Below are 144,179 nucleotides of genomic sequence, written 5' to 3'. Positions count from 1 at the left end.
TCAAATTTGTCTCACAGGGCCAGCTAACTGGCCCAAAATAACATCAGTATTTTTCCATCCACTGATTGGTTGGTCAGAGCAAAACTGTTCTTGACTAGCAAAATGCATCAGATCAGTGGTGATCTGCACACATCAATACATTTACTAATCAACATCTCTGATTTATTTAAATGTTTTTGTCAAGTTATAAGACTTGTATGGTTCTGAACTGCTCCAGATGATGTACGTGGCACAACTGTGTACTTTTTGGGTCGCGTCAGGTGCGCAAATTACGTACCATATGTACAGCCTGCAAACCTTAAAACCTAATGTTGCAACTGATTAGTGTATATAAATCCATCACGTAGTGTTTATATTTTATTAGTAGTTCCCTCTTGCCCTGTAAACAAGTATTTACATTCATCGCCCAATCAAAGTCTATTACAGAGGCGGTCTTAGTGTCACTATGTGTTATCATAAAAGCCGTGTGATCAATTCCCTTTATGTGGCCCCTGCAGGGTTCAGCGGCCACGTTCACGACAGTCCAAGAGGAAGAGACGGGGCACGAGCACAGCGACAGTCTATCATTTCTCGGTGCGAGGGCCGAGTACGAGAAAGCCCATTTTCCTCTGATTAAGTCCTGACAAAATATTCCATTTGTCAGTGCCACGGAGTTGAGACAGGCCCAGCCGACTGTGTCTGTTGACTGCGTCGCCGCCATTTACATTGTTCACTGACAGCATCATCATTTGGTGCCTTAATGTCCACCTTCACTTCTGTCTCTGCCATCTTTCCATCCCTTCCTCCTCTGCTCTACATGCTCCCCCCACCCTTCACCACCTTCATTCCCTTTCTCTCATCCCCCGCACCTCCAACCCTCCCTCCCAATAGCCTATTTTTGTTTGATCTGCCCTCATTGCAAGGTTGAGTGCTACCAAAGAAGCCAGCGCAGAGAGGGCCCGAGTCATTTTCAATGTCATAAATTTCAATCTCCCAATGTTTCCCTCTTCCTCCTCTCCCTCGCTTCATCCCCTTCTCTCGCGGCAGAGCCATCACGGGAATTTGTCAGTTCCGTGTACCCGGTGTTGTTCTCTCCCTTCCGAAACACGTATTGACTATTATCCTGTCTCACGTCTTTGCACACCTCCGCCGCAAAGAAAGCAATTTTACCCCGGCCGCATCTGTGATGAGATCCAAATGAAAGATCATTAATGGCTGCTTCCAAAAGAAATGGAGTCCTGTCTCCGATTTTAAATATGATCATTCCTTTGCCCCGTACATGCGCTCGCCAGCTCTTTAGATGCTCGCTCACACGGGCACATAGTCACATTTTGTCTCTCGTTACACTGATGTGTATGAGTTGGGGGAAAGCCCAATGGCCATTCAGCCCTATATACACTCACCAGCCACAACATTAGGTACACCTGCACCATCTAACGATCTTATTGCTCGTTTTTGTTTGACTGTGGCAGATGGGTAATAAAAGCCCCAGAATGAACTACAATGACATAATAAGCATTACTTCCTATGTAACGGTGACAATCAAAATTGTGCATTTTTACCTTTAAAAAGGCAGAATGTTTGATACAGCTTTTGAATTGTAACTCATAAGATTGTGCGGGTATACTTATAGGTGCTCCTTAAGTTTTCTGTTACTGTATTGCTTTGACATACAAACCATGCTCGTAACCCAAAACACTCTTAAAGCATCTTGCCCCATTGAAATGAATGGAAATGCCGTTAATCCATTCCAGCCCCACAAAAAACAGCAACAAATATTTTTGTAACATGTTTTTTTTATACATTAAGAAAAACAGCACTCTACAGTTTTGTACTTTATAAAAGCGTACAGTAATAATGCAATAAAACAGAATTAAAGATTTCAACAGTTTTCTTGCTTCAATGCCGATTGACATTGTGCTCCTTCTGATGGGGGCGCCTTGGCCACCAAGGGGGAGTATAAAACAAACATTCATAAAGAAGGAAGAAGACTTTCTCAACTAAGTGACTAAGTAAGCTTCAGTAATATTAATATTTTTTCTGCAGACGATGAATAATATATGCCTGTGAGTATTGTAATATTGTCTGTCTACGTGTTTTGCTCCACTGGTTGTGTTCAAATATGTGTTGCTTAAAGGGTTATAACTGTTGCAACCTCGATGCTAGTTTTTGTTAGCCCATGAATGGCGTTTTGACTTGTTTGTTAGCAATAAGCTAGCAGACTTTCGGAAGTTATGGTCTGGTTGTAATTCTCTTTGTTTTACATTTACACTTCACCGAGGAAATACGATCAGCTTCCCTGCCACAATTTAGAGCTCATAACAAAATATTTTTAGCACAACTCAGGAGATAAAAATGGGCCGGGCGACAGCTCATATCTAAAAAAATTCACAAGTCGGGTTAGTACCACTGCACAGTCCTGCCCCACGAATAATGAAAGGTAATGAAAATTCATCCATCCATCCATCCATCCATTTTCTACCGCTTATCCGAGGTCAGGTCGCGGAGGCAGTAGCTTTAGCAGGGACGCCCAAACATCCCTCTCCCCAACCACTTCATCCAGCTCTTCCGGGGGGATCCCGAGGCGTTCCCAGGCCAGCCGAGAGACGTAGTCTCTCCACCATGTCCTGGGTCATCCCCGTTGTCTCCTCCCGGTGGGATGTGCCCGGAACACCTCACCAGGGAGGTGTCCGGGAGGCATCCTAACCAGATGCCCGAGCCACCTCATTTAGCTCCTCTCAATGCGGAGGAGCAGCGGCTCTACTCTGAGCTCCTCCCGGATGACCGAGCTTCTCACCCTATCTCTAAGGGAGAGCCCGGACACCGTGCGGAGGAAACTCATTTCAGCCACTTGTATCCGGGATCTCGTTCTTTCGGTCACGACCCACAGCTCATGACCATAGGTGAGGGTAGTAACGTAGATCGACCGGTAAATCTTTACCACAACGGACTGATACAAAGTCCACTTCACTGCAGACGCTGCACCAATCCGCCTGTCGATCTCCCGTTTCATTCTTCCCTCACTCGTGAACAAGACCCCAAGATACTTGAACTCCTCCACTTGGGGCAGGATCTCATCCCGACCTGGAGAGGGCATGCCACCCTTTTCCGATTGAGGACCACGGTCTCAGATTTGGAGGTGCTGATTCTCATCCCAGCCGCTTCACACTCGGCTGTGAACTGCTCCAGTGAGAGTTGGAGATCTCGGCTTACTGTAGCCAACAGAACCACATCATCTGCAAAAAGCAGAGATGCAATTGTGAGGCCACCAAACCGGAACACCTATACGCCTCGGCTGCGCCTTGAAATTCTGTCCATAAAAGTTATGAACAGAATCGGTGACAAAGGCCAGCCTTGGTGGAGTCCAACCGTCACCGGAAACGAGTCCGATTTCCTGCCGGCTATGCGGACCAAACTCTGACACCGGTTTTACAGGGACCGAACAGCCCGTATCAGGGGGTTCGGTACCCCATACTCCCGAAGCACCTCCACAGAACTCCCCGAGGGACACGGTCGAACGCCTTCTCCAAGTCCACAAAACACATGTAGACTGGTTGGGCGAACTCCCATGGAGGACCCTGCCAAGGGTGTAGAACTGGTCCACTGTTCTACGGCCAGGACGAAAATCACATTGCTGCTCCTGAATCTGAGATTCGACTTCCCGACGGACCCTCCTCTCTCGCACCACAAAATAGACCTTACCAGAGAAGCTGAGGAGTGTGATCCCCCTGTAGTTGGAACACACCCTCCGGTCCCCCTTTTTAAAAGTATGCCAATCCAGAGGTGCTGTCCCCGAAGTCCACGGAATGTTACAGAGCGTGTCAACCAGGACAGCCCCACAACATCCAGAGCCTTTAGGAACTCCGGGCGAATCTCATCCACCCCCGGGGCCTTCCCACCGAGGAGCTTTTCAACCACCTCAGTGACCTCAACCCCAGAGGTGGGTGAGACTGCCTCAGAGACCCTAGACGCATGTCGGTGGAATTGAGGAGGTCTTCAAAAATATTCTCCCCACCGACTCACAACGTCCCAAGTCGAGGTCAGCAGTGCCCCATCCCCACTATACACAGTGTTGATGGTGGATTGCTTCCCCGTCCTGAGACACCGGAAGGTGAACCAGATTTTCCTCGAAGCCGTCCGGAAGCCTTTCTCCATGGCCTCACCAAACTCCTCCCATGCAAAGGTTTTTGCTTCAGCGACCACCAAAGCTGCATTCCACTTGGCCAGCCGGTACCCATCAGCTGCCTCAGAAGTTCCACAGACCAAAAAGGCCTGATAGAACTCCTTCTTCAGCTTGACGTCATCCCTCACCGTTGGTATCCACCGACGGGTTCGGGGATCGCCGTCACGACTGGCACCGACCACCTTATGGCCACACCTGCGGTCGGCCGCCTCGGCAATGGAGGCGTGGAACATGGTCCACTCGGACTCAATGTCCCCCGCCTCCCCAGGAACATGAGCAAAGTTCTGTTGGAGGTGGGAATTGAAACTCCTTCTGACAGGGGATTCTGCCAGACGTTCCGAGCAGACCCCCAAGATATGTTTGGGCCTGCCACCTCAGAACGGCATTTGCCCCCAGCAGAACGATGGAGTCCCCAGCGGGAGTGCTCCCCAGCACCCCCTCCAAGGACTCCAAAGAGGGTGGGTGCTCTGAACTGCTGTTTGGTGCATAGGCACAAACAACAGTCAGGACCCGTCCCCCCACCCGAAGGCTGAGGGAGGCTACCCTCTCGTCCACCGGGGTGAACCCCAACGTGCAGACGTCGAGCCTGGGGGCAATAAGTATACCCACACCTGCTCGGCGCCTCTCACCGTGGGCAACTCCAGAGTGGAAGAGAGTCCAACCCCTCTCGAGGGGACTGGTACCAGAGCCCAAGCCGTGTGTGGAGGCGAGTCCAACTATATCGAGTCGGAACTTCTTGACATCAAACACCAGCTCGGGCTCCTTCCCTGCCAGAGAGGTGACATTCCACGTACCGAGAGCCAGCTTCTGTAGCCGGGGATCGGATCGCCAAGGTCCCTGCCTTCGGCCACCGCCCAGCTCACACTGCACCAGACTCCTATGACCCCTCCCACAGGTGGTGAGCCCATGGGAAGGGGGACCCACGTTACCCTTTTCGGGTTGTGCCGGCCCGGCCACCAGGCGCTCGCTTTCGAGCCCCACCTCCAGGCCTGGCTCCAGAGGGGGACGTTTTAAACCCACAACAGGACTCCTCAGTAAGAAAAGAAAGTGATTTAACAGACAAAGCATAGCCTTGTATGGCTAATGTGCACCGTGGGAAAAACAAAACAATAAAGTTGTGAAATGTAATTTGGGAATTAATCAGCCTTCATTAGCCCACAGGGGTCTTTCTTCCCTCTGCTGCTCTCATTTCCTTGTGGCTTAATGTTGCCGCTCTCATCCAGGCATCGTGGGTACTTGGATCACTGCTCACCAGAGCACGACCCATTTGCACACTGTCTCGGCAGCACGCTCTCTAAGCAAACTTTACCTCCTACCTGCTGACACGCTCCCCTCCCTCTGCTCGTTAGCATCCTATTAGCATTTCATCGGCGTGGCTTCGCTGTGATTCCACTCAAATTTGCACTACCGATTTCTTTTCTTGGAGGGGAAGAACTTTCAACACAAGCTTGAGAGAACTTTTGGAAAAAAAAGAATAAAAGTCAATGATTGGAATGACTGAAAAATACAAAATGAAAAAAATTACAAGAAGCTGCTGTAAGCTACAACTCATACCCAGATGCTCCCACACAGACCAACCAGTCAAGTTGGGCCAACCCAACTTCAGCTCCTGATGTCACCCACTAGGTCTATAAAAGACGTGCTTGTCCCGATTTATTTCTTTACATTCTCTTTGAGATTTTTTGGGATAACTTGCAGAGCAATTTTTCTTTATTGAAAACACAATGAAAAAAATGGTGGTAATTTTTTTGGGGGAGGGCAACAGTTTGACTGCAGCAACTTCATTCTATTATCATTTTTTTCTAAAGAAAATTGTATTCGGAATCAGAATGAATTGGGAGCCGACCTTCCTTTGTTTGTGCTATTATTATAATTTTCTATTGACTTTTGTCAGTTTCACATGCAAATTCTATTTCTAAAGGAACTAAATTTTTTAGCCTTAAAGTATTTGTTGGGGCTTTATCTTTTTCCCACACTGGACCAGTTTAGCGTGTTACATCTTAGAAACTCTTCGGGTGGAACAATCACTTGAAGGGCAAAGCTGACATGCTGTGTTATGACAATGACACACACAGACACACACACCCACAACACTACTAACACGAACAGAGTCAAATTCATTTCAATGCCTTGGCTAGAAAGACGCAGTAATTAGCCAGGTGAGCGGAGCGGGGTGGGGTCACGCTCAGGCAATTAAGAAAGTGACAACCCATCCAGTGTAGTGACAGGTACGCACACGCACACACGCACAGGTACGCACAAACACACACACACACACACACACACACGTTTGACATCCATACTCTGACTGCTAAGAAAGTATTTGCTAATAAGGTAATCACCATGAAAACTGGATATCTGTCATCTATACTCTCATATTTGTTTCACAATCTTGTGATTATAAGTTTAATTGAAGACTATAAAGTTCAATTTTGAAAAGTATGTAATTACATTTAAAATAATGTTTAGGCCTCATTGGAGACTTGCTTTGGCAATCAAATACTTGATTAAACTTGAAAATGATCCAACAATATTTACTTCAAGACACGATATTGTAATAAAGTCATAATTATTTTTTAATATCCACATTTATAGTTTTATACCACTTTCTTGTGTGAAATATACCAAATTCCGGTAAAAAGATTCAACCAGTGCATTTGGTGCCTAGGCCTTACTTGACTCAATCCACCTTTTAATACCACCACTATCACGTCGCAATTAGAGAAACGATCAATAACATGCAAAACTGCAATATAACGGCGCGCAAATATTCCAAGTACACCATCTGGAGCAAAACAGGACAAAAACATAAAATATGTCATACTTACGAGCTGATGATTAAATGTTGATGCTGATTAATAAATATATTCATGTGTGCGGATCGTGACAGTTTTTCTAGTCTGACAGTTTGGTTCTGATCTGACCAACCAATCAGAGGATGGAAAAATAAAAATTGAAACCTGATTGGTTAAAGAAACAATGCGACTGCAGCACTGCAGACTCTGAAGCTTTCTGGGTAGATTTGATTGACATGGCAACACAAAGAGGCTGACATCTATTTGAAAAAATAAAAAAATCTTAACATCCACATACTCGAACTGGAAGCAGTCCAAGCAAGAGAAACGCTACAAAGTGAAGAAACTAACTTGTTGTGAAACAAATATTAGAATTTAGGTCGTAAATGTGGGACAGTACTTGTGATAATGTTTAAGCTCGCGGATGAAGGACAAAATTAATGGAATGCTCTTAAAAACGCCAAGTCAGTCACCTAACAAAGTCTTCGCTCGGTTAAATAGACTGTAGTCCTAGTATATTCACCTAATAATTTTTATTCTAAAAAATTGTCACGATACAATTGTGTCAATTTTGACTGGACCCAGAAGCAGGCGGCGGCTGAAGAAGTTTGTGGAGAAGGGTTTATTGAGAAGGGATTCGGACATGGACCTCTGAGGCGTAACAAGGGACGTGCGGGAGGCGGTGGCGCGACCAGGTGGAAGGGCTTGACGGTGTGGTCGGAGGGATCAGTAAGGAAGGAGCACGCAGGACAAAGAAGAACACGGAGGTCAGAATAATTGCGAGAACTGGCGTAGCTTACGTGCGAGTTGAGAGCCGGTGTACCACGGGTGAACGTTAATACTCTGGCAGTGGAGTCCTGGATCTGGCAGGCTTAAATATAGGTGATGATAAAGGGTGATTGACAACAGGTGCGCGGCCGAGGTGGTGCTGATTACTAGGAAGAGAGAAAGAAAGAGAGAGAGAGGGAGGGAGATAGGGCGAGAGGGGCGCAAAGCGCCACCCAAGCCCCAACAAAGCAACTGCAGGGCATAGCTCATGACAAAAAGCATAATACCTATCATTTCAGTGTCATTTTATAGCTATGTGAATACCGTATTTCAGAGAAAATTATTGTCTTGGAGTTAGTGATGAAATGCCAGAAAAAGACCCCTTTGAAAGATATTTTCCAAATCAGCCTTTTAATTGCTTAATTTATATTAAAGAAAATGTCTGCTTTTGTGTTTGAACTCTTCCTTTTTTTTTTTTTGTAAAACCTCTTCCAATAAAAAGCTCAAACTCCAGACAATTCAATCAGATTTGGCTTGATTCATTCAAATCCCTTATGGTGTATAAAGGCAAAATAAATATTAAAATACAAAGCTATAACTATGATATCTACTGAAGTACTTCTGGATATAATGATTCCAACAATGATATACAGTTAAGACTTTTAACACTCACTGTAGCTCTCCTCCCTTGTCTACCATCTCAGTACAGCGACCACAGCATTCAGTGTGTGTGTGTGTGTGCGTGTGTGTGTGTGTGTGTGCGTGTGTGTGTGTGTGTGTGTGCGCATGTGTGTGTGTGTGGCAGAGGTGGTGGGATACAGTTATAAATGGCCATCATTTTCCCAACCACTCCGTCGTTCTCCATTGTGGAGCGGATGTCGCCGCGGGGCATGAGTGAGGTGATGTGTGGGTGTGTGAGGGTGGGAGCATGTAAGGGTGTGTGTGTGTTTGGCGGGGGGGGTAATAGAGTAAGTGGAGGGGTCGAACTTCCCACAGGAAAACTGTGACAGCAGAGAGTCGCACCACAACGCTGCGATGACATCAGTGTGTGTAGATGAGGAGACAACTGGCTAAATTTACTATTTGGGATTTCATTTCATCCTGCAGTGCAGGAATTTGGAGGCCAGGAGTCAGTTTGTCTTTCACAGTCAAACAAACACTTTTGTTGACCTAATATGCACAATGTTTTGGGATTTGGATTTTATAGTTGTTGCATTTTTCAAGATACAGTGGTGCCTTGAGATCCGTGTGACCTGACTTATTCAACATACAGTATGAGCCGTCATTCGGCTGATTTTCTTTTGAGATACGAGCACATTTGAGATACGAGCACTGTATGGCGGCTGTGTATTTACAACAACCACATAACTTTACCTTAAAGTTGGATAGCTTAATACTAACACATGATGGGAAATGCCATAGATGGGCTAACGAATAGCATCTATGTGACAATGTTATAACGCTTTAAGGAACAGGTATTCAAACACGGATTGTGCAGCAACACATGTGGACGGACAATATAACATTATTCTCATTAGTCGTTTTGCGCAAAGGATGAAAAATATATGAGGAGCATTTGTTTTGCAGCTTAATCGCACACCCGAAGCATGGATTTTATGAAACAATAAAAATATGACAATATAATGGAGGAGTTGAATGTTGGGCTGCAGCTAACGAATATTTTAGTATTCGAGTATCCTACTGAAAATTCTATCAACCATTCGGTTATTTTGATATAACTATATTTTCGGTTGGTAAAAGAGCAATTTTGAATACAAAAGAGAAAATGAGATCTTTCACTTTATAGCGTACGACTTTGTGGTTTCCTTTTTTATATAATCAACAGTTTTTTATTTTTTAAATTCACATTATGCATAAAAGATAAGGCATACTTTTTTAAAAGTATTAACAGCTTTTGTGCATCTTCACTGAAGCAGCTCGCATTTTAGCATTATGTGACATATTAATACATTAGGTTCTTCATGGCTGTGCATTTATAAGCTTAGATCAAGGAATAAGACATATTCTTTGTACTACTCCAAGTTTTGGAAGTGTTTCGATTTGTTCAAACTAAAATGAAGAAACCTTGAGAGAAAACAAATACTGTATTTCCTGCATCTAACTTCACCAAAACCCTCCTCAGTTTGCGTACATGATGATCCATTTTACTCTTATTCCTCTCTGGCCACATTTGCCACGTTCTTCACCAACTTGACTCAAAGCTTTGCCAAATACAGATCATCAAATTGTCCACGTCACACAGTGACTACACACCGTATGTACCGTTATACTGTCCTTGTCACGGTTAAAAAAATTTAAAAAAACACACATTCGATGGTACTCATCAAAAGAGACACTCCGCAGCCCGCAGTGCTAATGTAATTTCTCAAAAGTAGACTAACGTTAAGATCACTGAACACGGCGCCATACTCGGGTAGGAAAGGTGCGTGCTACAGCAAACGGGTGCTCGCCTTGCATTTCACCGTGAAATGCTACCACACTTTCGCCATTTGTCATTTTTCTCTCTCTCTTCTCAATTTGGCAACGCATTTTGCAACCGTTGTGTTACCGCTCTTCAAACGAATAGCTTCACTTCCACGTCCAGACATCAGTGACGTAAGCGCATTGTGTCAAATACACCCCTCCCTGCGTCCGTCTTCGCGACTGTCTCCGCGGTAAAACTGATCCGCAGTTTTGCTTTTCAATGTTTTTTGATGCACAATATGCGAATTTTGACCCAAAAACCGCGATGCGAGGCCACTTAATTTGAGCCTTGAATATTACAACAGTACAAATTGTTTAATTCTTGACATTAAATTAAATGTTTTTTATTGTTTGTTTTTATAACGTACAATATTATAGAATGCTATTTTCCTTTTTAAAAACGCATCACAAACATTTTTGTTGGGTCTTTCGGGGACACTGAAACGGATTAAAGGCCTTTCCATTCATTTCAATGGGGAAAGATGCTTTAAGAGTGTTTTGGGTTACGAGCATGGTCACAGAATAAATTAAACTCATGTCTCAAGGCACCACTGCACTATATACAGTGACACACATCACATTTGAAGTCAATAACTCTCCCCAGGTCATTAATTTTTCTGAAACATTACTCAACATACAGTTAAGCCCCAAATTATATCCTAAAGTATATGGCCAAATAAAGTGCCCCTTTTAGTGGGTACCGTTTATATGAAAACAAGAACATGACAAAAGACTGAGAAATGTTGTATGCAATGATAATGTTATGTTATTAATTTTGTTTTTTCTTTTACATTTTTAAAATTATTTGTATCTTTGGCAATTTTACATCCTTCTAAAGAACCTTGGTAAAATCTAGGATAATCTAGAGCATTTTAATCCACTATAGCTGGTATATGCCTGTATTGAGAAAAAGTAAAAACAATTCTAGATACGGAGCTACTGTATTTGTTTAAGTGTACTGTTAAAAAAAGAAAAAGAAAAGAATATAGATGTTTGAATCTGTTTCTATCTCTTAGCACACCTCCCTATATTTTACTGCACTGAAATTTACCAATTGAAAAACAACATAAATCAGTGTGGCCAAGTTATGAATCATTACTTGTCAAAAATGATTAGAGACACTTCCACAATGTAATATCAAAGATCTGTAGAAAATTATGCCTTGATAAAGATAATAATATTGTATCTTAATGGCCAATGCCAATTTTCTACTAAGCTGTATCAATATGTGAGCTATTTCTAGTAAATCAATTGTTTTTTTTACCTAATTTAAATACATAAAATAGGTGGGAAAAAACACAGTACAACATATGCAGTGTAATCCTATACTATTGTAGAATATATCAATTCAAATAGTGCTTTATGTATATTTTTCCTCCATTTTAGAGTAAGAAAATGCATTGAAAAATAACGCACGGCATTTACCTTTTTATGATTTAAAAAAAAATTGTATTCCAGATAGTATTTTTTAATGCATTTCTTTATTTGATCGAGTTTTTTATTCATACACTGGAAAAGGTGAAGTGAAAAGTGAGTGAGTAGTGAGTTGAGCCCCTGCCTCGCAATCTTTATTTACCACTTTTGTCTTTTGTTTTATTGCTAAAACCGCCTTGGCCATTCTCACTCTGAGCACCCGCGAGTCTTTAATTCAAGCTTGTGTCTGCCTTCTTTGGATTCACTTAAGAATTCTTTCTTAATTGTACTTTGTCTTCATTTGGCATCTGTAGACTTCTCAGAATTCACATTTTTGACAGTTTATGTCTTTTGGCTGTGTGCACCAATTATGAGCTTAGACGTTATCTCCTTTTCTCCCTGATGGTCTTAAAGCTGTTGGGTAGCTACGTCCAAGAGATTAAATTGATCTGTAAAAAGCAAGTGAAGATAAAGATAAACACTTTAACCAGGATGGTCCAGTGATTTGGAGCCCAGTCACTTCCAGATTTCATGAGTTAATGTGAGTAATGGGGAATCCCTTTAAGATTCATACACTTGCTTTTGTCTTATGAAGTAGGACTCTTATGTCGCCAGCTTTGAGACATTTGGGTTCCTTTAATTTGCAGTCAAACCGTGGCGTGAGTGCCATTTTGATGACTTTTTTTGCGTGACCTTTTTATCTCAGAAATACACTAAAGCACTCCATTTCCCCTGCTAAATTAATTATAGACACACAAAAAAATGCAATAGTGGTCACCATATAGCTATCATGTGGGCACCAAATGTTAATTTGTGGGCACGAAAAAGCGTACAGTGTATGCACAAAACACACATTTGTGGCCACAAAGTAAATATGGCTCTGTACTTAAACTGCTAGGTGTGCTCTATTTGCTTAACCAGATGTCCAAGTAGTTCGTGGCAATGATAAAAAAAAAAAAAACGCAAATTAGAAGTTCATGCGCATGTCATGCCTTTTTCGTGGCCCTAAATTGCTATTCCGTGCGCTCACTATACCTAATTCATCCATCCATCCATCCATCCATCCATTTTCTGAGCCGCTTCCCCTCACTAGGGTCGCGGGCGTGTTGGAGCCTATCCCAGCTATCATCGGGCAGGAGGCGGGGTACACCCTGAACTGGTTGCCGGCCAATCGCAGGGCACATATAAACAAACAACCATTCGCACTCACATTTACACCTACGGGCAATTTAGAGTTTTTCAATTACACTTGGGATGTGGGATTAAACCGGAGTGCCCGGAGAAAACCCACGCAGGCACGGGGAGAACATGCAAACTCCACACAGGCGGGGCCGGCGATTGAACCCCGGTCCTCAGAACTGTGAGGCAGACGCTCTAACCAGTCGTCCACCGTGCCGCCTACCTATTTCATGGTCACATATCAGTATTTCATGCACATGTTACACCTATTTCATGCACACGTCATATCTACAGAAAAATGTGGGCACAAATTGTTCATTTGTGGCCACAAAAAAAGTATAGCTTGTGCAGAAAATACTCATTTGTGGCCACGAAGTTGCTATGGCTCCGTACTCTAACTGGTACTTTAGCTAAATTGTGCTCCATTTGCTTAATCAGGCATCCAAGTTGTTCATGGGAATGATAATAAACAAATTTGAATTTCATGCGCACATCACACCTTTTTCATGGCCTCAAATTGGTATTCTGTGTGCTCATTATACCTATTTCGTGGTCATCAATTAGAAGAATTTAGAATTTTAGAATTAGAAAGTAATATAAATATTAATATAAATTAATATTTCGTGCACGTTACACCTATTTCATACAGGTCATATCTATTTTGTTATTTTGTGAACACATTATACCATTCCCGTTGCCACAAATTAGTATTTTGAGCACGTTATATCTATTTTGTAGAAACAAATGAGTCCTTCGTGCGCACATTAAACCGACTTGATGCACGTCATATCTATTTTGTGGCCACAAATTAATATTTTGACTGTACTATTTCAAGGTCACAAATGTATAACTTGTGCGCAGGTTATACCTATTTTGTGACCACAAATTAGAATTATGTGCAAACATTATCTCTATATTGGGACCACAGTTCAATATGTTTTCCCATGTCATGTCTGGGTCTACGTAGGAGGAGAGTGTGAAGTACGACAATATATTAGAAATGTCTTCCATTGAGGGCTCATTTGAAGTGGAGGGCTGCTGATAGAAGGGACAAGTGGGAGGAAAGCAGGGACAGGAGGCTGCTGTTTGACAGGAGGCCTTTCTAAATCCCACACTCATCCATCATAAGTGGCGTTGGCGCGCTCTGAAGGCCTCATAATAGCCTTTTGCATTTTGTGCCTTCTGGATTCCATCGGGGGGGAGAAGAGAATACAAAGGTGCAGAAGAAGGTGGGGGGGCTGATTCATTCTCTTTTTTTAACTCATCATCATCAAACTCTCTCCTTCATGGTCTTTTCCCTACATTTTGGGGAAAATCACTATCTGAATTGGAAAAGGGGCCCTGGGGCCACAAGGCGCAGCGCCCGTGTTTTTTTTTTTTTTCTTCTTCTTTTGGATAATTGACTCTCTTTGCCTGCTTGCATATAATTCATCAGTAGAAGCAACGCTGATGACCTTGCAACCTTGCAAACACACACTTCCTATCTTCTCACATGCATTACTCACTCGCATATATGCATGCACGTGGACGCAAACACACACAAATACACACACATAAAGCAAGGGTTCAGTTTGACCAGCCCCCCACCGACCCCAATCCCCGCCGCCACCACCCACTCCCCTTTCTCCACGTGCCCCAGAGGACCCGGCAAGCTGGAATGAGAAAAGGGAGCAAGCGGCAAGTTAGCGGATGAAAAAGCTGAGATGATAGATGGGGCGCATTGTGGCATTATGAATGAATTAGACCTCCCAAATACCTTGAGCAGTGCAAACTGTCAGCCGGTGTCTTTGCTAATCTGCGAGCAAATGCAGCCGTTTTCTACATTAAAAGGGTCCAAGCAGTAGAATTAATTGAGCAATCAGGCTATTAGAGAGAAACATCATCGTGAGCCCTTTTCCTCGTGTAGCGCCATTCGTCACTGCCCGAACACAAATCTGATCTCCCACCCCCACTCCGCTTCTCGTCTTCAAACAGATGAGCATTACTGTGACAAGACATAGGTAGCGTTTGTTTTCTTCCGCACTTCATCATGGCTGTCACTGCAGTCTTAAGGCCTTCATCCCACACACCCTGGCCTATTTTTCAAACCACCTTTTGTGGCAGATTTCTAGACTTAATAGTACACACGGCATCTGTGTGCTTGACATCCTCTCTCTTTACCTTTTGTTTCATGTTTAGTCAAACGTTTATTCAGAGGTGGCAAAGGTACTCAAACGTTGTAGAAGTACTGATTTAACGCCTGTACTTAAGTGAAAATATATCTTTTTTTAAAGAATTACAGCAATGTAATAAAGTAAATAGACTAAAACGTTCAAATAATTTGTTACTGCCAGTTATGTACAATATCTGTTTTGATAACTTGGCGCAATGAGAAAAAAAACTTCTCCATACAAACAGTTTCCCTCTTTTGGTAACTTACATCAGTGATTCTCAAAGTGTGGTAAGAGTACCCCTACTGGTGCACGGGCTCCCTCTACTGGTATGGAAAGAATCACTGAATTAAATGTTCAAACTGTGCATAATGTTACACTGGCTTTTTTTTTTCTTTTTTTTTTTTTTTTTTTAATTCCACTACACTACCTTTGCCGTCAATGGCAGTGAATAAGTTAAGTACAGTTCAGTTATCAGTCAGTTTAGTTCAGTTGAAGTACAATACATTTGTATTTAATCTTTTAGAACTGTTGTCTTCAAACATTTATTCATGTTGACCTTTTTTTTTTTTTTTACTTTAATGTGCGATACAGTTTAATAAAATTATTACTTCAGTCGTTTTTTAAATCTTTCTATATTGAAGCACAGTGTTAAAACTGTGCATAATGTTACAGTGGTTTAAACCTTTTTTGTACTCCAGTGCAGAACATTTGTTAATTACAGTTCCGTTGTATTGAGTTGATATTGAGTAGTATTAAGTATATTACATTTGTATTTAATCTTTTAGAACTGTTTTGAAAAAAAAATTTCAGATGGAATTTGCGTTTAACTTTTATGTACAATAGATTGTAATTGAATTATTATTAAAGTACAGTTTGTTTTATTTTCCTATATTCAAGCACAATGATAATCTGCGCCTAATGTTACATTGACTCTGGTGAGGATAAGCGGTAAATAAAATGGATGGATGGATGGAATAAAAACCTCAACCTCGATTATGATGGCCTATACGCTACTGTATTTGAATGTTAATCCTACTGGTGATGTTTGGAGAACTGCATATTTTTTGAGGTGGCACTTGGTATTCAAAGTTTGTGAACCACTGATCAGGTTTAGGAAACAGAAGGAAAGATATTAGGGTGCATAAATAAAAAGCGGGTCGGAAGGAAGGATAAAAAGCACCTCTGAGTGAAGGAAAGAGTTCAGGAACCAAGAAAGGAAGGAAAAGACGCTATGAATGTAATAAAATGAAAAAAAAATGTACTTCTTTTGCCCCACCTTATATACAGTAGGCCTTCGTATATATCAGTGTAGTGTTGTTCAGACATCAGCTAATAATCATAACATAACAAATCATAACAGTAATATCAAAGAAAAGAAAACTTGGCATTTATTTTATCCCTCAATTGTTCATCTCCAGAGAACTCGACCTGTCTTCTTCCCTTTTTCACCTGGAGTTAAACTTTCTTTTAAACTTGACGAGAATGGCATCTAAGGGTCACGCACAAGCGCACACACACGACACGCGCACAAGGAAAAAGACCTGATCACAAACACACGAGCATTTAGCTCCCTCTGGGGGAAAAATAAGGAACTGGTGAAGCTTCAATACCGCAGTACTACTACTACTAATAATAAAAATAATAAGAAGAAGAATGTTATTTAAGTCAAAAATATGTTTTTAAATATTGTTCACTAAAATGCTGCTCCCCTCAATTTGATTTATAATCATTCACAATAAGCACATACATGACTTTTAATTAAATGCTTCTATTGACTTTTATAAATGGTACATTTTAGAGGTTTGTTTTAAAAAAAAAAAAAAATCTCTTGCAGATGTTCACAGTAGTTGCTTATGTACGTAAGTTACTGTATGTATCATTTAAATTGAGATTTATTACGTTATCCTTATATTCAGTAGATACTCTTTTTTCATGTTACGTGCATCTTTGTTGTCCAAGCCTGTTGTTTTTTTACTCCTTTTCAAGGCACACTTCTGACTTGATAGAGCAATATTTTTCAGACTTGTTCGCTGACACGCAGTGATCTGCTTGTTGGCGTCGTCAACGTTCTTATTATCTGTAAAGTAAAAATGAGAGCAGCACGTTATTCCCAGTATTCCAGAAAAAAAAAAAAAATATATATATATATATATATATATAACTAAAACACACACAAACACTGTGATGTATATGACACCTGAGGGAGTGATCCTGGACTTTTAGCGACACTGTAGAGAATCCACAGAGGAATCATGATAACGGAAGAGAATGCAAGTAATAGTCCCAGAGCATGTGCCCACCAGGGGTACAAGTAGGTATTATTGTACTTCAAAGGGCTGAATTTCACAAGAAAGAAGAGTACTAATACGCCCTATGGAAGAAAGAAATAAGACAAGATGTACAGTAAACAAATATAATCATATAATTCCATAATGACTACAGTATGTGATATCCATTTCAAGAACAGCATCCAAAATTCTGCTTTTACAAAATAATAATGTTTACTTTTGATGGAAACTGTCAAGTGGGTAACAATTTAACAGTATGGAATGCTGTGGTGCTTTGAGATATGAGTTTAATTTGGTCCATGGCCATGCTCATAACTCAAAACACTCGTATCTCATATCATCTTTCCCTATTGAAAGTAATGGAAAAACATTAATCCGTTCTGGCCTCTCTAAAACAATCCAGCAAATATTTTTGTAATGTGTTTTAACAATAGAAATAGCACTCGATATTTTACTTTTTAAAAACATACAGTAATAATTAAAACTAAATAGAATTGAAATAATTACAGAGGTTTTGCCACTTTTATGCTTCAATTCAATGGATATTGTGCTGCTCCTTCTGGTGTTCCTTGTCCACTTGGGGGCAGTATAGTACAGATATATTGTACAAGGAGCCGTTCTCAGTAAGCTGCTGCAGTAATATTGGTCTTTCTTCACAGAAGATAAAGAATATAAGTCTGTGCATATTGTTATATTATATGTCTGCATGCGTTGCTTTACCATTTATGTTCAAATATCCATTGCTCTAAAGGTTGTAACACAGCGACGTTGATGCTACTCGTTGGACTGTCTATGGCGTTTCCCTTTATGTGTTAGTATTAAGCTAGCGGAATTGGTTGTTTTAAATACACACCGTGTAATTCTCTTTGTTTGATGTTTAATTTGGCAGTAAACTTCCACTGAGAGCATCATTAAGCACGAATATTAGTAGTGTAGAATTCTACTCCATCATACTGAGAGCTCATGATTTCTCTTGCCTTATTTGGTTACACGAGAGGGGTCCAAATATTACAAACATGTCTTTAATTATCATTGGAGGGTTAGAGGACTGAAATAATGGCATTTACTTACAGTCAACAATAATGGAGTGACAAACTTCCAACAATATTTCAGATAAAGTGAAGGCCGATAGCCAATCATATCTGTGATATAATTATAATAATTATCAGCACCTTGGAGACAGACAAAAGAAGAAGAAGAAGGCAGGAGGTTATGTTATGGTTGACATATTTTTATAGAATTTTGTGCACGTGAGTCTCTCTGTGTGTGTGTGTCTTCAAAGCTCACCATATATCCATCCTATGCAAAGGGACTCCACTATGCCAAAAGTGATCAGGGGGATGCCGGCGCAGGCATAATAGTCAAAAAGGTGAAACACATACAGTCCTCCCTGCAGGCCATAAAAATAAATATTATCAAAATCAATATAGATGTATCTAAAGTGTCCAATAAAAATCAAACACAGAAATGAGTTGTACATATTTGTACACACTCACCTCAGTAACCATACAGAAGCCGACACAAAAGGAAATACCGCACAGACCCAGGAGCAGTATTTTACGTCGGTGTCCAGTGAAAAAGATGGATGGGTACAGATCTGATATGGATGTAACCAATGCTTCAAGATAAACAAACTGTGGGAAAATATATATTTTTTAAATACGGTATGGTGTGGTATGGTATGTGTTATAATATTACATTTTGACCAGTGCGCCATCGGAGCTTTTTGATGACCCAGCACAATCTCATGAATGAATTTAATCTCTTATTAGTCGGGAGGGACCCTGTATTGGTCTCTGTACATCTATTCTCATACTCTGACTTGAAAAAAAAAAATGCTCCGATACAACGACACAGATACTTTTAGGTAAAAACAGAAGACAACACTTTGTTTCCAAGTTTCTCGAGCACCGTGGCCGATTCCGCTCTGGCCGAGTCAGCCGCTCTCCAATCATGAAGCCGCAGCAGCCGTTCTTCTTTGCCTCATTTCTTCTTTGTCTCTAACCTACTGTATATACTCCCTTTACAAAGTGGCCCTAGTGTTCAGACTGAAACACAACATAACTGAAATGCCTTGTGTTACAGGCTACATTTAAGTGAAAAGTGCGGCAAAACTGTTTGGAAAATATGCAGTTGGATGTTAAAAAGGCCAGTAATGCCAATTTGTTATTTTTTTCTCTAAAAAGGGTTATATTTGTGTAACGCCTATGCCATGTTAAAGTTTTGTGTTTTTGAACAATATCTGATTATACTAATGCAACACATTTCCATCACAATTGCAAGACATAATGGCATTATCGAGTACCAGTACTCAGTATTGGTGAGTACTCAAATGTAAGTACTTGTACTCGTACTTTGTCTGAAAAAAAGTGGCATTCGCGCATCCCTATGTATTATTAATATTATTTTGAAAAGGCAGAATTATTGATATAGTACAGCTGTTGTGTTGGGTACCATTGGATTGTGCAAGTGTACCTAATGTTGTGTCCAGTGAGTGTATCGTAGCATAGGAAAGTCTGTTATAGTTTCACCTGACTGTCTAGTCCCAGGAAGATAATCATTATGAAAAAGAAGGCAGCCCAGAGTTGTGGTAAAGGCATCATGGCTACTGCCTGAGGGTAAGCAATGAATGCCAGGCCTGGACCTGCAAGAGACCCATAGCAGAGGTCAATAGATGAGTTTGAGATGATGTTGTTCTGTCAGTGTGTAAAAAGAGCTGGTAAAACTGCTGGTATTTACAAAGTAGGTCTCATGATCACATAGTCATTTAGCACGTTTGTGCAGCTAAATAAGGTAACACAAATAATACTAACTGTATAATGTGGTGCATTTCAACACCACTGCAAAACCAATATTCATTTATAAACATATTGTAATATAAATTGTATCTTTGTATAAGCAGCATTTTGGCAACATTAGATTGTGTAGTGGTGTGAAACTATATTGGATTATAACAGATGTGTCTAAGAGCAACAATGCATAACTTGTTCTGAAATACAAAGTCAAACAACGGAGAAAAATAGTAGTTAGCAGATATTCAAGTAGGCAGGAAAGTGTGAGTGGCAGGAAATAACTCAGGATTACCTATCACGCACGACTCAAATGTTTTCACGACTGACATGCTCTCAAACATACTAAGGAAACGCTCACACACACACTACTGATATGCTCTCACCCACACATAGCCGAAACGATCTTATGCACACTCCTGAAATGCTCTCACACGCACTACAAAAACACACGCACGACTGAAATGCTCTCACACTCGACAGAAATGCTATTAAAACGCTCTGCCGTACAGAACTGAAATGCTCTCATACACACTACTGAAAAACGTATTTCAGTAAATTCACATTCAATAAAGACCATTTCAGTATAATGTGAGAGAATTTCAGTATATTGCATGAGAGCATTTCATGATAATGTATGAGAGCATTTCATTACATGAGCTCATTTCAGTACGATGTGTGAAAGCATTTAAGGATGTGAGAGGATTTGAGTTGTGTTGTGTCTGTGAGAGTGTTTTAGTAGTTTATGTGAAAGAGAGGTCATCCTGAATTATTTCCATGACGGCTCCTTCATAAATGAGACGGTTCTGTACATTGTTTCGAAACAACATTTCGATACAAATTGTGAATTTGCCACGGTGCACATCATTTGCTTGGTTTATGAGTTTGACACCTTGGTATAGACTGTACACAATGTCCTAAATGGTCGTACCTGATTCAGCTACTTCCGAGATGTCAATACCCAGCTCATATGACATAAAGCCAAGAACCGAGAATACTGCAAAGCCAGCGACAAGGCTGGTTAAAGTGTTCAGGATGCACAGTGCAAATGTGTCTCTGGAATGAAGAAAGTCACATGTGTAACATGGAAGACCAAAGTGTCTGTAGATTCTTTGTCATCTCAGGTCACGGTGAACCCCAAAGGTTGAATCGAGGTAAGTGGACTTGTTCTTGTTTGTATAAGAAGTTTCACCTTTAATCCAAAAGGCTGTTTCGGTTCTACATTTTTAGGTGTGGAGTCTCCCTAGTTATGCCTCGGTGGGTGTTTCGCCTGGGGGTGGTCACAAAGACATAATTCGGAGAAGCAAACTCAGCAATGTCGTTCATGCAGTGCAGCGCAGTGAGCAACGCAATGACCTCGACATTAGAGAGTTTAAGCCGCCGTTGCACATCGGCGAGCTGCTTCTTCGGGTCTAGAGTCAGTGCTTCATGTGCATCTTAAGAAGAAGAGACATTCCTTCAAGGACAACAACATCCAAATTCTGAATAGGGAGGACCACTGGTTTGAAAGATGAGTCAAATAAGCCATCTGCAGTATGTTAAACTCAAAAGACATTGCCTCTAAACAGAGGTGGTGGTTTGAGGCATCCCCTATCATTTGCCTATAACGAAGTCCTGCTTCCAAAGACCGTCTCATTCCATGCAAGAGTGCCCCCACTGAGCTGTTTTACCACAAGGCAAGTGAACAACCGGCTGCTACGCAGGACGGACATTCACCGGCCATGCCAGGCAACAATAACAACACTCTATTGTTGCCCACCCCCAGGGGACAGAACCCACTGAGACATAATAGGGAGGCAGACTCCACACCTAAAAAGATAGAACTGATGAAGCCTTTTGGTTTAGCCGTAAAACACCTTCAACAAACAAGAACGAGTCCAATTGCCTCAATTCAACCTTTGGAGATGGAAAAACAACAAAATAAGGGGTGGATAACAGAGTAGCAAGTGTCAGTGTTTCTTACTTGTAGCAGTTGTTATTGTAGTTGTTGTAACTTCCCAACGATGCCAAACAGCCCGTACAGACAGCATAGGAGTAAAATGTTTGGCTCACTGCATCCATCCACACCTGTGTTTTATATTTATTACAGAACAGTGAGCCAACTGGGAAATGATTGTCTATAAATAAATGTGTCATTGTATAATATGTGTCGTTTTGGAATGATTTCCCCCTGAGTGCCATTCAAACAGCCTATTTCCCGGCTGACTTTAGCCAAGAAGTGGGGTACACTCTGGACTGGTCGCCAGCCAGTCACAGGGCACATCCAGTATAAACAGTATTGGGAAGATTACTATGGAAATGTAGTTGGTTACAATTAGAAGTTATCCTGATGAAAATGTAATAGTTGTGTAACGACTTCAAGTACTTTATCAAAGTAATATAACAACATTTGATTACATTTGATTACTCGGGAGTTGGTTGACATGATGATTAGGAGAAAGGTTGATGTATTGTATGTCCAGGAGACCAGGTGGAAAGGCAGTAAGGCTAGACGTTTCGGGGCAGGGTTTAAATTATTTTACCTTGGTGTAGATGGGAAGAGAAATGGAGTCTGGGTTATTTTAAAAGAAGAGTTGGCTAAGAATGTCTTGGAGGTGAAAAGAGTATCAGATCGAGTGATGAGGCTGAAACTTGAAATTGAGGGTGTTATGTATAATGTGATTAGTGGAAATAAGACAGAATATATGTGCATGAGTGAGAGGGGTGGTGGGGGAAGAGTGAGGCTACAGGGAGAAGTAATAGCAAGGGTGGAGGGGGTCAACCGTCCAGAGCAATGGTGAGTGTGGTCAGGAAGTGAAGAAATGGGTCCAAGCCGGTTGGAACGGGTGGAGGGAGGTGTCAGGTGTGTTATGTGACAGAAGAGTCTCTGCTAGGATGAAGGGCAAAGTTTATAAAACAGTGGTGAGGCCAGCCATGATGTACGGATTAGAGACAGTGGCACTGTAGAGACAACAAGACGCAGAGCTGGAGGTGGCGGAAATGAAGATGTTGAGGTTCGCTCTCGGAGTGACCAGGTTGGATAAAATTAGAAATGAGCTCATCAGAGCTGTGATTCCCTTGATTTATGTTTCTAGTTGATATCTTGAGAGTTCACAATGTACAACCCCAATTCCAATTTAGTTGGGACATGTTAAACATAAAAACAAATAAAAAATAAAAACAAATAAAAACAGAATGCAGTGATTTGCAAATCATGGTCAACCTATATTTAATTGAATACACTACAAAGACAAGATATTTAATGTTGAAACTGATATACTTTATTGTTTTTAGCAAATAATCATTAACTAAGAATTGTATGGCTGCAACACGTTCCAAAAATACTGGGACAGGTGGCAAGAAAAGCCTGAGAAAGTTGAGGAATGCTCATCAAACACCTGTTTGGAACATCCCACAGGTGAACAGGCTAATTGGGAACAGGTGGGTGCCATGATTGGGTATAAAAGGAGCTTCCCTGAATTGCTCAGTCATTCACAAGCAAAGATGTGGCGAGGTTCACCTCTTTGTGAACAAGTGCGTGAGAAAATAGTCGACAGTTTAAGGACAATGTTCCTCAACGTACAATTGCGAGGAATTTAGGGACATCATCATCTACGGTCCATAATATCATCAAAAGGTTCAGAGAATCTGGAGAAATCACTGCATGTAAGCGGCAAGGCCGAAAACCAACATTGAATGGCCATGACCTTCGATCCCTCAGGCAGCTCTGCATCAAAAACCGACATCAATGTATAAAGGATTTCACCACATGGGCTCAGGAACACTTCAGAAAACCAATGTCAGTAAATTCAGTTCCGTAAGTGCAACTTGAAACTCTACTATGCAAAGCAAAAGCCATTCATCAACAACACCCAGAAATGCCTCCGGCTTCTCTGGCCCTCATCTAAGATGGACTGATGCAAAGTGGAAAAGTGTTCTGTTGTCCGACGAGTCCACATTTCAAATAGTTTTTGGGAAATTGTGGACGTCGTGTCCTCCGGGCAAAAGAAGTAAAGAACCATCCGGACTGTTATGGACGCAAAGTTCAAAAGCTAGCATCTGTGATGGTATGGGGCTGTGTTAGTGCCAATGGCATGGGTAACTTACATATCTGCGAAGGCATTATTAATGCTGAAAGGTACATAGAGGTTTTGGAGAAACATATGCTGCCATCCAAGCAACGTCTTTTTCATGGACGTCTCCACGTGTTACAACAGCGTGGCTTCGTAGTAAAAGAGTGCGGGTACTAGACTGGGCTGCCTGCAGTCCAGACCTGTCTCCCATTGAAAATATGTGGCGCATTATGAAGTATAAAATACGACAACAGAGACCCCAGACTGTTGAACAGCTGAAACTGTACATCAAGCAAGAATGAGAAAGAATTCCACCTACAAAGCTTCAACAATTCGTGTCCTCAGTTCCCAAACGTTTATTGAATGTTGTTAAAAGGAAAGTTGATGTAACACAGTGGTAAACATGACCCTGTCGCAGCTTTTTTGGAATGTGTTGCAGCCATAAAATTCTAAATTAGTGATTATTTCCTAAAAACAATAAAGTTGATCAGTTTGAACATTAAATATCTTGTCTTTGTAGTGTATTCAATTAAATATAGGTCGAACATGATTTGCAAATCATTGTATTCTGTTTTTATTTATGTTTAACACAACGTCCCAACTCCATTGGAATTGGGGTTGTATAATTAATCACTAGTTTTGCTGTGCTATTTAGAACATTGTCAGTGGACTACAAATCACGATTTATAAGAGGGTAATATATGTAACTTACTCAATAGATGTTTTATTTAAAAATACTGTACTTTAAATGGGTTCTTAAGAAAATCTTGACACTGATACAGACTCTGCAGTTTGGGAATAAAACCTGCATTAACTGGCTTCAAAAATATGTTTGCCTTACTTGTGGCTCAGACAGACGTGTGGGATCAGGAGAGAGGTAAAATCGAATTCCATCCATGGCCCCTGGTAAGGTCAGACCACGGACCACCAAAGCAATCATCATCACATAGGGAAATGGTGCTGTGAAGTAGACAACCTGAAAGGAGGTAACTATTAGCACAATAGTTTTACTTTTTTTCTTTTCCTTGTGCAATTTTTGAGGGTGTCAGTATTGTCATTATTGTCATGTTATCATCTAACCTTTCCTGAAGACTTAACACCTTTCCAGACACAGAAGTAACACATAATCCAGCTGAGCACAAGACATCCGGCCAGGTCCCAACGAATACTTCCCATTTCCTCGATGCCTCCAGATAGACTCAGGATCCTCTTCCTAAATAAAAATAAAAAATAAAAAAATCTCTCAAAGGCTGGAGGAAATGAGCCAGCCTCATTGAGTGGGTCATGTAGAGAGTGAATGGATACATACTGCCAGAATTCTTCAACGGAAGATGTCACATTTACAGAAATGCTGATATTTGCTGAATTACTTTTTCGGTTATCAACACAGTCACCTCATAGAGAAAATGAAAAGAGTAGAAAATGTGTCTTCTTGTTAAATTTGTCTTTTACAATCATTAATTCATTAATTTGTAACATGTCTCAACATTATAACACTTTATTTCGTATTCTTTTTCCGTCATGTATATAAATAATTTTTTTTTCATATATCCTTTGCTACTTTTCTTACTCAGGAATGACTACTCTGGGTAAGTGAGTAAGTCATCGCAAGTGCTCTACTGATTTTTGTATTGGTCTGTTGCACAACATTGTCTGAGGGATTTGAGGTCAAATTAATTGGAAAATATATTTCAGTGGGTTGGGGTTTCGGGTTCAGGTTATGGTTAGGGATAGCTGTATGGGTTTAGTTCTCAATTGATAACAGTTGTAGATGTGAGTGTGAATAGTTGTCTGTCTCTATTGTGCCCTGTGATTGGCAAGCAGTCAACGATGCCGTCCGCCTTTTTCCCAAAGTCAGCTGGCATAGGCTCTGGCTCACCCGTGACCTTGAAACAGGTAAATGGTATACTGTAGACAATGGATGGATGGATTTTGACAGATGCTTGGGGTCATATCAGTAAAAACATGATTCTGTCTGTCTCTAAATGTGTGATAAAACATGGGGATGTGTAAGAAGTATATTCAATAGTTAAATTTTTTTTTTTTTTTTAATTTGTGATAGCTCCTCCAGCCAACACAGCAGTATGCCGCTATGTTCAGCGTCCACTCAGATTTGAGTTTTAACACGTTTCCCACATTGTCATTATTCATTTGATTGGTGACCAGAAGTTTGCACACCACTGTACCACAAACCTGGAAACGTTGCGTGCATAGAGTCCAATATTCACAACCAAATTCAGATGCACAATGTGGTCTTCAGATATGTAAGCGAGTAGTGGTGTCATTCGCAGGATTACCATGATGTCAGGTGAACATGACGTACCTGTGTTCCATGTATTGTTACAGCTGGCCCAGGGGAGTTCAGACTGGAAGGAGGAGAAGAAGTAGAGGAAGGCCCATGCCAGAATGACGATGTAATACATTACTGTATACAGCATGACCACTATACTGCCATACCCTATACCTATAAATAGTTAGGTGAGACAAAAGTCAAACACAATTTTCTGTCATCTGGCCCTGTATTGAATGCTTGGCACGAGCAGTACACCTTCAAGTAAGGGACATATTTTTCTCCAGCATGTGATTCCCCCTTGACCGGTCAACTGTCCCAAAGACAACTCGAGGAAGAAGATGGGGACCGCACAGGTCAGCAGGAACACCACATATGGCACCAAGAAGGCACCTAAAAGGAGACAACTGGGTGAGAAAGGCAAGTGTGACTTACAACAGTCAGGTGTGTTGCATCACTCTCTTACCACCGCCATTCTTGAAGCAGAGATAAGGAAATCTCCAGACATTCCCTAGACCGATGATTTCTCCAACCACTGCCAGAATAAACTCTCTCTTGTTGGCCCACTTGCCTCTCTTGATCAAAAAAGGATCATTTGGATCGTGGTCACTTTTTGGATTCTCTTCTGGAATGTTTGTTGGCTCCATTTGGACTTTGACCTGCTCTTGAGAATGTAAATAACATGCAATGGACCTTATGCGCGGCAATGCATTAAGCATTTGCAGTAAAAAGGTCAGATGCCAAAGCAGTTTCCACTGTCAATATGTTGCAGGCTACTTGGACTTCACCTGACAGGGGTTGTGTAACATCCATCCCTCCATCTTCTGTACTGCTTACCTTTCATCATTTTCTATACCGCTATCCTCATTAGGGTCATGGGTGAGCTTGAGCCTATCCCAGCTGATTACACCCAGGACTGGTCTCACATACTGCATAGACAAATAACTGTTCACATTCACAACTAAGGATAATTGCAGTCTTCACTGAACCTAATATGCATGTTTTGGGGAAGTCGATGGGGGGGGGGGGGGGGGGGGGGGTGTTGGAAGCCAAAGTACCCTGCGAAAACCCAGCAACGTACAGGTAGAACGCCTCACAGGAAGGCTGTCGCCCAGATTCAAACTCTGAACCACAGAACTGAGCAACTGCTAACAGTACCACTCCATTTCATAGTAAGGGAAATGTCGTCAACAATGTACAGTAGCTGAACTCTGAGCAAGAGTATCCTTATCCCCTTTTGGAATTGGGTTGAAAAGAAGTGGAGCTAGTTCTGGCCTATACAGGGGTCACCTGTTCCCAGGATCCTTAAAACTGTGAACGTCATGGATGGTCTCATCATGAACCACTTCTGACACCTTTTGTCACTGAACTCTGAAAGGTGTCTATTTGGATTCAAACCTAGTTCTATTGGGTTGGAAAGCCTGTACATTGACCACAGCACCAAAGAAATTCCTGCCAAGGTAGCCAGGCTACGTATACCAATGTAAAGTCATTTGGGAGCAAGGCAAACCTATTCATGTGGCCCTCCACATCCATGTACTGCAAAGATTTGGAATATTAATGCTTATGATCAACTAAAAAGTGAATTGAAGTGAAAGTAAAAGTGAATTTGAGGGAAAAAAATCCCTCTTTAGGGTTATTATCCAAAAAGTGAATCATCTCAATCCTCTTACTGTAATTAATAAGAACATTAGTCAACATAAAATACAGTTTACCATTTCAACTGCTGTAATACATCTTGATGAAAAACGTCACTCATGTCACATCACTTCATCTCTACTGAATCCTTGGCTGACAATGACAGCAGTGCTACTGCAAGAGCGTCTGGCTCTTGATGTTGTCCATTACCCACATTTGGTGTCACCATGAAAAAGCAACGGTAGTTTTGAAAAATTGTTTGTTTACCTTTCGCCTTCTCTACTCCACTGGGATAACCAGTTAAATTTTTCGCACAACGCGCCAACAAGTTCACCTTCCTGAATCAAGTCTGCAAAAGATTAGGTAAGAAGATGAAATAGTCCACTGTGTGCGAAAGGAGAGGGGGCAGTCGAAATGATCATGATGTGGTTTTAAGCATGTGAAGTAAGACTAAAACAATAATTATTGTTCTAACTCGGAGAACTCTTTATTAGTCCGGTTTTATGAGATGTTTGTGAGCCACTTGAAATCTTGGGGTCCCAAGCAATTGCTTGTGTTTGCCTAGTGGTAAGTCCGCCCCTGGTCCCAAAGATCGTTCAAACTGGGAACTTGTCTCATGGCTAACGATCCAACTTCTGACACCAGTTGTGATGAACCTCTTAGGAGCCAGTCTGAGTTGAAGAAAAAAAAACTGCTCACTGACCACGACACCAAAGAGTAGCGGTATCCAGATCATGTAACAGTGAGTTTCTTCATACTGCTTCCCGCTTCTGGAGAACGGTACACCTACCATATGCCCCATTATCCATTCTAATCACCATAGTCCTTCACCCATATCTGGAGTCTGTTCCAAAAGTCCTTCAAACTCGCCATTGCCATTGGTGTCTACATCTGAGGAGGAATCTGGAAATGAACATAGCCCTATTGGGTTTAAAAATCTGTACAATGTCCACGGCAGTAAAAAGTCAAGGTAGCCAAACCATACTAAAGGCATTTCTTCACACCAGCTTCTTCATGTCCCACACAAATAACTCATAGATAGCTCATTCCAATCATTATATCGTGATCCACTCATTTCCAGATTCTACTGCATAGGGATCACCTGTCACAAGAGTCCTTCAAACTAGGACCGCCCACTTTTGTCACAGATATCTGAGGAATCGTTCCCTAAACTAGGTTTTCAATATTGTTCTTGTTGGGTTGGAAAACCAGAGCCAGGCACACCAGCGATGTACACCTGCATATCTAATCAGATCCAATATCTTTGTTCAATTCTACCTTAAGAAAGGTAACAATGCTATCAGACTGTAGTCTGCAATTTGAAGAAGAAATGTCCCTCAGTGGGCGGCACGGTGGCCGACTGGTTAGAGCGTCAGCCTCATAGTTCTGAGGACCCGGGTTCAATCCCCGGCCTCGCCTGTGTGGAGTTTGCATGTTCTCCCCGTGCCTGCGTGGGTTTTCTCCGGGCACTCCGATTTCCTCCCACATCCCCAAAACATGCATTAATTGGAGACTCTAAAATTGCCCATAGGTGTGACTGTGAGTGTGAATGGTTGTTTGTTTGTGCGATTGGCTGGCAACCAGTTCAGGGTGTACCCCACCTCCTGCCCGATGACAGCTGGGATAGGCTTCAGCACGCCCGCGACCCTAGTGAGGAGAAGCGGATCAGAAAATGGATGGATGGGTGGATGTCCCTCAGTAAACTTTAAATCATTGTTAGAATTTGTCTGTCTATTTTTTATGAAAGCATAGCCCAAAAAATTCATTATTAACTCCTCACTAACCATTTTAACCAGATGGTTTATTCATTGACTGTATGCCTTGCAATAACAAAATCAATGTGAAGTGTTTTTATTATTATTATTATTATTGTTCGTAACAAATTAAATACGATTCTACATGACAATAGATTTAATGGTAAATGACTTGCATGCAACCTATCAAAACACAACACAAACACAAATATGTCAACTATTATATGAAATATTACAATCAGATGTTGTTAAAATGTCGATTATTTTATGGTTAGTGTTAAGGTTGAATAGTGTTGAACAACATTTAATGTAGGTGAATTCATGTTGGCAGAAATGACCCAATAATTTTATCAGCAAAACTCAAGTGAGAAATATAAAACAAGCAATTATTTAATTGGCCTGAATCATGTGACATCATGTGACAATATCAATTGTAACGAATATGTAATTGTACCTGATGCTTGGATTCAGTTGTCGTTCTGTCTGAGGATGTCGTAGTGTTGTAACAGAGAGGTTGTAAGTGTCAGTGATACTCTCATAAACTTTACGCCTTCCAAGTATATTTGACCAATGGGAGAAGAGTGACATGTCCTCTGTTCCTCAGTGCAGCCTGCCCACCGCTCTATTTGTCCCATTTGATAAGTCATGTCTATAATGCTGAGCGAGACACCCGACTTCATATTTAATCGATACTCAATAATCAACCTATTATTGCCAATAAAAAAGCAGTTGATGTAAATATATATATTGTATATAGTATATGTATATAGTGTATAAAATTATTAAATCTGAATATGTGCTTTTTTCCCCATTGAAACAATATTGTGTCTGAGTGTTCACCCATCATAGTAATATAAAATATTAGCCAAAGGTTGAATTACTTAAAATGCCCGAGCTCTTTTTCAATAGTTTGCCTTCTTCAAGTAAACTTCCCGACCTGAAAATCTTGAGTAATAACCTTAGTTATTACCCACTAGTGAAGACACTATATGTCAACATTATAGAGAAATACTGGGAATTGTGTAAGAGCTGCATTTAGGCACAGTATGCAGGCTCACACTTATGGTATCCAAAAGAATCACTGCCTAGGTACAGGTCAGTTGTATTTAACTTTGAGGTACATGGCAATACATTTGCATTTTATCTTTAAGAACTGTTTGTTTTAAAACTTTTATTTAGGTAAAATTTGTATTTATCATTTGAAAGCAATCCATTTTAATTGAATTATTAACTCTAGTTTGTCTGTATTTTCTTGTATTTAAGCATAGCGTTAATGATCAAACTGTGCATAAGATTACAGTGGCTTACAATAATATTAAATGTACACTGCCAGGCAAAGGTTTTGAAACACTTTCTCATCCTATTGACTACAGAAGTGTCTTCAAATATCTGACTGATACTGTACATTTTGAGTCTTCAATGAACCTATATGTTTTGGAATGTGGGAGGAAGTAGCCCCCCCCCCCAAAAAAAATTCCAAACACACAATTTTAAATTAATTTTATCTTATTAAATAATTCGTTAATTCATTAAAACTAAATTAATTATATATAATACAATGTCATAAAACGTTGGCCCACCCCTTGAGTAGAGAGCAAAGAACGTACGATCACGTGACCGTTATTCTCGCGCCGGTCTTTTGGAGTTTGTGCGCGTTTACAGTTGGTTGTGCGTCGATCGGAGCGGGCGAATCAGAGAGCTTTTTACCCAACGAGCGTCCCGTTGCTACGCAGTTGTCACCGGCTTTCTCCGACTTCTCGTAGCAGCAAAGGGTGAACTTGAGGTACTGTCGTCATCCCTCCGTGTGTTAACTCAAACAAGTGAGTAAAACTCTCGTGTTTTTAATATATATTGGAACTTAAATGTGTTAGTGTTGTGACATTTTGGGAACGTGTTGCTCTGAGTTGGTTGGGAGGGAGGAAAAGGCGTTGAAAAAAAAGTAACGTTCGCCACACAAGTCCTGCATAGGCTAAAAAAAAAATGGAAGGACGATAACTGACGATGATTTTCTGTTGTACTGCAGAGGTGGCGAAGGTATTTACACTGTGTACTTAAGTAGAAGTCAAAAAATTTTAAATGAACTTTTACTGTCAATTATATACTGTACAATACCCGTTTGGATAATTTGACATAACTAAGATAGCATTGACTCAGACTTTTACGCTATCAAAATGTGTTCTCAGAGCTTTGCTAACGTTGTGAACTGACAGACAAGAAAAAGAAAAAGCTAAATTAGCGAGTCATAACAACTGGGGGAGAAAAAAATCTAATCTGTATGTGTCTTTTCAGATTAGGTGGAGAATTAACATCAGAAGGTGGTGGTTTAAAGGCTGGCACAAGACAACACATTTTCCCAGAATCATGGCCTGTTATTGCTCTCAAAGGTAGGGGTAAAAGTAAAAATTAAAAGAATGAGTGAAAAATGAATACTCAAGCAAAGTACACCTGATATCATGATACAAGATACCTGGAAAATATACATACATATTTGTACTTCGTTACTTCCCACCACTGTTGTTCTGAGAGAAACAAATTCTGCAGTTGCACCAAAAGTGCAGTTAGAGAGCGGCCCACCTTCCGTCCAATCTCACTGAAGAGTTAGACAGTCATAACAACTGGAAAACAAAAAACACCTTACCTATGTGTTTTTTCATATTACAATGAGAATTTTTAACTCCAGAGGCTTTTCCTCATTAGGGTCAAGGGTGAGATGGCGGGTTACGCCCTGGACTAGTCACCAGCCAGTGACAGGGAACATAGACAACCATTCGCACTCAGATTCATAACTAAGGACAATTTTGAGTCTTTGATGAACCTGCCATGCATGTTTTTGGAATGTGGGAGGAAATCAGAGTACCCGGAGAAAACTCAAAACTCCACACAAGAAGGACAACGCCAAGATTCAAACCCCAAACCTGTGAACTGTGAGGGATGTGTGCCAATCCCTTGCACAGGATTTAGACACAAAGTGAATGACAAGGACAATTTCAACTTACATGTTTTTTGGAATGTGAGAAGAAACCAGAGTAGCACAAGAAAACTCACAGAAGCACAGGGAGAACATTCAAACTCAGCCGGCATCAGGATTCGAAACCCAAACCTTAGAATTGTGAAGTGGATGTGCTAACTGCTCAGCCAGTGTGCCACCAACATCAAGCGGCCCTCTGAATCAGGCCATGGATTGCAAATATCTTGCTTCATCATTAACACTCCCTGGTTCATGTTCCTCCATGTTGCTGCTGTACCTGTTTTTTTCTGCCACATAGAGTGGATATAAAAGTCTACACACCCCCATTGAAATGCCATTTTTTGTGATATAAAAGAACGAGATATTTCACCACTATGGCAACAATTAATATGACCTATAACCTGTACAACTCAATTGAAAAACTTATTTAACTTTTGTAAGCAATATATTTTACTTGAATTATTAAGTGCAGTGTTTTTGTATTTTCCTGTATTTAAGCAGTGTTAATGATCAATCTGTGCATAATCTTACAGTGTCTTACAATAATGTGAAATTTTTAGTATTAAGTAGTATTTTTAAGGGGTACTTGATGTAAAAACTTTGGGAACCACTGCTCTTTATTGAATATAAATTTGTAGTGTGATTTACGTCACAACAATACAAAATTAGTTTGTTTTGTACTAAAATTATCTTTATTCTAACAATGTCCAGAAAGCTTAGAAAACAGGAATTTTATAATACGGCTAACTAAGAGGTTATTTAGCCATATTATAAAATTCCTGTTTTGTATAGATTACATCAGTATTCCTGCGATTGGCTGGCAACCAGTTCAGGGTGTACCCCGCCTCCTGCCCGATGATAGCTGGGATAGGCTCCAGCACGCCCACGACCCTTGTGAGGAGAAGCGGCTCAGAAAATGGATGGATGGATGGACATCAGTACTCTTTATAAACCTCTTCAATAAAAAATGGCATGGCATCACAAGAGGGCACCAAAACATCCCTTAACTTCCACGTTAGGCCCTTCACCCACATCCCTGCAAGCCTTTAGAGGTGATATCATCAAAATACAATATAAATACATTAAAGGTGTACGACATACAATAATTTGGATCACAGTTGATATCATTGTGAGGAATCTCTTAGTTTTCAGATTTTGGTGCAAAGCAGAATATTCCTTTCGGGATCTGTTATCTAAAATATATCCATCCATCCATTTTCTGAACTGCTTGTCCGGGGATGCTGGAGCCTTTCCCAGCTGACTTTGGGCGAGAGGCAGGTTACACTCTGAACTGGTCGCCAGCCAATCCAATCGCAGGGCACATAGAAACAAACAGCCATTCGCACTCACATTCACACCTACCGGCAATTTAGAGTAGGCTTTACACCGATCTGATCGGCTTGATTGGTAACGGCCGATAATTAGCATTTTATGCTGATCAGCTCCGCAAAAGACATTTACTCTGCGTTGCCATCATGTACAGTATATTTGAATCCAAATGCTAGTTTATTTTTAGCCTTGTCGCATGTCTTTTGACGTAGTACTGCAAATATCTGACCACCAATAAGTTTTTTTTTTTTTTTAAAGCATGTCAGCAATAAGGGACAGACAACACGTCTGAGAAAGGCCACACGTAATGCCTGGATCAGACTACAAGACAAATTTGGGCTTTCACAATTGCACTATGTCAGACGACTGCAATAAAATCTTGTATTCCGATACCACCACATCGGATCTTTTACAATCACTGGGCTTTATCTTGTCAACTCAAACACTCATTACCATGGCGACAACAACAAGAGTCTTCAATTAACCTACCATGCATGTTTTCGGGATGTGGGAGGAAACCGGAGTACCCGGAGAAAACCCACACAGGCACGAGAAGAACATGCAAACTCCACACAGGCGAGGCTGGATTTGAATCCGGGTCGTCACAACTGTAAGGCAGCACAACTAAAGCAAATCATGTCTATGTCATGTTTCTTGTTCAAACCTTTACCAAAATTGCACATTGTCTTTACGTTTAATAAACTTGGGATATTGCAAGAATTTTCTTTTTGGTACCAACCCGTATTTTTTTTTTTAAAGAATAACCTAAAAAAAAATAAACTATTTTCATTGACTTCTGATTTCAAAATTAGTTGTTCATTACTTTTTCATCAATTTGTTGTATACATGTAATGATCTGAGGTAAAACAAAAAAAATAAAAAAATAAAATAATAATAATAAAATAATTGTACTCAACTAAGAGTACTGTTACTTTGGAATAATGTTACTCAAGTAAAAGTAAAAAGGAGTCCTCTAAATCATATATGTCAAACTCATGCCCAGAGGTCAAATTTGGCCCACATTGGAATTATATTTGGCCCACAAGACCATATCAAATGTGTTAGAGCTGGCCCACCAATATATAGCACATGCGCTACTAATATTACAAATCCCAGAATGCTTTGCTAGTGTGTTGGCCCATCAGTCTAGACCGCCGAGCACCCCTTCCCTTTCTGTTGCAGTCGTTAGCAACTATGCTACCAGTCTCCTCAAGCAAATTTACACTTCCCCTTCCCAAAAAGGGCTAAACGAAAGATGGAAAATGGTTAACTTCCAAGACAGGTGGGAGGCAGATTGTCTGTTCACTAAAGTAAAAGACAGACCTGTTTGTCATGTGTGGAGCAACGTGGCTGTAACAAAGAACATAACATAATTGAATAGTTTTTTAATGCCTTTTATCATCCCCTAGGCAGGGACCATTAATAGGATTGGATTTTTATTGAAGGACATTCTTATTTTTTTTGGCTTGTTTTATTGTTTGCCTTTGAAAAAAGATTTACATCTTATCCATTTAAATACAAAACAACAAACAAATACCACTGTCTTTTAGCGCAAATTTGATTTTTAATGTTTATAATATTCATGTTTGTTTATTCCAGATTCAGTGTTTAAGCAAAATGTAAGTTTGTTGTCATGTGATAAATTTTAACGCTACCTTTCTGCAGAGAAGGGAAACATGCACATCGCAGTAATTTTTCAATAAATATTGAGTTTGGCCCACGACATTGACACAATTTTTAATTTTGGCCCACCGTGAATTTGACTTTGACACCCCTGCTCTAAATATTTCAAAACTTACTCAGGTAAGCGAGTTTTAATTGAAAAAAAGTATTCAAGGAATGTACTTACTACTAAGTAACTTCTGATTTATTTATTTTGTAATCAGATTGAACGTCAAATAGAGAAAAATATGAATGAGCAAATTCAGATATTATCCAACAATATCACTTTAATTAAAACAATACATTTTATAAAATCACATAAATTAAGTGAAATGCAGCCACAAGATTTGGCCTAAAATTATTTGTGTACAATCATGAAACGACATAAAAGACTCACCAGGCAGTGATTATTACATAATTATGTAAAGCTAAAAATACAAGCATCAAGCAGTTGGTAGCTCAATGTAATGGCGTAAAAGTACCGTTTGTTTTTAACACAAATGCTCAAGTAAAAAGTATGTTGCATTAAAACTACTTTCACATTTTCAATTTATTTAAAAAGTTACTTAGGTAAATGTAACAGTGTAAATGTAGTACGTTACTACTCACCTCTGGTAATAATATAATGAGGCGATTATACATTTTTATGTTTTCAGTCGTAACGGCCCTCTGAATACTATGGCCTGACAAAAATGAGTTTGAAACACTTAAAGTAGAAATATAGATATGTTTTCGAATGTACTCAACTCACCTTTTTATTATTATTATTATTTTTTTAAATAGACAGGTGGGAAGGAACACGCTACATTTACTCCTTTACATTTACTCAACTAAAAGTCAAGATAAATATTACTTGTCAGAGTAGTTTTAATGAAACATACTTTTTCCTTTTACTCGAGTATTTATGTTCAGTAGAAACGATACTTTATACCATTACAATGATCTACATGCCGCTCGCTCCTTTTATCCATCCATCCATTTTCTGAGCCGCTTCTCCTCACAAGGGTCGCGGGAGTGCTGGAGCCAATCCCAGCTATCATCGGGCAGAAGGCGGACTACACCCTGAACTGGATGCCAGCCAATCGCAGGGCACATATAAACAAACAACCACACACACTCACATTCACACCTATGGGCAATTTAGAGTATTCAATTAACCTACCATGTTTTTGGGATGTGGAAGGAAACCGGAGTGCCCAGAGAAAACCCACACAGGTACGGGGAGAACATGCAAACTCCACACAGGTGGCCACCACGTATAGAAGGCAATGGTGCGAGACTGTGTTTACATTTCAGACGACAAAAACAACAGCTTTCATGCATTATATTATTTGCCCAAACGTGGATATTCCTTCCCTCTTCTAAGTTGAGAAAAAAACTTGTGTTAAGTTTCAGACGTTTTTGTTGCTGTTTTGGCTGTGCATATTAGCCCACATTAGCCCAATTTTATGGTTTTGCATCTTTTGGGGTACATGCTAATCTCGCTTTCTCTCTCTCTCTCTCTCTCTCTCTCTCTCTCTCTCTCTCTCTCACCCCCCCCTCTCTCTCTCTCCCACACACACACTGCACAGTCACATTTGATTTAGTTGTATTTCATTTGATGTTTACGCTCTGACAAATCAGAAGTTACTCACCATTTACTCAGTATTTGAGTATTTTTTTTTCAGTGAGTACTTTCTTATTCTTACTCAAGTAATTTTTGGGGGGACTACTTTTTACTTGAGTCATATTACTCTCAAGTCACAGTAGCATTACTTGAGTACAATATTTTACTACTCTACCCACCTCTGTCAGCACTTTAAAAAACAACTGCAGTTTAACCAAAGTGCTGCACATAAATCAAATTGAACATAAAACACTAATAATCAGCCATCCATCCACCCATTTTCCGTACCGCTTATCCTCACTAGGGTCGCGGGCGTGCTGGCGGCTCTCTCAGTTGACTTCGGGCATGAGGCGGGGTACACCCTGAACTGGTCGCCAGCCATTCGCAGGGCACATATTCATAATAACAAAAATAATCCATCCATCCATTTTCCGCTTATCCTCACTAGGGTCGTGGGCGTGCTGGAGCCTATCCCAGCTATCTGGGTGAGAGGCAGGGTACACCCTGAACAGGTTGCCAGCCAATTGCAGGGCACACACAGACAAACAACCATTTGCACTCACATTCCCACCTACGGGCAATTTGGAGTCTTCAATCAACCTACCATGCATGTTTTTGGGATGTGGGAGGAAACCAGAGTGCCCGGAGAAAACCCACGCAGGCACGGGGAGAACATGCAAACTCCACACAGGCGGGGCCAGGATTTGAACCCCGGTCCTCAGAACTGTGAGGCAGATGTGCTAACCAGTTGTTCACCATGCCGCTAACAAAAATAATAATAATAAATAAAATCTGATATTCAAATATTCATCCATCCATCTTCTGTACCCCTTATCCTTACTAGGGTCACGGGCGTGCTGGAGCCTATCCCAGCTAACTTCGAGCGAGAGGCGGGGTACACCCTGAACTGGTCGTCAGCCAATCGCAAGGCACATATAAACAACCAACCATTTGCACTCACATTCACACCTACGGGCAATTTAGAGTCTTCAATCAGCCTAACACACATGTTTTTGGGATGTGGGAGGAAACCGGAGTACCCGGATTGAACCCCGGACCTCAGCACTGTGAGGCAGACACTCTAACCAGTCGTCCACCGTGCCGCACTCAAATATTCATCCATCCATCCATCCATTTTCTGAGCCGCTTCTCCTCACGAGGGTCGTGGGCGTGCTGGAGCCTATCCCAGCTGTCACAGGGCAGGAGGCGGGGTACATTCATTGTGAATGAAAATCTTTAAAAATATAAAACCATTTTGTGATATTGTGACACTTCTGCAACGCCTCCACTGTGTCTTCAGACCAAACTATCCTGTCCTGTCCTAATGTCGGTCACCGGCTGTTCCATCTGGGGCCTGTTGCGGCCTCAAATATAGGGCATAAAAGTAAAGGGCATCCAAAAAATAAATACTCCAGTACAGTACACCTGATGCCAAGATGCAAGATATCTGGATAATCTACTTATGCACTGTAATGACATATTTGTACTTCGTTACTTTTCACCCATGTCACAGGCCATATGTTGGTCACCTGCTGTTCCATTAGGGGCCTGTTGGTGGTCTCATATAGTAGGGAGTAAAGGTAAAAACGTCATTAGAAACATAGTCCTGTAAAGTACACCTGATACCAAGATGCAATATACCTGGATAATCTACTTATGTACTGTAAAGAAGTATTTCTACTTCGTTATTTCCCAGCGGTGTCACAGTCATTGCGTTGGCTGCTTGCTGCTCCACCAGGGGCCTGTTGGTGGTCTCAAATTGTAGGGTGTAAAAGTAAAAACATCATAAGAAAAATACCCTAGTAAAGTTCAGATACCTGGAAAACCTACGTAAGTACAATAAAGAAGTATTTGTAATTCCATCCCTCTCACAGTCCTTGTCTTGGTCACCTGTTGTTCCATCAGGGGCCTGTTGGTGGACTCAAACATAGGGGAGTAAAAGGATCATAAAAATAATTACTTTAGTAAAGTACACCTGTTGCCAAGATACCTGGAAAATCTACGTAAGTACAGGAACGAATCTACTTCTACGAATCTACCTGGAAAATCTGCCGAAAGTACAGTAATGGAGTATTTGTTCTTCGTCACTTTCCACCATTGTTATTAAACGGCTGCAGTTCCATCGCAAGTGCAGTAAAAAAAAAAAAAAAAAAAAAAAAAAAAAAGCGGCCCGCCTTCCGTCCAATCTCACTGGAGAGTTATCCGACAAATTAGCATAGGGCCAATCATGACGGCTATGCAAATGTCCTCCCTGGCTGGTTTTGTCCTGCAACGCTCTTTTGTGAAGTTGCTAGATTTTTACACCTCAGTTGCACTGGAAGCGAGGGACGGTCGACACGCGTGTGGATAGAAGAGAAGAGAAAGAACCAGTACTTCGCTCTAAAGTGGATTTGGGATTGTATGTACAACATGACATTTGAGGAAATAAGTGGGGATAACTCTCAAGAAAGGTAGGGATTTGCAGCACGATGTCCTACATATTTTTGCTGTGGTGCGTGCATGGATCATCGCCGGCCGGCTTGTGCGTATGCAGACGCGACGAATATGTAAATTAGGATCAAAAATATAAAATCAAAGTATTTTGTAACATCTGTGTACTTTATTACCTCAAACGACGACGCGAACGGCGTGAAAGTGGGGACACGGTACTGTGCATGGACACGTTCAAAAGTGCTAACATCTGCCCGTTGCGTTTGCAATCGTTACCAATAAGGCATTCAAAGACATGAAAAGAGTTTGAAAAAGGTGACTTAGCAGCGGGTGTACAAGAGAACTTTCATGTGCGTGTTTTTTCGGGGGGAGGTTATTAAATGAACTTTTTGGGACCGTGTTGCAGAATGGATTCAGTGGCGAAAGCTTTGGAAGAGGTCCTGACCAGAGCCTTACCACAGGGCTGCATTACTGTGGGCGTCTATGAGGCAGCCAAGTCCCTCAACGTGTAAGTACAAGACTATAAACTCCAATCACACAACTCAGCATTTTATGCACGTCTGCTTGTATTTATGCTTTTCAAATGGTGCTGTTGTTACGCACAAGCCTTTTTTGTTGTTGTTGTTAACAATGGTCTGTTGTCATCTTTTCCTCGCCAGGGACCCTGACAATGTGGTGCTGTGCATCTTAGCGGCCGATGACGAAGACGTGAAAGACGTGGCCCTGCAGATCCACTTCACGCTCATCCAGGCTTTCTGCTGCGAGAACGATATCAACATCCTGAGAGTGAACAACACCCGGCGCCTGGCTCAAATTCTGGCGGCGGGAGGAGGAGGCGGCGGAAGGCAGAGTGGGGGCGAGCCCGTGGACCTGCACTGTGTGCTTGTCACTGTAAGTATAGCTTTTTACTTTCACTTCCTACATGTGGAAGCAGATATCTGGACTTTTGTACTCCATGTCCGAGAATGTCCTCATGCATCCAGGTCATTTCCTTCTCAGGGCACTGAATTGATGGGAAAAGGGCTGTTTAGGTTTTCTTGGAAGACAGGCTTCATCGGTTCATGAACATAGGCTCGCTAGCTAGGGCAGCTCTGGCCAGAGCGTTGGCATTGAACCCCAAATTAGAGGCACGGCCCAACCACAAATGATATCGCTCTCTTGGGATCCAAAACGACAGTCGTTAAAGTATAACAGTCGTTTGGGTCGCTAATATTCCATTCCAATCCATACCTAAATTATTGAATCTCCTGGGAAGGGATGAAAGGACCGGTGTAAATATGGAGGTAAACTCAACCGAGTTTGAGATTTTGATTAGCTGATTGACTGAGACCTTTGGGACTTGGAGGAACGTGAACCAGGAGGCATTAATGAATGACAAGAGATGCAAAAGATTCGGAGAAGTGAAGATATTCTCCACCCATTGCCTTGTTTAAGAGATTTGTTTGATGTTGTCAGCTGCAAGAATGGTTCTTGAAGAATGTGTTCTTAAACCACAAGCTCTTGGGCATGGACAAATTGTCTTTCATCTCTGAAACAACACATCATTAGCCTAATAGCATAATTGCCTAAGTCATTTCTTAACCTTTTGGGAAAACAAGAAAAACAGAACAAATTCAACGAACAAGAAGAGTCCAGTTGCCTCGATTCAACCTTTGCGGCTTACCATCGTCTGGATGACCGAAAAGCTACACCAACATAATTTTTTGCAAGCACAGTGCTGTTTTTATTTGTATTGGGACAGAAAGTTTAAAATGACATGGGCAATTATGCTATTAGTCTAACGAGATATGGGTAAGGTGGTGTATATTTTCAGTTGTGGTTCAGTAATTTAGCATTTTTTGTTAGTCTGCTCACGTTAGCCAAGCTATGAGAACATTTTTTTGACAGCATGTCCAGTGGTATTGGTAAAAATGACCATTTACTTTTTGTACTGATGTACATTTCAGAGTTTGTACTTTTGAAATTTTACTTAAGGAGTTGAATTAGTACATCTACTTAACGACAGTCTCTTTTTACACAAATATCTGTACTCCTACATAAATACTGTATCTACATATACATCATTTTCTTTTATGCATTGTCGATGTTTTGGCACGGGAATCAAGTGATTGGACTCCGAAAAAAAATTGATCAGGACATCCCTACTACAGAGTGTGAGTACTTTTGCCACCTCTGCAGTGTACCTTTACGCCATAACATACAGCATACACTACCAGTGAAAAGTCTGGACTCACTTTCTCATGCTATGTACTGGGAAACCGTGCCCCAACTTCTGACTAGAAGGCTACTCCACGTGACTGAAACTAAGTCCCGTGTGCGTTTCGGTAAACATGCGCATGACTCCTTCCGCCTGTGACTTGCAAGGAATGTCGGTAGAGGGAATACCCCATGTACACCCCACCCCCCAAACACACACACACACACACACAGAGGCCACTTGTCCGTCAGTTTTGGTGCAGTGCATTGACTCGACTTCTCCTTTCTTTTCCAGAGCCCTGACTCTTCCTCGTGGAAGGACCCTGCGTTGAGCAGAGTCAACCGCTTCTGCGGGGAGAGCCGGTGTATGGACCAGTGGGTGCCCATCATCAACCTGCCCGAACGATGAAAACGAAAGAAGAAAACATATGAAAGGACGTTAAATCTTGCACGAGAGTGGACGTATTTCAGCTGCAGATCAAAAGTTCCGAAGCACTACTCGGGTCGGATTGATGAAAAAAAAAAGACAGACCCTGTTATGTTGTTGGGATGAATTTAAAAAGGCAAAAAAAGGTGGGACGGGGATTTCCACTTGTTTTGGGGTTATGTCTGTCTGTTGTGGCAAACAGCCCCCGTGTCGTCACGGGTGACGAAAATGGAGTCAACTGGTTTGCTTTTGTTGGCGTCGAAGCCGGACGCGGCGCAGGCAGCAGGATTACATCATACGTGACCGCCGGTGATGCTTCACAGCCTCCGTGACACGTTTCAGGAAAAGCGGAGCATCAGCCGGAACCCTGAGGTGAATGAGGCCTCGGCGTCTCTGCTCAAACAAAGCACTTAAAACACTGGACCTTTATTATTTGACTTAATATTTCATTCAACTGTTCATATTGATGTTGCTGTAATTTAAAAAGGGAAGGGCTTTTGGACATCCAGTGAAGTGTGTATTTAATAATTCCTATGCCAAGTACAATTGTTGTGTTATTAAGTTATTTTCAAATATATTTAAGTATATTTATGTTGGTTGTTTTTTTTTTTTTTTTTTTTTTTACATTTGCAGAATCTGACTGGACACGTATTGATGTCAATAAAAAAAAGTGTTTGTTCTGAGTCAATACTGTGTTTCTCCTTTCATTTACGGAAAATGAGCGTTGTGACCTTTAGCACGCAGTTGTAAAGGGAGTGTCACGTGCAGATCACGGGGGTCACGTTGGCCTCTGTGGCCTCGCTGCCATCTCTGAGCTAAAGAGAACAATAATCCTCCGCGCACTCTCCGCTCGGCTTCTGCATGGCTCAGCACCACCGTGTTCATTCATCCAAACCCACTCTCCCTTTTCCGCGATTCGCTCTTTGATTTGTTGGGAGCGTTCACTTTGCATTCTCAACAGCTGACTTCCTTGGCGGAAGCACGTGGTGCATACTTTGACATTTTCACATGCCCGCACCGCATGATCCAACAGGTACCTGGGCCTTCATTCTTGACTTATCCGAGTAAATCCACCTCTTAATACCGATATGTTGTGCTAATCAAAGTTGGCTGTAACAAGTTTTGCTTTGACCAAAAATGCTGGCGCCAGCGCTGGGGCCCTGTGAGGACAAATTTGAAATCTTGATTGTTTAAAGAGACAGTGCCATTGCTAATATACATTACTCACAAGACGTTAGGCATAGTGGGCCTTTGGGTGACATTTAAGAATGAACCTAAAATGCACAACAACCTTTCCTGGTGTTTGATCCTTGAATGGACCAATACATTTCCTGGTTCAATTAAATTTGGTATTTAAACAGTCCTCTTCTATCGTACTTCATTGCACATTTTGACATCATATGAGATCAAGAAAACACTTAACAATTGAACAACAGTACCTAGATGTTGTTAACCAAAGTGCTAAAGTAAGTATAGTGTTTAGAATCATGACTCAAGTAAGTCCTCCAAATAGTTACCTGCATAAGTAAGTATTCAATGCAAAAAAACGATTTCAGTACTGAGTAACTTCTGATGTAGATTGTTTTCAGAGCATGAGCGTCAAATAAGACAAAAAAGCAAAATAGGAATGTGTAAAATGAGATAGTGCCCAACAATATCACTTTAACTTAAATAACAATGAATGACATTCATAATTTTAAAAAATTGAAACTAAAAATTAAATCAAAATTCAAATTTAGTCACAATCTTAAATTACTGTAACGTTCTTTGTTTACACTTGCGAAACAGCACAATCGGCTCACCAGGCAGGGATTGTATAAAAAAAAAAAAAAAAACGCAATTTGTTTTCTCAAGTTTGAAGTGGAGTTCTTGTAGGCTGAAATGTGGTCTTTTTTAGGCAGGCATATATGACAACACATGTCATATAGTAGCTGTTTTTCCGAGTGTCTACTACTACTACTACTAGATTGAATGTTAGGCCACGGGTGCCTCTTCTAACTGCGAGTCGCATGTCGTTGTTTCCTGTGATGTTTCTGCCATGCTTAACGTAAATGAGTCAACTTTGCTTCTTGTGTGGGGCTGCTGAGACTGTGCGGTCATGTGATGCCTGCCTCCATTTGATTGGTGGTAAGGAATCAAATGTCTCTCGTGGTTACATTGGATTGTTGAAACGGAGTCGTGACAGTGCTCGATGGCAGAAGTCTCTCTGACGAATCAAAACAAATAGATTGTACAAGCATTCATAAAGCATAGATAGCGAAAAATAAAAGTTGCGAGTAGAATGTAGCTCAGTGTAACAGAGTAAAAGTAGCGTTTCTTCTTAACAAAAATACCAAAGTAAAAATCCAACTTATGTTAGAATAAAACTTCTCTGTACTTCCAGTACAATTTATATCCAAAAGTACTAAAGTAAATATAATGGCGTAAATGTAGCGTGTTATACCCACCGCTGACCTTGTCATTGCGCGGCTTCAAACAGGATGTACTTAGAGGGACGCAGCCAATGAGCTAAGAGTTCCAAAGGAGTGTCATCAGCAGGTTTGAACAGAGACTCGAGGAGTCAGAGAAACGCATAGAAGTGGGCGTCCTTGGAAACTTTATTGAATCAAATGCCTGTTGTGAATTTTGCTTTTCTGCTCCTTGTTAGAGAACAGAAAATGTGCAGAAAGTACTAAAACATTACATTTAACAACAGTTACAATGACAATTCTAGAGGAGGTCAAAAAGTTTGAATCCCTGGTGCGTAGTGCCGCAATGTCGCAGATATCAACCAATCAAAATGCACGTAAGCCTTCACTCACGCGAAAAATACATTTCCCGTTTTTTAGCAAGCAAGACAGAACGGCCGCCGTGCCAACCCCAACCCGTACAAATATATTACAAAGTATGCAGATATTGTGCTTTATAAGAATACTTATTAACTATATGTATAATTTATAATGTGCCTGTGGATGAAAATCGAAGCTTGTGGCCAAAATGTATGTGTGCGGTACGTACCGCGCTGAGTACATTCAAGGGAATGGGAGTGAAATACATTATATACACATCCAGTCGCTCAATGTGCGGGCGTGAGTCGCCACATGACCTTTTTTTGGCGATTGTCCAGTCCAATCGGGTTCGACCGGCGGGCTTCAGGTTCATCTGGAAATTTCACCCAACAGCCCAACATCCTAAATGTTTTGCGGGTAGTGTAGTAGACGTAACATGGGCGAGCAAAGGGCAGATAAGAGTCACATTGCAGCACATAGCGACTGGAATCTGATTAGACAAAAAAATCGAACATCCGCATACAGTACATGTTCTGGAAGCAGTGCAGCCAAGAGAAACACTACAAAAAGAAGAGAATAGACCATTGGGAATAAATGAATACAATTTCATGGAACAAATATTACAATTTAGGTTGTAAATGTAAGTCAATGCTTCTGATAGTGACAGTGTAGGCCCGCATACGTCATAATCTGACGAGAAGAAGCTCATTGCACAGATCTCAATTTGTTGTAAGGAGCAGAGTGGCGTTCCAAACGACTCGTGCCCTTGGCCCCCGCTCTCCTCTGGTGCTTTTCCAGCTGCGCCACAAGCAGGTGATGATGTCACCGGGTTGAAGTCAGGCGGGCAATCCCCGCTTCGCAACGTGATGAGTCACCGTCACGAGAAGGTAGGTTGTCTTGAAGTTGCACAATGCGGCTCCGAGGTATCACGTGACGCTTCACATCGAAAAACACTCCCTTTGTTACGTGATGAAGAAAAAAAACAATCATGTTTGTTTGTTACGTTATCCATAGGTGTGAATGGTTGTTTGTGCAGATCCTCGCATGGAAACTTCACATATACATTACAGTAGATATAAAAAGTCTACGCACCCCTGTTCAAATACCAGAGTTTCGTGATGGGAAGAAAAATAAAAATCCCATTAAGATTTTGTGTGTGTGTGATTATCTGGCGACCAATCCAGGGTGTCGCCTAAAGTCAGCTAGGATAGGCTAAGATTATGACATGTCTGGGAAGTGTGTCGCTAAATAATGTATTAGCACTCAAAAGAGTTGACTCTGCAGCATACTGGCACTTCAATATTTCTCTTTTTAATTTTTTTTTCTGTTTTTCAATGATCACTTTTTTACATACATGGCGGACGGCTGGTTATCACATCAGCCTCACAGTTCTGAGGACCCGGGTTCAATCCCCGGCCTCGCCTGTGTGGAGTTTGCATTGTCTCCCCGTGCCTGCGTGAGTTTTCTCCGGGCACTCCGGTTTCCTCCCACATCCCAAAAACATGCGTGGTAGGTTGTTTGACGACTCTAAATTGCCCGTAGCTGTGAATGTGAGTGCGAATGGTTGTTTGTTTGTACGTGCCCTGCGATTGGCTGGCGACCAGTTCAGGGTGTACCCCGCCTCCTGCCCGATGATAGCTGGGATAGGCTCCAGCACGCCCGCGGCCCCAATCAGGAGAAGCGGCTCAGAAAATGGATGGATGGATGGATTTGTGATGTTTTCTTAAGATGGATATTTGGATATTTTGATTTTTTTCTTTTTTTTTTACATGCATTTCCCTTGAAAACTAACACAAATGCCTTCTAAGGTCTTCAGAGTTCCTTTTTGTTGTTGTTGTGCTTTAACAAATGATCCTTGTTTGTCATTCAACCTGTCTTTACCGTTAATGGCACTGGAGAGAGCTTCATTATGTTGCTGCTATACACCAGAGGGATCTGTGAGCTGAAGTGCCAGGATGAGGAAGCCATTTGGCATTCACACAATAGCAGACAGCAAAATAAACGGTGTTATTTCTAAGACATGAATGAATACGTATATATTTGTGAAAGTGTCTGAACTATTGCGTGTCTTTACTGTTAATATGATTGAGTAAAGACAAGAGTTTAGTAAGGATCATTTATGTAAAGGCATCAAAAATTGTACAACTCACATGATTTTTATATTTTCACCATTTGCTGTGTTAACAAGTACTGCCTTTACTATGAATGCCTAAAATTTTCAATCATCAATAACTTTTTGAAAATAGGATTTTCCCCATGGGAGAGATTTACTCACATAAAACCAAGGTGGTCCTTTTTTTCAAGGGTCTTTAACATTATTGATCAAATGATATGGAAATTACCTGCATGTCTTTTATGCTGAACTGAATGTTTTTGTATGACTTTTGACTCATGTTTTTCCAGAAACTTTTGGTCGAACTCCAAAATGTACCACTTTTGGATTATTGAACACAGCACATTGTTAAGCATTATTTTTTTGATGCAGGGACAGAATACGATAATAATAGTTAACGTCATCACGTGTTTTGCACACGTGTGCTTTTCTATAACCATCCATAACACATTTCCCAACGTGTTTAGGTGATTTTGTCATGGTGTGACAAAACCAAGGTTGAACTTTTTGGCCACAATTCCAAAAGGTAAGTTTGGCACAAACACTGAAATTGATTTTGGTTTAATCAGCGGCACGTTAAATGGAGGCAAGTGTGTGCTGACTCCCATTTTATGTGCATTTGAATGTGATTGGTTAATTGTGAACACTGCCACATCCCCAGTTATAAGAGGGTGTGCACACTTGTACAACAACATTATCCATCCATCCATCCATCCATTTTGAACCCCGCTCCTCAGAACTGAGGCTGACGCTCTAACCAGTCGGCCACCGTGCCGCCACAACATTATCCTATTTGTTTATGTTTTACTTCCCCTCTTAAATTTTGAAAATTAAAATTCAATTGAGTTTTACAGGTTATTAGTCGTTTCGAACTGATTTATTTATCTTGCTCCTGTTTTTATTATCACAAAATTGGAATTTGAACAGGGGTGTGTAGACTTTATGTCTACTCTAACATACTGTATATGTGAAGTTGCCATGTGAGATCCAGCTGCTTGAAAATGTGCAGGAGAATAAAGTTGCCAACAACACATGCGACACTGCAAAGCCACCATGCTGCAGCATATTAGGAGGAATCGGGGGCTAAAGTTTAAACAAACTCCGAGAGGTGATTTAAAAATAACTGCAAACAGCAAATACTCCGGAGCGGATTCCAAGAATTAGCCCGCCCCTGAGGCCTCTGTGAATCCAGCCGGCACTGTGTGAAAGGTTGCGTGTCGTATGACTGAACGGTGTGAAGCCTCGGAGAAAAGGCTCATTGGAAAGTTTGCGCGAGGGGTCATCCCACTTGAGACTTCCGGTGAAAGCCAGTCCCAGAGTGTTTGTAAAATTGTAGGTCAGAGTTCATGTGCAACTTTTTTTTTTAATCTGGGAGCTTCTAAAATAGGGCTGAATTCCGGTGTGTGATAAGTGTGCACTTTGAATGGGATATGCATAGTGTGAAGTGGGAATATATTGCATAAACCTGATTGTGCCGGCCAGAGAATATGTAAAAATCAGCACATTCTTCTGGTTTGAAAGTCAAAGGTAAATGTTAGCTCAAGATATATAACTTGGGAAAAGATTCGGGGTTTTTTTGGGACGGGGGGGGGGTGGGTAATAAAAAGTGCAACAGGGATGTGAAAGTGTGACACATCCTTCGTTGAAAATGATTTATTGCACTCCACGCGAAACGACTTTGAATGTTTCTCCCTTATCATAATACATCCCACAGTACGCTGATGACACTCTTTATCAACACTGAGCACTAAAGTGGAACTGGAAGGCAAATTCCATGTAAGGGCGGATTTACACATCTAGATTGCCATTTAGGGTTGCAAAAACTGCAGACAGAAATGTTACTGTAGAATCAACGTAACATATTCTGGTGGAAGTTAAAAAGTTAAAAACCCTGAAAAGTAATATCAGATATTTGTTTCTAAATACATGACGCCCGTTTGAAGATAACTGCTGAAAACGTGCAAAGACTATAGCACTGAATTGTGGAGCTATTGTGTTCAACTGTTTTTCACCATTCAGTTTTCCAAATTCTTTTGTGTGGCTAAAATGGTCCCATGTGACCTGTCAACTCAGCCCCCCCCCCCAACACACACACACACACACAGTATACTGTAAGAGCTTGCATCATTGTTGGACATGAGTGCATGCACATCACGCAGAGAAAGGCAGAAACACGAGGAGGGTGAAAAAACCCCAAAACAATCCGATTTGAGAGCCAGCAAGCCGGTGTGGCTGCTTTAGAGCGCCTCGTCAGCTGTGAGTGCACGGGATGGGGGTGGGGGGTTCCGCTTTAGAGTGCCTCATTGTCGCGGTGTGGGAAAGCCTTGCGACGACCCGGTGGGATATATTCCACCCCCCAGAGCTTTCAGCGGATATTTTCGCAGCTCAAACATGTAAGCATAAGAAGGATGCTAGACAAAGTAGCATCTATTTTTCCAGCTTGTAGTCATGGTGTTTCATTAATAGTTGAGCTTTCACCGCATTCAGCGGACACACCTGCAACATTTGAGAGCGGAGACAAAGGTTTGATTTTTCAGTTTTGAAGCCTCATTGTTTTAATTTTTGAATCATTCCAATTTGGCAGGCTTGTTAACAACACTCTTCTCTTTGGTGTGTCAAATTTATTATAAGACATTTATTTTCAATTTATTATTAGAAGTAGAAACAATGTAAAATAAGTGTTAGTTTCACTGTACAAGGAAGCTCAGGGTTGAAAATTCCATACTAATTATGATGATGATATTATAACTAAAGCTGCAATAATGCTTGTGTAATCTGCTTGAAACTGTGCTTAATATAATGTTAGATGTTGTTTGTATGTTTAAAATCAACTTGTTCTGATGAAATGTTTCCAGTTTTGCTGTGCTTGTTTGAAAGGCAGCCCCACTGAATGCCGAGTCTGTTTTGTACCTTTCCACAAAGTGGCTGAGCCCACCACACAGGAAGCAAGGTGCCACTGCAGTCCACGAGCTGAGAACACACCCTCCGCAGAACCCCCACCCCCCACCCCGCCTCGCTGCTGCCCCCTCATCAGCACATTCCAACACAGTGACAGTGTAACTGCTCTGCTGGATTGTCACACTGGGGCACATTGCTGTGCACGCGGGCTATGCTCGGGCCTCCATGTTGCAGGCCTGCAGGGCATTCACTTCCCGGACACTTTATTAGGTACACCAGCACAAACTGTACGATATCCAATGAGAGAACTGTATGCATACGTTTGGTACAAATATGAAATATGATAAGGCTCACTTTATATTTACAAAAAAAAAAAAAAAGAAAAGAAAAAAAGTGGGGGGGTTCTCAAATGGTTTGGGGTGTTTTCTTTCTTTCTTTTTAATTTGCAGATGCATATTTTGATTCAGGAATGCGTGCACAATAGAATATACCTGTAAGTGGTAAAGTTTTAGACTCCATCATAATAAATGTGGTGATGCTATTTCAGTTAACAGTGAGCACCATTACTGTCATCCGCCCATTGCATGCAACTGAAGAAGAAGAAAATCAGCTCCTCAAAGTCAGAAAGACCCAAGAGGCCACCGACAGAGAATGAAAACAAAGCCGGGCCTTTTCCTGAAATAGTAACGCGACTCTCCGAGAGCTAAAAGCGGAGTTTTTGGACTTTGTGGTTCTTAAGAGCCGTGCTGAGAGAGTCTCAAGGTTTTTCCAGCCCCATGTCAGATACAGTTAGGTCCACAAGTATTTGAGTAGTATATACAGTACAGTATGTACACTATTCACAAAAAAAGATGTTGGGCTTTGCTGTTCTCGAAAAAGGTCTAATTTTTTGTATATAAAAAAAAAAAAAAAACAACCTGCCATTTGAACAGAGGTGTGTAGACTTTTAGACACTGTACATTTCACTACGAGATGGTGAAGAAAACCACAATGAGCATTAAGAGACTCCATTTCAAGCGCCAATCCTCTGACACAACACATCTTTATTGAGATATTAGAACAATGACAGGAATGCTTCACTTGCTTCATCTTCATACAAAGGCCGACACTATTATTATCACCAATAATAATAATAATAATAATAATAATAACAATAAAGAACTTCCTCAAAAGTCACATTTGACAGTTACTCTATCAAATGGCACAGTTGCTTAATGGACAGAAATGATGACATGGCAGTGGTAAGCTCAACATTTCTTAACAGGTTTATGGGAATTATTGCAAATAAGGGAAATTGACTGTTAGAGACAAATAAAAAAAAAAAACAGATAACAAGAACTGCGGAAAAGAGAAGCACCAGGCAAGTCTAACGAGATAGAGGTTTTGCACCACACGTAATAGAAACAAAGATGGCACGTTACAGTATTGTTAAAAATGACTTTCATCCTGCCGATAAAAAAAAAAACTTGATAGAAACACAGTTCTCCCAGTGTGTGTTCTATAGAATACAAGGCAAGCGCAAGTAAGGCTGTCAAAGAGTGAGGAGATTGGTTGCGTCCATTTTGTTTTGTTCAATTGACCACGACAATCTGACAATCGACACTATGACGTGCACGTTTCCAGTCATTAGCACAGTTCAGCATAAGGTTTGTCATTTTTTGGTACCCTCCCAAAGGGATATCAAATTGTAAAGGATAACGGGTGGGAAAACATTTGTGCTCAAGGGCCAGGTTTGACTTTTAAAAAAAGGACAGAAGTCTGGGTCATTTGTAGATGAGGTAAAAAAAAAAAAAAAAAGTTAAAACAAAATAAATAAAAATGTGCATGTAAACATGTAAAATTGTTTCTTTAATTAATTCCACTGCAAGGAAACCAATGTCAATTGATGACAGCTGAATGTTATGGGGTCTGACGCACACTCTTATCTCAAATGTTTGCTCTTAGCTCAAGACAAAGAAAAAACTTGGCTAAGTGATGGCTCGTACCTCGAAAAATGCAACAAATAATACAGGATGAGCTGGGCACTGCTGTCTGTTGATTGGTCGACAGAGAATAATCACGAGGAATGCATTTGGATTATGATAAATGGTCTTATTCTTTGTTACATTCATTGACGCGTTACTCTGTGTTTCACTGCTACGATGTCTTTTTTTTTCTTTTCTTTTTTTTTCACCTCACTGACGAAGCTGTCAGCTTAGCGCTTACATTAGAAACTGGAATCCTGGAAACACACACTTTGTCAGAGCGAGCTGAACTGCACCACTGTTGGGAAATGCACAGTAGGTGGTTTTAAAGGCTGCCTTATTGGTTTGGTCCCACAAGTTTAATATCACAATTACACAGTATTAGAAGTATGTTCCCTGACAAATGAATTTCTATGCTGAAATAATCCAGAGACATTTACGTTCTGAATTTTACATACAGACAACAATTTTCAGCGAGCCCCCGCTATATAGTGGGTTTTTAAGCGACTGTTTTTTTTATGGCTTTTTACAGCATACAGCCTAATCCAAATTTAGAGTTGCGCGTCTTCAGTGTAGTACCATGTTGTGCCACAACATGGCTGGCAGCACTGAGGTCTACTAGAAGAGATGCAGCATAATTAACAGCCGGAAGAAGAGACAGAGAAGGTGCCCTACTAAGCTCCAGTAATAGTCAACATTTCCACAAAGCCTCTCTGAATGTGTTGCTGCTCAATGTGTGTAAGTAGCAGATATTTGAAAGTTTAAAATTACTGTAACTATATACTAATTTTCCGATACTAATTTCCCTTAGCCCGTCTGTGGTGTTTTGCATTATATGTTAGCATTACGCTAGCAGACTTTTGTTCGATGAAAGTAAAAGGTTTGGTGTTTAAATGTAGAAGGTAACGTCAACTGGGAGTGAAGGACGAGCCCGCTTTGCCAATTTTGGGGAGGACTGTGCGACAAGAGACCGAGATCAGGCATTAAGGAAAACATTAAAGGGTGTGTTTTAAGTTTAAGTGTGTAAAAGGATTAAAACGTTGTTTTGCGTACCATTAACCTGACAGCATATTTGTCAAATTTATTTTAAACTTGCTGCCACACTATCAATAAAAAATACCAATGCACAAAAACTGTGTTGTTTTTTTTCTTTTTGTTTGTGTAGATTCTCAGTCATCCAGGTCACAGTAATCAGCAAAAGTTTAATCAAGGCAACTGGACACTGTTGTGTTATTTTGTCTTATTTTACAAAAAAAAAAAAAACATTCAAAAATTACTATTATGATATGCTAAAGATATGGTCTCTCTCTCTCTCTCTCTCTCTATCGAAAGTTTTTACCTATTGCGGGTCGGATCTAGAAAGTATCCTCGCGATAACTGGGAGTTCATTCAAAAGAAACGTGTCTGAACCTGAGGTTTCAATCTGATGATCACCTCACTGTAGATTACACGGAATGTGGATTGTCAAGGACGCCTGGTAATTTTAGGTGTACAAGCTCAACCGAAAAACCCCGACTCTGAACCGCCTTCCGAACGGGACATTAAAGGCTGCAAGTCAAAACTGTTCAAGTATATTTTTTAAAGTACTGCATGAACCCGCCGCTGAGAGATGATAACAGTCGCTTTCCAATAAGATAACTCACTAAACTGAGGAGCACCCGTGACTCCAGGATGTGCCTGTTGTCATGTTAATTCATGCAGCCAAAGGTTTGGTAATGGTCATAGTAGCAGACCGAAGAGTGGCACAGTGATTAAAGACTTGAGCGTTGGAGCCGCAGAACACTTTCTGTGCTCTGTACAAAAGGACGTTTTGGAGAAAGACAAAACAAAACATGGTTGCGTCAGTAATTTGTTAACACAAAAAGACGAGCCCGTGGTAACGATACGATCACAGTCCACCCCTCACTCTTCCCGACAAACAGAACACAGCAACATTAATAAGCCAAAAAAATGAAACCCATAAAGGCAGAGTGGTATCCCCCCTACAATATAGTGCAGGGTTTTTTGTCCTTAAAGGGATTGTCTGAGGCGGGGATGCCCATGAGGAGGGGATCGTTTTTGGCGTGATCGTTGCAGTAAGTCATAAGGTCCGCCGAGGCCTTGGATACCTACAGGTGCAAAAATAAGCAAATTCAAACACTAGCAGCAGTAAGGACATTATACCTTTTCACCATGACGTCACGTAATCCCAGGTAGCAAAAGCTCCGATGTAGAGGTGCAACAAATATTCAATTCATTGACAACTAATCGACTCATCGTTTAACTTAAACTTGTTCAAATTCTCTCATAGCAGCGTCTCACCAGTAAATATTCTCAGATTTCTGTAGTCCTTCATGAAAGCACACCGATTACCTTTTGTGTTTCATCAAAATATGACCAACCAGTCATTAAATCCTAATCGACTGATGGGGGAAAAAAAAATAATAGTCAGTTGAATCTACGAAACCAAAACCAAAACGAACCCACACTAGCGATTTAACGAAGCCGGTACTTCTTCAAATGTTCATCTCTCAAAAGTTTTACCACATCAAACACGCCATCACTGCAAAGTGGTTTGCAAAACTGAAAATCTGGGGTCCCATGCAGAGCGTACAGGACGGACAGTTTACATGCTCAATGAGGGGCTGGCTAATTAACTGACCTTTCTGTTGCTCTGACTAGATCTAGCTGTAGCTGATAGAGTTGATGGTAGCTAGGAGGCTAAACTATTCAAAGACAACCCAAACAAACATTTTATACATACAGTACCCGTGTGAAAATCTCTTCCACAAACCCCATGCTGGCGGTTTAGTTCCCAGTCTGTCCCTGTAAATGTGGCTCGTACCATCGTTTCTGTCCAACTATTTACAACTCGATTTACCTTCCTCACACTCAGGTTCCACTGGATAATTAAACAAATATATATATTTTTTAAGGAAATCGAAAAATACCTTAACCTTTGGGGTATATCTGCCGACTCAATGCCAAACACTTCCAGTTTTTGTCATCATTTTCAGTTCAAGTCAGGTAGTCAATCACTTTCTGCCACAAAAATCATTTTTAGGTCTTTACAGTAGGAAAGTAATTGTATTGAATGCACCTTTATCCTTTCGATGCTGGCCTCTATCCTCAGCTGTTGCACGGTCCGCCTGGCATGGGCGATGTTATTGGAACTGTGAGCCTTTGAAGACATCCTGGGCAATCAATCGACACTGGAAGAGACAAGAAAAGACACATTTTTAGGATGGAAATTACCAACAGTGTTTTCTCAACCTTTATTGAGCCAAGGCACATATGAGAAAAATCTCATGGCACAATACCAAACAAAAATGTCACTACAAGTATGGCGTTCCACCACTATATTGCAGAAATCTGCTGTTTTATACCAGTCTCGTCTGAATTGAATCTGCAGTTAACTTGGTTTGTAATCAGGACCTGTTTAGTTGAACACAACGTTGTTATTCTGTTGTATGAATGGCAACAGGTGGACACACAGGTTAATTGTACTTTCTGTCATGTAGTGGAAGCGCATTTGATTGTTCCGCCTGTAACTAGACGTCACTAGCATAGATAAATAAACAAGATACCATATTTGTAGAAAACAAATAATCATATTTGGACCAATTAAGTGAAATTGGATCGTTTCCAGCGGCACACCTGATGATCTCTCATGGCACATATATGCTGTACACAATATAAATTAGGATGGAAAGATCAACAGTGACAATAACAATTGAAATACAAAGAAAACAAACAGTGGCATGCAACTACACACCTGTTCAATGACACTAGCAAAAGCATAAACGACAATGAGAGGAAAAAAGTATGTGAACCCTTTGGAATTTCTTACATTTCTACATAAATAAATGTAGTCTGATCTAAATCACAAGAATAAACACAGTCTGCTTAAACTAATACCACAATAACACGATTTCATATTTTTATAGAGCATAACATGTACTGTAAACATTCATAGGATAGAATAGACATAGAAACAAACAACCATACGCACGTGCTCATATTCACACCTACATGCAATTTAGAGTCTTCAATTAACCTACCATGTACCTGGTGAAAACCCACACAACTACCATGCATGTTCTTGGGATATGGGAGGAAACCAGAGTACCCGGAGAAAACCCACACAGGCACAGGGAGAACACACAAACTCCACACAGCCAAAGCCGGATTTGAATCTGGGTCCTCAGAACTCTGAGGTGCTAACCAGTCGTCCACCATGCTGCGACTACATTTGATGACCTGAATTTATTTCGAAATTTAAGAAATTCCAAAGGGATCATATTTTTTCCTCCCACTGTGTATGGAAGCATAATTACGTGCTGAAATAGAAGATTTGGGGAAATTAAACAGTCAATCCCACCCTCTTATTGGTAACTCCCATAAAAGGTACTTTAGAAAACCACACTTGTGCACAACATTGAATCAAGTTTCCAGTATCACCCCACTACTCACAGCAATCTTTATATGATGGAATAAACTGAATGATTAAAAGATAAAAAAAAAAAAAAAAAAAAAAACACACAGAACAACGTCCTGCATGCTTGTTGTCATGTACAGCAGCTGAAGGCCATAAATCACCGTGGAAAGAAACAACACAGAAGGGTTAATGAACATCAACGTCACTTCACCTTCCACACTTCCTCTTGCTTCATTGTTCCCAGAAGTGACATTATGCATCTGGCTCGGCGCCACATGAACACATAGCCTACTTCATTATGGTCACCTGCACACTATAATAACATCCAATATAATTATTTGACCTATGATTGAATTGTTTTTTTTTTTGTGGTTGTAGTTAGCAGTAGTGTACAACTGCACTACTTACCGTGAACAGTCAATACAAAAAAAAAAAACTCCAAGGGGTCTATTTTCGCAGACTGTGCAACCTGTGCCAGAGCGCAAATGGTGCCATATCTTGATTTTCGTGCAAGCGCAAGGCTCACTGGCGAAGATATGCGTCCAACGCAACAACGGTGTGCCCTTTGACATCCGCCTGAGCATGTGACAATTTGGTGACTGAAAGTCAGCGTAAAGCTACGCCTACTTAGACCACGTCTAACTTTTGGTGCAGCTAGTCTAACACGAATTCAGTGAACTTGGCAGGGATTCTGAGGTCCGCACGGACATGGATGCCAGACGTATTTTATTTCGAAACGTGAACACCGGAAAGCCCTCTGAATCATTGTAGAAAGCAATTATTGATCCCATTATTATTGAAAGCCCTCTGAATCATTGTAGAAAGCAATTATTGATCCCATTATTATTATTATCATTATTTTATTTTTTAAAAATCATCCCACATTTAAAGGGAATGAGAGGAGCCGCTTCGATTGGATAGGATTGAAGTCAGCTGTGAACACTCCCAGACCAGCGCAGACGTCCCACTTTTAAATGTGCTGGGGGTACGCCGGTTGACGGAATTACCAAAACCGGGCAAGCGCAGCGCGGGATTTGCGTTAGTCACAAAACTAGAACCCCAAGTGTGATACAGGTGCAAACTATAAGCACAATATTACATTATTCACTCATTCATATTCCAAACCGCTTATCCTCACGAGGGTCGTGGGCTTGTTGGAGCCTATCCCAGCTATCTTCGCCCAAGAGGCGGGGTACACCCTGAACTGGTCGCCAGCCAATCGCAGGGCACATAGAAACAAACAACCATTCGCACTCACATTCACGCCTACGGGCAATTTAGAGTCTTCAATCAACCTACCACACGTGTTCGAGATGTGGGAGGACACCCCAAGAAAACCCACGCAGGCACGGGGGAGAACATGCAAACTCCACACAGGCGGGGCTGGGATTTGAACCCGGTCCTCAGAACTGTGAGGCAGACGTCATAACCGGTCGGTCACCGTGCCGTCACAATAATAAATTAAATTAATAAAATCACGAATATTGTACAAATTGAGAATTCTAATGCAGCTTTTACATTCTATATTGGGGAGCATGATGCACTAGAGGTTAGGACAATGTCTGCCTCACAGTTGAGTGGTCCTGGGTTCGTATCTCTGCTCAGGCCTTCCCTGCCCTGTGTGGCGTTTGCATGTTCTTCCCGTGCCTGTGTGGGTTTTCTGCGGTTCCTCCCACTTTACCAAAACACGGATGGTAGGTTCACTGAAGATTAAATTGCACATGGAATGCGAGTTACATGCCAGACACACCCGCTATAGGTGAAAGAAATTAAATGATAAAATAGAAATTAAATGATGTTTAAAATAGTTTTACCCTGCTCACATGGTTTTAACACATTTAAACATATTATACCACACTTTGGAAGCACGGTGTAAACAAAGTAAACACAAAAAATGCAAACATAAAATGTTTATACTTAAATACTGTGTGTATTGTAGTGTCTGTGTGTTAGATAGATGCATGTGCATTTAAGAGGCGGGGCCTGGTGGGGTGGGGTGTGACATCAATGGATCTGCATGTGAGTGTTTAGGTCTGAGCTGTGGCCAACAGCAGCTCCCGGTGTTCAATAAACAGCAGAAAGGTTTATTGCAAACTGTGGCTCACCTTTCCCACATGCAAGGGCATTACAGTAAGTATACTGTAAAGACCCATTCAAATGGATTGGGAAAACTGCACATTTCTACAAATAGGATTTCTGCAACAGATATATTTCCATCCACCCATCCATTTTCTGAGCCGCTTCTCCTCACAAGGGTCACGGGTGCGCTGGGGACTATCCTAGCTATCATCGGGCGAGGCGGGGTACACCCTTAACTGGTTGCCAGCCAATCAAAGGGCACATACAAACAAACAACCATTCACACTCACATTCACACCTACGGCAATTTAGAGTCTTCAATCAACCTACCACGCATGTTTTTGGGATGTGGGAGGAAACCGGAGTGCCCGGAGAAAACACACGCAGGCACGGGGAGAGAACATGCAAACTCCACACAGGCGGGGGCTGTTTGAGGCTGTGAGGCTGACGCTCTAACCAGTCGCCCACCGTGCCGCCACAGATATATTTCCCACACATAAAAAAATCTTCATGGCATCTTGGTGCCAATGAACTATTTTGAAGTGAGTTGAGGAGCTTTAGACAAAATAGTGCTTCATAGTAGGCAATTATAAAACTTTTTGGGGGCACTAATTGTTTGGGCCCCATCACGTTCAATGTAACTGCACCCAAATAAGGCTATATTGTTCAGTGTGTTTGCAAAACAATCTGACAGGTGCAACAGTAACACAATGGCTGAAAACGTGAAGGGAATTTTTTCACACACACCCCCACACACACATACAGAAACTGAAGATTCCAGCGCTGAAACGTGCGACTGAACTGCGGATGCTGCAGCAGGTTGAACTTGTGATTCCGCTTCCTGCAAATCATTTACAGACCCGATGGGAACAAGCCTGAACATGTCCAACATGGCATGTGGGAGCCGCGTGCGGTCCACTTGCACCGCTCCTCCCTTCCTGCAAAACGACTTCCTTTAACTGCAATTTGGTTTCTAAACATAATAATACACACATTACTTCCTTGAACACACTTTTCTTCCTGGGACACATTCCACTTACGGCAAAACTATTCTTATCGGGGAACCGGAAACTTCTAACAAGGCTTCGCTTGGCCGTTTCTTGAGAAAGTCACGTGGTTACAAAAAACAAAGAAAAAAACGGTTTATGGATTGGACAGAGTGACAGAGAGGAGGGCTGCCAAGACAAGAGATGAACTGTTTCATTGGTATTTGTCCAGGCATAGTGCGCATAATTTTGGAGTACATGATAGGTATAAATGTACTTGCAGAAATAAGAGATGGGGTCTTAAAAATGTGAAACGCATGTACTCAATTCAAGGTTAACAATGCAACCAGTGACAGTAGGGGGCCCAAGTTCAAGCTCGGGCATTATTTAAATCATTGCATTCAAGAATGAACGAGGCACCCAAATGAAAAGCTGCACACTTTTTCCAGTGTGGTACAAGGGCTACCTTCACCCTATGTTCCGGCAGCCGCCCGAAATGTAGTGCACCCGAGGACCCACTGATTAAAGACTTATTTGTAGACATACTCTTGACATCAGAGCAGTTGTCTGCAATAAAAAGTGTGAGACATGGAAGGGTCTACTGTAAGTGCAAATAGCGAAGTGAACAGTCATCACTGGGAAACGCTCTGCGCTTAGTCACAAAGGCGAGGCAGCGGAGGTGAAGAGGGCACCAAAATCTTTTCATCCGCACAGGATGAGTAAAGGAATCAGTCTTGTCATGCAAGCTTTTTGAGAGTAACTCAAGGTCTGGTTTTTGGTCTTTCTGCAGACTTATCGTAGACTCCCCCCCCCCCCAAATAAGAAAACCACGGGTGCATGCATTCTGAAACATGGCTTTTTTTTTTTTTTTTTTTTTTTTTTACTGTGTGACTCACTAAACTAATTACTACTTTTATAATAGTATTTGTAAAGAGTCATAGTTCCAAGATTAAAATACATTAGCTAAATTTACTTCCATCCCTTTTTTTGTACTGCTGGTCCTCATTAGGACTGAGGTTCAATCCCCATCCCCGCCTGTGTGGAGTTTGCATGTTCTCCCTGTGCCTGCGTGGGTTTTCTCCGGGCACTCTGGTTTCCTCCCACCCAAAAAAAAACATGCATGCTAGGTTAATTGACGACTCTAAATTGCCCGTAGATGTGAATGTGAGTGTGAATGGTTGTTTGTTTGTATGTGCCCTGCGATTGGCTGACAACCAGTTCAAGGTGTACCCCGCCTCCTGCCCGATGATAGCTGGGATAGGCTCCAGCACGCCCGCGACCCTCGTGAGGAGAAGCGGCTCAGAAAATGGATGGATGGATAAAAGTAGCGAGCTGCATGTAGATCATTGTAATGGAATAAAGTATCATTTCTATTGAACATAAATACCCGAGTAAAAGGAAAAGGTATGTTTCATTAAAAGTACTCTGACAAGTAATATTTATCCTGACTTTTAGTTGAGTAAATGTAAAGGAGTAAATGGTCCTCATTAGTGTTGCAGTTGAGTCAGCTGACTTTTGGGTGAGAGGTGGAGTACACACAGGACTGGTCACCAGCCAATTGCAGGGCACATATAGACAAACAACCCCTGATTTGAATGGTTGTCAACAGCCTGTTTGTCCTGCAGGATGTGGTGCTTTATTGTGGGTTTTGCATAACATCATGAGGTTGACTGACTTAAATATGTATGCATTGTCCTAGGAAGATGAGCTACAACGAGAAGCTGAAGACATGACACGGAGCGAGTGATTTCAATTTGCCTAAACTATCCACATTCATGGAACACAAGGAACACATGAAAGCATTGTAATATACAGTACATCCCAGACCAGTGGTTGGCGAAGGTATTATATAGAATATGTGATTATTTTCAGATTTCCATTGGACACAGTAGCAATGTAGTGAAGCAAAATCTTAAGTGACAAATTTCCCCTCTGTCTAATTAATAAAGTATTGTCTTATCTTCAACAACAGTTTTTGTCCGTTTTAAATTAAAAAATGTCTTGTGAGATGCTATATACTATACCATTGTGCTCCACTTCAACCAAATGCCTTTTCCAGTAGGTTATTTACTGCTGTCAGACAGACTGTGTTAAACCAGTTAAGGTTAAGGTATCAATCAAGTTATACGGGTGAATGAATCAATGAATCAATGCAGACAAATAAAAAAAAAATGTCACTCATTCCTCATGGGACACCATACCTATTTCCCATGAGGAGTTAATAACCCTTCCCCTGCTTTCCCGCCAAATAATCAATCCATTCCGCCCAAAGTCCTTGCTTACCAAAGGAAACTGCATTCTTAATCACACTGCTGACTGGGAGGACTGGGGAATGTAGAAACGGAGTCTTTTGTGGTAAGCGCCCTTGAGCAAGATGAAGGAAACAATGGGATTATGAGAGGCCAGTTTTCCCATCGTAAAAAACTGTAAAACTGTACTGTAACTTGAGACCAAATAAAGACAGAACGATTAGTTTTCTTCTCTATGGCGCCCAAAGCGCGGGAATACTTGTCACTAGGCAACTATTTAACTGGCATGTCACCTCTGTCAAAGTTTGCAGTCCCTGTGATGTGATGCCAGCAGCTATCAGAACCACTGGCCCAATTTAAACGGGATTGGAAGGCATGTTTGAGTGTTTGATGCAATGTATGCATCAAACATTGTAGAAGCCTTGCAGAAAAAAAAAAAAAAACTTAACTCAGAAGATCAGAAATAGACCAACTCTTGCAGCCCACCCTAACACAACACACACACACAGCATCCTGGACCACCAGAGCGTCGGTGCCACACTGCTATGTTGTACCTAACACGCACACAGACACACACACATGCATTTCATTAAGTCTGTGTTCAAAGAGTGAAGAACAGGGAAGCCTTATGACTCAGTGCTGTTAAGACCAACACTCCAAAGAAAACGCTTAAACTTTGCTGCTGACGAATACAAATAACCACTAAATTGTAAAAGACGTTTCAGCACAGTCTCGTGTACAGTCTGTGTGGTCTGGATGGGGAGTATCAAGACTTCTTTACAAACTGAGGAGGTTTTTGTCATAATGTAACACCGCTGGATACATAGTGCTGTGAAAAAGTATATGCCCACTTCCTGATTGCAGATGTTTTTTAATTTTGCAATTAAATGTTTCAGATCATCAAGCCAATTTTAATATTTTGCAAAGGCAAGCCAAGTTTATAAATGGTGGTTATATTTAATAAGAGGAAAAATCCAAACCTATAAACCTAAGGTCAAGAGTATCCATGATGATTTATTAATTATTGTAAATTACAGATTGTCTTACTGATACGGTGTGATGTTACGCGATTTATCTCACAGTTTGTGCAGCTGAGAAAACCACTGCCGTGCTGCCTACACGCCGTGCGGTAGAGCCAATGATCACTTGGTTGTTAGGTGTTCTTTATTAATTATACGCTCTCCTATTTCATAATCTGCAGAGAACGACTAGAGTGGCCCACCCTTTGTGCTGCTCCACCCCGACAATGTAATACAGTGATATCTTCACTTACGCATCTAATTGGTTCCATGGTCAAGCTTGTAACTCAATTTACTTGCATATCAAAATAATTTTTATATTTTTTTTCCCCCCATTGAAATTCATTTAAATGCCATTAATCTGTTCCAGCCCCCCAAAGCCACCACAATTTGTGTTTTTTTACAGACAAGATGGCACAACACCATATCGGACTCAAAAAAAAAAAAAGGAATGTAAAGAAATAAACTGGTTTTATTCCTTTACGTGCTGCTTCATTTTTATTTACTTCGCTCGGAGGGTTACTTGTCGTAACTCAAATTTCAACCAAGCAACAGTTCCTAACTTGAAAAACTCATAAGTTGGGGCACTCGTCAAGGTACCACTGTATACACAACCTGTCAACTAAGCCTCACTGCAGGTCCTCGCCCCCGTTTGCACTTTATGACAGTCCTATGCACATCTGTTAGCAGTTTGCATCCGTGTGAGATTTAGCAGCAGGCAGTCAATTAACTGAAGTGTAATTCAGCCTTTACAAGACATTAACAGCTCGAGTCGCCAAACAGCATTGTGTCCACGTCAAACCAAGTTTATGCTACATGCTCCTAAATTAATTAGAACATTTTTTTGATAGTTGTATCCCTCTCACGTGCTATAAACACATTTAAACGTATACAAATGTACTTTTGAAACACATTGTAAATACTGACAACAAACTGCAAGCATAAAATATACAGAAAATACTGTAAGTATTGTAGTGTCTGTGTGGTAAATGTGTGTCTTTAAGAAGCGTGGTGGCGTGTGAGGCTGAGTTTGCATGTGAGTTTGCTCATTGTGGTTTTGTTTGTTGAAGCACTTTATAAATAAAGCTGATTTGAATTGAGTTTACAGCTGAAAAGTGCATCGGTGACCGTGGCTCTCCTTTCCCACATGCAAGGGCATTACAGTAATAACCGTGGTATCTTGAATTAAGAGTTTAATTAGTTCCATGACCAAGCTCGTAACTTCTAGTGAGAATAAGTGGTACAGAAAATGGATGGATGGATCAAATCAATTTTCCAGATTAAAATTAATAGAAACGTCACTAAGCTCTTCCAGCGACCCAAAAAGACAACAACAAATGTTTTTAATAAAGAAAAATAATAATGCATTGTAAAAAAGCATAATAGAAGAGAACGCAAAAAAAATAAACTGGTTTTATAAAGTATAATTAATATACGCAAAGTACTATTTTTCTGTTGAACATGTGCATTTAAAGGGCGCGGCCTAGAGAGTGACGTCAGGAGCTGAAGTCGCGTTGGCCGGTTAATGTGAGTGTGAACTTCTGGGTGTGAGTTGTGGCCTACAACAGCTCCTTGAGGAGTATTCCCATTTTGTGTTTGTGTGTTTGACTGTTTGTCCTGTTCAATAATCGGTGGAAAGTGCATCGGCAACTGTGTCTCGTACCTCCAATTTGTTGTCAATGTCTCTGATAAGACTTTTAATAAATGTCTTAGTTTATGACAGTGATGAGCAGTGTGCGTAAGAAAGGCCAAACTGGAGACTAGGCTGACGTCTGCTATTTTGAACAAAGGCGAGTTCAAAGGCCTGGACTCAAGCCACGAAACGGCTGACTGGTTGCTGCTTCTGGCGTACCCGCGCGCACACACACACAAACACGCACATCCTCCTCTCATGTGAACCCCTCCTAGTATAAACTATGTAAGCAGGAGTTTCCCAGTCTGAGGGCCGAGCTAACAGTAGCCTTCTCATGCTCCCTGTCGCCGGTCAGCACTTTTCCAGCTGAGTGAGAAACCGTCGCCAGCTACACCTTCAACATGACCCCCTCACTTCACATCAATTCTCAGTCTCCCCCTCCCGATCCCCCACCCCGTTGTATAAACACCGACTTGTTCTTACTTGGTTACCCTGTTTATAAATCGTAGTAATACTCAAGTCATCAGTCCTGTTGTTTACGAGCCAGACGGGTTGGTGGGAGTTTTTTCTGTGAGAGGGGTGAGGCGGAGACTGAATTGTGTGGCCAGGCACTTGTTCACGGTGTGAGAACTGCCTGTGACATCATTACTTTCCCACCAGCGGGGGAAGAAGAAAAAAAAAAAAAAAAAAGCAGTTACTGTTTATGATTGGTTTCTGAAATGAACATTTAATTGTCTTTACCTGAGAAAAAAAAATAAGTCATCTAATTAATAAGTTCCACAGCTACTAGATATTTTTTTTTAATACTGTTGCAGGATATTTACCTTATCAAAGACCTATCCTTAAATATCGTTAGCATAATATCATGATTGTCTATTTAATTTTTAACTTACTATAACAATATCAATTAAAAAAATGTGCTCGCAAAAATATTTGTTTTTGCTTTATGCCTGTGCAGATTCTCAGTCATCCATCTTTTGGTAACCCACAAAGATTGAATCGAAGGAACTGGAGGTCTGGTTTTTGGTCTTTCGGATTTTGGATTTGTTGTGTTTTTTTCTTGTTTTCCGAAAATGTTAAAAATATACCTTGGCAATTATGCTATTAGGCTAACGATATATAAATCCCTCCTGAAAAGTGAAGCTTACCTTTTGGGTACGTTCACACGACAAAAAAATTGCAATGTTTTTTTTTCTTCATGTTTCTGACAATTAAATGTACAGATGTCAAAATGTCAAAATGATTCCCAGTTATACAGACCTCCAAAAATGACTGAAATTGCTGTCATTTGCATGCTGGGCCACTAGTTGGCGACATAACTTTGTAAAGAAGCCATTAGGCCTCAGCTATGGAACATTTTTAGAATCGATTATCCTACCGATTATACCATCGAATAATCAGATCAAAATGTATTTTGCATTATTAAACCACAAAATGTGTATGTGAGTTGCAGGTATCATTGTTGTCTACTTGGGGTCACCATCCTCACATTCCACACTACATTTGTTACTGAGTGTGTTGGTCTTTAAAAGGTGGGACCTGGCCTGGTGAGTGACGTCCGAGTCAGCCAATGAGATTGTAGAGTTGGCTGTCGTAGGCTCAGGTTAGCTAAGCTGGCTGTTAACAAAGTGCACTGTATCTATTTTTAAGTGTGAAATGATATCAAAGTCTGGAGATTCTCCGTCTTTTAAGCACTCGCCGCCATCACGGCAACATATTACTACATGGAGTAGGCTAGTGTGTGAGTCTGCAGTAATATTCGTCTGTGTGGAAAAATTATTACTGCCAAGCTTCGGGGCAGAGATCTTTTTTTTTTTTTTGACCAAAACTAAATAACAGAGTACACTGGACATAACTACCGTATTTTCACGACCGTATTAAAAGGCGCAGTCTCAGTTACGGGGTCTATTTCTGTATTTAACACATACACAAGGCGCACCGTATGATTGGCCGCAGGCATGGTAAAACATACGCTAGCCTAAAACATACAGTAGCATGCATGCACGCTAAAACAAACCGCGGAAGCAAAACTGAGTTCGGTTGTACTTTATTGAAGTATTTAACAATGTACTCACATTGTTTTTTATCAATCCTCAGCCACAAATCCATCAAAGTCCTCATGTTCTGTATCCGAAATGAACAGCTGGGCAAGTTCTCCATCAAACACGGCAGGTTCCCTCTCGTCATTGTCGGAGTCAGTCTCGTTGCCGTGCGGCTCCTCAGAAATGATCCCAGCTTTTACGAAAGCTCGAACAACAGTGCAAGCAGACGCGTTAGCCCAAGCATCCGCAATCCAGTCACAAATTGTGGCATAAGTCGACCGGCGCCGCCTCCTAGTCATAGTAAAGCTGTGTTCGCCATCTGTCATCCATGGCTCCCAAGCCGCTCGCAACTTTACTTTGAACGCCCTGTTTACAAGGATGTCCAGCAGTTCGTCAAGCCTCCCGGAATGATGGCACGCTGAGTTATTGCCCTCAGTCGAATGGTGAGTGTAGAGACGCCTCTCCCGGCTGTTCTTTGCTCATTCATCCATTGCTCGAGTTGGTCTTCCAACTCAGGCCACCTCGCCTTGTTTCCACTGCGGTCAAGCCAGCCTCCACTCGTAAAGTAGCAGTCAAGCCAGCCGCCCCTAATTTTGTTCATACTAACCATTACGGTAATAGGTCGCCAACTCGCGGCGAAAGCCACCTTCAAATTAAAAGCTTACTAATAATACGGACCTCAGTGCTCTTTGGTTAAGGAGTGTAACCAGCAAAGTTAATTTGAATCTTGAGATACATGAAAAAATTTAGTTTATTTGATATCTTAGGAAAAATAAATGGTAAATGGACTGCACTTATTTGCTCCCAGTGGGCTTGGCAGTGCCTTGCATGGCAGCAGTCGCCCATTGTTTTATGAATGTGTGTGAATGTGAGGCTTTGTAAAGCGCTTGAGACACTGTGATGGTGTAGATAAAGCGCTATATAAGTGCAGTCCGTTTACCATTTATTTTTCATAAAATAGCAAATAAACTACATTTTTTAATCCATCTCAAGATTCAAATTAACTTTGCTGGTTGCATTCCTTAACCGAAGAGCATTGACGTCCGTATTATTGGGCTGCTTTTATTGTGAAGGTGGCTTTCGCCGCGAGTTGGCGACTAATTACCGTAATGGCTAGAATGAACAAAATTAGGGGCGGCTGGCTTGACTGCTACTTTACGAGTGGAGGCTGGCTTGACCGCTGTTTGTTTCCGCGGAAACTCAGCTTTGTCTTTTTGACTTAGCAAAGCTCGTTTTCCTGCTTCCTCCGCTTGCGAACCATGGATTCGTTGATCTTGAATTCTCTCGCGGCTGCTCGATTCCCATGTTCCTCCGCGCAACTAATAGCTTGGAGTTTAAACTGTGCTTCGTAAGTGTGTCTCTTAGTAGGTGTCATTTTCGGGGGTCCTTAGCCAAACCCATGCACATACCGTAACTATATACCAATTGTGGGCGTGTCTTTAGCGTCCTCTGTCACGCGCACCCTTCCCCCTTTATGTCCGCATTCTGTCCTCAGTCACGTCCGCCTTTCCTCTATATAAGCAGCGTGTCGGCAGGAAATACTCCCAGTCAGTCAAGCGGAGCGCTCATCAAAGTCACACAACAACATTTACAGATTTTGGAACTCGGTGCACACATAAGGCACGCCGCATTATAAGACGCCCCGTCCTTTTTGGAGAAAATTTAAGACTTTTAAGTGCGCCTTATGGTCGTGAAAATATGGTACACTTCGGGTGTCACTGTCTACCATTACCCCAAGATGGGACCGGCTTACTGAATAGAACCAAACACAGGACTCTCACTTATTACAATTACACTCAGCGTAATGGTGAGTTATATTTTTAACTATTTGTTTTTATTTGTTTCTATGACACTTCGTCAAAATATTCCTTTAAAACTGGTCCATGGTGCAAAAAAGGTTGGGGACTGCTGTTCTAGAGCATCTTAGGATTCATTCAGGGCATGTGTCGAGCTTTTACTTTGGCTTTTGGCAAGTTTTTACTACTCTCGTTCTGAAAGAAGGGTGTTTAGAAAAGAAGAAAAATAAGACAATATAGACCCAAAGTTTCAGTCCTGCACAGAAAGTAAGCAGATTCGCATTCAAAGTAGTAAGATTTTGTCTAAATATATATACAATGATTATTTACTGTATAAGACAATGCTATACTGTTACTTAAAACTGCCTGTAAAGCTATCTGCTGATTAAATGTTGAGTTTTAAATTCTATTTCCTTTATCTTCTGTTGGGGAAAAAGTAGTTTGGAAGCTGAACAAATGTGAGTTTGCTGACAAGTATCCCGAGGGAACTGATTGTGTTTAACCTCAGAGGTTCCACTGTAGAGGCAAAGTGTTATCAGCTTTACACAAAGTGAGAGGTCAGCTGAAGGAAGCAGAAAAATACCCAGTGACATGGTGTTGGGTGCGAGGACTGAAGAGAGCCAGAGCTGCAGCACCACCCAGCAACAGCAGGTATGGCTGCAGAGATAAGTGAAGCTGACACGACCCCACCCACACTGCACATTTAGAACAAAAGGAAATTCTGGGAAACGCAATGCTCTCTAATGCCAGCCTACGAGAATGCTTCTGGGTGATCAGCTGAGAGGTCTCCATTATTCCTTAGAAAGGAGATTTCCTAGAAAGGGTGGGTGTGCAAAGGTTAATGGAAACTTGGTTAAACATGCACCAGTGCAAATACCACATCTTTGTTATTCCTGCATCGCTGTAAAGAATTCCAGCTAAACCTGAATGGTCATACAGCAGCTTCTTCTAACAGAGCAGAACAGCACAAGCTTGTACTGTCTACTTGAGGCTCAAAATGATAATACATAAATTTTAAAAAGTGTAAGTTTACTGTCACAGTCATGTGGAAACTGTCTAGACAGAAGACGAGACAAGACTCTTTTCTAAACCCTAGATTTATACGCAATTTCTTGTGGCTCACTTCAACTGTACCACGACTGCTGTCTTGTACAGTAATCCCCCGCGATTCGTGGGGGATAGTGACCAAGCCCTGCCGCCAACAGTGAAAAGCCATGAGAAATTGACACTCACCCACATTTTTTTTAATTGCCTATACAGTAATTTTTCAAAATATAAGCCTTCGTTCAGCTGATTTGTAAAATTTCTCATCTCACATGCATGTATATTTTTTATCCTCCGCAAAAAATAACTAATATCACTGTAGGTTACTGAATCACTTACAGTCGTTGCGAAACTCTTCTTTGTTTGTGTCTGCATGATTGTATTAAACCTCCTCGATATACAAAGCTTGTCTCCCAGTAGAGATGCATCACTTTAACATACTTCCTTAAAACAAAATACTGTATGACTTTCCTATTTCGACACAGACTAGGTGGCAGACTAATTCTGCTACAGCTATTACAAAGACTTGTTTTTAAAAAGTAAAATCAAGAATACTTTTGCAGCTCCAAAAACAAAGCGACGTGTCCAGTTAGATAAAGTAAGCACATTGGTGAGATAGTCAAGCAAAGGAGCTAATCAGTGTCCTCAAACACGCTGATGTTTGGAACAGGACTACGAACAAAACTGACTGCACATGCAGTGGAACAAGACTGACAAGGAGCAGCATGTGTGTCAGGGACTGCCTGACATCGTGACAGATAACTGTGATAGCACGAGGGCACGGGAAACTTCCTGGCTCGCGAGGGTTAAATGGGGGCCACCATTCACAGATGGTCAAATCTGGACATGCTATAATTACAGCTCACAGACACTACAATACACAGTTTAATCTAGTTAACCAGTCACGGCTACATTTTGCACAGCGGTGGTGCAGCAGCGGAATATGTGCACTGATCACAACTGCAGAGAAATAATGGGTGCAAGTTTCCATCTTTACACACACAAATGGTTATTTTAAAGAATACACATTGTTTTCCATGCAATTTGACCTATTTGCTGTTTTTGTTCGTAGGCTCCGTTGCATGACGTCACATTGTGCAAGCCGCAAGATAGTCTTCCATTAAAAGGAATGGAGTGTTTATTGTTTTTAACAGATTAATACTGATTGATTTTGAACTGTTTACTTCTGCTTATACGAACATTTTGTAATGTGTTTTAATAATGAAAATAGCACTCTATAATATTCTACTTTATAATAATCTATTTACATAGAATGCAAAGAATTTAACAGTTTGTGCATCATGATTAATTCATTGCAGCTCCATCTCGTCGACCCAACGTGACCACCGGACAACTTTATAATACAGTCATGCTGACAAGCAGAGAAGTTTTAGTCAACTACGGTAAGTGATTCAGTAATCTGCAATAATAGTAGTCATTTTGCACACTAATTATGCACAATAGTCATTCCAGTTGTTTGTGTTTTAGTGTAAATGACAAGAACATCCTTAAGGCTAAGGGGTTAGAGCACCAACTAAGGTTCTGCAAATGCATTTTCATGTAGACCGAGGAATAGCCCTGTACTTGTGGACATAGCCTTACTATTGCTGCTCTTACACAAGCAGTGATCCGGGTATTAAAATCTAGCTCCTGAACTGCTGAGTGGGACATTGCAAGCTAGCAGGGTGAGGCATGCTGTTTGGCTATTGTTGAATTTGCAAATGATCGGGTGTATAATCCTAAAAGTGGGAGCCATGTGGTTTGAGAGGGAATGTGATGGAGGAGAGTGAAGCAAAAATGGAAGTGCAGCAGTGGGCCAGAGGATGGACAAGAAAGCATACAATTGGGCATTTTCAAGTACAGTGGAACCTCGATAAAACGGACCGTTGGCACTAAACAATGTGTCCAATTATAGTTTCTGTTTGTCACTTAAAATGTCATTGACAATCTCTGTTAGTTCCAGAATTGTCCGCTGTTGTTTACTGACGCTGTGGCGCAACGCAGGCAGAGAATGGGACTGGTGTATTTCTGGGTCACAGATACACAATATGACAAGATCCTATTCCAAAAGACGTGCTGCCCGTGCCTACATTGCGGCCATGTTGAATGTGGGGCATTGACGTGGCGGCCATTTGACGATGGTTACATCTATTTTCTATTTTACATAGAGCAGAGTGAGACTGTCATGGCTGTGGCGTTAACTCTGATCCGTACAAAACACAAGTCTTTGGAGTCTGAAACATGCTATTTTTGGTACAGTAATTCTTTTTTGGTCAAGCCGTTCGTCTTTGGCAGCAGATTTGGAACTAGGAAGCACACTAATTCCTTGCGGCTCATGAAAACGACTCGCCTATGATGAGTACTGTATGTCAACAATGTCACCAAGATCAAGCACACTGGCGTGATAAGTACGGATGAATTTTGAAACTTGCAAACATTTTCAAGCTTTTTTTATATTTATTTACAATAACTTTGTACTGTGTTGGGCATTTTCGGCAACCAACTGGTATTTATTTAATACTTTGTACAAAAGCCTTTGTTTGTAATGACAGCTTCAAGACGCCTCCTGTATGGAGAAACAAGTCGCATGCATTGCTCTGGTGTGATTTTGGCCCATTCCTCCACACAAGCGGTCTTCAAATCTTGACGGTTCCGTGGGCTACTTTTATGGACCTTGAGTTTCAGTTCTTTCCATAGATTTCCGATTGGATTCAAGTCAGGTGATTGGCTGGGCCATTCTAGCAACTTTATTTTTGTTCTTTGAAACCAATTGAGCGTTTCCGTTCACCCTTGTGTAATTTTCATCCTCCTCGTAGATGGCAGCAGATTTTTGTCAAGAATGTCTTGGTACATTTGCCCATTCGTCCTTCCTTCAATAATGTTTACCAGTACCATTTGCTGAAGAGCAGCCCCAAACCATCATGTTCCCACCTCCGACCTTAACTGTTGGTATGGCGGTGCCATTTCTCCTCCAAACGTGGTGTGCATTATGGCATCCAAACAGTTCCATTTTGCTTTCATCCGACCAGACTATATTCTCCCAGTATTTAATTGGCTTGTCCAAATGTTGTTCAGCAAACTTTAAACAAGCTTTGGCATGCTTGTTGTTCAGGTCTGGTCTTGCGTGTTGAGCGTACATACAGGCCATGGTGGCGGAGTGCATTACTGACTGTTTTCCTTGTAACAACAGTACCTCCTAACTCCAGGTCTTTTTGAAGCCCTCCACAAGTGGTCCTTGGCTCTTGGACAACTCTTCTGATTATTCTTTGGACTCCTCTGTCATTTATTTAGTGAGAAAAATGGTGATGTTTTAAAAACATATTTCAGCTGCTGTATATTTTTTAAATGATCTATTATTTATTCTTATCTAAAGAAAATTTTGTACTGAAAACTGTTACATATTGTTTGTTAAAAAGTAGTGCAATAAAAATAAAAAATTTTGCCTAACAAGGAATAATCGTGAACAATAACGTAAGTTTTGTTATATATTCTGTCTCCGTGTGTTGCTCAACCATTTGTGTTCAAATATCTGTTGCTTAAAGAGGTAAAACCCCTGCGAAATAGATACTATTACGTCATGTTGAGGTCACTGCCAGCATATAGCTCTAACATCTAAAATCTTTGCTCACAAATCAAAGCAAAAAAATCGTCTGAACGACAGCGCGTATCTCGAAGAACTCGAAAAAGTCAGTTCACTCATATCTCAAGGCACCACTGTAGTTAGCAACCAAAAAAAATCGGTGGGATCTTTTTTTTTCTCCTTGCATGGGAGGGGCCCCACTGTAGTCAGCCATGTCTTTGTTGACGCTCGGTAAGTATTTAGGCACCTCTCTTTATGCACAAGACGCCAGGAGCCTGACACAGGCGGCAGACAGGGCGGTGAGTGCCTCAATGATATCATTAGCAGTTGACTATTTTTGGTGCACGCGCTAACAGGTCGTCTATGTTGTTGCTGGCTACTATACAGGCGCTTTCAGCCTAAAATGTCAGCAAATAGTCGCCTGTATGTGTGCCAGCTGGGTATCATCCAAATGATCAAGGTCCCTGCAGTTTCCATTGAGGTGCCTATGAGCCTCTGGTTCCCCAGTAATAGGCCATTATCAAGTCCAGAGCAGCCCAAAACAAACACAGGCATGTGGCAGATAATACCCTTTAGACGTCACTGCAGACGCACAGTGACATGCAGCAGACAAAGGCAACCAAGGCGGAGAAGATGCCGGGCAGCAGTCTGTGCTCTGCCCTCACCAAACAAATATATTGATTGCCAGTAAAATCGCAGTTCATCATTCGCGGTCCTGCTGTATTGCAGATTTTTATGGGTTTTTACAAGTCCAAATTTAGAGTTGTACACATTCACTGTCTTTTGCTTTTTCTGTCAGTTTTTTTCTGTAAACTTCAACTTCAGTGACAAACATCTTGAAGCAAGCAAACTTTGGCTCTTTTTTGGAGAACTGTACAAGCGAGAGAGTGAGAAAAGGCACTAAGGAATACTTTAAAAAATGTGTTTTAATACGTTTAAAGTGTATTGGAAGGGAAAAATTATAAACAATTGATATGGTCTCTGTATCGCAGACTTTCACCTATTGCAGGTGAGTCTGAATCCCTGCAATAATCAGGGGTTCACTGTAGTATTGTCCAAAAACTGAGGGGCATTTGCTGCAAAGGACTGAATAGTGAGGCGTTGTAAAAGGGCTGCAACTGGGGAGAGATAAGAGTTTACGTCTGTGTGTGCATGTGTGTATGTGTGAGGTGTGAGTTGTGCAGCTGTGTGTATGTTGCATTTGGTCCTAAGCCAAGAATCAGCGGCCGGCAACAGGAGCGCCATAAAACCTAAAGCTATTGTGCGTCGTATGCCTTTTGCCTCAACTCCCCCTTGCCTCTGAAAGCTACTATTCATCACAAGGACAGAGGGACACTACACAATGGATCTCAATTCTACCCTGCCTATGTGGAACAATAAACAAACGAATTCAGTCTTTCCAGTCTCCGCCCAGACAAGTGGCCGCATGTACGCACGTTACAAACGCTGTATGCCAACCAAGGTGGAGCTGACAAGGGCAAAGGTTGACCGTGTTGCTCATAGGCCATCAAACTGTCTCACCTCCCAGCTGGGTATGAGGTAGGGAGGGTGAAACAACAACTGCGTGCATGGATGGAATAATTGATAACTGCTTTAGACGTCACATAGCTCATTAGAGAACTAAGTGGAGGTTATAAAAGGCTGCCTGTTTGTCAAGAAAAAGGGAAACATGATTAGTCACACCGGTTGACATAACTGATGGTTGTGTCTGTGCATCTGTGGGAAAATGATTGCATTCATGTCTTTAAGAGTGATTGGGTTCAAGTCCCATTTGCAAATCTGTGCATTGTATAATTTTATAACGATACATATTTTAGTAGGTTCATTGTTATTTAGTTGATTTCTTGTTGATTAATCACATCTTGATACAAAAGAGGCAAAATGACTGCAGAGGCACTGTTGACTCAGTTTCAGTTTCTGACCTAAGTGCTTAACACAGCACTGCCATGTAAACAGAAGTTCAAAACATCCCCATCTCTCGAGGGAAGACCCACACACAGTTGTAAAGAGTTAATTGTTAGCACATGAATATTGCTGCCTTATTTCTGCACAAATTCTGTTTTGTTGTCTTTTTTTTCTTACAAAGCTGTTGAAGGCTAAAACAAGTGTTAAAAAATCCATATATTCCACCATCTATAATTAATAAACATATTTTAACTTGTGTAATATATAATCTCCCTGCCCCCCCCCCCCCCCCCCAAAAAAAAAAGAAAATCAAACATCGCAAAACAGCAATATTATACATTGGTATGAAGAACATTATGTTTTGTTTTCTTTTTTTGCCACATTGTATTCGACGTATACCGGTACCTAGGGTTTGCGAAAAAGGTTTCATTCCACCACTTCACGGAGCACAGCTTCCAAGTTAAAAAAAAGAATGAAAGTGATCAGTGTTGCCGTCAGAAGGGAACCGTGAAGAAGCTTGGCAGTTTGACATAAACAAAGCTAATGTGAATTTATCCAAGGAGGAAATCCAAACAAAAGCTTCTACCTGGTAAGACTGTACTATTTTTTAACATCCATCCATTTTCTATACCGCTTATCCTCACTAGGGTCGCCGGGCGTGCTGGAGCCTACCCCAGCTATCTTTGGCCGAGAGGCGGGGTACACCCTGAACTGGTCGCCAGCCAATCGCAGGGCACATATAAACAAACAACCATTCACACTCACATGCACACCTACGGGCAATTTAGATTCTTCAATCACCCTACCACTAATGTTTTTGGGAAACCGGAGTACCCGGAGAAAACCCACGCAGGCACGTGTAGAACATGAAAACGCCAAACAGGCGGGCCCGGGATTTGAACCCCAGTCCTCAGAACTGTGAGACAGATGTGCTAACCAGTCAGTCACCGTGCCGCCTTCTATTTTTAACAGTACTATTAAAATGTTATTCCTACCATATCATTGAGCATTGATTTGAGTCGGTCACGTCTTTGGTCTTTGCTAATGTGAGAACAGGAGTAGAGATGCAAGTGACAAGAACATCAGCTCATGCCCACAGAGCAGAATATTTTTGGGAAAAGTCTGACCTGCTTGACCTAACAGCCGAACAGGATAAAAAAAGAAAAGCCTGATAAAATATGGATAGTACTTCATGTTTTCAGCATGGATACCAGCAAATAGATATAATAGCAAATAGTATTATACATAGGTAGAAGATAATTCTTGATTTTGGGGGCCGATTTTGGGGCTGAGTATTATACTCCAAAGCGTGCTATACACAAGAAATTACTATAATTGTTTAAGCGATTGCTCATTCTCCTTATAATAAACAATCAATAGTTTACAATTAGTGGCAGTGCCAATGTGAAAAAACACATACGCCCACAGTGAAATCAAAAGCAGCCTAGCAGACCGAGGACAAAGGTAATAGTTGCAGTGGGGAAAAAAAAATCCAGACTACATGATTTTCCTGACAAAGAGCCAACACAAAACATAGAGCATTCTGAATCATGAGATCCTCATAAAAGTACAAATTCAAATAAGCCCATCTTTAGGCTGTCAGCTTATCTTGGTTGAGGGGTTTGTGTGTCCAAGTGATCCTAGAAGCTAAGTTGTCTGGGGCTTTATGCCCCTGGCAGGGTCACCCATGGCAAACAGGTCCTAGGTGAGGGACCAGACAAAACACAGCTAAAAGACCCCCTATGATGAGTAAATTGATTGAATCACCTTTTTCCTTGCCCGGACACAGATCACCAGGGCCCCGTATGGAGCCAGGCCTGGAGGTGGGGCTTGAGGGTAAGCGCCTGGCTGCCAACCCCCCAATCAGAACCCAGGAAGAGTTCTGTTATTGGATTTCTGTGCTCGTCACGGATTGTCCATAACAAACACCATGTTCAAGCATATGTGCACTTGGCACCAGGACACGGTAGGTTGCAGTTCAATGATCGACTTTGTGGTCGTGTCATCGGACTTGCAGCCGCATGTCTTGGACACTCAGAGGCGGAGCTGTCAACTGATCACCACTTGGTGGTGTGTTGGCTCCAATGGTGGGGGGTGATGCCGCTCCGACCTGGCAGGCCCAAACATATTGTGAGGGTCGGCTGGGAACGTCTGTCAGAATCCCCTGTCAGAAGGCGTTTCAACTCCCACCTCCGACAGAACTTTGCTCACGTTCCAGGGGAGGCGGGGTCATTGAGTCAGAGTGGACCATGCTCCGCGCTTCCATTGCTGAGGCGGCTGACCGGCAGCTGTGGCTGTAAGGTGGTCGGTGCGTGCCGTGGCGGCAACCCCCGAACCCGTTGATGGACACCAGCAGTGAGGGATGCCGTCAAGCTGAAGGAGTCCTATCGGGCCTTTTTGGCCTGTGGGACTCCTGAGGCAGATGATTGGTACCGGCTGGCCAAGCGGAATGCAGCTTTTGTGGTCACTGAGGCAAAACGAAATTGTGGTCCACCATCCGGCGTCTCAAGAAGGGGTAGCAGTGCAGCATCAACACTGTGTATTGTGGGGATGGGGCACTACTGACCTCGACTCGGGACGTTGTAAGTTGGTGGTGAGAATACTTCTGAGACCTCCTCAATTCCACTGACACGCCTTCCCATGAGGAAGCAGAGTCTGGGTTCTCTGAGGCAGGCTCTCCTATCTCTGGGGTTGAGGTCACCGAGGTGGTTAAAAAGCTCCTCGGTGGCAAGGCCCCAGGGGTGGATGAGCTTCGCCTGAAGTTCCTAAAGGCTCTGGATGTTGTGGGGCGGTCCTGGTTGACACACCTCTGCAACATTGCATGGACATCGGGGACAGTGCCTCTGGATTTGCAGACTAGGTTGGTGGGTCCCTTTTTTAAGAAGGGGGATCAGAGGTTGTGTTCCAACTACAGGGGCATCACAATCCTCAGCCTCCCTGGTAAGGTCTATTCAGGGGTGCTGGAGAGGAGGGTCCCTCAGGAAGTTGAATCTCAGATTCAGGAGGAGCAGTGTCATTTTCATCCTGCCGTGGAACAGTGGACCAGCTCTTCACCCTCGGCTGGGTCCTAGAGGATGCATGGGAGTTCGCCCAACCAGTCTACATGTGTTTTGTGGACTTGGAGAAGGCGTTCGACCATGTCCTTCGGGGAGTCCTGTGGGGGGTACTGCGGGAGTATGGGGTACCGAACCCCCTTATATGGGCTGTTCGGTCCCTGTACGACCAGTGACTGAGTTTGGTCCGTATTGCCAGCAGTAAGTCGGATTTGTTTCCGGTGAGGGTTGGACTCCACAGAGGCTACCCTTTGTCACCGATTCTGTTCATAACTTTTATGGACAGAATTTCTAGGCTCAACCGAGGCTTAGAGGGGGTCCAGTTTGGTGGCCTCAGTATTCCATCTCTGCTTTTTGCAGATGGTGTGGATCTGTTGGCTTCATCAAGCCGTGATCTCCAACTCTCACTGGAGTGGTTCTCAGCAGAGTGTGAAGCGGTTGGGATGACCACATCCACCGCACCTCCTATCAGAGCCCATGATCCTCAGTCAAAAGAGGAGTGGCGTGCCCTCTTCAGGTCGGGGATGAGATCCTGCCCCAAGTGGAGGAGTTCAAGTATCTTGGGGTCTTGTTCACAAGTGAGGGAAGAATGGAATGGTTAGATCGACAGGCAGATCAGTGCAGCGTCTGCAGTGAGGTGGGCTTTGTATTAGTCCGTTGTGGTGAAGAAGGAGCTAAGCCGAAATGTGAATCTCTCAATTTACCGGTCGATCTACGTTCCTACCCTCACCTATGGTCACAAGCTATGGGTCATGACCGAAAGAACAAGATACAAGCGGCCGAAATGAGTTTTCTCCACATCTCCCCTAGAGATAGGGTGACAACCTCGGTCACCTGCGAGGGGCTCAGAGTAGAGCCGCTTCTCCTCCACATTGAGAGGAGCCAGATGAGGTGGCTCGGGCATCTGATTAGGATGCCTCCTGGACACCTCCCTGGTGATGTGTTCCGGGCATGTTCCACCGGGAAGAGACCGCGGAGACGATTCAGGACACGCTGGAGGCTGGGAACGCCTCAGGGTCTTCCCGGAAGACCTGGATGAAGTGGCTGGGGAGAGGGAAGTCTGGGCTTCCCTGCTAAAGCTACTGCCCCCACAACCCGACCTCTGATAAGCGGAAGAAAATGGATGGATGGATGAAATTCAAGTAACATCCATGAGGTGGAAGGAAAGGCTTTCCTGACACCCGAATAAAAACATGTGGAGAACAAATAAATATGCACGTAAGTTTATGTATAGAGTTGCACTGTATATCTAAAATAGTACCACAATTGCACACGTAATGAAACGATACCACATATTTTTTTGCATTGGTACTTGTGCGCAGTTTGGCAAATAAACATTTCTCCTTGCTTCAAGCTGTTCATCAGTCACTCCTGTGAATTATGTTCAGTATTTGAGCAAAGAAAGAAAGCCGAACACTGTAGTAGATTGTAGTGTACTTTAATGAGCCTCCAACGCTAAACAACAACTGTACAGCAAGCACAGCGGGACAACACCTGAAGCAGCTATGGAAGACAAAAGTCTAACTAAACAGCATATAAAGTATACCACAGTATAACAGTGCATGAAAAAAATTATACCTACATAAATTTCATTTAACAATCTCCACTGCCCAATATTAATTAGAATTAACAAAAAGACTAATAATTTGAAGTTGAAGAAATGTCATCCATGAATGCACTACTTTTACTTATGTTTTAGGTTTTTCTCTGTGGCATCGTTTCGGTATCAATGTAATTTATGTAGGTATAGTATCAAAGTCAGAATTTTGATATTACACTTTACACTATTTGTGTATAGTAGCTTTATTTATGCCATACACATAAGAGTACCTGTCTGACTGGTTTACCTGCTGATATCAGCAACCCATGAAATGCAAATAGAGCATGACAAGTATTTGGATTGACGCTATACTTGAATCTCAAGTTTCACGAGACATTGGTCAGTATTTTGCCTCATTAAACCACAGGACATTTGAAAAAGTGCTCAGCCTGTCCATGGAAAATTTATTTGCCTACAAAGTGCCAGCCTTTGCCCTTGCAGATCAGAGTTCAACAGGTCGACCCGGACAGTGTGGATTTCCTTTTCTTCCCTGAATTTGAGCACTTTCTACTACTTGTGCACTTTGATAAGGGCTGCAAATGTATAGAGATCACAGTGTCGACGACCTCAGATAGCTGAAACATTAAACTTCTTAAGAGGGGGCGTGGGCGGGGGACGGGGGTGGGGGCGGTGGGTAGTGGTGGCTTTCTGAATCATAAATTATGGCTCAGACACATCAGATCCATCTTGGACAATAGTGCTGCACACTTTAAGAGTGTTCTGTGACTTTACATAACAGTCTGTCTTGCTTTCCACACACTTCACACTCACAATATGGAAAATATGCGCGCCAAAAACCACAGCAACTTTCCAACATACAAAAAAAAAAAAAAAAAAGTGAGATAACCAAAACTGTCACTGAGTCTTTATCTCTGTGTAGTTAAGTCCAGTTTATCTTCAGGCAGGAAGGGACACTTCGGAAGCAGGACAAGAACGACATGCGCATGCTTTGAAGACAGGATGCTGCGCGTGACCACTGGCTGATGTCTAAAAGACACAAGATACCCTGATACATGCGTACTGGTGGAGTAAAACACAGACATGGACAAATCTGACACTTATTCACACCATTGGGTTTTATGACTTTTCTTCAGCCTGAACTGACTACACTTGTGTTTCAAGATCCAGGTAATGGCTATTATGATGTTGACAATTTATGTCCAATGGAAAGTCTCAGTCAGGTTGAAAGCCAAGGACAAGAAGCAACAAGTAATTGACAACTCCCAAAAATTTTTAGAATTGCCTCGATGCCACAAAATGGTGCCAAAGCCCTACGTCAGTCCAAATCAAGTTCCTCAATGCGCTTCAAAAGATGGCAGCAAAGCACTACTTTTGTCTAACTGAAGCTCCTTCACTTCAACATTCAGTAGTTCCTTTGCAACAAGATGCCAAAATTAAATAGGTGAATCTGTGAATTGCGAATCGTGAATATGCAGGGGAAAACTGTAGTCGAAAACAACATAAGACAACCTACGATCACAAAACTTAAATATTTCAAACTTGTTACAATGTGACAAATCAAAATAAATTGGTTACAGATGATTCAATTTCAGCCGGCATGGTGGGAAAACTGGTTATCACATGTGCCTCACAGTTCTGGGGACCGGGGTTCAAATCCAAGCCCCACCTGTGGGGAGTGTGCATGTTCTCCCGTGCCTGTGTGGGTTTTCTCCGGATACTTCGGTTTCTTCCCACATCCCAAAAACATGCGTGGTAGGTTGATTGAAGACTCTAAATTGCCCCTAGATGTGAATCTGAGTACAAATGGTTGTTTGATTCTATGTGCCCTGCGACTGGCTGGCGACTGGTTCACGGTGTACCCCGCCTCCCGCCCGAAGATAGCTGTGATAGGCTCCAGCAGCCCGCGACCCAAGTGAGGATAAGCGGTAAAGAAAATGGATGGATGGATGCATGATTCAATTTCCCAAAAAATGCACTTGAAATGCGCATTGGTGTACATAAGCTGCAAAAACTATTTGTAAATTCCACTAACAACCCAGGCTAAACTTACAAAGATAGTAGTCTCTCAGTCGGGATGTATCACTTCAATATTCTTCCTTGATGGGTGCTGGTGTCGTCAAGAGCCTGGGCGTGGGCAGAGCAGCATAGGGAGTCCCGATCCGATCTTTCTGAGGTCAGATATCGGTTTGATCTCAGCAAAAAAAAAAACAAAAAAAACGAGTCTCCGATCGGGCTGGATCTAAAATCTCCAATTTTACCACTCTTATATAAGCAGTCCATTCGTTCTTCCGCTCCAGCACTTCTATCAAGCAGCGCCCGGATGGCATGCAGAGCCCACATAATCAGAATAACAGGTGGCTAACGTGCTACCATAGTAGCATTAAGTATGAGGGAATGTTGCTTGCTTAAAGTCGTTCATTGACACGCCAGTAGAAATTCACTCTAAAACTAAACATACAGAAAAGAATTCCACCTATTGAATGTTCAAATACATCACAGACTTCGTGTCGGTCTTCGTTTTTGTTCAGAAAAATGGCTAGCTCAATGCTAACACATAATGAATGAAAAACATCACTGACGAGCTAACAAAAATTTGCATCAAACTCGTGGCACTTGTATCCGTCAAAATCATGAATATTGGTACACAAACGCTGTAGAAACACATACAATACTCTCATGCATGTATTCTTAGATCTCTGTGAAAAACGAGTTATATTAAAAATATTCCATCGTGACATTTTCTACTTTCTATGTTAGTGCAAGTCTGTATCTCATTGCTTGCAGCACACTGCCCCTCAAAGGTCAAGACGTGCACAGCAGGAGCAGCAAATAAAACTACACCCCAGCTGCATTGCCTTTTTCTAACATTACATACTACAAAACAAGTATGTATGATTATTGCTGTTATCAGATCGGACCGCTATCGGTATCGGCCAAAACTCAAGGCTGCAATATCAGTATCAATTGGATAGGGACACCCCTATTCCTTGACACCAATTATTACTTTCCTATTAGCTAGGGCTTTGGCGCCATCTTGTGGCAACTTAGAGCATTATAGAGCACAAAAAATACGAAGGTTCCAAAGAAAAGAAAACACCAAGAGGTGAATTTGTGAATAAAGAAGCATGAATGAAAGTTGCTTGATTTAAAACAAAATAAAAATGACATATGCAGAAAACGGGAAGAGTAAATGTCAAGAAATAGTTAATTTGCAAGCGTTGAAACTGCAAATACAAACTTGTGACATTACAAATTGATAGGAATGTGGCTCAAGGAAGCATGAGACTAACGTAACGTGAGCCAACCCTTTCCACTTGTTTCGACCCGATGCATCAAGAGGCGGGGTCAGGCGCACGCTCACACAAATAACGTTATCAATCAGGAGAGGATGCATTAATGGCCTCTCCTCCCTCTTCATCATCTAACACTTTCAAAGACATGTCGGGCACAGGAAAGACGTTCTGTGGGTCACACTGAGGCCACTTCCTGTGCAGCCCACCCCTCCATCCCTTGAAAATGTTACGCTGTCTACTCCTCCTCCCTTCACTTCCTTTTTCCTCAATGCTCTCACCATTTCTCAGTAGAAATAGGTCAGCGCCAAGGTCACGAGGTCCACTTGCCGCATTCGGGCAAGCATTTCTGTGTATTTCTATGCTGGCACACGTAATACACATTGCACACACGTGCTATCATTGCAGCACATGCCCATGTCAAAGCAACAATTTCAGGGAGTGACGACATGCAATGCAATGCAAATGCAGCAGCAATAATGATAAGGACCTTAAGGAAGAGCATTGAAGCTGCACACATACAAAACATATTGACAAAAGTGTGTTTATAAGTGGTGCACAAATATAAATACTTTGTTACTGTACTTAGGTCGATTTGTCTCTCCTGTTGTGCCAAGTTATTAAAACTAGTATTGTATATAAGCTATATACTACATATTACACATCAGAGTATGTATTTTTTACTTTTACTTAGTAAAAGAGGTGAAACAGTACTTATACTTTTACCAGAGTTTTATTTAAAAAAAATTACACAAGTATCAGTATTTCTACTTACATACAGAGCGTGAACCTTTGCCACCTCTGCAAATGAAAAGCAATAATAACGGTAAGTGATCAATGACGTCATTGATCGGCTCGGCAAAAGACATGTGCGCCACGTCGCTGTCGTGTACAGTATATTTGAATCCAAAAGCTTCTTTATATTTAGCCTTATCGCGTGTCTTTTGACATAGTACTGTAGTACTACTTCTGAGCATCAATAATGTTTTTTTTTGTTTTTTTTTTAAACATGCCGGCGGTGTGGGTCAGACAACACATCTGAGGCAGACAACACGTAATGCCCGGATGAGACTACAAGACAAATTTGCTCTTTCACGACTGCACTATGTCAGACTACTGCAATAAAATCTTGTATTCCGATACCACAGCATGCCGTCTTTTACGATCACTAGGCTTTATGTTGTCAACTCAAACGCAACCGGATACACGACAACGACAATGGATCGTGCAGAGTGTATTTTAAAAACAAAATGGGGAAAAACGTTTAGTGATGGTCAACGGTGTTCAGGAGAGGACTTTAATTCACGGATTGCTTGAGGTATGTTCACGTACTTTTAATATGATACCGCTCGGAAGCAGGCAACAAAATGTACTAACGGTTGTATGTAAAAATGCCGGTGTTCTGTCGAATCATGCTCTAAAGTTTCGCTGTGTGTGAAGTAATTTAATCACAATGAAGTAATTTAGTTACAGTAAGTTAGCATCCATTACTTCTGTCATGTAATGTTGGTTTGACCTGACCAGAGAATACTTTTGAAGATACTCAGTATACAGTACACAAGTATACATAGTAAATGAACAAGTCATTTAAATAGACACGTTGCTCCGTTGCTCTGTGATCGGATCGGTGATCGTTTTTTTAAACTCGGTGATGGGCCCCAAAAATCCTGATCGTGTAAAGCCTATTTGATACTAACTGTATAAAGTACACTGATACCAATACTGAAACGATACCATGGCAAAACCCTTTGAACATCAGTAAAAGCAGTGGGATCATAGATGGCAAAACACGAACTTCAAATTATTGGTAGTTTGATTTATTCAAAATAATGTTGGCAATTGAGGATATTAAAATTATCAGATACACTCCCTCTTGATAAAATAAAATTTTAAAAATGACATAAGTCAACTATTAAACAAAAATAAAATGATTCCTGCAGTTGCTGGGATTTGTAGCCTTGTGTAAAATGTGAAAATTGCATAAATGTGTAAAAACCAGCACATAGATCTCTTTTTTCCTCTCTGATTTATTGTTTGGACAGTTCGTAACAGCCTCAGTAGAAAATAGCTCACTAACAATGCTTCGTATTATTCAATATCTGATGAATTACAGACAGCAACACGGGAAAAAAAAAAAAAAATCCTCAAAAGATGAGGTATTGTACCGATTTTAACAACGAGGTACCGCAGTACTTCTTTAGTAACGGTACACCATGCAACTTTTATAACGATGTTACCTTAAGGGACACAACAAATGGGTTGCCAAAAGGTCACATTTAAAAGCATAAGCTATCTTTGTGACTGTGTATCCAGAGAAATGTTTCTATGCATTCAGTCAGCATGAAATCTGTGTTGCAAAGCCTCCAGCTGATTGCTCCTTTGCAAAAAAAAAAAAAAAAAAGGTGCACACAATCAGATAAGTGTAAGAGGCCCAAGGAGAAGGAACTTGTTTTCCTTAAAGTTCAAGAGGTAACCTACACAAGGAGTCACTGTATAAGAAACCTTTTTATTTAAAATATAGGGAGGAGCTTGTTTCACGGTGCACCACACAAGAATAAATGACTTTGCTAAATGAGTAATGAACAAAGCTGAAGTGCTCTTTAAAACTCATTCACTGCCAGCCCTCCCATTTAACATGGATATTTGACTTCAAAAGCCATCAATGGCTGTGAATGAGTTTTAAATGTAGATGCGTATAAATGAGACACCTGACTGAGAGGACACTGAGGCTGCGCACAAGACAACAAGCTGTGACTGTGCACGGCTTGGACACCTGCTCACACAAAGACATAGTGTGGCACGGAACAAAACCTTTGGGGGCCAGAAGAGGAGACAGCCCATACCACGCATCTACTACAGGTGCCTTTTAGGGTCAGTACGAGGCTGCAATCTAAAAAGCATGCACACACACACACACCCACACACTCACACACACTGGCCTCTGTCTGGGACACAAGCTTACTTCCCCAATACGCTCATAAAAGTTCTAAACAAATGTGTAATCCATCAAAATGACAACTTTTCTCCGAGGGTTTACAGTACACTAAAGCGTGTAACCAGGACTTTGTGAAAGTCACATCCTATTCTTTTCTCTTTTTTTAACCTGTCTGACAAGAAACTGGATTACACAAGCCGGACTCTCCAAGTCCGACAGGATGTGACCATATTTGGGCAAGTACAGTGGTGCGTGTGTATGTACAAGTTAGAGGAAACAATGTAAAGTTCTAAGAGGCTCGTCTTCCTGTGAGCGGGAGTGCTTCATCATCCACGAAGCATGACTGCTATTACATATTTAAACTCTTGTCTGCAATGTGGATGAACCAGGAAGTCATTAATATAGGGCATAGGTGCAATCCTTCCGCCATGTGACAATGATTTAATTATTTGTTCAATGTGTTTGGTGCACTGGTATTACCTGAAGTCCGCTGTGAATAATTCACATTGGTACCTTGACTTACAAGCGCACCAGTTTATGATTATTTATTTATTTATTTATTTATTTTTTACAAGTCATTGCTTGATCAATTTTTTGCCTTTGTTTTGGGAGCGCTCGTCAATGCACGCATCCGTTTAGTGGACGGTACAAACACACAAATACTAAATGAGAACACGAGCAAAGCGGTACGGTAAGCCAAAACATATGTATGCATTCTGCTCTGCTGGGTGCAACACGTCAAGTCAAAAGAAGTAAGCGATGGTTTAATAAATTATCACTTCAGTTGTCCAGTCCGTTTTGTTTAATTTTATAACTTGTGGCAGTCTCAAGAAGTAGTCTTGTATTTCTTCTTACTCACTTTATTTTGTAACACACAGAGGTAACTTAGCATGCCCCCTAGTGTTCAGACTGAGACAGCATATAACTGACATGCCTTGTGCTATAGACTGCATTTAAGTTAAATCTGTGGCAAGACTTAGAAAAACATGCAGTTGGATGTTAAAATGTCAGTAATGACAAGTTGTTACCCTAAAAAGAGTTATATTTGATTAAAGCTTAGACCATGCACAAGAAAAGTTTGTGATTTTGAAAAATATTTGTTTAAAATAAAATACATTTTGATCGCAAGTGCAACGAGTAATGGCATTAGAGGTGTCAGTACTTTGTATTGTAAAAAGTGATATTGGTGCATCCTCTAGTTACACTTTATAAAACGCATTTTTACACTATCTTTTAATATGTTTTTATGCAATATAGTTCTATTTTACTTCATTAAAAACACATGATACTGGAACGAATTAATGGCATTTTAATACTTTCAATGTGGAATACTTGATTCGGAATCTTGAGTAAATTGAGTTCCAAGCTGGGTTACGGAACAAGTCAAACTCATAAGTCAAGGAAATTGGGGAAAAAATAAAAAAAAATATTGAAATATTATGCCTTGTATTGTCTTGCAGGAAGCAACAAGCACGGGTCAATCCAAAGACTGGATCTACCTTAATGGCTCTATGCTGCATGTGTTGGTTACTACAGCGTCTTTCCAGTTAAAACAAAAAACAAAAGAAAAAAACAGACGCCAATATGATGTGCATGGGTACACACTCAAAATCTAAGCCGCCAAGCAGGACGAATAACTGAAAAGTGACTCATGTGTCAGGTGCAATGTACAAAAAACACCGACTGCAAGAAAGTCCTGTTTGGTTGTTTTTGTCTCACATACTCACACAATCGCTTCAGACAATAGAATGAAAGTATCATGGGCACTTTTAGTGGGAGCTTACAATAAGGTGGGCCCAACCTGGCAACGCCAGAGAGGCAGATGGTGTAATTGTGAGCGTGTGAGAAAGGGTGTGTACTGCACAGGAGACAAAAAGACATCGTTGGTGGAATTGGCACGCAGTTGAATCTGGAGAAAACGCAGTCAGAGGGCACCACCCTGTGGCGCCAAGAGGTAACTGCAGATTGCGACTGTAATGGGTGAGGCTTCCTCCATGATACAATCTACTCCAATGATAACCAAACATTTCCCACTGACGGCTACAAAATACAGAAAAATGGAGGGAAGAGGTGGTGCCCCACTTCATTTTCTGTTAATGAAACATGCTAAAACAATTCAATAAGCTGTAGGTAAACATGCAAAGCAGTCAAACATCCTTCCAACCATTTCCTGTACCGTGAGCTGGAGCCTATCACAGCTGACTTTGGCCGAGAGGCCGGGTACACTGGTCGCGAGAGCACATAAAGATAAACAACCATTCACACACACACACACACACACACGCGCGGGTTTACACCTATGGACAATTTAGAGTCTTCAATTAACTTACAAACATGTTTTGGGAATGTGGAAGGAGCCAAACTCCACACAGGAAGCCCAGAGCCTGAATTCAAACCCCCAACCTCAGGGGCGAACAGTGAGGCGAATGTGCTCACCACCAGGACAATGGGCTGCCAAAGTTATAAACATTGCACACACATATATTGGTGTTATCAGTGACAAAGAAAAAGTTATTAGTATTAATTTCATGTTTAAAAAGTAGTGTGACAACTTATTATGAAACTATTTTTTACATTTAAAAAATTATATCTATTTTAAATAAAACTTTCATAAAATGTTTATAATTTAAAAATTAGTGGGCTTTCAACATGTAAGGGGGAGTCTGCAATCCACGCCCCCACACCCAAACACACAAATCACAAACAGTCATTATGACATGATAAATAATATGATGGGAGGGGGGGGGGGGGGGGGGGGGGCGACAACAACAACAACAACAACTGCCATTTCTGGCTCCACCTTGTGGCTATAATTTGGTATACAAGAAACCACCACCTGAGAAAGAAAAAAATAACGATCAGGGACAGAAAGCGTGTCTTACGAGGTATCAATCATTTGTCACACAATTGCGGGCAGACTTCCCAGACTTCAAAAAATAAAACTTCAAACCGGTAACATGTAGTGTTACAGTAACCTTACGAATAAGGTGCTTTCTCGGTTCACCAGGTAACAGGGTGAGTGTGCGACAAATGACTGACACCTCGCAAGTCACGCCTTCTGATGCTGATTGGTTATTTTTCCTGAGGCGTGGCGATTGCTTGCAAATTAAATTAGAGGCACAAGCTGGTGCCAGAGATGGCTGATATTTTCACAGGTCATATTTATCATGTAGTACTGTCAGGTCATAATGACAGTTTTGACAAATATGACTAAAAGTGACATTGAAAAAACCCATTTTTAATATTAAAAAAAATAGTGTGACAAATTTTCAATCCATCCATTTTCTGAGCCGCTTCTCCTCACGAGGGTCGCGGGGGTGCTGGAGCCTATCCCAGCTGTCATCGGGCAGGAGGCGGGGTACACCCTGAACTGGTTGCCAGCCAATCGCAGGGCACATACAAACAAACATTCGCACTCACAGTCACACATACGGGCAATTTAGAGTCTCCAATTAATGCATGTTTTTGGGATGTGGGAGGAAACCGGATATATATATATATATATATATATATATATCTCCTCAGGGGTCCTCAAAACTGTGAGGCCGACGCTCTAACCAGTCGCCACCGTGCCGCCATTATTAGATTTAAAAAAATTATATTTTGACTAAATAGTGAGATACCTTGCAACATTAAACTTTCGTAAAATGTGTATTTTTAACAAACAAAGAGTGTGCCTATTATCATATTCATTATACTCATTATGGTGGCATGGTGGGCGACTGGCTAGCACATCTGCCTCACAGTTCTGAGGACAGGAGTTCAATCCCCGCCCCCGCCTATGTGGAGTATGCATGTTCTCCCCCGTGCCTGCGTGAGTTTTCTCCGGGCACTCCGGTTTCCTCCCACATCCCAAAAACATGCATGCTAGGTTAATTGACAACTCTAAATTGCCCGTAGGTGTGAATGTGAATGCGAATGGTTGTTTGTTTGTATGTGCCCTGCAACTGGCTGGCAACCAGTTCAGGGTGTACCCCGCCTCCTGCCCGATGATAGCTGGGATAGGCTGCGGCACTCCCGCGACCATTGTGAGGATAAACAGCTCAGAAAATGGATGGATGGATGCATATTCTCATTATGGAGTATAAAGTCAGCTTTATGGCTTTGTCAGCTTCAAAGCCATAAAGAGTATAAAGTCAGCTTCAACTTTTTTGTGTATTTAGTGTTGCAAAGTTACCGCACGTTGAACCAGATCTCAGCACACGCACACAAGCAATGAGTGATTCAGAGTGACGGAGGCGCACAAATGCCTTGCTCAAGGACGCCTCAACAGTAGCCAGCAAGCAGACTAGCATTTCTCCAAAAACTAGTTTCCATTTTTACATTTTAGTCAATGCCGGGCTTTGAATCATGACCTAGTCCAAGCCCAAGACCTTACAGATGAGCTATACCAGGGGTGGGCAAACGTTTTGGCCCAGGGGCCACGTTGACTTAAAATTTGACAGGGGCCAAGCCAGAACCAGATGGTTACATCAAAAAAAAAAGGCATTGTACTGTTAACACTTAGATTTAATGGGAACAGTGTTGTTTTGTTGATCATCTTTTTTTTGCCAGTGCATCAAAGTCTGGTGTTAGTTTTGTTGTGGCAATTCTCAGAACAGATCTAAGGCTCAGCTGGGATCTGTAGGATGCTTTGTTGGTGTTCATCACACTGAAGGTTTGTTCACACACATATGTAGTGCCAAACACCCCCAGCATCCTCTGTGCCATTTTCTGTATTTTTGGAAATTTGTCTGCGCTTAATAAGCATAAAACTCATCCAGTTTGAGAGTTGAACTTCTCTTTTAAGACAGTATCACATAGGAGATCAATCGGTTCCATCTGGAACTTCCGTGGCGCTGATTCAAGGTCTTGTGTGACTGAATCTTGGAAGGCAGTTTGTCAGATAAAGGTGTTTTGCTGAGCCTGCAAGCTTGACTTTAACCGCTGAGGCTTACCCATCAGTTCCTGCGTCGATTGGCTGCTAGCATAATCAGCATGCTTGGTAGAAAAGTGACGGCTGATGTTATAAAAAAAACGCAATGGTTTCTTAACAAATTAGACATACAGCCTTGGACCTGACTTCAGTGAAAATGTATTTAGTAGTCCATTCTATATTAAAGACTCGGCACTCACTGTTGACTTTTCTTTTCTTTGACCCACTCATGGTTGAAGAAGGGTTCAGAGCAGTAGCAGAGTAAAAACATTACAGCCAAAGTCAAGTCAATGTATCACTGTACCTACTGCGCTACCTGGTAGAACCACTGGGCATTACAGCACAACCTGGTGGAACCACTCGGCATTAGTTCAAATAAGGTCAAATAAATGTAGTCATGATTTTGATATGATTTGGCCAATTCTGTACCAATCTTTGGCGGGTTGGATTGAAATGATCAACGGGCTAGATGTGGCCCGCGGGTTGCAGTTTCTCCACAAAATGAAGTACTGAGAATATATAAAAGTGTAATTTTTGACATTGTTTTACAACCTGCCTATTGTGCAAATAAAGTTTTAATTTGACGTGTTGAAAAAAAATCAAAAGAAAACAATTTTAAAACAACTTTAAAATGACAGACTGTCTGTACATGGGGTTAATTGGTCCAAAAATTATTATTTATTTATGACAAATAATATATCTTTATTTACCTATGCCAACAGAAGTGACATAAAATGCTCTTCCACTAGATGGCACCAGGTAACATTTAATCTGTATATTCACCTGTTGCCATTTACTGTATACAACCTAATAGCTCCTGAAACGCACACACTCAGTACGTAGATTGTTAAGTAAATTGAGACAAGATCCTCATTATTTCAGTATATACACACTTTTGAGACATTTTTGGTGGTGCGCTGTAAGATTCTTCCCATATTAAATATGTGCCTTGGCTCAACAAAGGTTAGGAAACACTGTTAATGTCTTTTCCAGTCTCCTTGATAGAAAACAGTCATCTGATTAGCAGAGAGACTGCACAAGGCCATCTGACCATGACAGTAAGGCCACAAATAGACATTCTGTTGTCACTACTGTAGTGGACTATATATAACCATCCATCCATTATCAAACCGCTTGTCACTTTGGAGGGGAGGCGGGGTACACCCTGGACTGGTTGCGAGCCAATTCGAGGGCATATATAGACAAACAACCATTCACATTCACATCTATGGAGAGCCTTCAATTAACCTAACATGTTTTTGGAACGTGGGAGGAAGCCCGAGTACCTGGAGAAAACCCATCTTGAGTATGGGGAGAACATGCAAACTACACAGGAAAGCCAGAGTCGAGATTGGAATCCCAAACGTCAGAACTGTGATGAAGCCATGGTAACCACTAGGCCGCTGTCCTACCTCTATAAATAACCTTTAAAATGTTTTGCTTTCTTCTAAATCATTTACCCATTAGTGTCCTGTCTGTCCGGAAGCACGCGCGCGCGCGCACACACACACACACACACACACACACGTGTGCACACACTGCACCATGTTTGAATGTTGATGCATGATGAATATTTTCATATGCACACATAAAGAATGTAAAATCCTTGGGTAACAGTTTGTAAAGTGGGGTGTGTATGTATATATATATATATATATATATATATATATATATATATATATATATATATATACACACACGTGCCTGTGTGAGTTTTCTCCAGGCACTCCGGTTTCCTCCCACATCCCAAAAACATGCATGAATTGGAGACTCTAAATTGCCCGTAGGTGTGAATGTGAGTGCGAATGGTTGTTTGTTTGTATGTGCCCTGCAATTGGCTGGCAACCAGTTCAGGGTGTACCCCGCCTCCTCCCCGATGATAGCTGGGATAGGCTCCAGCACGCCCGCGACCCTAGTGAGGGGAAGCGGTTCAGAAAATGGATATATATATCTTTTGTATGGAACGTATCTCCATCTACCTACTCCCCCATTCACGTTTTTCATGCTCTTTCTGAAACACCCAAAGATGCCACAAAATGGCGCCAAAAAATAAGAGATACATCGGTGCCAAGGAAGTATACTGGAGTGATAAATCACAACTGAGAGACAAGCTTCGTATATTGCGGAGTTAAGCCTGGGTTGTTAGGAGAAGTTACGGAGAGCTTTTGCTGCATGTAAATGGTCACTTCCGGGGAATTTTTCTCAAAATGAAATCAACTGTAAGCCATTTATTTCCAATGGTAATGCTGTAAGATGAGTTTTAAAAGAGAAAATAATTTGGGATAGTTTGTGGTATCATAGTCAGTGGTATAATTACGGTCTGAACTATTAATATGGGCAATTATTGGGGTGAGCATGAATCGGTGGAGACTCTAATTTGCATTCGAGTCTGCCGGGAAAAAAACGAACGTCGAATCAGAATTTTCGGATTTGTATCACCAAAAAAAAAAAAAACAATTCAAAGAATAGCACTGCTACTTACTTCATTCTGACAAATGCTGGGATCCTACCAAATCACATTTACTTCCAAAAATAATAGATGAAAATATTTATTACGATTTTTAGACTTTGTTTATGGCCCACACCATTTGGACTTACTGCGAATAGTTTCTGCGCATGTACGCAGTTGTAGCTCCACAGAGATCTCCGCATAGTTCGTTTAAAAAAAACACGCACACAAAAACTAGATCTCCACAAGAAGAGGCGTCCCGAGGAGCTGCGCGGATATTCATGGCAGCACCACAAACGAGGCTAAAAAAGGAGTCATCGCCGAGGTGAACAGCAAGCGTGGCAGAATGAATGGAAGAAAGTTTATTCAACACAGTGTGGCAGATAGCCAGATGGCTAGGTAGCCAGTCGGCTCGCTAGAAAGGCAACGAGAATTCATGGCGCAAAACCAACCCCGGGCTTCTCCCGTTGCCCAAGGTACAGCGAGGGATTCTGGTTAAAGTAAGCCATTTTAAACTCATCAGCATTCTGTCATCTACTGTAGTCGCTTCGGTGAAAATTACTTTTTTTTTTTTTTTTTTTTTTTTTTTAAACAAAAGATTGTTGTGGATTATAGCTTCAAAGCATTTTATATCGGAATGACAATTTGCAAGGAAGAAGGAATGATTTCAAACGTGAAAAGGCCAAAAGATTGTAAATTCTTGCTGTCTTTTGAGACCGTCATGCTCACCAAGCAGAAGTGTCCCAGGGCCTGTTCCTGGGACACTCTGTCCCTGTGTATATTCACCATCAATTATCAAGAGAAACATAAAGACAGCATTATGTTCTTTATGCCAAAAAATAACCTCTGCTGAGCCAGAGACAACACTGGGCCATTTAACTCAGCAAAAGTAGCACAACTTTGACAATATGGACTTTTCATGTTTGAAGACAAAGGAAAATAGTGTGTGAAGCCAACTGGGGAACAGTGGCCACATCATGAGGCAGCACCACAAACCTATTTAAGCACTTCCAAAAAAAAGCACCACAGGCAAAGAGAACACCGACAAAAATTCGAGCACAAGTATTGGGATACTAACTGCTGGATTCTCAGCAAATAATGTTCCATTGATGATAATAAATAAGCAGTTAATTTCACACAGAGTTGAGAGTAAGTCACATGTAAGTCCCGACCGAGCCTTAAACTTTTAACTTTCAAGCACGTTACTGTGGACAAAATCATGCAAGTCAAGACTGGACCCTACTAAATTTCAAGCAAGTTGAGTCATTACTTGGATTAAGCAAGTCATAAGTCATACACTCTTGCTTAATCACAGCATACTGTACATTCACACATTAGCCACTTTGCTTGTTTTAGTTAGCTTCACTAACAGGTTCACAATCACACAGTTTTATACTGGTTACAAAACCAGTTTCCATGTAGTCTGTTACAGTGCTTCTCAAACGTTTTTCACCAAGTACCACCTCAAAAAAATACTTGGCTCACCAAGAATCACCAACATGATAGTAGCGTAGTACAGTAGGCGTGTAGCAGGTAATGTTAATAAAAAACGAGGCGGAGGTCTATTCCTAAAGAAATATATTTAAAATGATCGTAAGACACCGTAACATTACGCAGTTTGAACATTAACACTGCACTTACATATAGGAAACTAATACACTGTACTGAAATACTGATTCTATTAAAATGTGTTGCAGGAAAAAGTTTTTTTTTTTTTTTTTTTAATGTACCTAACCTACTGTTTGAAAACAAACTGTTCTAAAAGTTTGAATACGAATATATTGTCCCAAATGTCAGCTGGGATAGGCTCCAGCTCACCTGCAACCCTAATGAGGACAAAATGATAGAGAATGGATGCATGAAACCCAACAACAACAATAATCACTCACACAGGCAAAGTCACTGCTCCATGTTTATCTATAAAAGCCTCATTGGTAAGGGGCCTATCTCAATGGCGGAGACGTCGCAGAGACTGTCGATACTCATCAGTCGCAGCGACTCCAGGACCTGGCAGACTGGCTTTAACATCCATCCATCCATCCATCCATTTTCTGAGCCGCTTCTCCTCACAAGGGTCGCGGGAGTGCTGGAGCCAATCCCAGCCATCATTGGGCAGGAGGCGGGGTACACCCTGAACTGCTTGCCAGCCAATTGCAGGGCACATATAAACAAACAACCATTCGCACTCACATTCACACCTACGGGCAATTTAGAGTTGTCAATTATTTTCGATTTGAACGCGACTCCTTGGTGACATGTCTATTCTCCAGGAGAAGTCACGTACTCATTAGGTTGCCAACTAGCCTGCAGGCCAGTGAGATAGTGTTCTAAGACCCTTGCCCAGTGGTCCCCAAACTACGGCCCGCCTCCACATTTGGCCCGGCCCCCTGAAAAATACCAGAGACGCAGTATGATTTTTTTTTTCCAGTCTGGCCACGTGACCAAGACTAATACACGAATAGAACGTGACACTCTATTCCACCCTTCTGCAGTCTGTGCCCCTATCTGAAACCCCCCCCCCAGAAAAAAAACATCCTCGACTCACTCCTATCAAATAGAACAGAATAATGGCAAAAAGGTTAGGAAAGAGAAAAATTCATTCCGAATGCAGGGTATTTAACCTGCAGTGGACAAACGATTATTATAATTTATTTAATGCAAAGAAAAGGCTGTTTGTCTCATCTGTCGAGAGGCGGTGGCGGTATTCAAAGAATACAATCTGCGCCAACTCTATGAATCCCGTCACAAAGACAAGTATGATAGCTTGCAAGGCCAAATGCGAGCAGACAAACTCTCAAAGCTAAAAGGTGGACAGTTAGCTCAGCAGAATACATTTGTACGTATTTCCTGACTTTTTTTTTCTGTGAAGATCCCGGAAAGGGTGATTCATATTTGGTTATGTGTTGCTTTCTGGAAAACAATAAATGTTTATGTTTAGGCACCCCTGCGATCGTCACACTTTTTCTGTTACAAACGGACCCTGGCACCCCATCAGAGAAGGGAAAAGTTATGTGGAAAAAGTTTGGGGACCCCTGCTCTAGCCTATCTTTACTGTCTGCTCACCCTGCATACCACCACCTGCACTCTCTGTTCAGCAGTTTTATTTTATACTGTACCTCTTCAATATCCAACCTCTTCGTTCCCAAAGTCTGCCCTACTTTTGGTCAATCTTTTCAATGTGCCCCAAACAACTGGAACACTCCTCAACAAATAATAAAACTCACCTCATTAATCATCATTTAAAAGTTAGTGAGGGTCAAAGTATTTGATCGCTGCACCTGTTGTTAGCCTATTCTGAACCTTTTATCAACCGTGTGTTATGATGCAATGTAATTTTCTTATATTTCGCTTTGGTTTACTCTGCTGTCTGCTGCCAGGACAGCATTGCAAATTAGAATCTTTTCTCAATTGCCTTACCTTTATAAATAAAGGTTAAATAAATACAAATAATTTTTTTTTAAATTACCTGCACATTTCAAAACAGGTCCCTGCAATCGTATCTGCTAGCTATCCAACTGTGCTAGGTGTAGTTTTTCACACTGAAAACACACCTTACTTGCACGGGTCTCATACATTTTGTATATCCAGACTAGTGTCCCACAACGAGTAGGAAATATGCTACCTCTACTGGTTAAGTGACAAGCAACACCGCACATCTTCCTGTGTGCTGCAAGGGAAAAAGTGTGACCTATCTGGTTTTGAGGCTCTATATATAATATATTGTATTGTATTATTTTGTATTGAACCACAATAACATGGTGTGATTGTCAAGGAAGAAGCACATTGCCACAAAGACAGGAATCAGGTGAAATTAATGGAGTGTGTGGACATTTTGAGAGGCTGCTTGCAATGATCGATTGCCCCAATCACTGACTGTACCAACAGTGCATTTTTGCTACAGAGACTCCTCATACTTTTGAGTGTTTTGAGTGGAAGCGTGGTCACATAACAGATTAAACTCGCAAGTCAAGACACTACTGTACACACATTAGATCACATTCCATATTCAGGGAATGCTGCTCTTTTACACAGCTTACACACATATTTTAACCTTTTTTAACTCATCCAGGAATTACATGGCCTACAGTATCTGTGCATTTGAAAACTAAAATCTGGCCTTTTCCCAGCCCTGGTCTAACATGCGCTGTGTCATTCACCCCATACACCATAATGCACGCCATCATTTATCAACGCAGCGCATATACAGTACAGGCTATATGTCACATCGCTGTTTCTTTCACAGATGGTGAAGAAAACTCCATCTCATACTCTAACTCCCAGGAATTACAGCGAGAAATGAAAACAGCAATGGGTTGTTCTTTCTTTTCTCACCCATTTGAGAGAGTTGCTATGGCAACACTTCCTGACTGGCTTGTTGACTACAAATCTGAGGTTGATGTCAACCTGATTAGGGAGCGAATGCTACAAACAGGTGACTTCCTGTATAAAAGTTTCCTCAAGAATCATTCAATGCTGTTTTTGCTTCGAACATTAAATTCAGATATAAGCAGCAAAATAAAACTAAATATTTGGAGTTTTCGTGTGCATATGTCAGTGAGTTGGCCTTTTCTGGGCAAATTAAGACTTCCAGTAAAGCTTGGTATTCCGTGAACGCATTTGTTCCGTTGCCAAACCAACAGTAGGGTGTGACTGTATCACTATTCACCACCACTCCTCTAAGTACATCTGCTCCTAGCTACGGAGGAATTCAAGCAAAAGCCAACCACTGGAAGCTAAAGCTTGTGACGAGTAACACAAATAATGTACATACATGTCCTTATTAAGATTTCAGTAAAGTGGATCAATTCACAGGGATTCCAGTATTAAATCCTGATGCCTGGTTATTGGTTTCTCACAGTTTATTACTGTATCTGCATTCAAAGGCTCGACTCACAATCAAGTCGAGTTGTTTGCTACACTCATGAAACAAACACGGCCTCCTGGGGAGCTAAATAGCATTCTATCGTAAAAACTAAAACCAGACAAACATTCAGAAGCAATGTTCAACACATTACACAGTTAACAACAACAAACAAACACAAAAAACGTGTGAATGCTCCAATGCTGATTTAAATCATGCACTTGAATGAGCTGAACACGTAGAAGTAGGAACGATGCCAATCCGTTGAGAAATAAGGACGTTATAGCAATATTTGGAATTTTATTTTGAAATTTCGTGAAATTTGTGGAAGGAGAGTCGTTCAGAGGTTGGTTTGAAGGAGCTGAACACGTAGAAGTTGGAACGGTGCCAATCCGTTGAGAAATAAGGACGTTATAGCAATATTTGGAATTTTATTTTGAAATTTCGTGAAATTTGTGGAAGGAGAGTCGTTCAGAGGTTGGTTTGAAGGAGCTGAACACGTAGAAGTTGGAACGGTGCGAATCGGTTGAGAAATAAGAAAAAATTTAGTTTGTCTTATTGTGGCAAAAATGCGGAAATTTCAGTGATGCACAGTGTATAATGTGGGTAGTGTGCTGAATGTGGGGAATGTGGAAAACATGTAGTAAGTGGAATGGTTTGAATTGGTGAAGAAATGTGGAAGCAAGGGGGGAACAAGGCAGAATAGAGTGGAATGGGGAAGAATTTGGGTGTTAAAATAGTAAAATCTGGGTGGAAATGTGGAATGTGGGGAATATGGGGAATACGGGAATGTGTGTTGAAGAAGTTCTGAATGAGCTGAACGTTTTAAAAGTGAAAAAGAATGATGTGAAAGTATTTTGTTGAAAGTGTCATTGGGAATGAATGGGAATTCTTTGGGTGTAAAATGTGGAATTGTGGGTAATCTGAAAATGTTGCGCCTTAGATGAGTAATAGCACGCGTCGCGTGAATCTTTCGAACAAGTCGAAGTTGAAACGGAGTGAATCGGATGTAAAATGGCGAAGGAGAAGCCCGTCATGCTTGAGCATTCACACAATAAAGATAAAAATAAAGGTAGAATAACATGTGTGAATGCATTCACACAATAAACGACTGTGATCATGTGGTTGCACAAGTGTGCACACCATTTGATGACCGGGGATGTGTCTATGTTCATACAAAATCAATCACAAACAGACTCATGATAAATGGGAGTCAGCGCACACCTGTCACCATTGAAAATGCCTCTCATTAACCCCAAATAGATTTGCGCTGTTCGGTTTATTATGAACATAGCCAGAGTCCAGTAATAAGAGACGAGAAATGACAAATGGGAAAAGAAATTGAAATCGTAAAGATTGAAGCATTTTGAGATTATTTTAGTAACTAAAACATGAGAGATGTCGCTTTGCATTATCTTCCCAACGGTGAATTTTTTTTAATTATAATTTTTTTTTAATTGAGTATTTCATTTCTAACATTCAGTACAGAAAAAAACTAAACAAAAAAACGAAAATATACAGTAAATATCCCATACAGTAGCAGTGTGTGCTGCCCTCCCAAAAAGGAGTAGGGAAAAGTTACAATTTATTTACAGTAAATCTGACCATTTCAACATTATAAAGTGTACTTGAACTTTACAACATTTGGGATTTTCCAGAAAATGTATTTCTGACTGCAAGTCTGGGTAAGTAGTTAAAAAAAACTACTTTTTAAGTTTCTTAAAATGTCCAAACCACAACTAGCAAAATAGCGCAGTAAATAAATGCAGTCTACTGTGTCACAGTGGAGTTTTTAAGCTTTTTAATGTAAATTATAAAAGTCTACAGGACGAGAGTATAAGTGAGGGGATACACAAGCAATTTGCATATTCATGAGTTATTTGTCGCAGTAAGTGCGTGTCCCCACACCCAGTGAAAGAGTCCTAGGAGTGTCTGCCTGCGGATACATGCAAGTGAATTGACACCGTTTTACATGCACTAAGACTGACAGAAGTGTTCTGTAATTGCTGTGGCCGCACCGCGGCGGCTGAGGATACCACCCAATCAATCGAGGGGCGGGATCAGGCCGGCGAACAGGACACGTCCCACACCGAGGGACCCGGGGCGGTCTGCCGGCCCCACCGAGGCGCCACGACAACTGGCCACCCAGTGGGGGCCGCAGGGACCCAATGCCACCCCCCCAGCCAAACCCCCCAACCCCCATCGAACGCCCCACACGCCACGCCACCACACCTGCCCCTCCACCCCCAGAAGAGCCAGACGCCCCCAACCCACAGGGCCCGCGATGCAGCCAGTCCCCGCCCAGCACGAGGGCGGGAGAGTGTCCCTTGTTTGTTGGAAAGGAGGGCGGATAGGGGCACCCGACAAGGGAACGATAAGGGGGGGGCCCAAGGAGCAGCCGCGGGCCATGAGAGGTCAGCCCCAACACCAAGCAGTCATCCAGCCCGGGGGGGCCCAGCCTCAGGAGCACCGCCATGCAACTAAGTGAGAACCACCTCCCCCCCCTGTTACTATGACTGCCAGGTCCCCCGACTGGCAGTCCAACGTACCCCGTGTATCAGTGTCTGTGGGGGGTCAGGCACTACTGCCTAACAGCCAACCCGCCCCCACCCAGTGCCCCCAGAGATGGGTGTATGTGGTGCATCAAAACATGGGGTGTGTGTGTGATGCATTTAAAATCCAGGTGGGCAGGCAGGGGGGAGGGGCAGGACGCACGGACCCCACGACCCGCCCCGGAGTATGGGAGGTGGAGGTGGACCCCCCGCAAAGCCAGGCAGGGACAAGAACCCCACACCGGGCCCCAGAGCCCGCAGGAGACCGCCCGGCTCCCCCGCAGGACGAGGCGACCGCTGCGGGACGCAAGTAACGGAGAGAAGAGGAGGAAGCAGGCCAAAGGAGCGACAGGGGGGCAGTATATGTTTATCAGTGTAATCAAGAGTAGAAAGAGTGCCTAATGTTCATATCAGAATGGTTAACTTCTGGGCGGCACGGTGAACGACTGGTTAGAGCGTCAGCCTCACAGTTCTGAGGACCCGGGTTCAATCCAAGGCCCCGCCTGTGTGGAGTTTGCATGTTCTCCCCGTGCCTGCGTGGGTTTTCTCCGGGCATTCCGGTTTTCTCCCACATCCCAAAAACATGCATCAATTGGAGACTCTAAATTGCCCGTAGGTGTGACTGTGTGTGCGAATGGTTGTTTGTTTGTATGTGCCCTGCGATTGGCTGGCAACCAGTTCAGGGTGTACCCCGCCTCCTGCCCGATGATAGCTGGGATAGGCTCCAGCACGCCCGCGACCCTCGTGAGGAGAAGCGGCCCAGAAAATGGATGGATGGGTGGTTAACTTCTGTTTGTACTACACTTCTACTGAGTTACTGTAAATAATATATTTGATCTCAATAGGGAAATTTTGTTTTGAAAACTGTAACAAAAGAATAGAGGTAAACCAGTGTCGCGCAATGGACCGTGTTCCACTTTAGAGGTTCCGCTGTACTATTCGTATTCCAAGTGTTCGTCTTTTACGCCTAACTGTCAGAGACTCACAAAGAGAGCTGCCAATCGGGTCGGGCAGCATTCTGCGTGAGAGGAAATGCAATGCTCACTACTTCCAGAAGAGCCTGTTAGCCAGTAACATATTAAAGCATTGCTTACGGCTGTGTGTGCTACTTCCCACGTGATCCGAAACAGTTTGGCCATTGTTTAACAAGCTAAACTGAGATGGATCGAATTGATCCCCTCCTCAAAAAGCTGGACAGGGGACTTTCCAATGTTATGGAAGAGTATCTGAGTATCTGAGTTTGAATTTCTGACACTGTATTTTTTTAATATGGAATTTCTAACATTCAGTGACAAAAATTCTGAGTAAAATTCAGTGTCAAAACATTTTGTGTCAAAAATTCAGTGTCAAAAATCAAGCATCAAAATATCATATCGGGGTAACTGGGCTGGACCGATTACTCGACTCGGCAACTTCACTACTCTACATTGACGTCTAAAGCTTTACTACTCTAGACGTTAAAGCTTGAAGTCGACTAATCGCAAAGCAGGTTTTTGGAACCTCGTCTTCCAATTGGTTAATTTAGAGAGGACTTTCGGCTCACCAGTCTACTGTCAGCAACGCTTTTTGTGAAGCGGCAAAATGTCCGGCTAACAAGGCAGCACAGTCATCTGTGTGGGTCTGAAAGTACGAGAATAAGCTATCGGTAGATGAGAAGAGCGGCTAGCCTCGCAAACCTCTGCTATTCCGGTTGCCACTAGTCTAAAATTACTCATACCAGGGGGACGATGGGACAGGGACAGGGCAGCAGCATGAAGTCTAGCTCCATCTCCATTGCCAAAAATGTATGTCAAATAATGCACGAACAACAACTGTGTGCTAAGAAGAACTTTGGTCATCGTGGAAGTTGTATGATAAAACACACAACAATATCATGACATTTGTGTCGTTTTACGACATAAGTAACACTTGTCACATTACAACTAGACTACGGCATGCTACTTTGTATGTGTAACAATTTTACCACAAAAGACACATAGTGATTTGAAAAATATCGTCACTGTCAGGCAGAAACCTCCTATGTCCAAATTTGGTCAACTTTTTTCACTAACTTCAACAATTACTGACCAATCAAAAATGTTCAAAATGGCTAGCTCTCTTTGGTGATGCAATGTTAACGTGGTAACAAACATGTTGCTGAAAAGTGATGGTTTTGGAGATGCAAGGATTCTGCCCAACATCAGCGAAATGCAAGTCCCTCCTCAAATGTAATAAAAGCACAAGTGATATAGGAAAACATGAAAAAGATAAATGCTTAATTTTTAGGAGCCTGGCTACAATGTGCTGTCATATAACAAGCTATGAAGTATGGAACACAACATGAGAGCAGCTGGCTCATTGAAGAGAAATATTATTGTCATGAACATGCATGCATGCACACGAAATTTGTTCTCTGCATTTAACACATCGCAGTGAACACAAACACACTGGAGCAGGGGGCAGCTGAAGCGCCCAGGGATCATTTCGGGGTATCAGTGTCTTGCTCAAGGACACCACAGCCATGAGCCTGGGGGATGTTGGCAGATGGTCCAGTCGGGGTCTTGAACCTAGGTGGCAGGCAATGATATTAACCATTGGGCCATGGCTGCCTATGCCTGTCTGAATAAATGCAGTATGTCTGAACATGAAACCAGTCCATAGCGCAACAAAAGGTTGGGGACTGCTGTACTGTGCTGAAAAATATCAATTATTCGACTTCAACTCAACTTGCCTCACATTATAGCGGACTACAAAAAAATCTTAAGTCGTTCAACCCCTACAAGTTAACCAGGGAGAGGCTGGGAAAAGCAATAAAAAAATTCTCAAGTCATCCAACGTCCGGCCAATAATGTTGCGCTCGATTGGTCACATGACACTGCTACGCAGAATTTTTGACACTGAATTTTGAATTTTTGGTATTTTTTAGTTTTACTAAAGTAAGAAAAAAAATCTGTTAGAAATTCAAACTGAGGGCACAGGTAGAACTCCATTCAACCCTTTCCTTTTAAACTAATCCAACAACGAAGCAAATCGTTGCTGCCATCTTGACCACGCGTCTTTGTGTTACTAATCAATTTACATGCATCCCACGTCACCGAAAACCCTGCCAGCGAGGAGCGAACCTATTCAGATGCAAGCCATCCCAACAAAGCTGACAAGAGAGCTAATGAGGGCAGAAACTGGTCTTTCAGGGTCAAAGGCCACGTTTTTACCGAGAGCAACAAGAAGTTGCTGTTCAAAACGACGGGACAAAAATAACACCCTCATGAATGTCGACTTTTTTTGTTTTGTTTTTGTGACTACAGAGGCAAGCATTTGTTCAAAAGTCCTGGCACCAGGCAACCCCGTGACCAGAACCTGATGACATCAAACAAAAGGGCTGTTCATATCAAGTTAGTGTTTCACCCGCTGTATCACAGATTTTCAAGCCTTTTTTTTATGGGCTTTTACCATATATAGCCAATCCGCCTCAAACACTTCATCAAAACATTTTTATAATTTTTCCTTAATCCTGAATTTAGAATTTGGAGTTATGCGCCTCCAAGTAAAGGACCCACAGAGCAGAGAGTATATGCCTGTGAGTACTGTATGCTCTTCTTTTATGTGTTGCTGTTCCATGTGTGTGAAAGTAGCAGCTATTTCAAGGTTTATAATTACCGTAACATCTATGCTAATTTCCATTAGCCCGTTCACAGAGTTTCGCATTATGTATACGTTAGCATTAGGCTAGTCTACTTTTCATCCATCCATTTTCTGAGCCGCTTCTCCTCACTAGGGTCGCGGGCGTGCTGGAGCCTATCCCAGCTATCATCGGGCAGGAGGCGGGGTACACCCCGAACTGGTTGCCAGCCAATCGCAGGGCACATACAAACAAACAACCATTTGCACTCACATTCACACCTACGGGCAATTTATAGTTTTCAATTAACGTGCATGTTTTTGGGATGTGGGAGGAAACCGGAGTCACCGGAGAAAACCCACGCAGGCACAGGGAGAACATGCAAACTCCACACAAGCGGGGCCGGGGATTGAACCCAGGTCCTCTGAACTGTGAGGCAGACGCTCTAACCAGTCGGCACGGTGGTGCCGCCCTAGTCTACTTTTGTTAGACAAAATTATACAGTTTGGTTGAACATTTTTGTGTTTAAAGTCCCTATAAAGTGAGAATACATGTCTTCTAAATTTGAAACACCACAGAGAAAAGTTTCAGGTGAGCAAACGCTGCCAAATTTGAATGATTTAAAAAAAAAAAAAAAATCAAGTATCTAAAATGAACCTTCAAAATCGTGAAACGTCATTCTCACGGCTCTCCAACACTGCAGACTTGCCCGCTCAATGTGCTGAAATCATGCCGCGCTCAACTGTCAACTGTCAATCAAGCATCACTTCTATGACCTGGAAAAATGTATGCTTCTTTGTCTAACATCTTTCTTATGTCTCCACAGAACTACATGTTTGAGCTGCGAAAATATACAGTATTTATTCGAAAGCCTCCAGTGGCTGGAATTTATCCTACCGGGTCGTCTGGGTTTTTCCACACCACAACAACGGGGCACTCTAAAGCAGCACCAACATCAGACTTGACAGCCACATGCTGGCTGTCAAGTCTGATGTTCTTTTTTTTTTTTTTTTTTTTTTTTTTTTTAAGTCCCTTCTCCTCACTCTTCAGTCATTGTCTGTGTGACGTGCACACACTCATAGCCAACACCGAGGCGCTCTTAAGCGGCCAGGACCTGGTCCACACGATGACTGTCAAATAATAATTCCCCCCTCCTATCACTTCCACCCTTCTCTGTATGGCATGCATGCACTCACAGCCGACAACAAAGCGCTCTAGAGCGGACATGCCAGCGGAATATCCGAAGGAAAGATGTATTCTCGGGGTGAAGGCATAGCTAACGGCACATCACAGCGGCGGACAACCGCTGACATGAACAAAGGCGCTCAAGTTCTTCTATAGTGGGGCAGGGGGTAATCATTTCAGACTGCAAAGTGGGCCACTAAGCACCGTTTTAGCCACGCCTAAAAAAAAATCAGGAAGACTGAAATGTCTCATTTAATGCTATAGCTCCACAACTGAGTACTACATACAGTAGTTCTCAGTCTTTGGACATTTTCAGCAATTGTCTTCAAACACCTGTATCATATTTAGAAACACATTTCTGAATTCACTTAACAGTGTCTTTAAACGTTTTTTTTTATTTATATGGTTTCTCTATATCACAGATTTTCACCTATTGCGGGTGGTCTAGAACATACCCCCGCGATAAACGAGGGTTCACTGTACAACTAAAATTGACACAGCGTGTTACTGCTGCTTGCCTGGCTAAAACCTGCATGTTTATGTGTGTGTTTACCTCCCTTCATTCTACTCCGAGCCTTCATCTTTTCATACCTGTGTGTCGTAACGCTGTAATTCATAACAACAATGTGTGCGTGCCAGCATGGAGACAGGAAGTGAGTGTGTGAGTGAGAGACATCTTCAGCATCCAGTCCGCTCCCGCTGCTGGCCCTTGTGTGAGCAAAGGCTTTGATGGCGGTGAATGGGGTACTAATGAGTCTGCCTTATCAATTGTCTGTCTGTGTTTTGTCCTCCTAATGCTGTGTTTTCAAACCTTTATTGAGCCAAGGCATATTTACATTTCTTCCAAAAAGTTAGGCATGTTGGAGTGAAACTTCAGGATGGAACTAAAATGCCTTTACAGTTGACCTTAATATGATTGTCTGTTAACTTGTGAATACACATGCCCAACTGTTCAGTGTTTCAGTACTGAATAGGAACAGGAGCTGAGTGGCAAAATTCACAACGTGTGTTTGATCCATGAATGGCCCTATACATTTCCTGGTTCAATTAGGGTTGCTACTTAAACAGTCTTCTTCCTCATGCTGTTCACATTTTGACATCATGTGACCAAGATGATGCCTAAAAATTGATGAGCAGTACTTAAAACGGGATGTTCTCAGAGGGAGGTGGCCACTGAGCTTGGTGTGTCACAGAGTGTCATAAACAGGTTCCAAAAGAGATACAGAGAGACTGGAAGAGTCACAGAAAGGCATAGAAGTGGAATCGTAAATTACTGAAGCATTGAACATCAGGGCATATATAAAATTTTAGGTTCAACCTGAAATTTAATCTGAATGTCCAATAATGTAAAGTAGTTTACATCAGAAAAATATCACCACCGAACAGAAATGGCACAAGAAGTGGCTAGACGAGTCAATTATGTACCTTCTAAAGGAAGAGCATTTAATTGTTCTGCCTGTCACTATACGTCGCAGGCATTGATAGATGAACCAAGATACATTATTGGTCATCAATAAATAGTAATTTTAGGACCAGTTAAGTGAAATTGGACAAGCATCTGCTCACTTCCCCGTGTGGGGCCTTCGCGTCCTCCGTGACACCAAGTTTGAAATCAAACGGCTTCACACTGAACATAAAGGAAGAGTGCTTTCCAAATTTACGAGATTTTGAATTACGAGCCTTCGTTTGGCTGTATTTTTGCTTTGTGTTGCAAGCCAAAATGTAAGTTATGACAAAAACACATTATGAGCATATGTGACGTGGGCAACGTGAGCCACAGTCGCTGATGCACTTTCAGACGTTTGGTGAAGGGGACAAAGAGTCAAACATACAAATACAAAATGAGAACACTCAGATGGTGCTGCTGTAGACCACAACTCACGCCCAAATGCTCACACGCAGAATAACAGACGCTAGCTCCTGACGTCACTCACTAGGCCACACCCCTTAAAAAATCAAACATCCAACACAGATACTACAGTGCAGTTCAGTAATTACAGTTTAGAAAGAGTTTATTTCTTTACATTCTCATTTATTTTGTTTTATTAGGGTTTGTGTCCATTTCAGTGTTACTTTTCTTTTATTAAAAACGTATAACAAAACAACTGAGGTGGTTTTAGGGAGGCTGGAACAGATTAATGCAATTAATTAATTTCCTCGGCAATATTCATTGGAGAGATGAGTGAAAGTAAGTAAGTCAAGATTCCACTGAATCTGTAAAAGACTCGTGGGAAAATTGATTTACTTTCCAAAAGATACAAACAGTGGAAGCCTGCGGGGAATCTTGTACTCCCAAGGCCCCAGCACAGCCTTTAGCCTCCATCACTCTACCTGTTGAATGCGCCCATAAAAAGTCACATTTCTATCGTCGGTTTTACGAGATTCGGGTCTAGTAAAGAGCTGTGGGGTTGCAATGAGAGCTTGCCACACGAAACAACTGGAAGAAGGCGATCATGTTGAAATGTATGGCCAGGACAGCGTCTTACCTGGCCGATGTGGTTAACGTACGCTCAGGTCTTTCCGTGTCTCTACACTGGGTCGAGGTGTATCCGTCAACACACGCTGGGAGGAGACCTTTCCCTCAGCTCTGTAGCACAATGTCACAACTACTGAAGTGTACACTTAACGTGTTTACAACACACAGTGGACAGCCAGCTGGGGGGAAAAAAGGACAAGAAACACACAGTCCGCCCACTTCAAGGCTGCAGAGTCGCGCCGCTTTCACTTTCCGCTGACGTTTACTGTTAATATTGAATTATCTTTGACTTTTTTTCTCCCTTTTTTTGCCCCCTTGTTGTCAAAACGCTAGCCAGTGCGAGTTCACGTCGCCGTTCCTTTTCCTCCTCCGACAGGGCGCTTCGAGACGACAACACCCGAATTTTGACGGGAGGAGAGAGGCGGTCCAATCCACGAGACTCCGGCGGATGTTCGCTTGCGTCAAGTTAGCGCTTGGCAGAGACTCAGCTTTCCGGTCAGAGTTTCAAAATAAGACGTGCTTTCAGTTTCGAGGTTCCGCGCGTTTGGTAGCTGGGCCTTCGGTGGGGATCCACCTCTTGATATATACCGCTATCGCGTCGAAATGATAGAAATCATGTGCAAAAACCCAGGCACGTGCGGACATAGCCATTAGGTGGTGCTCAAGCACCTGCCCCTTTGCCCTTGACAAAATAATGCCCTTCTTGCTCCAGCACATCTTTTTTTTCTTCATTCATCAATATTTTTAAAAACAGAAATCCCCGCTCTGTCATCAATTTTAATCAAACTGTTTTGAAATATGATGGGCATTTATTAGAGTCCTTGGGATAATTGTGCATATGTTCCCGTCTTGATCCCAGGCCGCCTCATTCTCCCTAAAAAAAAAAACCTGTCAATTCAACAAGGGTGTGTTGACTTTTTATATCCACTGTAGCCTACGTTCACCTCCTTTGTTAACAGTTGTATTATTGACTGTGTTGATTTTGTTGACAGAAATCAACGTAAGTTAAATACATACCAATGTTTTTTCTTAATCGTATGAATAATTGTGGTGATGGGTGCCCTTTTCTCAGCTTGAGCATCGGCCCCCAAAAATGCTTGTGCACATCCCTGTAAAAAAGAAATATAACAGCCTGGAACTCTGCCGGAGACATCGTCCGGAACAGTTCAGAATCAATATTTATCTAATAACATGACAAAAACATAACACGTTTAAATAAGACACATCATACTCACCAAAGATGCTGATTATTTTTAATGTGTATAGATGGCAGAAATGTTCTGCTAGTCGAATTTGGCTGTAACAAGTTTTGCTTTGACCAACCAGTCAGAGGACGGAAAACTGCTGATGTCATCGAGGGCCAGCATCCAGGCACAGGGGGACGAATGTGAAATCTCATAGTTAAAGAAATCGTCATATTGCTAAGATAGTTGGAGTTGAGCCAGCATAGCTGCTTCTCAAAGCTCTAGACAAATTAGAGACATAGTGGTGGAAATGTGATTGGACAAAATATATCATCTAACATCTACATACAAGTACTGGAAGCAGTACAGCGAAGTGAAACTGCAAACAAATAAAGAGAATAGACTCTTGGGAACAAATAAGAGAATTTAGGTTGTAAATGTAGGTCAGTGCCTCTGATAGTGTTACAGCCAAAAAATATTTAAACAATTAAAAAAACGTCGGCTAATAGTATATATTAACAAAGAAAAAAAGTGTACTTTTGTTGTACGCCCTGGTACACCACCGAAACCCGCCCTAAGAAATTGTTGTGTAGAAGGTTAGAATGCAGACGGCGGACCACCGAATCTGATGCGGGACATGCAGAGTGGCACAGCAACCTGAGCGATGCTCTCTAAGGACAGGACCTCCTATTATTCAACTCTCATCAACAGCGATAAAAGTCCTCAGTTCCCTTTTGACACTATGTATCAAACCCGCTTGTATAACAAATACCCCTTTTACTGCCCCTCAATTTCTACACTTTATCAACAAAATTGACTCTATGAGGAATTAAATAATCATATCCGTAACAAAGAAGGCTGCTGTACCCCCAATTGGTCACCAACACAACATTGAGACCACCACCCACCTCTCATTCTCACAATTTAATCTAATACTCTCCACCAAATGTACAACTTCTCAAGTGGGCCCTTTCCACGCTAAACTTATCAAGGAACTATTCCCAACACCCTGCACCCATCCTCACAACATCGTCAATAGCGCTCTCGTCTCGTCTCTCAACTCTTCTCCATATTAGCAATTCTGCACTTTCCTGGTTCACCTCCTACCTATCAAAGAGAACATGTGTCTCTCATAGACGCTTTTGCTGTGATAGCTGTACAGTAAACTGTGGCACAAGGCTAAATGTTTGGCCCTCTACCTTTCTATCTATATATATTCTTCCTCTAGGATCCATCCTCCGTCACTATGCTGTACAATTTCACTGTTATGTAGAAGACACTCAAATCTATATAACTATCACTCCCAATGACCACTCACAAATCACTGTGCTGTGCTGGAAATTGGGGCCAAAAACAAACTCCTTCATGCAGATCTCAACCTCAATAACTGTACAATTACCCCAAGTGCTACAGTCTCTCCTTTACTGCTCACATTCAAGACATTTCCAAAACAGCTTTCTCTCACCTACGTAACATCTCCAAGATTTGCTCAATGATAACAACCCCAGATGCCAAAACCCTAGTCCATCCATTTGTTTCTTCTAGACTCGACGACTGCAATGTCCTTCTTTCCAGCTTACCCCTATAGATCACCAAAAAAAACTACAATGAGTACAAAATAGTGCTGCCAGAATACTCACTGGCATCAAAAGATTAAAACAAATTTCGTGTGATGATTGCTCAAAATATTTCATTCGTGTACCGTTGTTGTGTCTGTGTTTACTTGTTTTTAATGTTAAGTGCTTTGGAATGACTCAGTGTGATTTTGCATGATAAAAAACAAACTTGAAATTTAATGTATGCACTACAATTTTATGGCTGATAAATTCATCCATGTATTTACATGTAAATAGATCCAGACTAGGCACGGTGGACGACTGGTCAGAGCGTCAGCCTCACAGTTCTAAGGAGCGGGGTTCAATCCCCGGCCCCGCCTGTGTGGAGTTTGCATGTTCTCCCCGTGCCTGTGTGGGTTTTCTCCGGGCACTCCGGTTTCCTCCCGCATCCCATAAACATGCACGTTAATTGAAAACTCTAAATTGCCCGTAGGTGTGAATGTGAGTGCAACTGGTTGTTTCTTTACATGTGCCCTGCGATTGGCTGGCAACCAGTGCAGGATGTAAACCCCCCCCTCCTGCCAGATGATAGCTGGGATAGGCTCCAGCACGCCCGCGACCCTAGTGAGGAGAAGCGCCTCCAAAAATGGATGGATGGATAGATCCATACTAGCCATTTCAGCATGTTTTATTCAGTGGGTCACCACTTCCTGTTACACAAGTTACCTTTACAGATGCCAAGAAATGAAAGTTCTGCTATGAGACTCGTGGTGGCGCTCTCCATTTACACTTGTAGCTTAATAGCAGCGCAAATCCAGAATTATTTCAGCATTTCTGTTGCCGGACCACCACTGAACATTTTTCTCCTCGATTTATCGAACTTGAACGTAAAACCAACGAGACAGATAAACATGAATGCAAAAAAACCTGCATGATGGCCCAGTGGTTAGCCAATCTACCTCAGCTCTGAGTTTCAGTTTGAAATCTTGGTTCCATCCTTCCTCTGTGGAGTTTGCATGTTCTCCTCGTGCTTGCGTGAGTTTTACAGCTTCCTCCCACATACCAAAAACATGCTTTTTAGCTGAATTGAAGGTGCGAATGGTCATGTTTATACGTGCCCTGTGGTTCACTGGCGACCAGTCCAGGGTGTACCCTACCTCTCGTCGAATGTCAGCTGGGATAGGATCCAGCTCACCTGCCAGTCAGCATGATGAAAACAAGCACTTAAGAAAATGGACAAGTCCACAAATAGTTAAGTACTTTATTTAAATTACAATAAAAAGCAAATAACAAAAACATTACATTTAATAGACTACTGGCAACTTCTACACTCTTAACATGGCAGAGTTTGATACATTGTTTTGAAGTCAGAAAAACAAAAATAGGCTATGTGGTCTGTACATTACCCCATGATTAAACAAAACAAAAACAAACAGAAAATCACAATTATGTGTGTCACGTGTACTTTCTATGGAAGAGATTAGTGACAGGTTCTATTGCCTTCACTATGAATATTACAGGATAGAAAATTAAACCTAATGACAGCAAGGCATTCATAAAAAATAAATCACGCTGTCCTTTCCCATCAAAAGCTCAGGTCTTAAACAGTTAAACTGTAGTGCCAAACAGGATAAATGTAACATTTTGAACTAATACATTTGTCTGTGAAGCAGCTTTCAAGTACCCGACTTGGTGTCAAAAGTGTTGTGCAACATGTAAAAACAATTGTACAAAAAGTGTATGAAATGTATCCATCATGAAATGAAAATGACTAGAGTATTCAGAATTTTGGGAAAACAACAGAGACATTGGTGTGAAATACACTACTTACAAAATGTTAGTATCCTTAACTTTTTGTGAGTATTGTCGATGGTTTGAAAGATACCGCAGCTGGAGGTTGGAAGGTTCATGCAAAGGTGGACTGCCACTGCTCTATCAGCCTGGCAGTATACAGTATAAAGAGAAATGCTTGTAACTTATGTACAGAATGTAAGTGGGAAAGGGGGTATTTGGAACAGTAGGTAATAAAGGGCATGTGTCAATAACAGTGCGGGGTCTACTCTTGTGCCTCTTTTCCAGTCATCTTGTAGATCTCAGTGGGACCGTCGACATGAGTGATGGTTGTAGTCAGTTGGATGTCCTCCCCGCTGTTTGCCGCAGTATCTCCTGCACAAACGGGTAAAGTGGTGCCCTGAGATACGAGTGACCAGACTTATGAGTTATTTGAGGTGAGCCATCCGGCCCGTTTCTGCTTTGACTTGCGAGCAAAAATTTGAGATATGAGTGGCAGTGAACTCTACTTACTTTACAACAAACAACAGTTTGGCAAAGTGAACAATTCTTAAAAAAAAGAAGCTTCAAGCGATTATTGTAACTACCAGTTGAAGTTTACGTTCAAACTACACAAAGAGAATTACAGATATCATACAACCCCAATTCCAATTAAGTTGGGAGGTTGTATTAAACAAATAAAAACAATGATTTGCAAATCATGTTCAACCTATATTTAATTGAATACCCTACAAAGACAATATATTTAATGTTCAAACTGATCAACTTTGTTTTTAGCAAATAATCATTAACTTACAATTTTATGGATGCAACACATTCCAAAAAAGGTGGGACAGTGTCATGTTTACCACTGTGTTACATCAGCTTTTCGTTTAACAACATTCAAATAAAGATTTTGGAACTGAGGACACTAATTGTTGAAGCTTTGTAGGTAGAAACCGGTCTGGACTGCAGGCAGGCCAGTCTAGTACCCACACTCTAAGTTACCCATGCCATTGGCACTAACACAGCCCCATACCATCACAAATGCTGGCTTTTGAACTTTGCGTCCATAATAGTCCGGATGGTTCTTTTCCTCTTTGGCCCGGAGGACACGATGTCCACAATTTCCAAAAACAATTTGAAATTTGGACTTGTCGGACCACAGAACATTTTTCCACTTTGCTTCAGTCCATCTTAGATGAGCTCGGGCCCAGAGAAGCCGGTGGAGTTTCTGGGGATTTGTTGATAAATGGCTTTTGCTTTGCATTGTAGAGTTTCAAGTTGCACTTGCGGATGTAGGGCCGAACTGTATTTACTGACATTGGTTTTCTGAAGTGTGCCTGAGCCTATGTGGTGATATGCTTAACACATTGATGTCGGTTTTTGATGCAGTGCCACCTGAGGGATTGAAGGTCACGGGCATTCAATGTTGGTTTTCGGCCTTGCCGCTTACATACAGTTATTTCTCCAGATTCTCTGAACCTTTTGATGATATGGACCGTAGATGATGAAATCCCTAAATTCCTTAGAATTGTACGTTGAGGAACATTGTCCTTAAACTGTTCGACTATGTTCTCATGGGCTTGTTCACAAAGAGGTGAACCTCGCCCCATCTGTGCTTGTGAATGACTGAGTAATTCAGGGAAGTTCCTTTTATACCCAATCATGGCACACACCTGTTTCCAATTAGCCTGTTCACCTGTGGGATGTTCCAAACAGGTGTTTGATGAGCATTCCTCAACTTGCTCAGTCTTTTTTTCCACCTGTCCCAGCTTTTTTGGAAGGTGTTGCAGCCATAAAATTCTAAGTTAATGATTATTTTCTAAAAACAAAGTTTATCAGTTTGAACATTAAATAGCTTGTCTTTGTAGTGTATTCAATTAAATATAGGTTGAACATGATTTGCAAATCATTGTATTCTGTTTTTATTTATGTTTAACACGTCCCAACTTCATTGGAAATGGGGTTGTAGAATAAATAAACTTCATATCTCTAGGCCCCACTGCATTAAATTCAAATCTGAACGATGCAAGTCGTATGTTAACAAGGGAACCGAAAAACAACAACTTTATTCTCATAATTTTACACCCTCTATTCCAAAAAAGACGTCCATTTAAAAAAAGGAGCTATATTCGTAAAACAAAAAAGCTTTGTTCTTGAAAAAAAATGGGACTTTATTCCTGTAATACTGTTTTTTTGTTAAAAAAAAAAAAAAAAAAAAAAGATAAAAAAAGACAGATAACACAATCATAGAGTTCTTAATCCGCGATATGTGGAACTTCACATGACCAAACGGAAAATGTGATGGTTGACTTCCCATGGATGCTATGCTTTCGCGCAGTAAAACTATAGTTTGATTATATGATTGTTTGAAGCCAAACTTGCCAAAATTTGGTATTCTTTATGGCTGGTGTCTTTGGACAAAAGTTAAATACATGTACATCATTTACTTTTAAAAATATATGTAAACACGAACGAAGCCTAAACATTGAATATTGTCATCCTTGGCCGCTCTGTGGAGACATCCTGTGTTAAAAAATAAATTTTTAAGACATTTAAAGTTCATACGGTCGCATTGTCATGGCCCCCTTCGCCATTTGTGTAACCAAACCAGGAGGAAGTGCTTAGACCCGTTTTGCCAAATGCAGTAGTAGGTTGCGCATATGCCGGATTAGTCCAAAGATAAACTAGGGAGGAGTAAATTATTTAGTTTGTTTGTTTTATTGGTGCGCCGGTCCAATACAATATGTAGGTATGCACTATGTTTAAAGGATACAATATAATAATGTAATGTATTGCAGATTATTTTGTGGACCCTCGTGAGGCTGGGGACCCCAGTTTGAGAACCACCGCTTAATAGGTCGTGCGTGGTCTGCCTTTTTGCATTTTGCTGCCAATACGGAATTCTAGTGACTCGACAGAACGAAAGGCTAGATGATGTAAATCAACACAGTGGTGCGAAGCGCACGTCTCATGAGGCTGGTTGATGCATTTTTGGGAAAGCTTCCAAAAAATGTCAAACCCTCCACTTGTCTCTGACACCAAATCTGAGAGATCAATGGTTTTCATTACTTCCTAAACCCTTTTTGTCACCGTTGCCTTGCTCTGAGCCTGGAAGAAAGCCACTCAAATCTTACTCTCCAGCCAAATAAGACACAGGGAATTCCCCACCAAATAATAAATTTTGCTAACATTTGCTGTGTTTGAAATACCCCAAACAAAGTAGAGTGAATTTTCTGACTTGCATTTATTTGTCGCCAAATCAATCAAATTAAACGCGTATCTTTCCTACAGGCTAAAACAGTCATAGGTGGAAACAGCTACTGTTTTTGTACTGGTAGTCTGTTGTTTATCGCACAGGGGTGTACTTTACAGAACCCCCCGCAATAAACTATGATCTGCGAAGTAGCGAGTATATATTTATTTTGTTATATCTTAAAGCTTTATGCATAATACAGATACAAAATATGCACGTGAGATGCAGGTATTATTTTTGTCCACTTGGTGTCACCATCCTCTCATTCTAGACCTCTCATTCTGTGATTTTGAATTCGTGTAGCTTCAAAAGGCCTGGCATGTTGAGTGATGTGGGATTCAGCGAATGAGAGTGCAGAGTTGGCCCTGATGGCTCAGGATAGCACTGGCTGTTAAGTGGCTAAGGGTTAGCCAGTCTGACTGTGCTCAATACGCATTTGTTTTCTTGCTTTTTCTCCTGGGGCGGTCGATTTCCCACTGTAAAATAGATAGTACCACAGGAAGCTAAGAAAACTGCCACTCATTGAACACAGTTGAGAAACAACAATGCAGGTGAACGATATCCTAATTTGACTAATAAGTGTGGCAGTAAGAAGTCATTGTATTTGAGAGTAGTAGTTATATTTGGGCTTGAAGAAAAGTATTTACTGGAGGAAAAGACTGTAAACATGTCAACGGGTACATCTCAGTATTCATAGAAATTTGGTATGTAGTTACCAGTGATGCACTGTCCACTTGACTGGTCATCTCCGTATCGCTTGTGAGAGGGGGCATACAAGAACATGATGGCGAATACGTACAGGTTCCACATTCCGTAGATGCCTGTGAAGAAGGCGCTGTTCACCTGCACGGTGTGTTCCCCCCAGTGCCAGTGACCCTCATTCACCTGGACAGAGACAGGAAGTACCATACAAGTTTTGTCCTCTTAACTGCTTCAAAACTGAACATGACTCGCAAAAAGTTAGGGATATTCGACTTTTGGGTGAAATTTCAGGATGGACCTAAAATGCACTTTAACCTCTCTTTATAGGTAAACTTACAGTGAACAAAATGATAAACGCAACACTTGTTTTTGAGCCCATTTTTTAATAGCTGAACTCAAAAATAACTTACTATGTATACAAAAGGCCTATTTGTCTCAAATATTACTCACAAACCTCAATTTAGTGTGTTAGTGAGCACGTCTCCTTTGCCAAGATAATCCATCCACTTTAGGGGTGTAGCACATTAATATGCCATGATTATTGCCCAGGTATGTCTAAGGTTGCAGACAATAAAAGGCCACCCTAAAATGTGCAATTTTAATTTTTTTGAGTAGTGTTTGTTATTACTCTGATTAAGACTTAGAGTACCTGACTGATGATGAAGAAGATGACGGTCATGGCAGCACAGGCCAAAGTGACCAACATGAGAAATTTGAACCTAAAAATCAAACCCTGCAAGAGAGATGGTGGGTTAGGATTAAGGTCAAATGCTCTGCTATTACTTTCTATTCGAAATACTTGGACCAAATGAAGAGAGAAAAATTGTGCAATTTTACAAACCTCATAGTGCAGGCGTCTGGCCTTGGACATGGCAGGAAGTGAAGTCCTCTTACCACTTATGTTGCGGAAGACTTGGAAAACCATGAAACAGAGGAAGAGAAAGTAGAGGCAGGCGCAAATCCCTGCCACTATAATGAAAGCCATCTGAGCGAGCAGCGGTCAAGGAAATAAGGATGATCACCCAATAGCACACAACAAAATAACATGCAGACTCGAAGCAATACAATATTACAGACCAAAATCTAGACATTTCATCGAAAAACATTTTTCGATTAGGAATGGGCAATTCCCAATTAATCGATTAATATTTTAATGCCGTGGCTGAATTCCTCTGGCTGGAGATATTGAGGAATAGGTGGACAGAGAGATACAGTAGATTTATAGAGACAGCTGCAAGATAGATGTTATCTACTACCGTTCCAATAGTCTCCACAATTAAACAACAAGGCTAAGCAGGCCTGACATATTACTAATATTAAAAAAAGAAAAATATTAATCAGCATCAACAAAAGTTTAAAAAAAAAAAAAAAAGAAAAAAGGTCAGAAGTACAGAGTGGAGGGAATAATAATAGAGTTTCCATCCCCGGGGGAATGAAAAAGCCGCAGGACATGGGAGAGGAAGGATTTCTTCAGTCTGTCAGTGCAACAGGGAAGTGACAGTACCCCGTCACTAAAGCTGCTTCTCTGCCTGGAGAACATGCTGTGCTTTGGATGTTATCGATGGTCTGTGACGGACAGAACCGTCTTTAGGAATAATTACCAATTAAATTTGTATTACTAACTACATACAGGTAATTTATACATTTATTATTAATCTATTATGTCCATCTCTATTTACCATTAAATATGACTCAACATTTTCAACATGTACATTAGGTATAGTCGTATCTAAATTTGATGAAAGGATTTAATTCTTTTTCGATAATATGGTTAAAAGGATAATCAATAAATGAAAAGATAATGTATGGCTCTGTGACACTGTGCTTCTGTGTGAGATTTAGAAGAATGCATCAAGGTTTTACATCGAAAGACCATTAGAGACTGCCAAAAGACTGGAAGAGTGATGTTTTAGCACTAACTTCTAAGATGTCAATTCTCAGCTTAGCAAGCTTTGCAATAAGTTAAAAAGATTCAACAAAAATACATCCATCCCAGGCCAGAGACAACATATGGCATTACTGAATTATTCCTACTCTTATTAGTCAAGGGAACCAATCTATGTGAGAACAACAAGAAACCATGAAAAATTTAGTGTACCGTCAAAAAGCAAAGTTGGCTCTTGTGCAAATATCTTCAGATGCAGATAGTCTATTTCAAAGCATAAATACAGTTTTAGAGTCACGTCCAGCTAAAATGGGACAAGATAATGTGCTAATTGTCTGTTGTTAGCCACGGATTAATTGCAAAAAGATACAGCCAGCTCAGTCCCAACATCAGATGCCCAGATGCTATAGAAGGGGTTTGTCAACTGGACACCTCTGGTGACATGCAAAAACAATTCATTTATTCAGTGCACATACCAGAAAGCAGATATTTAGTGTTTATAATTTATTTATTTATATATATTTTTTTTTAATCAAACTATTGCCAGTTTAATACAGACAAAATACCTCTTACCTCTCACACATGTCAAAGATAAAGAGACAGAAAGACCCAAACACGATGGGCCCAACTTGCTTCCAATACACTGAGAAACGATTCCTCTCCGTCTGGTCCTAAGAGAAGGAAGCAAAACATTTCAAGCAGTCATTTGACAACAGGTGCCAAGATTTTATGGATTACATATAAAAAATAAAATAGTCCCGGGCCCATTACCATGAGGTGCTCCCCGCAGAAGATGATCCAGAAGGAAAGCAACATGGAATAGAAAATGCCTTGTCGGATGTCTCCAAAAAGCAACATCCAGGTCCAGTTGAAGCCAATTGAGAACCACTCCACTGGGATGTTGATGAACGTCATGGAGATCCCCAGAGCAAAGATCACTCTGCAAGAGCAAAACATTTTTGTGTGTGTTTTTAACAAATATAGTGAAAACAATGCTTCTTCAAGCTATGTGTTGGCAAAACAACCAGACACCTGAGTATGTGGCCCTGTGGGTCTCAAGGCTAGGTTGCAGGACAGTGATGCATCTCTGTAATCTTGTGAATATAATGAATACAATATTTAATATAGTTAAAAAAAAATCATTTTTATGTGTCCATATGTATGTAAAACAACCAGACACCAGAGTATGTGGCCTGGTGGGTTTCAAGGCTAGGACACAGGACCGTTACATGTCTGTATAACCTTGTGAAAATAATTAATAGAATAATGAATACTGTAGTCAAAACAATCCTTCGAAATATTACTAAAAATAGAACATCAGGATATAAGATTTTATACATTTGTGGAATCAGTAACAGTCATTATACACAAACTAGCCGTAATATGACACTTTGAAAACTAAGCATTACTATGATTGTAAAGGCATATTTTTGATACAGCTTTTCTATTTGACCTCAGTGTTTATTCTGTATTTAAAAGCAAGACATTCAGGAAAGATGGTTAAACTTGTTTGCACTGTTTAAAAAAAGAGGTGGTAGATAATTTCCTGTGGATGGTGGTAATTAATTTGGATACTGCCGAACAAGAAGGCCTCTGAAAACAATACAGTGCTTTAACTTCCCAAACCGTAAACTACACGGAACTTCAATATAAGTGGCCTGTGAACTCACTTAAAAATTCAGCATGCCTTCCCCTTCCTGAAATCCTAAAAGGTAAGCGTGAATGAATGTTGGGCAATTAAAGCTTCTTTTTCAGTGCCCTAAGCAGGTCCCTGCATGCCACCAGCCGATGAAAGAAGATCATAAATAAAGAAGCATGCAAAGCAGAGTAATTACAGCAATGGAATTTCATTGAAGGTAGTCCTTGGTATGAATGTATCCATGCTCGGTGAAACCGCTATCAGAATGCTTTAGATAGTTAGTGGAATCAAAACGGGACTTTGCTACACACAGGCAAGTCTCCCACACAACCACACTACAGTACTGTAAAAACTGTAGAGAAATATTTAAATTACCACCAAGACATTCAAGGTCAGACAGTTTGGCCAAAAGAAAAGACAATAGGAAAAAGTGTCTTGAAGTACAATAGTAGAAACATTTGACAAAAGTACAGGTAATAGAATACAGATTCTAAATCCTTCATCTCCAGACTCTGCCCTTGAGGCTTCATGGCGTGAACAAAGTGAAACTTCACTTTGGTGGTATGCAAGGAATGTGCCCTGCGCAAAACAAACAGCGTGAAGAGCTGTGTGTGTGGGAGTTACCATGAGGATGGAAAGAGTGTTTTGGACACAAGTAGTAGTAAGTGATCCCCCACAGCAGGAAATGGCGTGTAAAAAGGTCCAATTACTCACACTAATGAACAGGGCCCGATATTTTGCATGATGGTACATAAGGAGTACACTTAAACAACAGAATGATACATTAAACTGACTTATTAACCAACAGTTCAATTCAATTCCATTTTATTCATATAGCACCATGGAGCAGGTCTAAGAACACACTCCTCACTCATTGAAAGACCAACTGAACCCCACATATGCAAGCACTAGGCGACGGAGGCAAAGGGAAAACTCCCTATTGGTAAGAAACCTCGAGCAGACCAGAGACTCAGAGTAGGGCGGCTGTCTAACCTCGACCGGGTGGGTAAGAGAGTAGAAAAGGAGGGAGACAGAGAGTGAGAGAGCAACAGAAACAGAGAGATAGAAAGTGCTCGAGAGCGACAAAAAAAGAGAGAGAGGTGCAGGTTCCATATATACACAATTTAAGTGTATGTCCACAAAAAGGGGTACAAGTCCTACTTCCTAAGAGCCTGCGGCTCATCTAGGAATAAAGGAGCAAAAAAAAGAATAATTCCTGGCTGTTGTACGTGTGTGTGTGTGCGTTAGTGTGTGTTGGTTGAGTGCTACCTGTTGCTGGCAGATTTTGTATCGCGTTTCACGCTTACTCAGGCTCTTCCTGTGGTGCAGCACACTGCCTCTTATTGATGTCTTGCCAGCATGACAGGGGTGATACGAACAATTAATCCCTCCCTAGTTGTCATCTTGAAATCTAGCAACCTGTATATGGATCTCAAAATCTGGTGTTAAGTAATCGCAAGTAAAGTTTCTTCAGTTTATCAGTTCAAATAAATCAGGTCAAATGTTGCACCTGGATAAAAAGGTGACAAAAATATCTCGCTATGAATAGGTCAACGATCATCATGAGTCATTCATGAGCGACCCTTTGTTTGCTCAAAATCTTCAGACGCCTAAGTGCATAGAGTTTGCATGACCCACTTGCAAATTTCATTCATAGTTAATATGCACCCTAATGCAGTGCCTCAGTGGCATGTGATGCAACTATTCATTTGTACGCTCTGGCTGCAGTACTTTTAATATGCCCCACCTCGCCTTAATCTTGTCATGATCACTTCTATTGAGTGACATTTTCACATGATCATTTAACTTCCAAACACAATGCCTTTTAACAGTGACATCACCTTACTACACTCTATAGTAGTTGAGTGGCCTTACTTCTCCAGCAGCACAGGGGGTCTGGTCATAAGCCTGATGCGCCTCCAGTACCAGATCATGATGATGAGGATGCTGGGTGTCAGGAAGGTCTTCATGGCAAACCAAACCTTAGTGAAACCTCCATTTTGGTGGATACCCTTGGAACAGAAAACAAGATTTCTTACAAATACATACGCTCTAACTCACACATTCATGTAGTCGACTGAAAAGAAGCATTCTTGAAAGCTACAGTATGTGTTGGCATAACAAACAGACACCAGAGTATGTAGCCTTGTGGGTATTAAGGCTGGGACGCAGGGCAGGTATGTGTTTGTGTAACCTTGTGAATACAATTAACCAAAACAATCCTTCTTAAAGCTATATGTTGGCATAACAACCAGACAACTGAATATGTGGTCTTGTAGGCTGGGACACAGGACAGTTACGTGTATGTAACCTTGTGAATACAAGGAATCCTTTTAAAAATGTGTTGATGTGTTATGTTGGCATAATAACCATTTCCCAAACACATTCATGGTAGGTTAATTGAAGACTCTTAATTGCCCGTTGGTGTGAATGTGAGTGTGAATTGGTTGTCTATGTGTGCCCTGTGATTGGCTGGCGACCAGTCCAGTGTGTACCTAGACTTTCACCCAAAGTCAGCTGGGATAGGCTCCAGCACACCTATGACCGTACAGAGGATAAGCAGTACAGAGAATGGATCGATGGATGGCATAATAACCAGACACCTGAGTATATGGCATTGTGGGTCTCAAGGTTGTGATGTAGGACAGTTACGCATCCATGCAACCTTGTGTATAGAATAATGAATATTGTCAAAACAATCCTTCTTAAAGCCATGTGCTGACATAACAGACACCAAAGCATGTGAATTTAATCAATGAACAAAAATGAGTATAGTAAGATAGAAAATAAGTATAGTAAATAATACAATCACAATTACATTACCAATGACGTGTCACTTTTTACAAGTATTAGTAGAAAATGCCAGATCATCGGTTGTCAAAGTTGTGTTGCTCACACAAGAAAAACAATTACCGCTCGATGAAATGAGTTGACTTCTCATACTTACAGTACAGCAATTCAAAATGAGAAGTTAACTTACAACCAAGCGAATATCCTTTATTTCTCCAATGCCCACGTTGATCTTCTTGCGCTCATTGACGGGCAGACGGATGTTGAGGAGATAGTACTTATGAGCCACACTACCGACCTCCATGAAGGGCAACAGGTCACATTCATAGTAACGACCCTCATTTTCAAAAGTCTGGAGACCACAAGTAATATCTGGTTAACGCACCTTCAATTGAGAACCAAGTTCAAGTTCACTCAGGTCAGCAATCAGTAATAGAAAGATCAGTTCATAACGGTCGAGAACATTGTTTACACACCTTTGAAGTGGTGAAGTTGCAGTTGAGCTTCCGTTTTTCAAAAGAGTGAGCCATCTCGGTCCACTCACTGACTGTATCGTCTCTGTAGGCCAGGCCCACGTCAACAGTGACCATTGCTCCATCCTCTGTACACAAGAACAACAACTGATTTTAACCCAAGAACGTCACTTGGAAAACAGTTTAGTGGTTAAAGAAATAAATACATTCATCTTTGTGTGTGTACATATTTGAATTCCTGATTCAACTTTTCAATCATGAGAGTGATGCGGTCATGATGACAAACAACCAAGGCCTTTTTTTGCACCGACAGGGAGAAAAATTCCCACCAGACTGCAAACATAATGTTCCTTTTCAGCTAATATATAATGGAATGCTAATGTATTCAGGGTGGTAGAAGTAGCGAGGATGACTATGTGCATTTCACTTTAAATCATTAACAGTCTGCGTGTCTGGACACGATCACAGTTGCAACCAACATCTTTATTTAGAGATTCATGAAGGCGCTACTTTTAACTTGAGTGGCTTTTGTAGATTTTCCTAAAACCGGTTTACAGAAACGTATTAGTCTTTTGACACCTTGGATGAAGGAGAACTATATGGACAGGATTATTTATATGCATAATTCAGCCATCAATAAACTCTCCGTGCTGGCCCGGATACATCTTAATTCCCAATTGCTAAAATAACATTGATATAGCCTCCAAGAACCCACCCAACAACTAATTCAAGCTATTAGGACAGGATCTTTAGATCCTTTTATAAAGCCACCCTGCATGAGAGACTCTTGTACCGTTATGAAACAAGCTGGAATGGAGAGAAAGAAACCCAGCAACCTGTATTATGGGAAAGAATAAGATACGGGAAGAGGAGAGGGACTAAGACAAGCACTGGCAGCAGACATTTTGGTAACGCCCTTCACTGCCATTAGTCTGCCATTCTGCCTCGGATGTGAGCTCACTTCATGCAACATTCCACTCCAGTCCAGTGGCCATTGCCACAGAAACTAAGCCTCCTCAACAGCTGTGTTATTGCTGGAGCTCATCCAAGGGGTGCTGCAGGTGGGTGGAGCTCTTAATAAGGGTAAAGCTCTTCTTTGGTACAAACACTGATCCAGATAGGCTTGTTGACCAAGTGATGGGCTCCCGAACCAAAGAAAATGAAGGTTAGAAGAGCGACAGAAAGGATAAAGAAACATTTGGCAGCATTTTATGTAAACCAGTCCACAGTGTTTTTGGAGAGATTTTTTTTTTTAAACAATCCCCAATCCAATGAAGTTGTAACATTGAGTAAAACGCAAAAACATGAATACAATGATTTGCAAATAATTTAACCTATCCTAAATTGAATACACTACCAAGACAATATATGTAATATTCAAACTGATGAACGTTATTGTTTTGTTTTTTGTAACTAGTCTCTCAATTTGATGCCTGCAACACATTCCAAAAAAGCTGGGACAGGGACAGCAAAAGAGTGGCAAAGTTGAGGAATGCTTTATAATATTAAAAAAAAAAAAAAAAAAAAAAAAAGGACTGTTGTCTGGAACACTCCACAGGTGAACAGGTTAATTGGAAACAGGAGAGTGTTATGATTGGGTATAAAAAGGAGCATCCCCAAAAGTCTCAGTTGTTCACAAAGCAAGGATGGGGCGAGGTTCACCGCTTTCTGAACAACTGCATGAGCGAATTGTCCAACAGCAGTTTAATTTCTCAACGTACAATTGCAAGGAATTTAGGGATTTCATCATCTGCAGTCCATATCTTCAAATGATTCAGAGAATCTGGAGAAACCTCTGCATATAAGCAGAAAGGCCGAAAACCAACATTGAATGCCTGTGACCTTTGATCCTTCCAGCGGCACTGCATTAAAAACCGATATCGTGTAAATGATATTGCCACGTGGGCTCAGGAACACTTCAGAAAACCACACGGTTCATCGCTACATCTACAAATGCAAGTTAAAACATTAGCATGCAAAGTGAAAGCCATACATCAACAACACCCAGAAACACCGCTGGCCCAAGCTCATCTGAGATGGACTGACGCAAAGTAGAAAAGTGTACCGACGTCTGACGTGTCCACATTTCAGGTTGTTTTTGGAAATCATGGGCGTCGTCTCCTCCGGGCCAAAGAGAAAAGCAGCATCCGGAGTGTTATCAGCGCAAAGTTCCAAAGCCAGCATCTGTGATGCTATGGGTGTGTGTTAGTGCCTATGGCATGGGTAAGTTGCACATCTGTGAAGGTACCATTATTGCTGAAAGGTACATACAGGTTTGGGAACAAAATATGCTGCCATCCAAGCAATGTCTTTTTCAGGGACATCCCTGCTCATTTCAGCGAGACAATGCCAAACCACATTCTGCATGTGTTACAACAGCGTTGCTTGTTAGTAACAGAGTGAGTATTCGACTGGCCTCCCAGCAGTCTATTATGAAGCACAAAATACGACAACAGAGATCCGGGACAGTTGAGCAACGCAAGTTGTACATCAAGCAAGAATGGGAAATAATTCCACCTACAAAGCTTCAACAAATAGTGTCCTCAGATCCCAAACGCTTTTGAGTGTTGTTAAATGTGGCCATGTCCCAGCTTTTTGGGAACATATTGCAGACATCAAATTCTAAATGAATTATTATTTGCAAAAGAAGTTTGATTATTAACTCATTCCCTCCCAATGCCGTCCAAAGACATCATTAAGAATCCATCTATTCCCTGCCAATGCCGTCTAAAGACATCAATGGCGTTTTTTTTGACGGGGATGGGTGAGGGAGGGTCTTGTGCAGTTTGTGTGTGATCGTCAAGCCTGTGGATAACTGCAATGAGGATTGGCACCCTTTAGAGGGCAACAATGCCTTGAGGTGAATGTCCCTCCCTCAGAGGAAGAAGAGGGAGGGGGCGGGCTTTATTTGAATAAATGGGATCCGGAATCGTCAAGAGAGTGAACTCCCTTTTGGATAGCCAGGTGAGCTTCCTCCGACGAAGATCGACGAAGTCCGACGACGACGGTAACTCATTTGCAGCTCGCGTTAGCTACATTTGGCGAGCAAACAGGCTCTTTCAATCCTTGTTACATAAAAACAATTTAGTCCCACTAGTTCACATTGCAATGTAACATCTGTTGCCAGTACTGATTTGAATTTTCTATTGCGTCCATCTTGTAGGAATTCAACACACGCGAGTCGAGCGTCTTTTAGGATTGCGAAGAAGAAAGGTAATGTTTTTTTTTACCCTTGCAAAACATTAAAAAAAGTATGTTTTAGTAATCGTATGTATTTTTTAAAACTTACAGGTTATGCATCCAGCAGACATTCGACTCCCATTCCAGTATGCAGTGCACACAAAAAAGGTAACAAAGATTTTTCTCCACGTCCCACAACAGCAATTATTTTTGTATTTTTATAGTAATAGTTATATTTCTAAACTGCACAGAGGTTCTGCTTCGAGCAGAAGTAGTGACTGGTTTCCAAGGAGAATGACAACCACACAAGATCCCATTCAATGCCAACAGAGGATAAAACTTTGCTAGATTTTATGTGCAAGGTAATAAAAACCTGGACTATTGAGCAAATGGTAGGAGGAGAATTTGGAGGAAAAAAGTGCGGGAGGCCCATTTGTTCATGCATTTTTGTCTAATGTAAATTCTGTAGTTATTCTTGTAAATACATTATTTTTCAGTCAAAAGTACTTTCTCAGTGTTGTTTTATGTTCAGATGTTTGAGATTTTCACTAAAGAAAAAATATATTGGTGTCAAAGTCATTGTTCTGCTTGATGTGTCTGCTTTCACAAAAAGGCTGTTTTCTCCGTTTTTTTTCTTCCAGAAACAGATTTGGCTGAAAGTAGCCTATATTTGACTGCCGATTACTAAAGAATGGTATAAGCTAGAGACAAACTTTTCTTTCTGATGAAAGAAGAGAGTCTGGTCTTACATTTGGCGGCTTTGGTGTTTACATCGACATAGTACATAATATTCTGTGGGCGTTGGAAAATCACTGGAAATGTCTCAAAAATGCCTGGCAGTCTAGGGGTTCCCTGCTCCGGAAACGGCTGGCAGTGAATGAGTTAAATATCTTTTCCTTGGTAGTGTATTCAATCAAGGTCCAAAAGCATTTGCAAATCTTCTATTCTGTTTTTATTCGTTTTACACAACATCCCAACTTCATTAGAAATGGGGTTTGCATTTCCTCTCTCATTCTCTCAGTTTCTCTTTGTTTTTTGGCCGATATATATTACTTTATTACAGAACTAGGTAGTAGGTACAGTGGTGCCTTGATTTAAGAGTGCCCCAATTATTTTTTTTTTTTTAATTACATGCAATCGCGTGGATTATTTTTTGCTTTGTGATGTGAGCCAAAATTTAAGTTAAAGTTTCAGATACGCCTTGGCTCGAGTGCAGTGGAAGAAATGGAACAATTATGATACTGCGATGCCCTCGCTTGTGGGGAAGGAGAGCCACAGTCGGCGATGAACTTCAGTCATATATTGAATGGGACAAACAATCGACCACAAACAGAAAATGAAAGCACTCACAAGGAGCTACAATTGGGCCACCAACTTGTGCCCAGAAGCTCACACTGAACTAACCGACTCCAACTCCTGATGTCACCCTAAATGTAACCTAAGTACTATTTTTCTTTAAATATCCATCCATCCATCCATCCATCCATTTTCTGAGCAGCTTATCCTCACTCGGGTCGCGGGCGTGTTGGAGCCCATCCCAGCAGTCATCGGGCAGGAGGCGGGGTACATACACCCTGAACTGGTTGCCAGCCAATCGCAGGGCACATTCAAACAGACAACCATTCGCACTCACATCCTACGGCAATTTAGAGTCTCCAATTTATGCATGTTTTTGGAATGTGGGAGGAAACCGGAGTGCCCGGAGAAAACCCACGCAGGCACGGGGAGAACATGCAAACTCCACACAGTCGGGGCCGGGGATTGAACGCGGGTCCTCAGAACTGTGAGGCTGACGCTCTAACCAGTCGGCCACCGTGCCGCCTTCTTTAAATATATATCTATAAAATAAATAAATTGTGGTGTGGGGGAGTGGGGTGCGTCAGTAAGGGCATCCTGGGTAAAATGTGCCAAACAAATCATGCAAGTGACTCTCTGTGGCGACCTCTGATAGGACAAGCCAAAAGTCACTAGAACAAGTGATTTTTACTCCTGGAAAGGCAAAATCTCTTGACTGGCTGACCTTGCTCCTTAAACGCTTCATATTGCAGCATTTCCTGTGGCTCAGAAACTTCAAAAAGGATCTTCAGTCCATTACCGAAACATCTGTCTGTGGTCTAGGTTGAATACCAGACTCATCTGTCTGGCAGCCAGACAGTAAACAATCCCCAGTTTGCTTATGGACACTTCAGCCAAGACAGAGACAGTTGGCACATCAATTGTGGTGAAGAGCTGACCATTACTGTGACATGACTATTTAGACAAGCAAGGCCAGAGAACATGGTTCATAAATAATTACAACACACAAGCATTTAAACTTTTTGTTCAACAAGTTATTACCCTACTACTACTTTATTAGATGACTCTCTGCAATGGCTACTTGAATAGATGTGTTTATACTGCAGCGGCTACAGACTCTTCTAATGAAAGAAAAAAAATAGTGGTACCTTGACTTCGGAGTTTTATTTGTTTTGTAACCACATTCATAACTCAAAACATCTCAAATCATCTTTCCCCATTAAAATTAATGGAAAAGCCATTAATCCGCTCCAGTGCCTAAAAAACATCCATCCATCCATTTTCTGAGCCGATTCTCCTCACTATGGTCGCGGGCGTGCTGGAGCCTATCCTAGCTATCATCGGGCAGGTGGCGGGGTACACCCTGAACTGGTTGCCAGCCAATCACAGGCCCTAAAAAACACCAACAAAAAAATTGTAACGTCTTTTTTTTTTTTTTTTTTAATAACAAAATGGCACTCTGCAGTAGACAGACTACACATAGGTTTGATCATAATCATACCTTGTCGCACCAGAACTTAACCCATTGTTAAGGCAGTAGTATTTGCTTCCTTAAGATCTTGATTGGAACAGTGAGGACCCAATTGGCATTCCTGCAGGATACAGTTTATTGTTTGTGTTTTTCCACATTTGTGAAGATTGTCATTGGCTTTCCTAACCCTTTGTCCTTGCTCTGTTTAGGATTATCCAGTCTTTCCTGTTTAAGTTTGAACTTGTGGGCAGTGTTTCATCTAGGTTTGGTAGCGCTTCATTGTGTTGCTCGCTGTGATCCCGCCAGCGTTCCATCCTGTAGGTAGTACTTTGGCTCGGGTTTTAGAGCGCCGTTATTATCAGATACGCTTTAATTAGCGCTACATCTTATTTTCTGGGCATGGCACGATCTTGCCCACACGAGGGCACAATATTCAGCAGTGTTTTGGGGTTAGCTCCCCAGCTGGTGTAGCTGTTGGACTGAGTGGTGATGCATCGGTTGTCTGAAAACACGCATGTATCTGTGGTTGTTCAGGTATTGCGGCTAATCATTTGTGTAGATGTTAAACAAAAGTGGAACCAAGACAGAACCCTGTGGGAGTCAGTTGTTCTGGGTGTGCCATCTACTCTTTTTGCCATCCATCTCAACATAAAAGCATCAATTGTTAAGGAAGGATTTGATTATGCGAATCAAGGTGGAATTCTGTAAGATTTAGGCTACTTTTAGGATGAGTGCCCTGTGGTTCACAGTATCTTACGCAGCCGTAAATTCAACAAAAACAGCGCCAGTTATCTGTTTGGTTGAAAATCCATCTTTGATGTGTTGCGTCAGGCTTGGCTGGAGCATGAGTGGCGTGGTCTAAAGCCAGCTTGACCAGCAGAAAGATGTTCCTCAACTAGTTCAAGGATTCTTGCTAGGATCATGCGTTCATATACAGTAGTTTATAAGGGATGCATAATCGGGAGATTGGCCAAAAGCTTTTTTGGTGAAGTTGGGTCTTTTCAAGGGTTTGGAAGGGCTACCACTCTAGCTCTACTCCAAATTGTAGGGCTTTTATGGGATGATGTACAGTTGTTTAATAGGGATAGCAGCCATCCTGTGACATTTATGCCCAAGCGTGTTACCATCTCTGTGGTTATCCCATCTCGGCCTGATGCTTTGTAGTGTTTAAGGTGTGAGATCGCTGTGGAGTCTTCAGTAAATCAAGATCTGGTTTGCTCTTTTGCATGATACGGCTTATGTCCTTTTTAATTTTCTTTTTTCGTCCCCTTACTTTATTAAGTAGTTTGCCATTTAATAGCAGCTGGTGGGCCATCTGGTTTGGGGTCACAGCTGCAATTTGAGGCTCGGGTGAATTTACAGAGTAACTATTTTTGTCGTCATCCAGGCTTTCTTGCTACTGTGGATTAGATTGATGCTAGTTGCGACTTCTTGCCAGCGCTCTCTATGTTCACTGCTGATGGAGGTAAGCACATTCTCTCTGAGCTCTAATGTATTTTCAGCGAAAGAGTCTTCATTGAATGCATGGTTATGTTCCTCATACTGTGCTTTGTTAAGTTCAGTAAGGCCAGGGATATAAATTTTCCTGCATCCTCTGGGGATATTTTTCCTTGCCAACTTCCAAACCAGTCTTTGGAAACAGTTATATTCTTCTGGTCTGGGGTGGATGGTATGTATAGCTGATGTCAGCCGTAAAGCCTTCCCAGTTGGCTCTCCAGAAATTAAACCTAGATTTCTGTTTATGTGGTCTGATAATAGGTCTTATGTCAATTAGTACTGGTCGATGTTGAGTTTTGGAATATGGTTTCCCATGGATTTGTCAATGTTATGGTAGTGTCGAGATGAGATGAAAGATGTGGGATCCTTTGCATTATGAAGGAGGCCAAGATCTTTTGGCGCATCCCATGTTTCTACTGCTTCTTCATCGCAGTTTGCCTGATTGTATCGCCATGTGGTGCTATGGCTGTTGAAGTCACCAATATAGAGGCTTGCTTTGTTGGCATTGTGGCATATGTGCGGCCAGGTGAATGGAGTTGTCGGTGGTTTGTACACTAAAGTGATGGTAAGGTACTCTGTGTCCACTGGGAGACTCTCTAAACCTCCTTTGGAGAAGTCAGTGCTAGTTTTGATCACCGACTTGATGCGTGCGTAGATCGCACTTCGATGAACCGAACTGGGGTGATGGATGATAGGGTGCATGCCAGGTAATTTTGGGAACATAGGGGTCCTTGTGTGTCTCTTGGAGGCAGATGATGTCAGTGTCTCGGCTGGCTATGATTTCTGATTTTGCTGCAGACATTCCTTCAACGTTGATGCTGAGGACTCTGAACTTTGTCAAGGTCATATTCTGAGGCCGAGGGTTTATCCTTTTACCATTTTTCAGAAAGGCAGGAACACTCTTAAAGGCAACGCAGGTTTAGACAAAGCTAAGTAACAAACAAAATAATCATGGGAGTCCTATATAGTTTATTTTCCTCCCCTTAGTGATATTGTAAAATTATTATTTTTCTGAGCAGCCTCTGTCATATGTTTTTATTTGAAATGTAGACATTACAGTTGAGAGGGAAGTATCTAAGATGATTTTGTTTTCGAGCGTTATGGAGTGGACTTATTTAATATTTGGGACTAATGGAATGTAATTGCAGAGCTGAACGTTTTCACGGGAGTTAGAATCACCACTAAAGAGTGATACTGTAACAATGTGCTTAATCAATTCGGCGGAGGAGGGGGGCGGCGGCGACGCGCGGAAATCCGACCCACGGTGCTTCCTCGTGGTGGCTGCCGCGAGCCACGACACTGGCTTCGCGAAGAAGAGGTCCACAGCAACCGATCCTGGCCCATGGGTCTCTATTTGCTGGGACAGAGGCCGGCGTGAACGACAAAGTAAGGCACTTCTATCTCGCCCAGTCGATTGTGAAGAGACGCTCTGACGTAGTAGTGGTAGTCCGCCATAGCAAGTTGCGACACTAATGCACTCCTCTCAAAGCTGCGGTCACGCAGGCCAGTCAGCCAGTGTATTTCTTTAGACGTACACACAGTCACATGGGTCACGTGTCCAAACGGATGTATTTACATTCAAATGAAGTGAAGCGCTGTAGCGGCCTGGTTAAGCAGCTTAGATGACATAAAACTACATTTTAAGCACAACGGCTCATTTTATGCAGAGACAAGGCCACGACAAAATTGAGGTACTTTTAATTTCGCAATAACGTAAATATTTTGACATAACTACATACGAGAGTTTTTTTTTCATACGCTTGCCCGATCGGAAATGTTGTACGTTTTGCTAGCTTGCCAGTGAGTATTTTTGAGTTGGCATGGCCAATCGGGAATCGGTAAACTTCGAGCCCCGCTTAATGCACAGGCAACCACGTGACTCCCAAATTTAATTTGAAACATAATCCTTGATTGGCCCGTGTTTTGCAAAACTAATGTTTTATGCTCAAGAGCAGCATATGAATTTATGGCTTTACACAAATCAGTGCATTGTAAATATAAGAGTTGAGTTGTTAAAGCCTATGTGCCCAAGAGTTGCAAACTTAAGTGAAGTGGGACACTATCACCCTGAACAAGAGCAGTGATGTCTAGTTTACAATAAACAGTGAGGCTGGAGGGAAATTATGGCAACTGTAAACAATATGATCATATACGCAAGTGTGCTATAACACTGTACAAATACTGCTAATAATAGCAATATTCTTGGATAAGAACAATGAGCAATGCACATTAAAACCAGCAGACCTTCCAATAGCTTCTTCCCCCTTGCGGCCATTAACTTCTTAAACAGTTGACTTATACTTTCATAGTGACACTTTGCCAAACTTGCACATCTCTGTAGTGACATTATTACTGTAATCATTGTAGCCTCTTCACTTTGTACTGTGACATTATCACCGTATTCATTATTGTAGCTTCGTCACTCTGCGTTATTTGCGTAACTGTTGTTGATCAGTATAACCACACGAGTGGACACTTTAAACTGCTTGACAAATCTCTGCATCACTTGCAAAATGACTATCAGTATTACACACTACTGGACACCTTACATTGCTTAATGACTCTCTGAAATGATGTGTTTATGTCCTACGTGTATATTTTGTTATAGTGGCTTGTTTGCTGTCGTGCTAGAGTGACTTCAACTACAGTGGACAAATTACTTGCGTGCAAAGGTGATTTTAATTTGAAATCCAATACATTTGAATGTGACTCATGTAAGCATGCAAAATCAGTCTCGGAGAAAAGAGAGAGGGCTTTTATAACTCAGATGCTAGGTGTGAAAAAAGACCCACATTACCTCTTCTCTGTCTTTATACCTGTCAATCGTCTGTCAAGCCCAGATAAACCCTCCCCCCCTGCCCAAACCCTCAGGGCCTGTGCCATTATAGAGTAAAAGACACAGGACATCCATCACTGCTTGCTGTCTTCTGGTGCAAAAGGAATGCAATCATGTGAAAAACGCATTCTGGTAGATTCCTCAAGCACTCACCATGATAGACTCCGCATATAAAGACAGTTAAGTTACTGTTCTCTTGAATTCATTATGTGAAGTGACTAGTTATGTGAATTTTTCAGAGGCCAGTGAAACAGCAAATATTTGCCAATATTTTGTGAAACTAAGAAACAGGATGGAGGCTAACATTAACACTTCAGAAGAAAACACAGATTTAGAAAGATACGGCACACACTGGTTGATAAGTGATGTTGTTGTGCTCTTCAATGGATGACGAAATAATCAAGATCCTATTTCTCACCTATCTGGTTGTACATCTTGAACGCGATGTCAAACTGCAAGATAACCAGCATGAACTGGAACCAGGGGCTCATCTCCTTGTTAGGCAGAGGAATGTGGACAGCAAACACAATGTTGTTGGCCTCAATCCTCTTGGCCATGGCCTCATCAAAGGTCCGGATCTTGTCACATTGGTTGGGACCCCAAGGCATGAACCACTTTGTTTCCTGGCGGTGCTTGACAGTGTCCACACATTTGGTAGCCAGATAGTGGACTGCCGAGGTGGGGCTAGGAGCTGGTGAAACAGGAAGAGGAGATGTGTGATTTCAAAGAGATTACGTTGAAAGACCAAATATGCACATTAAACATTGCATCGACACTGGTAATATCATGATAGCAACCATTAGGGAAAGTCAACAAGTTACCCTAGAATCCAAACAATTTCCTCTTCACACTGACTGCACCATCTCTCACTTCCAGAAGGAATGGCAGGGGAAAACATTCCTAATTGCACCAATTAAAGCTCCTACACATTGAGATGCATGACCCTTAGTGCTGTTGCTCCTCGTCAGGGTTTTAGTGACACTTGGGAAATCCCCATTCTTTGTCATGAGGACAACAATAATGTTAAAAAAAAAAAAGAATGAGGTGTGAGAGCCGTGTTGCAGCCTCAAGGCAAATGGCACAACATTGCGTCACTGCTGTGACTGCACTATATAGGACTGATAATGACAGGCATGCAGGAGAGCAACATTTGTTAAACATATTCATTGTGCACTATAATTTCCAATATTAGGTACAGTGAACCCCTGAGTAGTCACGGTTTACTATTCACGAATTCACCTACAGCAGTGACTCTCAAAGTAGCAATGTGACAAGATTTCCTAAAAACAACAGTGTCAAATGCTAAGTCTGGTCACTTTAACCTGAGTACAATGCACCCATAATTTTGAAAATCGGATGATGGGCTCTGGGGAAATTTAGTTTTTGGTGCAGAAAAAAAATGGGCTTTTGGGGAAATTTTTTTGGTGCGATATTGCCTAGAGAAAATCTGGTCAAAAAAACACCTTCAAATTAAGTAAAACAGTACAACTTCATTATTTATCAACTTCAACCCTTTTGTTTCGTCTGCTGCTCAGTGAACCCCTTCAAGTGGCTGATAACGTTCAGTTAAAAATATCCACCAATAAGATTGTATGGGCCGAAATTCCAAGGGATTTTCCAAGTCGACGCGTCAAAATTACTGTAACGTTTCAAACAGCATCAAATGCCCTAAAAATTCGACTTAGATAGCGCAAATGGTCCATCACTCGTGAGAAGACCAATATAGGCAGTAGAAAAGGGTCATATACTTCAGTCATCAGGATTTTAGAGGCATTTCAAGTGCCCATTCCATGTTTTATTTTTTTTTAAGAAATTCCACAAAGATTCCACTTGTCACCTTGCTACTTAAAGTGTGTTATGCGTATCACTGGTGGTCCGCGGGTTCCTCTCGTGGTACATGAAAGAGTCACCACTTGAGTACAATTCAGTTGTATTGAACTTGTATCATATATAATAGTTTAACTTTGCTTATTGTAATGGCCCCCCCCAAAAAAATCAGCTGCATAAAAACCATCTTAGCATCGGCTGCCTCGCTCCCCCTCCCTAGCCCGTTTAAGAGTCCTTGTCGGTAATAGCTGTAGCCATCTATGAGGTCTCCATGGTTTCTTCTGTCTCACACTCAAATTATGTGTGTAAGTAAATGGACAAAGTGAAGCATGATGCCACAAACAAACAGATTATTAAACAAGGCAAACGACATGTTTTGGCCACCTCCACATTCCCAGATTCACCTAACTATGGTGTCTTCCAAAGTCTCAACACTGCACAGATTTCTCCCCTTAGAAAGGCTTGAATGCCCTTTTACTCTCCAAGAACCTCCACCTTATGATTTTTTTAAGTTTTTAAATTGTGAAGCCTATTTACACAAGATTATTACTTAAAAAGTAAACAAGTGTTAATGGGTTATTTGTTAAGGAAGAGACATGAATAACCAGGACTGAGGAACCAGCATACATACAGGCTTGGCAATGAACGCAGAGTTCCCACTTGAAGTTTTTCGAGAAAGAAGAATACTGCTGCCTGTTTCAAGCCCCTAGTGACGCATCCAAGACGACTCCCTAATCTGTAAAGATGAGTGATTCAGGAAAGCACTGAGAATCACTGACTCATGGAGGTGAGCTTCAAAGCCCAGAGTTTTCAGATTCAGCTCATGAGAAAGATAAGTGGCACATTTAAGAAGACTTAAAGTGGTAATCAGTGCCAAATGTGCTTCTAAGCAAGCAACTACTCAACGAAAAAGACATGCAGAAGGAAATGGTGTTTCTTGAACTACAAGGAAAATTGTTTAAAAACAGCCAAATCTACAACCCCAATTCCAATGAAGTTTGGATGTTGTGTTAAACAAATAAAAACAGAATACAATGATTTGCAAATCATGTTCAACCTATATTTAATTGAATATACTACAAAAAGATATTTAATGTTCAAACTGATAAACTTTATTGTTTTTAGCAAATAATCATTAACTTAGAATTTTATGGCTGCAACACGTTCCAAAAAAGCTGGGACAGGTGGCAAAAAAGACTGAGAAAGTTGAGGAATGCTCATCAAACACCTGTTTGGAACATCCCATAGGTGAACAGGTTAATTGGGAACAGGTGGGTGCCATGATTGGGTAGAAAAGGAGCTTCCCTGAATTGCTCAGTGATTCACAAGCAAAGATGGGGCGAGGTTCACCTCTTGAGAAAATAGTCAAACAATTTAAGGACAATGTTCCTCAACATACAATTGCAAGGAATTTAGGGTCTATGGTCCATATAATCATCAAAAGGTTCAGATAATCTGGAGAAATCACTGCATGTAAGCGCCAAGGACGAAAACCAACATTGAATGCCCGTGACCTTCGATCCCTCAGGCGGCACTGCATCAAAAACCGACAATGTGCAAAGGATATCCCCACGTGGGCTCAGGAACACTTCAGAAAACCAATGTCAGTAAAAACAGTTCAGCTCTACATCCGTAAGTGCAACTTGAAACTCTACTATGCAAAGCAAAAGCCATTTATCAACAACACCCAGAAACGGCGCCGGCTTCTCTGGACCCGAGCTCTTCTAAGATGAACTGATGCAAAGTGGGAAAAGTGTTCTGTGGTCCGACGAGTCCACATTTCAAATAGTTTTTGGAAATTGTGGATGTGACAAGTCCTCCGGGCCAAAGAGGAAAAGAACCATCCGGACTGTTATGGACGCAAAGTTCAAAAGCCAGCATCTGTGATGGTCTGGGGCTGTGTTAGTGCCAATGGCATGGGTAACTTACACATCTGTGAAGGCACCATTAATGCTGGAAGGTACATACAGGTTTTGGAGAAACATATGCTGCCATCCAAGCAACGTCTTTTTCATGGATCCCGCTGCTTATTTCAGCAAGACAATGTCCAACCACAATCTGCACGTGTTACAACAGCGTGGCTCCGTAGTAAAAGAGTGTGGGTACTAGACTGGCCTGCCTGCAGTCCAGACCTGTCTCCCATTGAAAATGTATAGCGCATTATGAAGCGTAAAACACGACAACGGAGACCCCGGACTGTTGAACAGCTGAAGCTGTATATCAAGCAAGAATGGGAAAGAATTCCACCTACAAAGCTTCAACAATTAGTGTCCTCAGTTCCCAAACGTTTATTGAATGTTGTTAAAAGAAAAGGTGATGTAACACAGTGGTAAACATGACCCTGTCCCAGCTTTTTTGGAGATGTTGCAGCCATAAAATTGTAAGTTAATGATTATTTGCTAAAAACACTTAGGTTCGAATGAAATATGAAAGATCATTTGAGATGTTCCAATAAAGTGCAAAGTGTTATTTACTGGTGTACTGAGGCCTAGTAGACTGTCCAAATCATTACTAAAGTGATGAAGACACAATTTTGCTTCAGGTTGTATTTAGTAGCATTGTTCCACTCACGGCGGCCGACTGGTTAGAGCGTATACCTCACAGTTCTGAGGTCCGGGGTTCTGTGTGGAGTTTGCATGTTCTCCCCGTGCCTGCGTGGGTTTTCGCCGGGCACTCCGGTTTCCTCCCACATCCCAAAAACATGCATGGTAGGTTGATTAACAACTCTAAATTGCCCGTAGGTGTGAATGTGAGTGCTAATGGTTGTTTGTTTGTATGTATGTGCCCTGCGATTGGCTGGCAACCAGTTCAGGATGTAACCCGCCTCCTGCCCGATGATAGCTGGGATAGGCTCCAGCACGCCTGTGACCCTAGTGAGGAGAAACGGCTCAGAAAATGGATGGATGGATGGATGTTTCACTCACTAGTCCATACACTAAACAGTCTTCCCGTTTACATTCTTGCACATGCTGTTGACTAATAGGAGGAGAGAGCAATGTCACATGGTTTGCCGTCATCGTTTGAAACCATGGAAGGAAATGGAGTCAGTTTCGATGCTGCTCACATAAGATATTTTATAAATAAAGATGTATTTTTTAAAATGTGTCATTTTGTCTGTCCACGACAACTACATTTAAGACAGAAAATTTACCAGCCGTGTATTTCGATTATTATTTCAAGCTTGCATTGACGGCAAATACCTGATCTATGTATTTACGCGGCAGCCATATTGGCAGATACCGATACATATTGTAACCTTTGGTCTGATCTGAGGCTAACTGATTCCTTGTGGGTTTTTTTCTCTGCACACTGTCGCAATGCATATCCCAATTGTGCCACTTAAGAGCAAAAAATAAAAAATTAAAAAAAATAGAACTGTGTCACCATGCAGTGTAAATATAGACTTAGTTCCACCTAAATCTTGATCTTGTATATTATTTTTAGATAGATCAATGCTTCCACCTAGGGCTACAGCTATTGAATATTTGTTATAGTTGATTATTCTATTGGTTATCCCATCGATTAATTGGGTCATTTTTTTTTTGCATTGTTAAGCAACAAAATGTGCATGAGAGGTTCAGGTATTATTGTTGTCGCCATCGTCACGTTCTTCACTGTAGTATCAGTGACCTTCAGTGTGTTTCGCTTTAAAAAATGGGGCCTGACCTTATGAGGGACAGAGTCAGCGAATGAGTGTGTACAGTTGGTTGCTGTAAGCGCAAGTTAGCGGCTGGCTGTTAACTGGCTAATCGTTAGCCAGTCTGCATGTTAAATGCCTTGGAATGAATGTGCTTATTACGTGTTTATTTTGTTATTGTTTGTTTATTAAAGCAATAGAAAGTGCACCGGCAGCTGTGTCTATTCTTGACTAATCTTCGGGGCTTTAGAATACGTTTTAGCTCGCTGTGGTGGGGTAAATTGAATTAGCTAACATTGGTACATTGTGTTGGCGATCGTAGACATGTCGTACAAGCTAGTTCTGCTTTGCAGTAGCCACATTGCACTTTATCTTCTTTTTAAATTGTGAACTCATCCCAAACTTCAGACATTGTTTTTACGCACAGCTACCCACTGGCGCGCCACCATTGCACAAACTTATTTCTAGACGGAGTGGTGCATGGGTCTGCAGTCAGTTCAATTGGGAAAATGATCACTGTGAAGCTTTGAGGCAGCGACTTTTTCTTCGACCTTTTTTGTAATGGCATTATTAGTTATTCAAGTAATGGTTTTAGGCCTAGTTCAAAGTACAAGTATAAAAGAGCGATTATAAGCTAATACAGAACAGTTACAGAAGTGAGCATCACTGTTTGAAGAGGTTTTCAAAGAACACAGTAAGAACAATGACACCAAACTGAATCAAATCCAGTTATCTGAATCCTCTTGGAGTTCAATTATCTGCTGACCCTGAGCCCAGCGGCTGCTTAAGAGTCCACAACAGTGTGTCCCGAATAATGGCTATCCCTGCAGCCCGCTGAGCCCATGCCACGCTCTCTGCGTTTGTTGGAAAACGTGGGTGTGGCGGGGGCCTTTCTACTTAATTGTCCCCAGCGTCCCCGGGCCACCAAGCAAACACAAAGGAATCCGGCTTCATTAAAACCATCTTATCTAGACGGGACCCAAACAGGCTAATTTGTCAGCGAGAGGGATGTTTCCAGATTAAACCTATATAGGAAAGCCCTTCACATGAGCTCAACTTCTGTGCACGTGTGTGTATGAATGTGTATGTGTGTGTGTGTTCTGCATGTGCGTGGGTGGATTTGAAGAAATTTGACAGTGAACCCAACGCAGCCCCCTGAGGACTGGATCTAACTTTGACAGCTCTGTGCGTGTCCCTGTGCAGCTAAAAGTAGAGGGAAAACGCAAATGCACTGCCTGGGAGGCCACTGGGATTTGGGGAGAGTGGAATCCACACAAGGGGGGAGTTAAAGGAAGGTAGAGATGCTGCCTGGGGCCTCGCACACCAGACAGACATGACATGAGGGAGGAGGGGTGAAGAGAATTTGGATCAAAGAAAAATAAGAAACTGCTGCCTGTAATTTAGCATAGGATCAAATATTAACTAAAGGGTGTTGGAAAGTAACACCTTAAATGTAAAATACATGTACTAGAATCATTCTCATATTTTCTGTGTTTGTTCTTAATGCATGAATTTTTACAACTCATGGCTATATATGGAGAGGAAAGTGATTGGCATGAGGTTTTATTTAAGATTCAATATGTGAGCGAGGTACCAGCTTCTTGAGCCACCCAGGAATTGTGTCAACTGATTTCACCAGAAAATCTTGTGGGATGGATGAGTTGATCCATCATTTTTGGATTGGAACAGCAGACTAGCTTCTTTAACAAACCCCAAAGAGGTCACACTCGTACTTCCAATAGTATTCATGAGACTCGACTTGAACAGCAAGACTTGCCTGGTTATATTTGAAAATCTACATTTTCAAAATAGTATGCCATTTGTTTTGGCTTTTTATTTTTTAGCAAAAGGTTATTTTTGGTGCAGTTTACACAAACCTGACAAACGACCAGTATGCTATGAGGCAGAGGTCAGAGGCAACATCATGAAGCAAGTATCATGGAAGGAAACCTGGAGATGATTACATTGGGATTCAAGGATTATGTTTGATAAAATCGGGAACAATGGAGATTGGCAACATGCAAGGTTTGCAACTCAAACATAAGACACATAACAGAGTGCAAAGTGGCTACTGTAATTTTAAAACATTTTTAAAAAATCTTAAAATATCTTAATATTTTATGTTCTTTGTTTAATGAAGGGAAACTAGCCTAGTAAGAATTTCTTGTGTAGTGCTACCATGGTGTTTTTACTGTGCATATGACAAATGCACACCTTGAATCCATTGTGTCATGATTCATAAAGAATGATTCCAGTCACAATCCTGTCCAAAGTCATATCACACCACAGCCTTACTTAAATTATCATGCATTAAAAGAACAAACTGCAAAAATGGAAGGAAAAAAAATACAATAAATCTACATATTTTTCAGGTATCTGTACTTTCCTTGTGTTTACTTTTCTGACAACTTCTTACTTTTACTCTTTGCATTGAAAAAAGATCCGTACTTTCTACAGGTGCAACAATTATTCGATTGATCGACAACTAATCGATCATCAAATTAATCAACAACTATTTTGATAATTGATTCATCGTTCGGGGACATTGATTAACTTCTAATTGTCCAAATCCTTGGAATTTCAGCCTCTCAACAGTAAATAGTTCGATTTATTTCCTGTAGTCCTCCATTAAAGCAGACTGATTTTTTTTTTGTTGAATTAAAATAAGATTTATTAAATAAATGTATTAAATAAATAACATTTATTTATTAATTAAAATAAGACATTTGCAAACTTTTACTTTGGGAAAATAAATAATCAACATTTCCCCCCATTTTCTTAGGACCAAACCAGTAACTGAATCATAATCAATTTATATTTGTGCATTTTCTGCACTGTCAATTTCAAATGTACTGTTTTTAAAAATAAAAGGAAAAACAAATGTTTTAATCTGATGCATCCCAAAAAATAATCGACAGCTGAATCAGTTATTAAAATAATCGTTAGTTGCAGCCCTATCGTACTTTCTACTCCTTTGTCAAAATAAGCTTGCTTTTTTTCAACCTCTGCAGATGACAATTTAAAAAAATATTAATAAATAAATCAAATAAAGGGACTCGCTGAAAGTCACAACAACTTAGTACATTTCGTTTTAGAGTACTGTACTCTTTTTTTTTTTTTTTTTTTTTTTTTTTAGTACAGCAGTTGAATCAGCAATACTTTTTTGGACTTCTACTTAAGTAGAAAGTGTGAGTACTTTAGCCACTGTATATTTAAAAAAAATACAGTAAAAACACTTGTGGCGTGTAAGACAGGAATCACCGTGATACACAGCAGTGATTTAGTTAAAAGTTGAGAGTAATATTTCAAGGCCAAGCGGAACAAGGTGAACATACACGTACAATCTTTTCTTTGTCACAAAAACAAAAAAACGCTACCGTGGACGCACGGAGACGACAGCCTAACTTTTCGCTTTTGTCGTTTACGTTAACATTCGACACTCAGAAAGGTACAGAACAGCTAAACAAAATGATTAGTGAGCGATAAGGTGGTACAAACAGGGGGCGGGAAAAAAAAAAAAACTTACCAATTAACCCACCGACCATGAAAGCGAACGCCTGGAACAAAAGCAGTATAACTCCCACTATCACCAACTTTTTGGTGCTCATGTTCTCGATAATTGCCCCCGCCATCGTGATGAAGGGGGGGGGGGAGGAAAAAAAAATGGACAATGTGGCTCCTCAAAAGTGACGAAGTCGTTGCATCCGCGACCAGTGAGAGGAAGGCAGTAAAGTGGTGGTGGCTCCCTTCCGCCGCTCGGCTCCTGCCTTTCAACTTCGAAGGAAGAAAAAAAGAGAGAGGGGGGGGGGGAAACTGGGATCACATGACCGTACGGCGTTCGGCTTTATCCTCCAGTGAGCAGCAGAGCGGAGGGGAGACCTACTTTGGAGTTCCGCAGCATGACATTATCCAGGTTAGCATGCTACTGGAAACCTATCATAGCGTCCCTGTTGTGTCGCTACTATTTAAAGAACCTTGTTGCAAGTGCCATCTCGTGTTGTTTTGTACTTAATGACCCTCCGCACGTTCCGTTTATGACCCCCCACCAAGAGGTTTGTGTAAATGCTCCTGGCTTCCTGTCAATCACCATCAATTTATATTTTTAAGGATTAAAGTAAACACACTCACTATTCACGTTTCTTTGTAGTCTGAAAAACACCTGTGCGTTTTTTGATTTTTTTTTTTGTACTCTTTTTTGAAAGGTCCAAATAGGCCACAAGATGGCGCCAGAACCAGGTCTAATAGGAAAGTAGTACAGTGATCGGGACCGAGCCCTGCCACGAATATCGAAAATCCGAGTAATGCGGAACCTAATGTGACCAAGCCCGGGACACAGGATAGCTAACATCCTGTGTATGGTACGCTAACGTCGGCTAATGACTACGGTTTGATTACAATGATGATTGTTTGAAGCCTAACTTGCTGAAATGTTTTTATGTTTGTTTGTTTTTAATGGTTGGTGTCTTCAGAAAAGAAAAAAAATGCATGTATATTATTTATTCATACAAATATGATATATGTAAACGCAAATGAAGCACAAACATCAATTATTGTAATCTTTGATAGCTCTGTGGTGACATCTTGTGTTAAAAAAATAAGACATCCGCCATTCACCCCAGTTGGGAGGGGATTGCTTAAACCCGTTTTATCCAATGCAGAAGTAGGTTTGTATTGGTATTGGTGCACCTGTCCCACTACAATATGTAGGTATGAATTCTTTTTTTTGGAATTATCCAAAATAATATCCATCCATCCATTTTCTGAGCCGCTTCTCCTCACTAGGGTAGCGGGCGTGCTGGAGCCTATCCCAGCTATCATAGGGCAGGAGGCGGGGCACACCCTGAACTGGTTGCCAGCCAATCGCAGGGCACAAACAAACAAACAACCATTCGCACTCACAGTCACACTTGCGGGCAATTTAGAGTCTCCAATTAATGCATGTTTTTGGGATGTGGGAGGAAACCGGAGTGCCTGGAGAAAACCCATGCAGGCACGGGGAGAACATGCCAACTCCACACAGCTGGGGCCGGGGATTGAACCCAGGTCTTCAGAACTGTGAGGCTGACGCTCTAACCAGTCGTTCACCGTGCCGCCTACAAAATAATAATGTATTGCAAATTATTTTTTGGAACTCCAAGCTGCTGCTTGCAGACGGTCGTGACAGGCGAGTTTTCCCCCCATTAATCCCAGAATAGGTGAATTTGCATATGCCGAACCGTGAATATTTACAGTACATCGGTGTCAAGGAAGTATGTTGAAGTAGTACATCTCTATTGCAAGACAAGTTTTGTATGCCAAGGAGGAGGTGAGCTTAATCTGGATTTTATCAGAAAGTCCACACCCCGATTGCATGTAGACATGCACATTCAAATGTTTCTTAATCAAATGATCTCTGCAAGTTATATTTATTTTTTCAAGTGAATGTT

At 41.5% G+C, this 144,179-nt stretch overlaps 4 protein-coding genes across 4 annotated transcripts; 1 reads left to right on the top strand and 3 right to left on the bottom strand.

Annotated features, from left to right (window-relative positions):
* Positions 1–16,971: 16,971 nt before the first annotated feature.
* Positions 16,972–27,020, bottom strand: LOC133411726 (sodium- and chloride-dependent GABA transporter 3-like). The gene is made up of 14 exons (XM_061694386.1): positions 26,840–27,020; positions 26,632–26,766; positions 26,407–26,547; positions 25,393–25,477; positions 25,164–25,296; positions 24,925–25,059; positions 21,995–22,098; positions 20,963–21,087; positions 19,774–19,886; positions 18,739–18,876; positions 18,530–18,632; positions 18,314–18,414; positions 17,152–17,325; positions 16,972–17,031 (listed from the first exon to the last, which is right to left on the bottom strand). The coding sequence occupies exons 1-14, from the start codon at positions 27,018–27,020 to the stop codon at positions 16,972–16,974; spliced, it is 1,728 nt and encodes a 575-aa protein (XP_061550370.1).
* A 12,609-nt stretch (positions 27,021–39,629) lies between these two features.
* gadd45aa (growth arrest and DNA-damage-inducible, alpha, a) lies at positions 39,630–43,018 on the top strand. Its single transcript, XM_061693760.1, has 4 exons — positions 39,630–39,780; positions 40,167–40,268; positions 40,420–40,651; positions 42,252–43,018. The coding sequence occupies exons 1-4, from the start codon at positions 39,731–39,733 to the stop codon at positions 42,363–42,365; spliced, it is 498 nt and encodes a 165-aa protein (XP_061549744.1). The 5' UTR covers positions 39,630–39,730; the 3' UTR covers positions 42,366–43,018.
* An 8,167-nt stretch (positions 43,019–51,185) lies between these two features.
* On the bottom strand, positions 51,186–108,181 carry gng12a (guanine nucleotide binding protein (G protein), gamma 12a). Its single transcript, XM_061694904.1, has 3 exons — positions 107,762–108,181; positions 55,206–55,317; positions 51,186–54,234 (listed from the first exon to the last, which is right to left on the bottom strand). Exons 2-3 carry the CDS (start codon positions 55,296–55,298, stop codon positions 54,109–54,111), a joined length of 219 nt encoding a protein of 72 aa, XP_061550888.1. The 5' UTR covers positions 55,299–55,317; positions 107,762–108,181; the 3' UTR covers positions 51,186–54,108.
* A 3,557-nt stretch (positions 108,182–111,738) lies between these two features.
* On the bottom strand, positions 111,739–142,593 carry wls (Wnt ligand secretion mediator). Its single transcript, XM_061694425.1, has 12 exons — positions 142,280–142,593; positions 133,708–133,980; positions 123,013–123,137; positions 122,727–122,888; positions 121,622–121,758; positions 118,879–119,047; positions 118,681–118,778; positions 118,478–118,541; positions 117,064–117,207; positions 116,872–116,955; positions 116,237–116,405; positions 111,739–112,657 (listed from the first exon to the last, which is right to left on the bottom strand). Exons 1-12 carry the CDS (start codon positions 142,383–142,385, stop codon positions 112,548–112,550), a joined length of 1,641 nt encoding a protein of 546 aa, XP_061550409.1. The 5' UTR covers positions 142,386–142,593; the 3' UTR covers positions 111,739–112,547.
* Positions 142,594–144,179: the final 1,586 nt, after the last annotated feature.

The sequence above is a fragment of the Phycodurus eques genome, chromosome 13, assembly GCF_024500275.1.
Source record: "Phycodurus eques isolate BA_2022a chromosome 13, UOR_Pequ_1.1, whole genome shotgun sequence".
Classification (NCBI taxonomy): Eukaryota; Metazoa; Chordata; class Actinopteri; order Syngnathiformes; family Syngnathidae; genus Phycodurus; species Phycodurus eques.
This window is presented reverse-complemented; position numbering and strand designations above follow the sequence as displayed.

Bases quoted from the DNA above. Each gene is read 5' to 3' on its own strand.
- wls (XM_061694425.1), bottom strand. From the start codon at position 142,385: ATGGCGGGGGCAATTATCGAGAACATGAGCACCAAAAAGTTGGTGATA. The intron at 123,138-133,707 runs GTGAGAAATAGG...TCTTGTGTACAG, and splicing joins CAAGATGTACAACCAGATAG to AGGATGGAGCAATGGTCACT. The intron at 116,406-116,871 runs GTACTCTAAGTC...GTCTCTGTCCAG, and splicing joins TCTTCTTCATCATCAGTCAG to GTGAATGAGGGTCACTGGCA.
- LOC133411726 (XM_061694386.1), bottom strand. From the start codon at position 27,020: ATGGAGCCAACAAACATTCCAGAAGAGAATCCAAAAAGTGACCACGAT. The intron at 26,548-26,631 runs GTGTACTGCTCG...AACTATTTATAG, and splicing joins AATATGTCCCTTACTTGAAG to GTATAGGGTATGGCAGTATA. The intron at 25,297-25,392 runs GTATGTATCCAT...ATTTTTATTTAG, and splicing joins TCCGTTGAAGAATTCTGGCA to GAAGAGGATCCTGAGTCTAT.
- gng12a (XM_061694904.1), bottom strand. From the start codon at position 55,298: ATGTCTTCAAAGGCTCACAGTTCCAATAACATCGCCCATGCCAGGCGG. The intron at 54,235-55,205 runs GTGCATTCAATA...TTGCACCTGTAG, and splicing joins CCAGCATCGAAAGGATAAAG to GTATCCAAGGCCTCGGCGGA.
- gadd45aa (XM_061693760.1), top strand. From the start codon at position 39,731: ATGTACAACATGACATTTGAGGAAATAAGTGGGGATAACTCTCAAGAA. The intron at 40,269-40,419 runs GTAAGTACAAGA...TTTCCTCGCCAG, and splicing joins GCAGCCAAGTCCCTCAACGT to GGACCCTGACAATGTGGTGC. The intron at 40,652-42,251 runs GTAAGTATAGCT...TTTCTTTTCCAG, and splicing joins TGCACTGTGTGCTTGTCACT to AGCCCTGACTCTTCCTCGTG.